The 144,179-nt window shown below is 26.6% G+C and overlaps 4 protein-coding genes across 5 annotated transcripts; 2 read left to right on the top strand and 2 right to left on the bottom strand.

The window, feature by feature from the left end:
• The first annotated feature begins 23,941 nt into the window (after positions 1-23,941).
• LOC135925814 (uncharacterized) lies at positions 23,942-25,113 on the top strand. The gene is made up of 3 exons (XM_065461306.1): positions 23,942-24,424; positions 24,466-24,730; positions 24,816-25,113. The coding sequence occupies exons 1-3, from the start codon at positions 24,124-24,126 to the stop codon at positions 25,111-25,113; spliced, it is 864 nt and encodes a 287-aa protein (XP_065317378.1). The 5' UTR covers positions 23,942-24,123.
• Positions 25,114-53,998: 28,885 nt separating this feature from the next.
• On the bottom strand, positions 53,999-70,852 carry LOC135926478 (solute carrier family 13 member 1-like). Its single transcript, XM_065462368.1, has 13 exons — positions 70,656-70,852; positions 63,611-63,760; positions 61,217-61,332; positions 59,761-59,948; positions 59,187-59,265; positions 58,849-58,980; positions 58,302-58,421; positions 57,851-57,940; positions 57,121-57,225; positions 56,965-57,062; positions 56,661-56,773; positions 56,327-56,488; positions 53,999-54,142 (listed from the first exon to the last, which is right to left on the bottom strand). The coding sequence occupies exons 1-13, from the start codon at positions 70,821-70,823 to the stop codon at positions 53,999-54,001; spliced, it is 1,665 nt and encodes a 554-aa protein (XP_065318440.1). The 5' UTR covers positions 70,824-70,852.
• Positions 70,853-81,102: 10,250 nt separating this feature from the next.
• On the bottom strand, positions 81,103-108,088 carry LOC135925924 (uncharacterized). Its single transcript, XM_065461508.1, has 15 exons — positions 107,348-108,088; positions 107,214-107,311; positions 98,712-98,900; positions 98,373-98,575; positions 97,842-98,113; positions 96,738-96,856; positions 96,360-96,518; positions 95,577-95,855; positions 90,838-90,951; positions 90,339-90,626; positions 89,550-89,961; positions 85,544-85,762; positions 84,834-85,116; positions 82,039-82,295; positions 81,103-81,871 (listed from the first exon to the last, which is right to left on the bottom strand). The coding sequence occupies exons 1-15, from the start codon at positions 107,712-107,714 to the stop codon at positions 81,315-81,317; spliced, it is 3,816 nt and encodes a 1,271-aa protein (XP_065317580.1). The 5' UTR covers positions 107,715-108,088; the 3' UTR covers positions 81,103-81,314.
• An 82-nt stretch (positions 108,089-108,170) lies between these two features.
• LOC135925772 (DNA-directed RNA polymerase II subunit RPB2-like) lies at positions 108,171-138,073 on the top strand. 2 transcript variants are annotated; one of them, XM_065461243.1, is made up of 25 exons: positions 108,171-108,243; positions 109,088-109,306; positions 110,228-110,358; positions 110,769-110,881; positions 111,595-111,782; positions 113,884-114,074; positions 114,182-114,346; positions 114,695-114,894; positions 115,499-115,618; positions 116,429-116,615; positions 122,056-122,199; positions 122,366-122,505; positions 124,797-124,908; positions 125,065-125,219; positions 125,446-125,647; positions 127,908-128,076; positions 129,247-129,343; positions 129,420-129,514; positions 129,924-130,045; positions 135,148-135,228; positions 135,277-135,436; positions 135,631-135,808; positions 136,235-136,432; positions 136,733-136,896; positions 137,136-138,073. In XM_065461243.1, exons 1-25 carry the CDS (start codon positions 108,222-108,224, stop codon positions 137,294-137,296), a joined length of 3,714 nt encoding a protein of 1,237 aa, XP_065317315.1. In that variant the 5' UTR covers positions 108,171-108,221; the 3' UTR covers positions 137,297-138,073. The 2 variants fall into 2 exon arrangements, with proteins under 2 accessions (XP_065317315.1, XP_065317316.1); XM_065461244.1 differs by having other exon boundaries at positions 108,181-108,243; positions 109,118-109,306.
• The last annotated feature ends 6,106 nt before the right edge of the window (positions 138,074-144,179 follow it).

The following is a 144,179-nucleotide window of genomic DNA, read 5'->3' as shown; positions in this document are numbered from 1 at the left end:
ATTTATATTCTAGTTTATTTTGTACGTATAATATATTAAAAAACAAAATATGAAAATAAGAATAATCCTTCAAGAGTTTAGTAATTTTTAAAAAAATATTAATAGGCAAAAGCTGGCCGAAGGTCCGCAAATTAGGGGGTATGGGGGGCGAAGCCCCCCACAAAATTTTTTTAGTTGAGCCCCTTGAGATTGTAAAGGCTAGCGACGCCCCTGCTCGTTAACGTTATTATTACTCGCCGATGTGCTTCTAATTAGAATCTACTCCTACCAATCAATATAGAGAGTCTGCAGGTCCTGCGAGCAGGCTCCTATTTCTCTTTAATACTTTTCCATGAATATAAGGGTAACTCCATTACATTTTGTAGATTTTTCTGACATCCATTACACCACATATATTATATACATTAATAAAAATGGCGTAATAATTAATTCCAAACCAGTATAAGAAATTTCTTTATAAAAAGTAAGCAGACATATAGTTGATATTCCTCTATTATATACAATTAGTTATAATATATTAGGAAAAATGTCACTTTTACAGACATATTTGACAGTTATAGAATATATTAAGTTTATATTTTAATAAACTTTACTAATCATTGTTAATAAATATAAGCAACAATTTGTATTCAATTCTTTAACGCCATCTATTTATTTTTCATTAAAAAAATGATATTAAAATTTATCATCATATTATTCATCCCACAATGGATATAACTTATTAGATATTGACGCTATAGAAATATAGAATTATTTTTTTCATTTACATTCTTTAAAAAATTTCTGATGTCCTTATCAATATTTTATAGTCTTCTATAAAATATATTATTCACTATTTTGATTGTCATACAATAATAGATAAAATTAGATATACTGTAAATCTACGACACATAATATACTGTTTGTATTGTGCATTAATTTTTATTTATTTAATTTATAATTTAATTTTATCAATAATTTTATAATTATATTTATCTTTTATTAAGAAAATCAATTAAAGTAATCACTTTATAAAAAATTATATTTGATATATTATATTAGTATTTAGTAATTTTATTGATCTAGTATTAGTAATTATAATATACTTCACTTTTGTCTTAAGACTTATCTTTGGCTTAAATTACATTTTTTAAAAAACATTTTTGGTTTCACTTTTTTATGAATTATAATCAATAGTTTTAGTTTAAAATAATATTAACTTTTACATTCCTTGTTTCAAATTATAATTTTGGGAGACAGGGGGTGGGGAGAGGACTAAGGAGGATATTTTTAGAGAGTTAAAATAATTTTCACAAAAAATGATAAATTTCTGAAGGGGGGGGGGTGAATTTCCCCTTGTCCCCTTCCTGGCTACGCCTATGATGTTATATAGATATATATTTGTTTTATGCCTTACGGTGTGATTTAAATTAAATTTTGTTTATATTTTATGGCATGACAATTTACATTTGTGTTTTTTGTATCACTTAATTTAAAAATATATTCGTTTTTGCATAACTTAGCAAAACTAATAACTTTCTGGTTTTAAATTTTATATAATATTTTAAATTGTTATTTGAAGACAAAAATGTATAATTTTAATAATGTCAAATAAATCGTTATTTTAAATTTTACCATTATATGACATATCTAGTGCATAGAGTATATTTACTAATCTACAATTAATTCCCCAAATTTTTCTACCCTTTATTGATTTTAAGATATTAAAAAGTAAAATTTTATAATTATACAATAACAATTATAGATAATTGTATATAATGAAATAATCAATGTCTAATCACTTATTTAAAAAAACCAATAATATAACATAACAGAATATTAATATACATAATGACATTTAAAGTTGTCCTTTTGACATCGAAAATTTTCATTTAACTAATTAATTATAAATGCCATCAATCTAAGGTAGTTATCTAAATTTCACATTACATTTTTTCGTTTTAGTTTTAAATATTTTACAAATAAAATTTAATAAAATATGCAAAATATTATTGACAATTAGTTAATGTATTTTCTAAGTTAATTATTGTATATTAAAACCTATTTTTGAATGTAATATCTATTCGTTTGTCACTTGACAGTTATCAAAATTAAAATCAATATAATATCAATAATTACATAGCTAATAGCTAGTCTTTAAGTTATTTTTTCTGACAGTTTTATTTAGCTTCGTTATTGTACTTTTGTGATTTGGAATAATTAAAAGCTTTTTATACATCATTAATATTAAAGGATTTTAACTGAGCTCCACAATTTCTAGATAATCTGTAAGCCTTGATCTAGTTATCAGGGTTACCAGGTCTCCCCCCATCAGAGGGAGATTCCAGCAATTTTTAGTTTACACGTAGACATCTTACTGCCTCAAAACTCGCAATTAAATTTACCGCAATTTTTAAATTTCACCCACACGGTTTTTTTTAGCATTTTGATGTTTTTAATATATACAAATAATAATTTTGAGAAAAAGTAATTGATTATTTTTATATTTTAAATATTTATTCAAAAAACGTGTCTAGTTTGTAAATTTCTTTCCATTCTTACCTTAATCATATGTTTTATTTTTATCCAATAATAAATCAACATCATTCATTCTTATTTTTTCATTTTCATGTGTGTTTGTGTTAGGACTAGACCTCTTTATTATCACGTAACTATTGTCCTTATTGCAATGATAATTATTTTATTTATTATTGTTCAATCACATTATTATTATAATCAGTGCAGATGAGTGTATCTACATCTATTGCAATACAAAAATATGCTAAGAAATAATACAGATGCAACTACAGTTGGGGAAATGGTATAAACTTATCATGTAGTACAATATTCACAGAGCCACTTATCATCACAATGTGGGTCGAATCTTTTCCCCACAATATTTAATGACTCCATGATAAGTGAAAACTTTACTTTTGGTAGAAAAATGAGCAAGGCTATCAGATAAGTTACCTGAATCCAGGAGGTCATTTTTGATGATTTGATAGAGGACATCGATATGCAATTCTACAAATGCATCTAATATGTAAAATATTAAAACATTTCCCTTGATCCTCCGCTATTTAAACAAAAATAAGAGCATTTTCAATAAAACTAATAAAAAAAAATTTCCTCAGAGAGTGAAATATCCAAAGACATAGCTAACTATATTATAATGGTAAATATTGCAGATTCGAGATTATCAATGCTTTCTGCGCTGATAAAGCCTCAAAGAATTTTTACAAAACCCAGAGTGCATTTAGAGAATTGAGGCAGCACAATATCGACTTAATACCAATTGGCTGTATAATATGCCATACCTGCAAGAAGGCAATGAATGTATTATCTGTGGATGTCGAAATAATTATAATGAAATATTTTAACGAATTTAGTTCATCAACTAAAAGAGTTGGTGGAATAGTTTGACTTAGAATGGTGTGAGTTGTTGCGACATGATCCCATCAGGTGGTTGTCATTAATATCTGCCATCTATAGAATTTTAAAATTTTACGAATCTTTAAAAAAATATTTCTTAAATAAAAATTCTAAAAGCTTGTCCTAATATTTTGAAAACTCTTTTCGAGAATAAAATGGCAAAGGCATATTTAGGAATGATTTCACATGTAGGAAATCTACTATATGTTGTTAATATGAAGTTGCAATCAGAAGAATCTTTATTAATAAAGATTCAAAAAATTATGTCGCAGCTGTGTTCAACTTTACAGTTAAAAATTGACAATAAATTTCATGGCCGCTATTCCTGATAATATCATATTAAAATGTTCAAATATTTGATTAATTAATATATTTATAAATGAACCAAATATTTTTATTAAGACATTTATTTGCAATCAAAATTTGATTTCAATAACTCGATTTACAAATGTAGATATTATGATCTAGGTACAGTAACCATCAATTGCTCTTTTTTGAAATTTAATAAATATATTAAAAATACCGATAGACATTGATGTCTTGTTTGAGGAGATTCAAGTTTTCCTTTATATATAATATAAATAAAGTCACTACAAAAAAAGTTATTTAAAAAATATTACTTATTTTGAAATTATAAAACGTTTCCGACTTTGTTAATGTTTATATAGAGTAATTATAAGAATTAAGGTTATATAAGCTAATTCACAATCCCGGCCTAAGGCTGCACTTCGCGGATCTTCGGCCCGCAAAAATTTTTTTTTGGCAATTTTTATATTTTCATAGCAATTTTCATATTTCACCTGCAAAATACCCACCCGCAATTTAAAAATTGTGACCTGTAACCATGCTTGAGACACTTTATTTAAAGAAATTAGTAAAAATTATCTTGAGCAATTTACGGAACAATTTAAGCATATACATTTCAAGAAAAAATTTTGAGTATTTTCAATCCCATGATAATATATTTTTTAAAATAATCAAAATTATTATTTATCACCTCTGATTATCTATGTTTGATATATCACTTCAAACAATAAGAAATTTTGCTAAAAGTTATGAATATTCATATCAGGAGTTCTTGGAGATAAATCAGAATGGCCAGCGATATTTCACCTGAAGCTGAAACATATTTGGATTAAATATGACAGATATTTTTTTTGCTTTAGAATGAATTGAGAAATTATTTGATTACAAAACATTTTTTGCAATAATTTATGGATTTGGCTTAGGTTATGAGAATCGCGAACATTATATATTAATACTTAGAAAACTAAATGAAATATCGACCAAGTACAAGATTTGTCTGAATGTTTGTGAGTGAAATTCCTAAGCTCTTTCATCTAGACATTACAACTATTAACGTGGACTTAATTGAGGGTTACTATAAAATGTGCGGTTTTTCCATTTTTAGATATATTTTTGACTCAAATTAAGGAACCATAGATTTTTTCAAATGGATTTATATATATACCTTTTCCTAGAAATCCCATTATAGATATATCACTGATTTTTTTTTAAATATAACTGCTCAACTCAATTTTAATCATAGGATATAAATGTATCGGTTGACTAATAAATTTAAGAATATAAATCTTAGTATGAAAGATTTTGTTAAATATAATTAAAATTGAATATTATAAAGTTTGTTTAAAAGGTCTAAAATTGAATATTGTATTTTATAGTTTAAAAGGTCGGTGATAAGAAAAAGTAAAATGAAATTGTAAAGGACATATGTATTTTGTTTATATGTAAATACGATATTATAAAAAATGTATATATTGACAAGAATTTTGTATATAGATAGATATAATAAAATTAAATTTAAAAATCAAGAAAGAGTTCTCCCGTTGCCTTCCACTAAATTAAAATGGTGGCAACGAATTAAGATGCTACAAATTATACTGAAACAAGGTGAAGCTAGACGAAAGAGGATTATGGAAAATGATTTTAATATTATTCTAAAAAAAAGTAAGAGATGATTAAAATATAAAATTGAATAAAAATATAATAAAATTTTAATGTTGAAATATTTAAAATAAGACAATATTGATAAAACAAAATTAATAGATTAATTAGAAGATTATTTAGTAAAAAATTTAAGGATGATGAAATACGATGAGCACGATAAAGGGATGAAGTCGCACGTACATAGATATCAGTGGAAACCGAGATACGATAATTATGAAGATTCGAGACATACAAATAATTATGAACCAAGATATAGAAACAATTATAATCCTAGAGTTTATGATAATGATAGGGGGTATAATGGGCCAGGACCGTATAATAATTTTACAAGATTTAACAATAAAAATAATTACTACGATAACTTAGATATAATAATAATGATAATTACAAATATAATGAAAATAATTATAGATATTATAGACATCAGAACGAATCGAGATACATACCTAGATACAATGATAATCAAAACAATAAATAAATAAGAAAAATGGATAATTGTTTAGATATTATGAGTAGTGAGTGAAGTATATATTTTGAAATCGATTTGACTTTATAAAGAAAGGAGGGTTTTTGAATTACATTTTAATACAATATTTAAACACATTGGATTTAAAATATTATTTAATAGAGTAAAAGACAACAAACTTTGGATCAAATATTGTTTTAATATATTCCTTTTTTATTTCACAATATATTACGCCACATATTACTTGTAAGCTATAATAAAACTCGATTTTTTGAAATATTTTTTTTCATCTATAGCTATAATTACGTATAAAACTTTAGCCCAGTTTGACCATTTGCCGACTCATAACCGACCGAATCCAATCGAACACACATTTCTGGCGCTAGAATATAATTTATGGCAAAATATAATTAAAAGTGAATAAATATACAATTAAATTAGGGTCAGAATTTATTTCTTTATTTGATATCATTTTCCCATTATTCATCGTTTAAAAAAATATTAAAAGCAAAATTATAGAAAGATAAATTTTATATAATTTGGTATTTGTGTGCGATTTGAATACAAAAAATCAATAAACAATTAATATTGGGTACTACAAATTAAAATGAGAAAAAGAGAGATACAAAAAGTTGATGATATGATGGATTATTTAGTGGTTAGGGTTAAGAAATGTATCAGATACAAAAAATCTATTAATACTAAAAATTATTTATTGCATTGTTATATATATGAAAAAGGATACACGTCGAGGTTCTTATTATTTTTCAATTTTAATTTTTTTTTTATTCTGATAGTCCTTTCTGTTCTATTATCTTGAAAAGATTTTTTAGAATTATTTAAGTTTAAAAAAAATCAGTTCTCCGCAAGATGACATAACTTTTTCACTATCCCCTATTTGACTGCCTTATATTAACTTTTATAACCTATTTCTTAAAATTTTTCTTTTACAAAATTATAATCTAATCGAAACGACATACCCCTCAGCCTAATAATATTCACCTTTTCCAATCCGAGCTCTTTCAGGATGCTTTCTTTTCCTGTTTTTTTATTAAAAACAAAATTGTTATTAGTCCATAAATCAGTTATATTATCTTTCAATAGAAAGATATATAAATAATTGTACAACGCTATTTGGTATATAATTTGTCTAACATCGAAGAGTCATTAAACCATGCAAAAATCTGAAAGATGACAAAATCTTTGCATATAAAAAGCATCAAAACGACGTAAAAAGCATGAAACATGATTTAACAATCGATTTAGGCTTATAAATTTTAAAATAAGCATCATTTTTAGTTTTATTAAAAATCTCATAAAATTTAAATTCCAATGACTTTCTTAAGTAATTTATTTAAATTAGGAACTACAGTTCAGAGGCCACATCCGAACACGGATAAAGGTAATTGTGGTAAATAATCATAAATTAAATTAAAATATATACTTAAGATATTAGTGAGGAGTATTTAAGCATCTTTTGAAGATTGTGGAATTAGGTATCAAATAAAATTCGTATTTAATATTAGATAAGAAAGATATCAATATATTGGAAAAGGTTTAAATTCCTCATTTCATAGCTGAACAAAAAAAAATAAAATAATACTTTTAAGTCGTTTGGACGATTTAAGCTTAGGAACTCTTTGTTCAAGCAAGAAATAAATATTCTAAAAAGACATTCTTTATATATTTAGAGTATTTATACCAATTCAATTTTAATAAATTCTAAAAGAGCTGGCCAAAAAGGTGAATAATCAACACAACTCAGCTTCTAATACCAAATTGAAGGTAATACATTTGTTTTTTTCATATATATGTTGTATTGGGATAAGAAATCAAGTGAGATTCGGAATCCCCATGTTTTTTTCGGATCTTGAATCCCCACGTTGGAATTCCATATCCCACAAGATTCCATATTATCTCAATACGACATATATATTAATATTATACCTAAGTAAATAGAAATATTTAAAAATTGCCTAATTTGTTTTGAATAATGGATGGTGAGGAAGTGTGATCATATTTTTATTTTGATTGACTTACTTTGGCTTTCCTAAATAATTTGTATTTTAAATTTATATTAATTATTATTAGCATCCTTACCCTTTGGTTCAATACCAAATTGTTGGGAACCGTGTGTTCCCAATATACCCAAATACTTTCTACATCCAGATGGATAAACAGACTATTGAGGGTATTTCATTATTATTTTAAATCTAATATATATTAAAATATAACCTAGTAAATATATATGTTGATGATAATATAATGAGGATGAAGTTACGATCAGACATAGTTTAACAGCTTATAAAGTTTATAAAATCTTGTAATTGAAAATGGTTTTTATTATTGATTTCAATTTTATTTTTAATATCGATATTAATAATATTCTAAGGATTTTCGATGATTTGTTAAATAGCATCGCGTGCACTATGAATTTGGTCAAATAAATTGAATTGAAATTAATTTAATTAAAATTAGCTTATTTATTGAGTGGTTCATATTTTATATTTAAAAGTAGGAAATTATTAATATTTGTATTATAATAGTTTAGTTAACATGTTATATATATAAAATTATAATAAATATTTATAATTGTAATCAAAATAAATAAATTGCTAGAATAAAAATACATTATAAATGAGTGATTAGACTAAATAATGTAAGAAGTTAATAATAAAAAATTTACTGGAAAAATCTATTTGATTTATACAGAAATTAGTATTTGATAAATGAAATATTTTTTTTAGAAATACATATATTTCTTAAAAAAAGATTATAAACAAGAAGGGAAAGAAAAAAAAGATCTAGATCATTCAGGCAGCTCGGGATGAAGCATATGAAATTAGATTTTATAATCGAAATTTCTATGCGTTGGTATGTAGAAGCCTTTTTTAGATCTCATGATTTAATCTTATGGCTCTACCAATCTATTTAATTAAGTTAATGCGATGATTTTCCTCGTAAATTTATTATTTATTATATCATTATCTAATCTAATCATGTTATATATTATAGCAACGTATTTTGATTACCTGTTTAAATTAATTATTATATTAAATTTTATTATAAATAACATGTAACTATTTATGATAATAAATATGAATTGCCTTTTAAAAAATCTTATTTGAAATGTATTTTTCATTGCTTTATATTAATTTTAATATATTAAAAATTTCCCACAATTTATAGTGAAATATTTGAACTATTTTAATTTTTTTTCGATTTTTCCACGCAATATTGCAATGGTTTTCAAATTAATATAATTATTCAAGTCAAAAGTGTCTGAATCTTTGTCATAGGGTTAACCTAATAAAAATAATGATGAAATACATTTCAAGTAAAATATGATTTTTCAAATTACAGATTAGAAAAAGCTGTCATATTTGTATAACTATGTATATATATAAACAGTATAACTTGTTTATATTGGGCTTTTAATAATTCGAGCAACTCGTAATTTGACCAAATCTTTTAGTGCCAATTAAATTACTAGTCTTGATAAATGGGGCAACTGTCTGTTGAGCTATAATTCTAATGGCGCATATTTAGACAATTTTTACCTTTACATAATGATGGGGGAATTAAATTGGCAAATGATATGTAAGATTTTATGTTATAATTATCTCAAATCAGATGTAGAAAAAAACCTTCAAGGAAAAAGGAATTCTAGAGAACTCGAGAAGGCTCCGGCCAAGGTGAAATATTTTTATCAAAAACGGTCCGTGGTTATAGCCATGCCCGATCTCTAAAGCAGAATCCTTTGCTTTAGAGAACTGTTCTGGAGGTAGAATGGCCTGAAGGATGCCCCTATTTGTGGACAATGATATATCTGTAGGTGGCGTAGTCTTTGGTATAAAAGAATGACGAAGAAGGCTGATTTGATATTGGTTTTGCAGGCGATCTCAGCCTTCTCCACATTAGCGGACATCAGGGGGATTGATGTTAGCCGCAATTAATATTAAAGGAAATTTTTGGAAGCTGTTGAGAAATCACTAATGGCTCTGGTGGGTCAATCTGCTTTGGGTAAGATGTGTAGCGGATCAGATTTGACCTAGCTGGTTTTGCTCGATGACGTTGGCATGTAACAGTTGCGACTAGCGAATTTGTTGGCCAGTCTTTGTTGACTGCTTTTACCTGCAACGGTCCTTGTATACGTGGCTTGGAGAGATCGTATTTTTTTTGTAGCTCGGAGGCTCCTATACTTTGAAGGCATCATCCAGATGTAACATAAAAAATCAATGCCGTTTCTAGCTGGGCTTGGAGGCAGAGCCCTGTATGGCACACCATTTCTTTGATTAGATAAGACATTGAGAGGAGGATAGAGGAAATATTTATAGCGTATGAATGACTCGAAAATCCCATATTGGTTCTTCTATGACTGTTCCTCACTCTTTTTCTGGCGAAAAGCAATGTTGATTCTGAACACAGCGACACAAGCAAAGAATAAATGGACTAACCGGCGATAAAGTATAATTATTTACCCTTTTCCAAAAAAATTACTTCATGTTTAAAATTAAGGTAATTAATATATATTTTGATTATTCCAAAAAGTTATTTAATATATGGAAAAACTAATAAACCATGGGATAAAATTTAACTAAAATAATATTTTTTTGAAATTATATATGGTTAAATCGTTTCGTTTAAAAAATTGTACATAAAATATTTTCTTTATTAAAATATATCAGATTAAAAAAAATATTCTAAATTTTATCATAGATAAAGATTTCGATGCAAATTTATTAACCCAAAATTAACCTTAATTTAATATCAATGTCTTAAGTAAGTTTTGTCGAGGTGGGTATTAGCCATTTTGAAGTTGGTATTCTTTCTTATTTAAAAAGATTCAGCTATATTTCAAAGAAAACCGGAAATTATTAAGCAAGAGTCAAAAATAATAGTTAGATGTTTGACATTTTTTTAAAAATAATATCGACAGTTTTAAGTGACAAGTATGCCAGATGGCATATACAGTATAGATGTCTCTGATAGATTTCACATATCTCATCAAGTATTTTAATTTATTTTCACAAAATTAACACTATTTATTTATAAAATATTCGATCTTACCAACCTTCAATTTATCTATAATTATAATGATTACCTATGGATGAATGCTATTCCAATTCAAAACTTGTTCCATAATCTATCCTCAAAACAAATACGGATCTCAATTATAGTCCTAACAAAAATGTAGTCACTCAAGACACTTGCAGTTTGTGTAGGAAACAATTCCATAGTAAATAACACCATTCTTAACATTGTATATACTCAAAAGATAATAACTTATTTTTTAAAATCAGTCTAGTTGTATCGGACCTATATTTTTTATAACTTAAATTAAAATTTGCGAAATATATAATATATTTTAAAAAAATTTGTAATTTTGGGATTGGCTTTTTCGGGATAATATAAAGAAAATTTCATAAATCCATTTTTAATTTTTTTTAATAAGGATTTACAAAATCGATTTTACAACTATGTCAACTAATAGACAAGTTACTCGCCCGCTGTGTTCAAAGACAACATTACTCTTCGCCAGAAAAAGAGTGAGGAACAGTCATAGAAGAACCAATATGGGATCTTCGAGGCATTCATACGCTATAAATATTTCCTCTATCTTCCTCGCAATGTCTTATCTAATCAAAGAAATGGTGTGCCATACAGGGCTCTGCCTCAAAGCCCAGCTAGAAACGGCATTGATTTTTTATGTTACATCTGGATGATGCCTTCAAAGTATAGGAGCCTCCGAGCTACAAAAAAAATACGATCTCTTCAAGCCACGTATACAAGGACCGTTGCAGGTAAAAGCAGTCAACAAAGACTGACCAACAAAGTCGCTAGTCGCAACTGTTACATACCAAACGTCATCGAGCAAAACCAGCTAGGTCAAATCTGATCCGCTACACATCTTTCCCAAAGCAGATTGACCCACCAGAGTCATTAGTGATTTCTCACCAGCTTCCATCAATTTCCTTTAATATTAATTGCGGTTAACATCAATCCCCCTGATGTTCGCTAATCTGGAGAAGGCTGAGATCGCCTGCAATACCAATATCAAATCAGCCTTCTTCGTCATTCCTTTATGCCAGAGGGTGATTTTTCTCCACTACTACACCTTTTATATACCGTTGTCCTGCCAATAGGGGAATTCTTCACGCCATAATACCTCCAGAACATTCACTTCATTTTTACAATTAAATTATATAATGTTTTGGATTTAATGTTTTCCAACATTTAATGGTTTTTAACATTTAATGGTTTTTAACATTTAATGATTTTTAAAATTTAATGTTTTTTAAATTTAATATAATGTTTTTTATATTTCATGTTTTTTATATTTAATGATTTTTTTAATATTTAATATGCATATTATGGATTTAATCCAAATAATAAATTATTATAAACAAAATAAGAGCGAATATAATATTGTTATAATATACTATAGGTATATAAACCGCTATGAAAATCAAGATTAAATAAATTAAACATTAGTTGATAATTTAAAATAATCAAAAAATATATTATAAAGAAAATAATCTTTTGGGAGAATTATATAATGATTTATTCACAATTGGAGCTTAAAGTTAGATGTAGGATAAGTAGAGATAATTTATTATCTGACATCCATACCTCTGAGATATTAGTTATCATAATTAAGAAAAGGTCCTCTCATTTGTGTACATATTAATAGTTAAGGTTGCCAAAATATATATTAATTTTAATATATTGTAAAAACTTCAAACTATATTATAAAGTATGCGATGCTTTCGGGATTCCAACAGATAATATTTGTAAATAAATCTTTTAATTTAGTGGAAGGCAACGGGAGAACTCTTTCTTGATTTTTAAATTTAATTTTATTATATCTATCTATATACAAAATTCTTGTCAATATATACATTTTTTATAATATCGTATTTACATATAAACAAAATACATATGTCCTTTACAATTTCATTTTACTTTTTCTTATCACCGACCTTTTAAACTATAAAATACAATATTCAATTTTAGACCTTTTAAACAAACTTTATAATATTCAATTTTAATTATATTTAACAAAATCTTTCATACTAAGATTTATATTCTTAAATTTATTAGTCAACCGATACATTTATATCCTATGATTAAAATTGAGTTGAGCAGTTATATTTAAAAAAAAATCAGTGATATATCTATAATGGGATTTCTAGGAAAAGGTATATATATAAATCCATTTGAAAAAATCTATGGTTCCTTAATTTGAGTCAAAAATATATCTAAAAATGGAAAAACCGCACATTTTATAGTAACCCTCAATTAAGTCCACGTTAATAGTTGTAATGTCTAGATGAAAGAGCTTAGGAATTTCACTCACAAACATTCAGACAAATCTTGTACTTGGTCGATATTTCATTTAGTTTTCTAAGTATTAATATATAATGTTCGCGATTCTCATAACCTAAGCCAAATCCATAAATTATTGCAAAAAATGTTTTGTAATCAAATAATTTCTCAATTCATTCTAAAGCAAAAAAAATATCTGTCATATTTAATCCAAATATGTTTCAGCTTCAGGTGAAATATCGCTGGCCATTCTGATTTATCTCCAAGAACTCCTGATATGAATATTCATAACTTTTAGCAAAATTTCTTATTGTTTGAAGTGATATATCAAACATAGATAATCAGAGGTGATAAATAACAATTTTGATTATTTTAAAAAATATATTATCATGGGATTGAAAATACTCAAAATTTTTTCTTGAAATGTATATGCTTAAATTGTTCCGTAAATTGCTCAAGATAATTTTTACTAATTTCTTTAAATAAAGTGTCTCAAGCATGGTTACAGGTCAAAATTTTTAAATTGCGGGTGGGTATTTTGCAGGTGAAATATGAAAATTGCTATGAAAATATAAAAATTGCCAAAAAAAAATTTTTGCGGGCCGAAGATCAACGAAGTGCCGCCTAAGTGCGGGATTGTGAATTAGCTTATATCCCCTTAATTCTTATAATTACTCTATATAAACATTGAGCTTCTAAAAAATGCAAAATATTCAGAAATATCCCAAGATCACTTATTCATTCCCATCATTTCCACTACCTTGACTACCTTTGGGAATCGTGCTCTTTCTTTCTTCAAGGAACTTGGATCGCTAATCCGCAAACTAACAGATGAACCTCGTGAAGGCTTCTTCTTAAGACAAAGACTCGCAATAGCTATTCACAGGGCCAATTACATCAGCTTCATTGGCAGCCTCATCTCACATGATGATTAGAATATACTTAATAAAATAACATTAAAAAATAAATATTCCAACAACTAAATTCTAATAAAATTGATAATATATTTAAAAATAAGTAATATTTTTTAAATAACTTCTTTGGAGTTACTTTATTTATATTATATATAAAGGAAAATAACTCGAATCTCCTCAAACAAGACATCAATGTCTATCGGTATTTTAATATATTTATTAAATTACAAAAATGATTGATGGTTTTTGTACCTAGATCATAATATCTACATTTGTATATCGAGTTATTGAAATCAAATTTTGTTAAAAATCATTATGTATATACAAATATAATAATTTAGAATAATGATAATATCGGTTGGCATCAAATAAAGGAGGAAATCGCCCTTATAAAATCTAAACTGGAAGGCTTTGCACCCCATCACGGTATTCCTCGTTTCTTTAACCGAATCTGGGTATTATAACTCTGCGATTTTGTTTTGGTGTCCAACTACCTACGCGCCATCGTTCAAGTTTGGTTTCATCGACAGCAACCTCGAATTTCATTTTATCAATCTATACCCAGATTGATGGGCGTTTTTTTCCAAGATATGAAAAACGATGATCCCAACCTTCGCATTGATTATTTGTGGGTTCTTATCCAATGCAGACCTAAAATTAATCACTCTGACACCCCTTTTTTAAATAAATTATTGTTCTAATGCTAACCCAAAATTAATCACTCATAAACCTTTTTTTATAATCAATTCTTTTATTAATAAATTAAAAAATATCACTTTAAAAAACAAACTAATGAATACTTTTATAATAATTTGTGGAAAAAAAAATATATCATATCACATATTTTTTTACAATCCAATCAACCTTATTTAAATCGGTTGATTGGCATTTCGCGTAATACACATATATATCTGTATATACAAATACGACAGGTTCTTCATCGGATAGAGTGCTCTCATTCACGTTCCAAGTTTATTGAGGAAAACGAGGCCCAATACGACGTGTCTGGGATTGAGAATTGCTTCTTGTGACCTCCCTTTACTCGTAATTTTTATCGAAATATTCATATCTTTACCATTGGTCGGAGTAACTGATCTCAGGAATGCCATTGCATTGCCCATATCACATAAAGGAACAAATGCTAAGCCGTCCATCATGTCACAAAAGAAGCTTAGGGCTTTATCGGTTCTGTATTGTGTTTCCAGACCTAGCTTTTGTAGTTTTCTTTGGGTACTTTGACACATTTGGTATAACATCCTCTGATTATGATGTGATCCACTAATTGAAAAAATAAATATAAATAATTTAACATAATGATCATACCAATGACAGTTTTTACCACGCTCATAGCAAACATTTCGAAATCTATGTATATATATAATGAATCAGGAAATAAATCCCTTTCTTGACATTTAGATAATATTATTTCGTATATTATTTCGTATATTTTTTCGTAAGATTTTGTGTTTTTTTTTTGGAGTACTGATATATAATTGCAGAAAATTTTTTGGGGACATAAAATTTCCACCCATATCAATATAATATGCCATGAGCACTCACTTGTAAATTTATTTATCAAAATTAATTATTGCTTGGTTATACTAAAAAATTAAATGAAAATTGAGAAAAGATCCGTAAAAATAAAGATTAAAATAGAAAATAAATGACCAATCCCTCCCATGTCTCTCTCTCTCCCTCCCATTGTTATTTAAAATTTGTAACAATAGCAAGATTTTTTGGTTCTTTAAATTATTTCAATTTAAAATGTATTATTATTTATATTATATTTATTCTTAAATTTTAATGATTATAGCGCCTCGATGGCGCCACTAAGTTATTGTTTTAAATTTCTATTTTTAAAAAAAAATTTAATTTTAATTTTTATTTTAAAATTTTTATTACTAAGTTTCTTTTCCAAAAATATATCTATTTTTTTAAATAATCTACTAACAAACAAATGGTTCAGTTGGAGTGAGATTCATTTCTTATGATATGAATAACTTATAAAAATTATATTATTATATATAATCAATAATAAATGAATAGATATTAATAGTTATATTTTCTTTTATCTCATAATAAATAGTTTAAATCTATTAATATAATTATCTTATAAAAAGTATTATGATAACTGTTGTATTTAGTAATTAAAATATATAGTTATCATGTTTAAAATTATACCTACCGTCAATCAATAATATTATTGATTAAAAATATTAATATATTTTATATTATTTTATTGTATTTATCGCGGAGGGATATATTTTTAAAAGAAAGAAAAAATTGATTTCGCCATTAGAAAAAAATTATTGTGAAAATTGAGGGATTAATTTTAATTATTGTGAAAAGAAAGAAAATTTATTGGATTCATTATTTTAATTGATATTTGATGAAAAAATTATGAATTGAATGATAAAATTATTAAATAAAGAAGAAATATAAATTTGAAGTGTAAATTGTAAAAATATATTAAATATTGAGTTATATTAAATATTGAAAATGTTAAGAGAAACAATTTTCTAATAATATTGAGAAATATTTTATTGGTGCCGACCGACCAAGATTCGTGATCACTTATTAGGGAAAAAATAAGTTAGAGAAAAATATAAAAATTGAAATATTTAGAGAAAAAAATAAAACAAGATTGTTTTATAAAAATAAATTTCAGACGTTATTAATCAAGAAAAAGATTTTCTAGGACCGGGTTCCTCAAAATAATAGTAATTCCGGATAAATAAAGGTAAGAAATTTTTTTTTGTATTATAAATTACACAACGCAATAGTAGGATTTTTGGATTAAAATTAGAAATATATAAGATAAAATTTTAAATTTTGGGTAATTAATGAAAAAATGGCTTTTTATTTTAATGATAATTATAATAAGCATAGTATTAATAAAATGTCAAATTTTAAGAGTAATTTTAATAAAATTTTTAATTCAAACTTTAGTAAAGTGGATGTGACCAATAATGTCATTAATGCAGTAATTTTTTTTGTGTTTTATGTAATCTTAATTATAATGAAACAAGTAATAAGGAAAATAAAAAGAAGATCTCTTAAAAATAGAGAAAATAATATAAAAAATATAAATACCGAAAATTTAATTCCTAAAGTTTTGGTGAAATCTCCAGATATTTCTGAAGATATCAAAAATAGTTTACATTTAATTTTGTTAGAATTAAAAAATTTAAATGGTAAAAAAAATGTTATACTGGAAGAAAAATCCGAGAAAATATTAGATACGGGTGAAGTATTTAATTTTCCTCAAAATATTGACATATCGGAGGATATAAATAAAAAATTAAATTCCATTGTGATAGAATTTAAAAAGCAAATTTCTGAGGTTTTAATCGAGAAACCAGTAGAAATTTTGAAAAATAATAATCTCAATAATACTTTGAGACAAAGTACAGAGGAATCTCTAATTTTATGTGAAATTAGAGAAATGAGAGAAAATATGAAATATTTGTCCAGAGATGTTTCCAACTTAAAAATTAAAAATAATAATAATGTGATTGAAAGTTGTGAACTTTGTGGAAGAAAAGGACATATCGGTAAAAATTGTTATTCAAGAGACCGAAAAACTAATGAGAATGTGACTGCAAAACCAAGTGAAAAAAAAATGACATAGTGTGTCATAGATGTGGTTTTGTAGGACATATAAAAAGAAATTGCATGGTGAAAGAAGCCAATTTCAAAAGGGGATTTCCGCAACGAACATCGGTAGTGATAAATCCAGTAGTTCGAAGTATACAAAATCCTATTATTACAAATATGGATAAAACAGAAATATACAATACAGACAATGATAGAATGTGTTTCAAATGTGAAGAAATGGGACACATTGCCATACATTGTATCCAAAGTGTGAGTGGGTCACAGTGACTATATGATTTGAAAGAGAATCATATAAAAATAGAGAAATCATATTTAGAGAATAATAAATATTTTGATATATATAGTTTTATTAAAAATTTTGTGGATATATATAATAAAATTGATAATCATCATGGAAATGATGATTATACATTGAAATTTAACTCGAATAAAAAGAGTTTTAATGTAGGAAATTTTTATTGTCATTTTGATGAAATAAAAAATTTTAAATTAACCAATAATCTGAATAAAAAGAATTATTGTAATCAAACAAGTGAGAAATATCCAGGAGAGATTTTTAATAAAAACATAAATGAGATTCAGAGATCTTTAAATTCTGAGATGAATTTAGGTATGAATATTAATTGTATTGAAAAAGAGATTAAAATATACCATTCAACCGATTAAATTGCCTAAAAATTTATAACTGAGGGAGCAAAGGAACAGAGTTCATGTCCTCATATTAATTTAAAATTTGGTGGACAAATGGTTGAAATGTTATTTGATACCGGGGCAAGTATTTCAATAATGTCTAGTGAAAATTTTTATAAATATTGGCCGAATGGTATTGTCGAGAGACAAAATATGTGTATAAAACAATTTGATCGATCTGAAATCCAAGTTTTGGGTAAAACGCAGTGGGATGTTCTTTTCCATGGTATTCGTATAATTTTGGATTTATGGATAGTGGAAAAAAATGTTGAAACAATTATGGGTTGGGATTGGATTAGCAAACTTGGACCTAGAAATAATATTTGGGATTTATTTATAATTGATAGCGAATTGGCTAGAGATAATGCCGAAAGGAAAATAATGGCTAATGAAGTCAGGGAAAAGCTTAAAGAAAGGGAAATGAATAAATTAATGAGTGAAGTAAAAGAATCTATCGTTAATAAGAATATTTGTGAATATCCTGCAAAATCCATGATAGATTCAAATCAATATAAGATCAATAATGAAATTGATAATGATAAAAAAAATTAATGAATTAAATAGAGTTAAAAACGCTTATACCTATTTTAGTTGAAAAATATGATATAATTTTTGAAGACACTTTGGGATGTCTAAATGATTATCAAGTGGATTTAAAATTAAAAGAGGGATTTTCACCTATTTTCTTAGCGTGTCGTAGAGTTCCTTTTGAGTGGAAAAAGGAAATCAACGAAGAATTAGATAAATGGGTTAATGATGGTATTATTATTTCTGTGGAATATAGTGAATGGGCTACACCATTAGTACCTGTTAAAAAATCTAATGGAAAACTTAGATTATGTGCAGATTTTCGAGTAACACTTAACAAATGGGTTGTGGAAGTGAAATATCCATTACCTCGAATTGAAGAAATTTTGGCAAATTTAAAGGGAGCTAAATATTTTTCAAAAGTTGATTTTTCATCAGCATATTTACAATTGCCTTTGAAAGAAGAAATTCGTAAATTGTTGACAATAACAACGCCTAAAGGATTATTTGCGTTTTGTAGATTACCTTTTGAGTTAAGTGTATCTGCACCGATTTTTCAGAGAACAATGGCATCAGTTTTTCAGGGTTTGGAAGGTGTATTTATATGGATGATGTGTTGATAACTGGAGTGACGTCAGAGCAACATAATCAACGTCTTGAAGAGGTTTTCAAGAGAATTCAAGATAAATGGTTAAAAGCTTGTAAAGAGAAATGCATTCTTGGTGTCACCGAAATAGTATATTTGGGTCATCAATTTAATGGAATTGAAGTGAAACCACTTGATAAAAATTTAAAAAATATTTTAAACATAAATCAGCCTAGTAATAAAGCCGAAGTACAATCTTTTATGGGCATGATAAATTATTATCATAGATTTGTGTATAATTTTGCAAAAATAACAGCTCCACTATATGACTTATTAAAAAAAGGTGTTAATTTTGAGTGGAAAATTGAACAAATGCTTTTGAAAATTTAAAGAGAAAAATTGGTGAGGAACCAATTTTAGTGTGTTTTAACAATGATTAGGAGATAATTCTTGCGGTTAATGCATCCAATAAATGTGTAGGAGGCGCATTATTACATGTCATTGATGGTTTAGAGAGACCAATTATTTTTTTTCGAGAATATTTCATGAAGTTGAAACGAGGTACTCTGTTATAGAACAGGAGGCCTTAGCGATTATTTTTGGATTGACCAAATGTCGCGAGTATTTAATCGGGAAAAGATTTGTGATTTATACAGATCAAAAGCCATTAATTCATTTGTTCAAGAAAGATAACAAAGAATTAATAATGTCCCCGAGGTTACAACGGTGGTTGTTACTTGTGGGATGTTTTAACGTAGATATAAAATATCGGCGAGGTAGAGAAAATTATTTGCCAGATATATTATCGAGATTAGGGGCAGGTTGTGCTACTCCTGAAATTATTGATAACATGATTATTGATAGAGAAGATGCATTAGTGCGTACTCTATCATATATGTTAAAGGGAGGTCCTACAACTTGGGAAGATCTCAAATCATATACTTTAAAAGATAAAGTATTGAGACAAATAAAATTATTTTTAACGGGAAAAAAAGCCATGGAAAAATAATTATAAAATTTATCAAAAATTCGAAAAAGAATTATCCGTGGTGGATGATTGTTTAATGAGAGGAAATAGGACAATAATTCCTTTGAAATTACGTGCTAAAATAATTAATTTGTTACATGCAGGACACCAGGGTCAAGTTAAAATGAAATTTTGGGCTCGTGAATATGTGTGGTGGCCTGGGATGGGTAATGATATAGAAAAAATTACATGTGTTCCATGTAATACTTGTGCCGTTATGCCCCGTAAAGAGATGGGACAAGTGTGGCCCAAATCAAAGAAACCATGGAATCGTCTCCACATTGATTTTTTTGAATTGGATAAAAAATCATATTTTTTGGTTGTGGATTCATATTCCAAATGGATTGAATTTGAAGAGGTTCAAGGTTTAACAACTAAAGTTGTTATTAAATTATTACAAAAATTGTGGGCTAAATTTGGGATTCCTAAAATAATTGTATCGGATGGAGGTCCGGCATTTATAAGTAAAAATTTTAAGCAATTTTGTAATTCAATTAAAATTAAACATATTTTGACTCCACCTTATCATCCTAGCTCTAATGGCCAGGCTGATAGAATGGTAGCTATTGTAAAAAATTGGATAAAAAAGGCTAAACAAGAAAAAAATGACGTCTGGTTAGCCCAATTATATTATAATAATTCAAGGAATAAGAAGGGATTTACTCCTGTTGTGTTATTTTTGGGTAGAAGAACCAGATTACCCTTAGATTTTCTTAAGTCAAAAGAAATTGACAATATATTATCTTATGAAAAAACTAATATAAAATTTCCTGTGGGGAAAATTATTTGGGGAAGACTTTTTGACCATAAAAAAAAATGGGAGAAAGGTTGTGTTATAGATAATATTGGGAATAAATTGTGTACAATACGATTTGATGATGGTACTGTGGGAGTATGTCATAACGATTTTATTAGGATAACTGATAAAGGGGGAATTAGTCCATAAAAAACGGAATTGTGGTTCCTATAATTTTTTAGGACATAATTCTTAGGACAGAAATCTTATATGATATTTGTATCAATTTTTTAAATATTAATATAAAGCTATGGGAGCCAAAAGGGGATCGGTTCTAAATCGCTAAACGAAAAATCGCTAAAAAATGGGATGTTCCCAATTTTGTTACCAGTGAAAATCCCAAAGATGGCTACTAGTGTTTTATTTAAAAAATGAAGATTCAAACCGTAGCAGAAAACATAAATAATTTACTTAAGCTTAGGAAATTAGATATTAAAGTATGTATAATTTATAGATATGAAAATTTTAAATTTTGTTACCAGTGAAAATCCCAAATATGGCTACTAGTGTTTTATTTAAAAAATGAAGATTCAAACCGTAGCAGAAAACATAAATAATTTACTTAAGCTTCGGAAATTAGATATTAAAGTATGTATAATTTATAGATATGAAAATTTTATTTACATTTAAATTTTTTTACTTGTAAACCAATTCAAAGTAAAACTTAATTGTAATTATATATTAATTTGAGATACATCTATTTAATTTATAGTTATTTAATATGATTTATAATTTTTAACTTGGATTTGAGAGGGTCAAGGATTCTCCATGAGATTGAGAAGATATTTGAGATACATCTATTTAATTTATAGTTAATTAATATGATTTATAATTTTTAACTTGGATTTGAGAGGGTCAAGGATTCTCCATGAGATTGAGAAGATATTTGAGATACATCTATTTAATTTATAATTAATTAATATGATTTATAATTTTTAACTTGGATTTGAGAGGGTCAAGGATTCTCCATGAGATTGAGAAGATATTTGAGATACATCTATTTAATTTATAGTTAATTAATATGATTTATAATTTTTAACTTGGATTTGAGAGGGTCAAGGATTCTCCATGAGATTGAGAAGATATTTGAGATACATCTATTTAATTTATAATTAATTAATATGATTTATAATTTTTAACTTGGATTTGAGAGGGTCAAGGATTCTCCATGAGATTGAGAAGATATTTGAGATACATCTATTTAATTTATAGTTAATTAATATGATTTATAATTTTTAACTTGGATTTGAGAGGGTCAAGGATTCTCCATGAGATTGAGAAGATATTTGAGATACATCTATTTAATTTATAGTTAATTAATATGATTTATAATTTTTAACTTGGATTTGAGAGGGTCAAGGATTCTCCATGAGATTGAGAAGATATTTGAGATACATCTATTTAATTTATAATTAATTAATATGATTTATAATTTTTAACTTGGATTTGAGAGGGTCAAGGATTCTCCATGAGATTGAGAAGATATTTGAGATACATCTATTTAATTTATAGTTAATTAATATGATTTATAATTTTTAACTTGGATTTGAGAGGGTCAAGGATTCTCCATGAGATTGAGAAGATATTTGAGATACATCTATTTAATTTATAGTTAATTAATATGATTTATAATTTTTAACTTGGATTTGAGAGGGTCAAGGATTCTCCATGAGATTGAGAAGATATTTGAGATACATCTATTTAATTTATAATTAATTAATATGATTTATAATTTTTAACTTGGATTTGAGAGGGTCAAGGATTCTCCATGAGATTGAGAAGATATTTGAGATACATCTATTTAATTTATAGTTAATTAATATGATTTATAATTTTTAACTTGGATTTGAGAGGGTCAAGGATTCTCCATGAGATTGAGAAGATATTTGAGATACATCTATTTAATTTATAATTAATTAATATGATTTATAATTTTTAACTTGGATTTGAGAGGGTCAAGGATTCTCCATGAGATTGAGAAGATATTTGAGATACATCTATTTAATTTATAGTTAATTAATATGATTTATAATTTTTAACTTGGATTTGAGAGGGTCAAGGATTCTCCATGAGATTGAGAAGATATTTGAGATACATCTATTTAATTTATAATTAATTAATATGATTTATAATTTTTAACTTGGATTTGAGAGGGTCAAGGATTCTCCATGAGATTGAGAAGATATTTGAGATACATCTATTTAATTTATAGTTAATTAATATGATTTATAATTTTTAACTTGGATTTGAGAGGGTCAAGGATTCTCCATGAGATTGAGAAGATATTTGAGATACATCTATTTAATTTATAATTAATTAATATGATTTATAATTTTTAACTTGGATTTGAGAGGATCAAGGATTATCCATGAGATTGAGAAGATATTTGAGATACATCTATTTAATTAATTTACTTAAGCTTAGGAAATTAGATATTAAAGTATGTATAATTTATAGATATGAAAATTTTATTTACATTTAAATTTTTTTTTAGAAAACAATAAAAAATAAAGACTACATAGAATATTTGGGATATCAGTATTTACAGCACAAATCTGGTAAAAAAACCAACAATGCTCTGAAGATCCAGATATAATCAATTATCCAGGAGCCTTACCACCTTTTATTTCCGTTAAAAATACGATTAACCGTATTTTAAAACAAACCAGGCCAAATATTCCCATTAGCAATGACACAATTGTATTGACCACTGAATTGATAACAACATTCAGTGGTGATAGCTTCTTAATAAAAAATAATAATAACAAACTTATTGTATTTGGGTCTGTCATGTTAGTCAGTTTATCTTCCTATACAAAATTTATTTATATGGATGGGACTTTTTACACATGTCCACGTTTTTTTAGCCAATTATATACTATACATATCATGTATAATCAAACAATGATCCCTATCATATATGCACTTCTTCCAGATAAAAGGAAGGAGTCCTATATTGAGCTATTTCAAATAATCGTGGAATATGGGACATTGAATGGTATCCAGTTTTCACCAGAAATGGCACAAACCGACTATGAAGCAGGAGCGATATCTGCTCTACAATTTGTATTTCCCAATATTTTAGTAAAGGGTAAAGTTTAAATTATATATAGTTGTATAATTTATTTTTAGGCTGCTTCTTCCACTTTACGCAGGCCATTTGGCGTAAAGTTCAGCATTTAGGTTTAGTCAAGCAGTATAAAGAAGAGACTGCTGTATACACTATTGTTCGAAGGATGAGTGTATTACCTTTATGCAAGAGAGAGGACATTCAAGTGGTCCGTGATTCTTGTGTAGATCTAGCAGCCAATGACCCGTTAATATTAAGTTTCTTAATATATATGGATACTACCTGGATAAATCCTGATGCAATCTTTCCTCATCAAATTTGGACCAGGTAATTATTTCATTTTTATTAATTCCTCACAATTTATATAAAAGTTTATAATATTTTTAACATTTAATACATTGTTTGGTGTTAGGTATAAGATTCAAGGTCCTCGCAGTAATAATCATCTTGAAGGATATCACCATTCCCTCAAGCGAATGGCAAAAAATGCTCATCCGGACATATATTCATTAATTCGCGTTTTAAAAGATAACCAACGCCTGACAGAACTTAAAGTTATACAAATCAATAACGGGGAAATAGTTACGGAGAAAAATAAAAAATATGTGATAATTAATAAAAAAATTGTAAACTTAACAGCATTATATGATATTACTTCTAATTTATTTTTTTTTATTGATAAAGTGTCTGATTTAATAAAATCATATTAAATATATATTATTAAATTTAAAATAGTTGTAGATATATTGTTAATAAAAAATTTAATATAAAATTGATAAAAAAGACCAATATACTTGGTGTTTGAAATGATACTTTATTTTTTTGTTTTGTTTACATGACAAGATTTTCACTGGATGTAGATATCTATCATAAATCTATATACAGCGTCTACATGAGCGGGAGAGGTAGGAACAGTTTGCATCCTATTTTTTGAAGGGGTGGGTGGTAGGCTGCCTTAATGGGGGTAGGATAAAAATATTTTGGGGTTATCTATTAAATCTTGAGATGAAATAAGACAAAATTTATTGCTGTAAAAATTAATACTTTTATTATGGAATTATTATAATACAATTCATCGACCAAATCTATATATTGCAAACAATCATACACATTGTTTTCCAAATAAACTATCCTTTTAAATGTAATTTAAGGTTTAGATATTTCAGCAAGCTCATAATGCCATAATAATTAATTCATTGTAAATAATGGGAGTTTTAATTGAATTTATTATCTAAAAAATAAATTCTTTATATTCACAAAATATCGATAGATGGTAGTAGAGATAGATTAATTTAAGTTATCCTTTATAAATTCTTTGAAAAGAGTATCAATAAATTAAATAGGTAAAAATAATAATAAAAAGAACGCATACTTAATAATATTATATATATATATTAAAATTTATTATAATATCCCCCTTAAAATATATATTTGTTATTAAGTATTGAATATAACTATTGATAAAATCTTTTATTGCCATTTAAAATATTTTTGTAAAACGCCTTGTTAATAATATAATTTGTAATTATATACTAAAATTTATTATAATTTCTCCCTTAAGATATATATTCGTATTAAGTATTTTAACTATTGATAAAATTTTTTAATGCTTTTTAAAATAATTAAAAATTTATAAAACGCATACTTAATAATATTATATATATATATTAAAATTTATTATAATATCCCCCTTAAAATATATATTTGTTATTAAGTATTGAATATAACTATTGATAAAATCTTTTATTGCCATTTAAAATATTTTTGTAAAACGCCTTGTTAATAATATAATTTGTAATTATATACTAAAATTTATTATAATTTCTCCCTTAAGATATATATTCGTATTAAGTATTTTAACTATTGATAAAATTTTTTAATGCTTTTTAAAATAATTAAAAATTTATAAAACGCATACTTAATAATATTATATATATATATTAAAATTTATTATAATATCCCCCTTAAAATATATATTTGTTATTAAGTATTGAATATAACTATTGATAAAATCTTTTATTGACATTTAAAATATTTTTGTAAAACGCCTTGTTAATAATATAATTTGTAATTATATACTAAAATTTATTATAATTTCTCCCTTAAGATATATATTCGTATTAAGTATTTTAACTATTGATAAAATTTTTTAATGCTTTTTAAAATAATTAAAAATTTATAAAACGCATACTTAATAATATTATATATATATATTAAAATTTATTATAATATCCCCCTTAAAATATATATTTGTTATTAAGTATTGAATATAACTATTGATAAAATCTTTTATTGCCATTTAAAATATTTTTGTAAAACGCCTTGTTAATAATATAATTTGTAATTATATACTAAAATTTATTATAATTTCTCCCTTAAGATATATATTTGTATTAAGTATTTTAACTATTGATAAAATTTTTTAATGCTTTTTAAAATAATTAAAAATTTATAAAACGCATACTTAATAATATTATATATATATATTAAAATTTATTATAATATCCCCCTTAAAATATATATTTGTTATTAAGTATTGAATATAACTATTGATAAAATCTTTTATTGCCATTTAAAATATTTTTGTAAAACGCCTTGTTAATAATATAATTTGTAATTATATACTAAAATTTATTATAATTTCTCCCTTAAGATATATATTCGTATTAAGTATTTTAACTATTGATAAAATTTTTTAATGCTTTTTAAAATAATTAAAAATTTATAAAACGCATACTTAATAATATTATATATATATATTAAAATTTATTATAATATCCCCCTTAAAATATATATTTGTTATTAAGTATTGAATATAACTATTGATAAAATCTTTTATTGCCATTTAAAATATTTTTGTAAAACGCCTTGTTAATAATATAATTTGTAATTATATACTAAAATTTATTATAATTTCTCCCTTAAGATATATATTCGTATTAAGTATTTTAACTATTGATAAAAATTTTTAATGCTTTTTAAAATAATTAAAAATTTATAAAACGCATACTTAATAATATTATATATATATATTAAAATTTATTATAATATCCCCCTTAAAATATATATTTGTTATTAAGTATTGAATATAACTATTGATAAAATCTTTTATTGCCATTTAAAATATTTTTGTAAAACGCCTTGTTAATAATATAATTTGTAATTATATACTAAAATTTATTATAATTTCTCCCTTAAGATATATATTTGTATTAAGTATTTTAACTATTGATAAAATTTTTTAATGCTTTTTAAAATAATTAAAAATTTATAAAACGCATACTTAATAATATTATATATATATATTAAAATTTATTATAATATCCCCCTTAAAATATATATTTGTTATTAAGTATTGAATATAACTATTGATAAAATCTTTTATTGCCATTTAAAATATTTTTGTAAAACGCCTTGTTAATAATATAATTTGTAATTATATACTAAAATTTATTATAATTTCTCCCTTAAGATATATATTCGTATTAAGTATTTTAACTATTGATAAAATTTTTTAATGCTTTTTAAAATAATTAAAAATTTATAAAACGCATACTTAATAATATTATATATATATATTAAAATTTATTATAATATCCCCCTTAAAATATATATTTGTTATTAAGTATTGAATATAACTATTGATAAAATCTTTTATTGCCATTTAAAATATTTTTGTAAAACGCCTTGTTAATAATATAATTTGTAATTATATACTAAAATTTATTATAATTTCTCCCTTAAGATATATATTTGTATTAAGTATTTTAACTATTGATAAAATTTTTTAATGCTTTTTAAAATAATTAAAAATTTATAAAACGCATACTTAATAATATTATATATATATATTAAAATTTATTATAATATCCCCCTTAAAATATATATTTGTTATTAAGTATTGAATATAACTATTGATAAAATCTTTTATTGCCATTTAAAATATTTTTGTAAAACGCCTTGTTAATAATATAATTTGTAATTATATACTAAAATTTATTATAATTTCTCCCTTAAGATATATATTCGTATTAAGTATTTTAACTATTGATAAAATTTTTTAATGCTTTTTAAAATAATTAAAAATTTATAAAACGCATACTTAATAATATTATATATATATATTAAAATTTATTATAATATCCCCCTTAAAATATATATTTGTTATTAAGTATTGAATATAACTATTGATAAAATCTTTTATTGCCATTTAAAATATTTTTGTAAAACGCCTTGTTAATAATATAATTTGTAATTATATACTAAAATTTATTATAATTTCTCCCTTAAGATATATATTCGTATTAAGTATTTTAACTATTGATAAAATTTTTTAATGCTTTTTAAAATAATTAAAAATTTATAAAACGCATACTTAATAATATTATATATATATATTAAAATTTATTATAATATCCCCCTTAAAATATATATTTGTTATTAAGTATTGAATATAACTATTGATAAAATCTTTTATTGCCATTTAAAATATTTTTGTAAAACGCCTTGTTAATAATATAATTTGTAATTATATACTAAAATTTATTATAATTTCTCCCTTAAGATATATATTTGTATTAAGTATTTTAACTATTGATAAAATTTTTTAATGCTTTTTAAAATAATTAAAAATTTATAAAACGCATACTTAATATTATTATATATATATATTAAAATTTATTATAATATCCCCCTTAAAATATATATTTGTTATTAAGTATTGAATATAACTATTGATAAAATCTTTTATTGCCATTTAAAATATTTTTGTAAAACGCCTTGTTAATAATATAATTTGTAATTATATACTAAAATTTATTATAATTTCTCCCTTAAGATATATATTTGTATTAAGTATTTTAACTATTGATAAAATTTTTTAATGCTATTTAAAACAATTATTAAATTTGTAAAACACATGTTTAATAATATTATTATCAATTATATATATTAAAATATATTATATTCTCACCCTTAGATTTATATTTGTATTAAGTATTTTATATAACTATTTGTTGTCTTTAATTTTTATTTTTTTAGTGGTATTTTAATTTTTAGCGATTATTACTTTAGCGATTTAGAACGGGAACCGCCAAAAGTAAGTTATTTAAAATCAATCTGATATCAGTAGTATTTCAAAAGAAATTGTATTTAATATCATGTTATTGTGATATAGAGAAGATTATCACTAATTCGATTTAATTTTATTTAATTTCATGTTATTGTGATATAGAGAAGATTATCATTAATTACATAAAACAGTATTTCAAAATCTTGGAGTGTACACTTGTGGACACTTGTGGGGACATTATAAATAATTTTTTTTATGAAAAAAAGATATTAAATAACATGTTTTATGAGTTTCTTTTAGGAAAGAAAATTGAAGAGTAAAATATTTTTTTTTGTTTAAAGAAAATAAACGAATGGTGTTTTTGTGAAAATGTTATGTGTTAATATAGAGAGAGATTATTAAAAATGATAATTAGTAATTAGAGATTTTCTTCATTTAAGAAAAGTAACATATTTTTGTAAAAGAAAATAACATGAGTGTTGTTTTTAGTGAAAATTGTTTTTATTTTAATTTGAATTACATAGGGGTAATTTGCAAATTATTATATATTCAAAAAGAGAAAAATTATTAAAAAAATAATTAATAAGTAGTAATTTTATTCTAAAAGAGAAAATTCATAAATTATTTTTGATAATTACAAAATTAAAATTTTTTTGAAAAAAATAAATTAGAGTATTTATTTAAAAGTAAAAAAAAAATATATAGAAATATATATATCGTGATGAATTATAAAATAGACACACCAGAACAGATCATTTAGGTGAAAATAATAAAAAAATTAGGAATAAAAAGACCTAAATCCGATATCATCAAACGCTGTTTCAGATGTCAGAGTTTTGGACATCAGATCAAGGATTGTCAAATTCCGACTCATGTGTTGATAAATCAAGAATACAAAGATTATCCAAGTGATACAGAGGAAGTTCCAACCTCAAGCTATTTTTGTGAAAAAAATAATAAGGTACCGTCGGAGGTTACGTACCGAAACTATAACAAAATAAATGAGATGGAATCTAGAGAGAAGTTCCATAATCAAAGAGTTTGGCCGCCCGTACATTATACAAGTGCAGTACAAGCTAAACTAAAACCGTTGACAAAATTAAATCCTAACGCATTAATAGTGTAAAAAATTCGTATTCTGGAGGACTACAAGCTTACAACTCTAAAGCTATGAGGGTGAAATCGCAAGTGGTCAAGACTACAAAATTTAATGAAAAGATAGAAATGAATAATGGTATGCAGATTACAAAAGGAGTAAAGATATGGAGTTAGAAGAAAATATTATGTTGAAAGATGATGATAAATTTACGTAAATTAATATATATATATTTTTGTATTATTACATGTCTTTGGCCTTTTTAGGGGCAGACATGTTGTATTTAGTAATTAAAATATATAGTTATCATGTTTAAAATTATACCTACTGTCAATCAATAATATTATTGATTAAAAATATTGATATATTTTATATTATTTTATTGTATTTATCGCGGAGGGATATATTTTTAAAAGAAAGAAAAAATTGATTTCACCATTAGAAAAAAATTATTGTGAAAATTGAGGGATTAATTTTAATTATTGTGAAAAGAAAGAAAATTTATTAGATTCATTATTTTAATTGATATTTGATGAAAAAATTATGAATTGAATGATAAAATTATTAAATAAAGAAGAAATATAAATTTGAAGTGTAAATTGTAAAAATATATTAAATATTGAGTTATATTAAATATTGAAAAATGTTAAGAGAAACAATTTTCTAATAATATTGAGAAATATTTTAATAACATTTATAATTACAATAAAATAAATTCCGCCAGTTGGCGTATTATAATTTAATTTTTTTTCATGAAATAATAATACGCCAACTTGAGGATTTAATATTAATGAAATTTAAAATTTAATTATAATTATTTTTAATTTAATTATATTAATGGATTTTAAACTCTTTATTATGAGATAAAAGGAAATACAACTATCGCAAATAAATGTCTTAATAAAAATATTTGAACATTTTAATATGATATTATGAGCAATAGCGGCCATAAAATTTATTGTCAATTTTTAACTGTAAAGATGAACACAGCCGCGACATAAAAAATTTTTAATTTTGAAATAAAATAATTTATGAATTTTCTCTTTTAGAATAAAATTACTACTTATTAATTATTTTTTTAATAATTTTTCTCTTTTTGAATATATAATAATTTGCAAATTACCCTTATGTAATTCAAATTAAAATAAAAACAATTTTCACTAAAAACAACACTCATGTTATTTTCTTTTACAAAAATATGTTATACTTTTCACTTTTCTTAAATGAAGAAAATCTCTAATTATTAATTATCATTTTTAACTTCATATTAACAACATATAGTAGATTTCCTACATGTGAAATCATTCCTAAATATGCCTTTGCCATTTTATTCTCGAAAAAAATTTTCAAAATATTAGGACAGCTTTTATAATTTTTATTCAGGAAATATTTTTTTAAAGATTCGTATAATTTTATCTATAGATGGCAGATATTAATGACTACCACCTGAACTCACACCATTCTACGTCATACTATTCCACCAACTCTTTTAGTTGATGAACTAAATTCGTTAAAATATTTCATTATAATTATTTCGACATCCACAGATAATACATTCATTGCTTTCTTGCAGGTATGGCATATTATACAGCCAATTGGTATTAAGTCGACATTGTGCTGCCTCAATGCACTCTGGGTTTTGTAAAAATTCATTGAGGCTTTATCAGCGCAGAATGACATGCAACTCATTGATAATCTCGAATCTGCAATATTTACCATTATAATAGAGTTAGCTATGTCTTTGGATATTTCACTCTCTGAGGAAAAATTTTTTTATTAGTTTTATTGAAAATTCTCTTATTTTTGTTTAAATAGCGGAGGATCAAGGGAAATGTTTTAATATTTTAAATATTAGATGCATCAGTAGAATTGCATATCGATGTCCTCTATCAAATCGTCAAAAATGACCTCCTGGATTCAGCTAACTTTTCTGATAGCCTTGCTCATTTTTCTACCAAAAGTAAAGTTTTCACTTATCATGGAGTCGTTAAATATTGTGGGGAAAAGATTCGACCCACATTGTGATGATAAGTGGCTCTGTGAATGTTGTACTACATGATAAGTTTATACCATTTCCCCAACTGTAGTTGCATCTGTATTATTTCTTAGCATATTTTTGTATTGCAATAGATGTAGATACACTCCTCTGCACTGATTATAATAATAATGTGATTGAACAATAATAAATAAAATAATAAGGACAATAGTTACGTGATAATAAAGAGGCCTAGTCCTATAATGTTATACACAAACACACATGAAAATGATAAAATAAGAATGAATGATGTTGATTAAAACATATGATTAAGATTAAGGTAAGAATGGAAAGAAATTTACAAACTAGACACGTTTTTTGAATAAATATTTAAAATATAAAATTAATCAATTATATTTTCTCAAAATTATTTTTTATATATTAAAAACATCAAAATGCTAAAAAAAAAACTGTGAGGGTGAAATTTAAAAATTGCGGTAAATTTAATTGCGAGTTTTGCGGGAGTAAAATGCCTACGTGTAAACTAAAAATTGCGGGAGTCTCCCGTTGATGGGTGGAGACGTGGCAACTCTGATAACTAGATCATGCCTAACAGATTGTCTAGAAGTTGTGGAGCTCAGTTAAAATCCTTTAATATTAATGATGTATAAAAAGCTTTTAATTATTCCAAATCACAAAAGTACAATAACGAAGCTAAATAAAACTGTCAGAAAAAATAACTTAAAGACTAGCTATTAGCTATGTAATTATTGATATTATATTGATTTTAATTTTGATAACTGTCAAGTGACAAACGAATAGAAATTACATTCAAAAATAGGTTTTAATATACAATAATTAACTTAGAAAATACATTAACTAATTGTCAATAATATTTTGCATATTTTATTAAATTTTATTTGTAAAATTTTTAAAACTAAAACGAAAAAATGTATTGTGAAATTTAGATAACTACCTTAGATTGATGGCAATTATAATTAATTAGTTAAATGAAAAATTTCGATGTCAAAAGGACAACTTTAAATGTCATTATGTATATTAATATTCTTTTATGTTATATTATTGGTTTTTTTAAATGTGATTAGACATTGATTATTTATACAATTATCTATAATTGTTATTGTATAATTATAAAATTTTACTTTTTAATATCTTAAAATCAATAAAGGGTAGAAAAATTTGGGGAATTAATTGTAGATTAGTAAATATACTCTATGCACTAGATATGTCATATAATGGTAAAATTTAAAATATCGCTTTATTTGACATTATTAAAATTATACATTTTTGTCTTCAAATAAAAATTTAAAATATTATATAAAATTTAAAACCAGAAAGTTATTAGTTTTGCTAAGTTATGCAAAAACGAATATATTTTTAAATTAAGTGATACAAAAAACACAAATGTAAATTGTCATGCCATAAAATATAAACAAAATTTAATTTAAATCACACCGTAAGGCATAAGACAAATATATATCTATATAACATCATAGGCGTAGCCAGGAAGGGGACAAGGGGAAATTCACCCCCCCCCCCCCCTTCAAAAAAATTCCATTTTTTGTGAAAATCATTTTAACTATTAAAAAATATCCTCCTTAGACTCTCCCCACCCCCTGTCTCCCAAAATTATAATTTGAAACAAGGAATGTAAAAGTTAATATTATTTTAAACTAAAATTATTGATTATTATTCATAAAAAAGTGAAACCAAAAATGTTTTTTAAGAAATGTAATTTAAGCCAAAGATAAGTCTTAAGACAAAAGTGAAGTATATTATAATTACTAATACTAGATCAATAAAATTACTAAATACTAATATAATATATCAAATATAATTTTTTATAAAGTGATTACTTTAATTGATTTTCTTAATAAAAGATAAATATAATTATAAAATTATTGATAAAATTAAATTATAAATTAAATAAATAAAAATGAATGCACAATACAAACAGTATATTATGTGTCGTAGATTTACAGTATATCTAATTTTATCTATTATTGTATGACAATCAAAATAGTGAATAATATATTTTATAGAAGACTATAAAATATTGATAAGGACATCAGAAATCTTTTAAAGTATGTAAATGAAAAAAATAATTCTATATTTCTATAGCGTCTATATCTAATAAGTTATATCCATTGTGGGATGAACAATACATATGATGATTAATTTTAATATCATTTTTTTAATTAAAAATAAATAGATGGCGTTAAAGAATTGAATGCTTATATTTATTATCAAACATTGATTAGTAAAGTTTATTAAAATATTAACTTAATATATTCTATAACTGTCAAATATGTCTGTAAAAGTGACATTTTTCCTAATATATTATAACTAATTGTATATAATAGAGGAATATCAACTATATGTCTGCTTACTTTTTATAAAGAAATTTCTTATACTGGTTTGGAATTAATTACGCCATTTTTATTAATGTATATAATATATGGGGTGTAATGGAAGTCAAAAAAAATCGACAAAATCTAATGGAGTTACCCTTATATTCATGGAAAAGTATTTAAGAGAAATAGGAGCCTGCTCGCAGGACCTGCAGACTCTCTATAGATTGGTAGGAGTAGATTCTAATTTGAATGAGCCCCCTGAGATTGTAAAGGCTAGCGACGCCCCTGATCTTTTAGTTTAAGTTATTATATTACACTTCAATTTAATTTTCTTTTAATATTATTGTATCTTTTATCAATTGTCATTATAATGCATATCATCTATAGTATTTTTTAGTTAATTATAGCCTTATAGCATATTCCCCTCTTCTCTTGGTGATATTTACTATTTTAAGATAGATTTTTAGATTCCACATCAATTCGGCACGGAAAATTCGTACTCGATAATTAGTCGCAGCGTCAATTCAGCGCGGAGACAATTTAAGCGCGGCGTCAATTCGGCGCATATCGAATATAGTTTCAATTTATTATTAAATTAGTATAAAACATAAGGATCAAGTTGTAGCAGTTAGAAAAAAGAAGAAATAAATTTAATATAATATACTAAATGTCAGTTATTTTCTGACAGTGAAGGAATTTTCCTTGGGAAAGAAGAGAGAATGGGAAGATCACGGGATGCCAGCTGGGGAAGAACAAAGAGCTATTGGATGACTTGGACTGATTTTTTTGATATGGGTAAAGATTAAGGGATTTAAGCAGTTTTGTTTTAGATGTTTAGCAAATAAGGAAAAGGATAGAAATTATGTAATGAGTATTAGGACTGAAAATGAAAATAAAATGATTAATTTATTATATATATATGATGTATAATATATATTATTGGTTAATGATATTTGATTCATTTTGGCCCATTTAAGACAATAATATTTGTGGTATTAGATGTCTTCATTTTGGCCATTTAAGACAATAATATTTGTTATATTATATGTCTAGATTTATATTTTACATCCAATGTTTGACAATAGGTATTGTCTTATTATTTAACCATTTTTATGAAGTTAATTATTTTTGATTTAATGTATGAATTTGATATATATAAATTTTTATATGATATATGGGCAAAATATGAATTTGATATATATATTTATATGATATATTGGTATAAGGCTGATATTTTTGATATATATATAGATTTGGCATGGATTTATATGATATATTGGTAGAAATTATGGTACTTAATATTTTTTTGTAAATTATGAAATCTTTATATTTAATATATTTGTTCTTTTTAAATTATAAAATTTTTTTTAAATTTTTATTTGCATGTATTATACTAAAAGGAATATATTTTTATGGATAAGGTCAGCCATGTGTTGATGGGCATGCCTTAAGATGGAAATATTGTTTAGTTTAAATACTTGAGAAAGTTTTTTTTAAAAAAATTTTTTTTTTGTAAATTTATTTTGTGTATTACATTTATTTTTTATTTTTGTAATAATTTTATAGCACATTACATTTTACTATGTATAATATGAACATGTATTTTTTTGATAAAAAAAAACTCAGATTATTTTATATTGTGAATGTTATATTAAAAATTCTCTACATATATACCATATAGCCCATTATATTCTCAATTTTTGTTACTTTGCATTCTACATTTTTGTGAATCCGTGCTAATTGTGATGGCAGAGTTAAGTAGAAATGGTATATTTTTCTTAGGATACTGAGTAATTCCTAGGAGAAAAATATTTTATTTGCTACGTATTATATATTTTTCCTTCCTTTAAAATATTAAATTTATTTCTATACATATTCCTTGTAATTTTATTTAAAATCTTTGTTTGGCAAATTTTCGCAATTATTTGTAATACCTAAAAATAGATTTTTCTATCTATTTTAGGAGATATTTATAAAAAGTGTAGCTTTGTTTTTTTTACATGACAGAAGGAAAATTACATGTGTTGAAATTGCATTTCACACATAGACCATTTGTTACATTACAGCATTATAGGTAAAATCATTATTTCCTAATTCTCATTAATCAGACCGCGAATATGTATATTATAAATTCTATTTCCCAAATGTCTTAAAATGAATAAGTTGTTATGTTTTGCTTGTATATTATATTGTCAATATTACTGTTCCATAGATTATAAATATGTTTATCACGATGTAAATGTCATTGTTGATAATATGTTTTCCAGTGATTATATATTGAAATGTACCGGAGATATTATACTATAAATCACCATAAAAGGAGACTATTCGATAAATTCCCTGAACGTTTTCAAGTGATACAATTCAATGGACGATTCGAGACAATACCACCAGAGAGAGAGGGACGCTGGGCTTGTGAAGAGTGGGCGTGTTGTAGCCGTTGAAAAAAGAAGAAATAAATTTAATATTATATACTAAATGTCTGTTATTTTCTGACAGTGAAGGAATTATCCTTGGGGAAGAGGAGAGAGTGGAGGAGATCATGGGATGCAAGCTGGGGAAGAACAAAGAGCCTATATTGGATGACTTGGACTGATTTTGAAGATTTTGCAATGTAATGGGATAGTTATTGGTTATTTCTTTACATATTTTTATATTAGTTGTTATTTTATCATTGTGAATAAAGATTTTGAAAGGACTTTTGGGATATTTGTGACTCAATTTAAGTGTAGATTATGCTAAAGGGAAAGGTTGAGAATAAGGGGCATCTTTACAGTCATTAAATATAATTTGAGGGTTGGTCCCATTAATTAATTTTCATTATTTTTTTTACAATAACAATGAGTATAAATAAAAAGTTTAATAATATCAATAAAAAATTTAATAATATCAATAAAAAATTTAATATATCAAAAAACAAATTAATTTAATAAACCCATATTTATATCCTGATTTATATGGTGAATTAATTTACCATGTTATGAAGTGATTGGTGTAAATGCCTTTACTCATTCATTTCCTTCAATAAATAAGATGATGTTTTTTCTATATGACCCAAGCGATTTTGAGACACATACAAAGCGATAGCGAGTTACTAGCGCATTATTTAGATAGAGATGCAGGAAATGAGTGTTCAATAAAAATTAGACAAATGCCTCTCTTGCATTTATTCCTGTGGATGACGTAGCTGATGCCTTTTATGGACTATACAAACACCATTTTATCAAGATATCTAATAAAAAAGATAATTTAGTTTCAGCGCTATATCCCTGCAAAAATGTTTTTTTGCAATATTAAGCATTAAATAATATTTAAATTTAGTTTTTTTTAATATGATACTTTTTATTTATTTAAAAAAATGATAAAAAACTAAAATATTAAAACAAATATATAAAAATATGTAAAATTACTAAATAAAAATAAATATCGAAGGCTCTAAGAAGTGCTTAATTTAATAATGACCTAAAAAACAAGCATAAATGTGTTTAAAATTTCTAGTTGAAGTTTTTGTTTAAGAAATAAAGATTCGCGATTATAGTATGTTATGTTAAAAAAATTTTGTGATAAAGTTTTTTTAAAAAAATATGTAGAATGTGAAAAATTGCCATTAGTTGATATGAAAATTGGCTACGATATAAAGTTATTTAATTTTGAATATTTATTAATTTTTTTATTTTCCCCACAAGTAAGTTGAATTAATTAATGAAGGAAAGGAGGAGACGCAGGTTGCTTCCCAAAAGAGATTTCCTATTGGACCAGAGGGTGCAGGTTAAACCATCGGGTCTGAGGCCGTCCTGTAATGAGAGGTTGGTTCAAGGTTGGGTAATTTAGCCTTATTAAAAGCATTATGGATGATTTTATTAATTGCTTTATGCCGGAGATGGCGACCTTGGCTGCAGGTGCAGTCTATAGACCGTGTCTGGAGTTAGGTAGAACGGGTAAGCTGCATTGGTGACAAGTGTGTGACGGTGTAAGCGAACATCCAAGTCTAATATAGTAATTCTCAATTGGTCATTGGTTAAGAGTATCTAAGTTTTGGCTTGGAAGTGCTTCGAGCCATTCATGCCCGCCGTATTTATCGTTGAATTGTTATAGTTGTATATCGCTAATATCGGTAGGGTTAAGACTATTTTGTAATTTCTTTATTAGGGGTTCGATGAGAGATTTGTTAGAGATTTTGGTTGGAAATGTATAACCATCTGGGGTAAGTAGATTCTATCTTTCAATTGCTGCTGTTAGAAGATCATCATTGGGAGTTATGAATGATGAGATCGCAGAATTGAGCGATAGGCGATTTGAGATAAATAGAGATAGGGAAAGTAGTTTTAAGGGGATCAAGTCGATGCCAGCTAGTTTAGCGGGTAATTGGGCTAGGTGCCAATTATAGTCTGATTATGAAAGGTTGAGGATCATTTCTATAAAGGTCTTTAAACGAATATTGTGTTGAATGAAAAATTTTGAGGAGGTGAATGAGGTGGATAAGTGGAAGAGATGCGAGATTTTAGGAAGCTATAAACACTTTTTATGAAGTAAAAGGTGCGATGGAATGTGGTTGATGAACTTTTACAAGTTTTGCATCTCAGAAAAGGTTTTATCGATAATTTTTTCGAATATATTATTATTGAGTAATGGGGAGCCCAAGAGTTGGATCTCTTCTTTTTCGATAAGAGTGTAACCTTTAAATAAATCTAAGGGAATCTCAAGGTTGAGGAAGCATATTTCAATTTTAGTTTTGTTTAATTCTAAACCAATTTTAGAGCATTCTCTTTCTAGGTGGTTAAGGGCTTTGCTAATTTGATGTGGATTACCGCAAAGGGTGCCACCATCTAAGTACCATAGGTTAAGGTCTAGGTCAAAATCAAATTTAAGATCTTTCATCATATTGTGGATAGCTAAGCAGTAAAGAAAAGTGCCGAGGGGGTCGCCCTGTTATATTCCCTCTTCAGAATATATAACGCTACCATTAAAAATGAGGGGAGTGCTATTGTTATAGCAGATGTCTACGAAGCGCGAGTATTGGGGGAAATTATTGTAAAAAGATTTGAGTGCCTAGGAACGTGATATTGTATTGAAGGCATTTTAAAAATCGATCTTGCATAAAACGAAGTTTATCGGTGGATGTTGAAGGTAGATTCGTAGGCTGTGAGAAGCTATATCTAGGCCTCCTTTAGTTCCGCATCCCAATTGGTATTTGCAAAGCAGGGAATGAGTATCGGATTTTATTTTTTGCAATAATTTTAGCTATCAGGCATCTGAAAAATGAACCGATTGTGATTGGGCGGATGCCTCCATTAAGTTTTTCAAAAGCAATCAAGTTAGCTCTAATTATAATTTGATGAGCTAATGTGGGAATATCTTTAGTGGTTATATTATTAAGGAAGATGGTAAGTGAGTTAAAAAAATTATTGGAATTATGAGATTTTAGGAATGTTTGGAAGTAAGATGGTCTATAGCCACCCGGGCCTGCTGATGAAAATTTATTAAATTCACTTATTGTTTCGCGAATATCTTGGTTTGTAATTATGAAAGGGGGGATATTGAGCGGTGGGTTTGGTAAGCTTGTATAAGAGGCATGTGGATGAAGGATTTTAGATTGTCAAGGGTCACGTCGTTAGATGGGGCGAGTTTTGTTTGTGAAGAGATTAATTTTTGTGCACCGCATATATCGCCTTCATTTATTTTTTTGGATATTTTGTAGCAGGTATTACTGATACTTTCATTAGAATTATTGGGATTATTAACGTATTCTAATAGTGTTACATTTTCCAAATTTTTGAGTCTGTCTTTTATTAGGTTAGGTAGTGAGATAGATTTGTTATCTTTTGGGATCGAGAGGCATTTGAAAGGGAATGTAAAGAGATTATTCCAATGATTTAAATTTGACAAATCTTTGTTAATATTATCAAATAATTTAGTAAGATGGTCAGTGATCTGGTAAAACCCTAGATGGGATGTGTTTTATTGTTGGTATTTTTTTAATAAAGATAAATTCTTCTAGTGATTTGTTATTTACATGTATGTGTTTGGTATTAATTGGGGATTCTATTAGTTTTGTACAAAGTGTATTAGAACCTGAGCAAGGGAAAGCTTGGGTGCCATGTTTGTATAGATGGTCATCTTTTCTCAAATTAATAAGTTTGTGACAGGTTTGGCAAATTCCTTTCATCATTGGAGAAGGGTTATTTGCTGGTATGTTGGTATATAAGGGTTTTGTTGTAGATGGAATCAGAATAATTAATTATGTATAGTGCATGTGAGTGTTGTATTTTTATTTCCAAGATAAGTTAGTAATTTCAACTGAGAGTGAGCTTGTAATAAACTCTGAAGCTATAGGTGCAGGTTGTATAGAAAAAATGTTGTATCCTTCCATGCTAATCAAATCCAACATGTTTTCGATATATTTTTGGTATTAAAAAGTTGAAATTGCAGGGAGCACATTTTTTTAAATATGATTTTAAATAACAAAAAAAGTTGTGAATTTTTTAACCCGCCCTCCCACTCACCTATAGTTAAAATATTTTCCTTAACCCGCCCACCCGCCTGCTTTTCTTTAAGATGTGCGGACAGGGAAAGGGGTTAAAATACCTCCCAATGCATACCCCTATGCTACATTGGAAGATCTTAAAAACAAATAATACAATTGAAGGTTAACAGAGCATTCTCATCTTTGTATCATGCACCATCCTTCTATTTGGAAATTTCTAGATGCTCTACGTTTATAATAATCGTTGACCGTAACAAAAATTAAACAATATATTTCTGGTACAGCACTACCATGATCAAGAAAGGTATATCGGGATACAGAAGATATCAGCGCTGTGAACTAAACCCCGAACCTTAACCCTCAGAACCCTCAATATTTTACTCACCCCACTTTATTTAATTTTTTACCATAAAAAATTTTTTTTTTTTGAATCAACATCACTTATATGACATAATAATCTGGTTCAACAAACAAATCAGGGTGTAAATAATTGTTTATTAAATTATTTTTTTTATTGATACTAATAAATTTTTTTTTGATATTACTCAATTAGTAAATAAAATTTAGATTTTTGTAAATAAAATTGTTTATTAATATGACCAACCCTCAACATGATTTATATTTAATGATCCTTTTGTTTTATACTAATAAATTTATAATTATTTCCAACTACGTTAGATTCTCGTCGAATTACCCAATTGACGTGATGCCAGATTTTTAATGGATATTGATGTTTTTCGTCCACTTAAGTAGATAGTAATCGACTAGACTTAAACAGATGAGATGGGCATGATTATTTTATTCAGCTTGTTAAAAATTTGCTATTAAATAAATTTTAGGTAGAATGCTGCTGCTATACGAAAGTTTTTACATCTGAAAAATCTAAAATTTGTAACTGATGAATGGAGTAGAATTAAACTTGTTTTGCTAAAAGTTATTTTTGAAAATATTTTTTAAATTAACTAGTAGCCGCTACATTTCTAAAGTTACTCGTTACATTGCAAATTATTTTGTAATTGATTTATATGACTCATCAATAATTATATATATTATTATTTTTACAAAACGAAAATGCAATTTAAGCATAGAAATAATTGTTTTTGAAAAATTTAGCACACAATTATGTGTATTGATAAAAAATAACGAAATATATCTACCATCAAATTTTTTTTAAGACTTTAATCATAATAGATATTTGCACCGAAAAAATTGTATCTAGTCAATACCTCGAAATTTTCTCAGCGAAATGTATTATCGCGAATGCATTACCGCAAATGTATTCCGCGAAAACAATATCGTGAATCTGTTAGAGCTAATGCATTGCCGCGAAAACATTATCGTGAATGCATTACAGTTGCATTATCGCGAATGCATTAAGGTGAATATATTAGAGCGAAAACATTACTGAGAGTAGAATCATTGGAGCGAATGTATTAATGCGAAAATAATATCGCGAATGCATTAAGGTGAATATATTAGAGCGAAAACATTACTGAGAGTATATCACGAATCATTGGAGCGAATGTATTAATGCGAAAATAATATCGCGAATGCATTACCGTGAAATTAAAACCTCAAATGTATTACTGCGAATGTATTAGCAAAATATATTACCGCGAATGCACTAGAGCAAATGCAGTGCAGTAAAATTAATATCTAGAATGCATTAGAGCGGATGCATACCGCGATCGCATTATCGGGAATGCATGATAGCGAATGTATTACAGTGAATGCATCACAGCGAATGCATTATCGCGACTATATTATAGCGAATGCATTATCGCGACCATTACAGCGAATGCATTACAGCGAATGCATTATCAGCGAATGCATTACAGCGAATGCATTACAGCGAATGCATTATTGCAAATTTATTATGGCTAATGCAATATCGCGAATGCATTATCGCAAATATAATTATTTATATTTGACATGGTTAATATAATTAATATAAAGCAGGGTTGGCAAGGCGGTCAATTGACCGAAGGAGTATTTGACCAGGTCAAATACTCTAAAATATTATTGGTGAGTAAATATATTGATTTAATTAACTCATTGGCGTACGCAGAGGGGGGGGCAGGGGGGGGACAGATCCCCCCCCCCCCCACCCAAAGCCAAAAAATGCAGATGCCGGATATATTTTTCAAAAATATTAGTGTTTATATTAATTTATATTTGTTAATATTTATTCGTATCTTATATTAAATATATATTTAATTATATTTATTATCACATTTATCTACTAAGTTATTTTATCAATTAATTTCGATTTCAAGTTTTCCGGCGTAATATTTACTTATTAATTTTCAAATTTTTAGTGGCTTAATATTTATCTACCATTTTCAAATTTCTAGTCAAATAATAATTATTTCTGAAACTTCATATCCAACATTAATAGCTTTTAAGGAGTTAGAAGAGCCAATTATTTGCTATTACTGAAATATCACAATGAAATATCTCCTCAGATGCAAGAAAATTATTGGATTCAATGCTTATTTCAAATTTTATTTCTCATTAGAATGTATTATTTAATTATACAACTATTTTAAGTATTACTTTTCAAAAACATGACATTGACTTGATTAATAAGATGAGAATAGCGGAGAGCATTTTGTCAGAACTCAAGGAAATTAGGGCTAATGTTGATGAAGAATTTCATATTTTATATTTTATCGTTGAGTCAAAAGCAGAAGCTATACGTGTTTAATATTTGTCTCCCTCGACTTGTAGCAAGGTAAGCTCATCGTTAAAACATTAATATAGGATCAGTAGAAGAGTATATTTTAAATACAGATAACCCAAATAAATGAATTTTTAATTCATTCTTACTAATCTGCAAATATTACTTCCACAAAAACCTTCCCAACCTTTTTCAGATAATGATAGAAAAAAAATATTTGTTAGATTTTTATTATGAAGATGTTAAAGTATCTTATGATGCCTTACTAGCTGAATAACTATGTTTATAAGATTAACTATGGTTGATATAGTCCCAAAAAATGCTATGGATGCTCTGCATTATTTCAAACACATTTTAGATTAAATTCCCAATGTATTAAAAGGGTTTATAAACACTTCCCATTAGTAAACTAATGAGAGAACATTCTCTTTTTTAAGAAGAATAACAGAGGCCTGCAGAAGTACATTTGCAGGGCATGGCCCGGATTTTTTTTAAAGATTTTTTACGGGCAGACCTGGGTTTTTTAAAAAAAATTTCAGGCTCGGCCCGGCTTTTTTAAAAAATAAAATTTTATTTTTTTAAAATAAATTATATTTATTTTTGATTTTTATAGCTAATAATAACGATTTTAAATATAGGCTGTTTTAAAAAATACAGCCTGGATTGGGTGTTTTTTTTAAAATAATTCAGGTCCGGCTTGGGTGTTTTTTTAAAAAAATTTCGGGCCCGGCCCGGATATATTTAAAAAAATTAAAATACTGTCCAGCCCGGGGGCCGGGCCTGCAGGTCTCTGAAAAACATACCAAGAAGTACAACATCTGAAAGTAGATTGAAAGGTTTGAATCTTTTGAATATTCATAGGCATTTGACGACAAGCAAGGATGAGATAATTGAAAAATTAGCTCAATCACAACGAAGATTGGATTTTACATTGTAAATATATAACATACAAAATGCAATTATTCCTAAGAAACTTTTTGTGTAAAGGCTCAAAAAATTCAAATTTCTATTTTGGGTCATTTAAGTGATTCTTTACATATAATTTTTTTATAATTCACATTAATTTAAAATTGTGTATTAGAAATAGTTATTAGTCCTAATAAATTTATGCTTGATATTAAAAAAAAACAATAATATTTTTTAAAAAATTTTATTATCCCCCTCCAGACCAAATTCCTGCGTACGCGCCTTAACTAATAGTTATTTAAAGCATGTTTATCAAGCTAATATACAATTTATTTAAAAAAATATATGTTTTATCTACATCGATTTAGTTATTATTTTATATTACAATATAAGATTTTCATATTAGAATATTAGAATTTTATTTTAAAATATAAAAATAAAAGAATTTCTTCTCATTAATAATTTGAATGCATCTAGGAATAATTATTTGATATAAAATTTAAGAAAAATCATGTACGAATTCGCTATGATTTTTACAATCGTATCACATATATTGATATCAACGCATCGCAACATATGTTTTTTAAATTTTATCATACCTTTAACATCATAACCCTTCATATTTATACATTTATACCTATTTATTAGCTTGATATTGTAATAACACTGCGTTAATACGCTTAAACATAACGCGTTTACTGTAAATGAGGCCATAGTGTATAATGTTAACGTCAATGTGTTATTTTTCAACTTAGCCATTTTTGAGCGCGTTTTTTTAAATTTAAAATCCCATCATGTTTGGAATATTTACCCTATATATTTCAGACAATTTTGGCATGAATTTTTGACTTAATATAATTTATATTAGTTTTTCATACATTTTCTATATAAATTATAAAAGCCTGAAAGGTTAATCGCAAAAGTGTCTACATAAGATAGGTATTCTAAACATGCTGTAATACATTTCCGGTAAAAATATACTTTTAAGTTTAAAAATCGCCTCAAAAATAAATTTAAGTTAAAAAATTAACATAATGCTGGAAAAAGCACATTGACGCTAACATATATAATATATTAGAAATTTAACAATTTTATTAAATTATAATTATGTTTAAAAGTAATTCTTTTTTAAAGTTGAAGGGCATAGTGAAGATCTTTTTGCAAAGTAAGCCCAGGACTGAAAAAACACGCTCTTTAGAGTGGTTGCCTGGGCCTTAATTTTTTTCAATATAGGACTGTAAGACCTAAAAGTCGGAATCTATCCGAGGAAATAATAAATAACATTCTCGTTCTAAATTTTTCTGAATATCATTTTTTCATCGGAGTTGGATGGATGTTTATTCACTAATTTTTGAATATAATTTGCTTCCGAATATACATCTCTTCCGTATTCCATTTATTGTTCCTTATCTTTATAAGGCTATAATTTGATTACATAATGACACATAGGAGATATTTAACTTTTGAAACCTATCTAGGATCTAAGTGTTGCTAATACCTTAAATATAAAATAAATAATTATTTATTAGTAGTATATATCGAAAATCTATGATCCAAATTTTTGTGCATATTTTGCTTGAGAAGAGATATAATGATAAAAATTGGACCTTTACTGTTCCATTTACACTTTCATAGCGTCTTTTTAAGTATTGTCAGAGTTGTTAAGGAGCGGCGCTCCTGGAGCGCCCCTACATTTTTTCAAAAACACCTGGAGCGCCACTCCTTTTTAAAATTGAGGAGCGTGAGCTACCTCCTTTTAGGGCTAGAGTGGAGGAGCGCTGCTCCACCGCTCCTTTAAATTTAATGTATAAATTAAATTATTTTTTAAATTTTAATAATACTTGTTAATTAAATTCAATAAAAATGAAATTTTATTTTATTTAAATTTATCCATTATTAATTGTTTAGCCTAGTTTTATATTGGTTTTTTATCTAATCATTTTAAATATTAAACATCAAGTTTTCCTTTTTATATTGAAATTTTTTGGAAAATCTTGTAATATTAATATTCATTTTATAGATATATAATAAAAAATAGTTTTAGATATTATGATTTAGAGATCATAGATGAAAAAATCGAATTTCCATTTCCATCATACAAAAAATATTTTAAACTTTCAAAAGTTAGCAGCTTCAATCTAAAAAAGCATCTAAAAGTAAAAAATCTTTCTTTTAAATACAAATTTATCTGGAAGATTTTTTTTGGATTCCATGAAATTGATCATAAGGAAGATAATATATTAGACAGATATTTTTTAAATAATGATATCAAAATTACTATTTTTGATAAATTCCCTGAATTAAAAAATATCTTTATAAAATGCAATACTCCGCTTCCCTCTAGTTCTCCAGTGGAGCGCCTCTATAGTTTTGCAAAAGAGGTCTTAGGGGAGAGGTGTGGATGTTTGTTAGATTCTAATTTAGAAAATTTATTACTTTTAAAAGCTAATAAAAGGTTATAAATATTTTGATAGATCATTTAATATAAATAAAGCATTTTGATAATAAAAAAATATGATTTTGTTTCCTATACATTCTAAAAAAATGAAAAAGGAGCGGTTTTGGAGTGGCACTCCATTATTTGGAGCGGGAGCTAGCTCCTTTTATAAATGTAGTAGCGGGGCGGGAGCTAGCTCCTTTTATAAATGTAGTAGCGGGAGCGGGAGCTAGCTCCTTTTATAAATGTAGTAGCGGGAGCGGGAGCTAGCTACTTTTAAAAAGGAGCTTTAACAACTCTGTGTATATGATTCATAATCACGTTGATCAAATTTTTCTTCAATATACGAGTTTTTCTAGTCTAGATTCAATTATCTGTCTATTGTTTCTGTTTCCAGAATCAATTACTTTTTTTAAATAGGAGGTTTTATGTTAGCATAACAATAATTTAACTAATTACTTTAACAACATTTCCTATTCTTACCTATTTTGTTACATCCAATTAAAAGCTTGTTTAATTAATGCCCTGTTCATATTTGCCTAACCGAGAACTTATAGTGAAATTCGATCCTGCATTTGTAACCTTTAAAATTTTCTTAAACCTTAAATTGAATGATTTGGTTTTTTTAAGGGACCCATAAGGAAATAATTTAAATATATTATATAATTTTATAAAACTCTTAATAAAACAATTGATTTAACTTATAATAATAAATATTAATGTAATTAATTATAATTTATATAAAATAACAAAAATAAAATTTTCTCGTACCGCATCAGCGCGGATAAAAAAATCGATTGGCGTCTAGAACTGTAATATAGGCGGGGGCGCGCTGGTCTAGATTTGTGATAATAATGGTTGACTAAATAAAAGAAAAAGTCTTTATGATTTATGCAATCTTTATCTATGTTAACCGTTCAGGTATCGCGTTACTTACTTTGTTAATAAGTGAACAACCTCATTATTTTTGCAGAGTACAATGCAAAGTATAACAACGTTGCTTTTTTGAGTAACGTTGACATTTCTATAGAACAGATATGATTTGATTTATTATATCTAAACAATGATCATTGCAAATCCGGTGCAATATTAACTATTTCAATTAAATTCAAGGAATATGAATTTAATATATATTTAGAAGTTTTAAAGAGGATATTATTTAACGAATTCGAATCGATAGTGTTTGGTATGTAAAAATCATTAAACAGGTTCAGGTATATATTAATTAATATATATAAATAAGACTAAGGCAGTTGTCAATAAATAATCACCCAGTAGGGGTATTTTTAATTATAAATAATGACATGGTAAAAAAAGGTGAATTTTGTTATTAAACCCTTCGCATTGCTGATACGATGATAGAATTTCAAAATATATATCAGAAATATCTATAAAAAATGTAGCTCGTTGGAGTGATTTATAGGATAGATGTCTCAACAATATCAATCTAGCAGAGATTGGCAAGACCTCTGGATAGGAGGTATCTATCACTTCTACACGTAACTATAAACGAACCAAAATAAAATAGTCAATTCTCTCCATGTTAATTTTAGTGTTGGTTTTTTATACAATTTGGTGGCAATTTTAGGCAAAAAGTGTGATTAGAATCCTATCCTATAATAATTAAGCCACAATAACTTAACCAGGGCAAATAAAAATTTAAACGTTTTGTTTACCAATGGGAGTCTTCGTTAGATCTGCTTGTTCCATAGGTCCGAAGATTCTTAGATAAATAAATAAGTTATTTACAAGATTTCGTATCCTTATTGAGCACTTTTAAGTGGTATTATTATATTATTAATAGTATGTCAATATCCATTTCACTGTGTTTTCAATGTTAATTTAATATTTATTTTTTAAACCCAAATTTTTTTTGAGACTATTCATCAAAATTATTAAATTTTATTATATATTCGATTTTTAAATAAAATTAATTTCAAATTAATTAATTTTTTTCTATTAATTTTATCCGTTCTACAATCTCAAACTTTTTAATAAGCCTAGGCAACAATGCCTCCATAAAATAATTAAGGGTGTTGTAATTAAGTAAGAAAACTAGGGGTAAAAAAATTTTAAAATATTCATACTAAGTTTATTCTCTATAGATGATTGATGATGGCTATTTTTCAGAGCTTGTATTACGAACATGAATTCTAAACTTTTTTATTTTGAAATGATTTTATTTGTAGCTATTCCGATAAAAATATTCATTAATCGGTTATATAATTTATTTTTTGATAAATAATAATAATTTATAAATAGTATATAAATAAAATATATTATAATACAAATGTGTCTCATATTATAATGAGACCTTCTTAGAAAGATTAGCTGGTAAAATTAGACGATTGTATGTTATTTTGATTTATAGCCCAATCTGGAAATTCATTAACTTTAAAAATCAGGATGCCATAACTATTGATAAACACATAAGTCACAACTATACATATCAAGTGAATGAATATGCCTGGTTTTACCTAAATGGAATTTTTTTTTAAAATGAATAAATAATATATATAAATATGTAAAAATAAATATTGCTACTTTAAAATAAGCTTAGCATAAGTTGTTAATTTTATTTTACCGGATTGCCCATGCAAAGTGTGTCAGCTTTAAGAGCATTCTAATGGACTCTATTTATTTAAATTTTGGAGGAATTATAAATAGCGAATGTATTCAGTTATGTTTTTGTAAAATTTTTATTAAATCTAGGCAATTCATTATATAGAAAAGATTAATTGAAATTTTAAAATTTTAATCCATATTTACTCTGGAAACTAAAATTTTTTTTATTTAATAAATTATCAAAAAAAAAGAAAAGTTAAAATATCACTGGAAAAAAACAATCCTAGAAATTGGGGAAAATCCCCCAAAAAACATCAATGTTTCATTATCGAAACTCTATGAAAAAATATCAAGAGACATAGTCGAAATAGGGAACACTTAATATAGATTCATGTCTGGAAGGATTAATGCAATCAATAACGCAATTAGATAAATGAATGAAAAATATAGGGAAGGAAACAAAAATTTCACTTGGTCTTCCTCGATCTAGAAAAAGCTTTCCATAGAATTTCAAGGAAATTTATCTGGTGGGCTTTACGCAGCAAAAATGAAATCTGAAAAATATATTAGAATAATACATGATATGCAATGCATAAAAAGCATCCAATGCACAAAAGACACATCGGCTTTCGTAAAGCCGAAGGAGTTCATCAAGGATCGGCTCTCAGTTTCCATTTATCTCAGAATTAATCCCATGAAGTATGATATTTGCAGATGGTATTGTAATACATGCTGAAAGAAATAAGGAAATGAAAGAAAAATTAACGAGTTTGATAGATATGCTAGAAAATCATGGGCTAAAAGTCAACAAGAAAAAAACAGAATATATGGTAATAGGCGGAGATGAAAAAGATTATTTTGACATAAATGATTGACAAATAATTGAAACTGTAAATATTTAGATTCCATTTTAAATGGCACAATTGAAAAAGATAATCAAAAATAAAATGAATCAAGGATGATTGAGGTGGAAAAATTTATCAGGAGTGCTCTATGATAAACGAATTCCACACTAATTAAAAGGGAAGAAGATGTACAATTTTATACTAGAGCCAACTATACCATATAGTTCAGAAAGATGGCAAAGCAAAGAATCAGACGAATGATAGCTAGGGTATCAAAAAAAATATACAAAATACAAATACACTGGAAGTTTAAAGATTAAAACAAAAGATTACTGACCAGATATAGGTGGTATATATACATACGATGAGAAAGTCCAAAAAATACATGGGAAACGAGGTTAAAGTTGTGATGGGTAAAAGAAAGAGAGGAAGGCCACAACTCTAGGAGATATTATGATGAACGCATTTGATTAAATAAAAATATATATTTATGCATCCTTGAGTTTTTCTTGATATTATTTTCCACTAGAGCATTTCTCCGGAGTTTTTTTCTAGTGACACTTTGCTAGGATTCTAAAAGAAAACTCTTCTTCATAAAAACTTGTTTTGAAACATGAAGAAAAGCAATAGAATGTTAAAACTTTTATTCCACGGGTCACTCACTCATAACCATAACTATTAGTGTTGTAAACAATGAACGCTTTCCTGAATAAAATTCGTTTGTTTTAAAAATCATGATGAACAAATATTAAACGTGAAAGTAATTCATTTGGGGGGGGGGGTGACTAAAATGCATATGCCTAAGTAAACTACAAAAATCAAGGTAAACTGCAATTTCTTGGGTAAAAAATTTATTTATGTCAGGCGCATAACCAAGGGAGAAATCTCAAATTTGCATGATAGGTTTATCTGCATTGCTATATAGAATCATGAATAACAATGCAATTACCTTGATGAATAGCCGTACCCTAATGGCTTATTTAAATAGAAGCTTTATTACGATCGCCACTTATTCGGCTTAATTACCTCTCTAATAATGTGATAAATTTAAGGAATTCCTCACCCAAAACACTAAGAGTATTGGTGATGAGTGGGATAAAAATTAATATCTGTTTAATTTCAAAATTTCTGCCGAATTAAGTGCTGAAGTATTTCTATTGGAACGCACCAAAAAATTGATGCATGTGCAATCCCAAGCTATTGGAAGACCAAAATATTAAGCTGATACCATTGGGTGTTCTGTTTTGCTTGGGCATAAATGATTAGACTCTAGAGTATTCGAGATGGCGCTTTTAAGAGCTTTAGAAATTAAATTATTATCTACAATGCAAACGATGGTGCCACCTGGTATCGGATGGTAAATAAAATTAATACATTTAGAAGGAAGCGATATATAACAGTCAAGACTAAGCGAAATTGTTATACGAAGTATTTCATTAGTGAGGAGAAGACTAAAATTTTTGCTTGGAATAGCTGACAGCCATTCGTTGCCCGATTTCGAATAGATTGGCTGGGACATTGTACAAATGAATCACTCGATAAGAGGTGATCATCGGAGTGAGACACAAAGGAAATATCCCATACCAGGTGTAAATAGCGCTTTCTAGGTCAAGATCATTACCAGTAGGGATTAGAGTTGAAATGCTTAATATTGAGGAGATAAAAGCAGCAAGAGATTGGGGGCGGTAACCAATTCCATTATTTTTACATGGAAGAGAGGTGGAGCCACGATTTGTCTGAAAATTTTATATTGAGAATACATGTTTGAATAGAGATCCTTGTAAAGAAAGATTTTAATATTTTTTTGATTTGTAAAAAAAAATATTAAACATATAAAAAATATTAGTGCCTTGTTTTTTGCAAGAATATTAAAATATATCAATTTGTTTCACAAAATTTAATGATATTTTAAAAAATTAAGCCTGACCCGGCTCGGTCCTATATTCAGTCCAAACCACAATTATTTAAAAAATAGGCATGGCCTGTAGCGAGATTTGCAGATCTCTAGTCTCAACATAAAATCAGTGGCTTTGCTAGCTTTCTCAACTTGAATTTTTTAAAAAATTTCTCTAAAAGGTTAATTCTATCTAAAATTTGGAAAAAAAAAATGGAAGTCCTTATCTAAAAATGTTCGAAGGTTTTTCAGGGGTCTTGAGTCCCTGCATTCTCTCAACATGTTACTAGACAAAATATCAATTCTAAAATCTTGTTATTTTTACAACTAATGGACAATTAGTAATATATTTGAAATAAATCTCAAAATAAAATCCTTATTCATGAAAAATTCGGCCATCTTATCTTCAGTTCCTGTTGACCACATTTTTAAGCGAATTTTAACTTCAACTATGAAAGGCTCTTGCTTAGCAGACGAAAAATTTGATAAAAAAATATTTGAAATTTATATCTAAATATTTTATTGTGGTTTTATATTACAGAGTTTTCCATTCAAAAAAAAAAGTCCCAATCAAAAAAGGAAAAGATTTAATCATAAAAGGAAAAGGTCCGATCAAAAAATCAAAAGGGTCAATCATAAAAGGAAAAAGTTCAATCAAAAAAGGAAAATTTCCAAAAAGAAAGGAAAAAGACCGATCAAAAAAGGAAAAGTGTCAAACAAAAAGGAAAAGTGTCAATCGAAAAAAGAAAATTCCCAAAAGGAAAGGAAAAGTGTCAACTAAAAAAGGAAAATCGTAATTTTTTTTAAATTTCTTGTCAATTTTTCTTAAATTTTTATTTATTTTTGTTATTCCTACTTTTCCTTTTTTGATTGAACCTTTTTCTTTTTTGTTTGACACTTTTCCCTTTTTTATGAACTGTTTCCTTTCTTTTTAGGAATTAACCTTTTTTGATTGACACTTTTCCTTTGATGATTGACCCTTTTCCTTTTATGAAACTTTTCCTTTTTGATTGGGATTTTTTCTTTTTTGAGAAACCCTGTATTATACACTATATTTCATGATATATACAAACTAAAAACATTGAATCAAGGGGCTAACATAATATTATTAGAGGCAACTATTTCTAAAGGGTTCCCAATAAACAACTAACGCGAACAAATTCGTATTATTAACATGTTTCCATCATTAACAATTATCTATATAGTGCAACCCTACTCAATTTTAATTTAATTTTAAAAAAATTGTGCTAAATATATATTAATTTAATCATACCATGTCGAGAAATTTCAGTTTTCCAGCCGAGAAAACAATGGCGTTAGGGGCAGTTCCTATAGGAAGCATGAAGCAATAAGAAGCTGCCAAGGTAACGGGGAACATAAAGTACAGTGGGTTAACTTTGATACTAACCGCCTTTATATACATAAAATATTTAAAAATATAATGCATGTCATTAAAAAATTTTTTTTTTCAAATTTTGGTTTTTCAAAGCTCACAAAATCGGATTGTAAATGAATAATTGATGAAATTTTTGTTTAAATAAGTGCGGATTGTAGAATTAAGTAACTACTATAGGTGGATAATTACTATATTTTTAACCGGTTAAAAATTCGGCTAAACCAAATTTTTACCGAAAAATATCATTTTTGTCTCGGAGTTTTTCTTAAAAGATAGCAGCTCAAATTTGGAAGAAACTATTAGAAAATAAAAGGCCGTAATAATAAAGGATTTTTTCCGGCAGGCGCCTAATGATTGAGCCTAATTAGCCGACATTTAGCCATTACACTACTATAGTAACTACATTTGAGCTGTGAAAAATAATTTGCTATTAATTCGCTTAAATAATTTAAACAATTGTTTAATAATCCGATATTTTAAAAAAAACCCCGCCGCTATAACGTAAACAAGGGTTAGAAGTGTGTAGTGCTTCATTTGCAATATTCAGAATTAATAATTTTATTAAAATAAAAACTTTTCTTAAGGTCTAAGAAATAGGGTTTTTCAAAGTCCAGCAATCGATATAAACATAAAAAAGTTATCAGAGCTTTAAATACATTAAGGGTACTAGGGTAGCACATTATGCTCTCCGACAAAGAAATCCCTGTCCATATTTTATTACTCTGCTTCAAAAACAACCTTCATCATAAAATTAAATTTTACCTTTATTTGATAAATGAATCAGAAATTTTCCTTTCTTATGAGATGTGATAATTTATATTTATTTAGATGAAGGGTTATTCTAAAATTTTCCATTATTTTTTATAAAATATGTTTATGAAGTATATAGTTAGTAATTTTAATTAATGTGCACAATAAAAAATCTTTTAAACTAAATTTTTATTCATTTGTATTTGTAATTTATAATATAAAAAATATATTCTTGCTAGAACCCCATAAGATAGAAAAATTTCTGAATCATTCATCATCAAATAAAGGTAAAATTTATTATTCATCCATCATTGAATAAAGAAGAAAATTCTTATTCCCCGTCATTCTTGACCGGTTATCAAAAATCTGTAAATTTATATTTATGTGCTCAATCTATCTATTATAATAATCCTCAAATACCCTCATCTGAGGGTTTTTTCAAAAAAAAATCATTGAGTAAAAAAGAAAATTGTGATCCCCCATCATTCTTGACGGGTTATGATCTAGTATATTATATATGTGAAAGTTATCATTCAAATATACACCTTTTTAAAAATTAAAGTCTTCGTAAATTTTTTGAATTTTAAAAAATAATGGTACAATAAAAATAAAGGTGGTCGTTTTTTATTGAGGCAGAGTATAATATGTATATATCAGAGACCTGAAGAGGTCATTTGCACGGCTTCGGATTCTTTTTTAAAGAATTTTTCGGTTCGGCCCAACCCAGGTTATATTTTAAGGCCCGACCCGGAAATTTTTTTTAAAAAATTTTTCGGCCCTGCCCAGATTTTTTTAAATATATTACATTTATTCTTAATTTTTATAGCTAATAATGTGGGTATTTTTTAAAAAAAAAAATATGCCATGCCTGGATTAAGGGCACGACAAGTGAGTAAAACGCAGCTACATTATTTCAATATAGTATGTATAATAATTCCCTATGAATGTCATAAATAATTATGAGTAAAAATGACCCCCCCCCCTCCCTGCTTAAAAATATTTTGAGCTTTTGCCCCCTTTTTTTTTGTACTTTTTTCTATTTATAAATAATCTTCAAAATCTATTTTGGATTTAAAATATAGTTGTCCGAAGTTTTTCTCTCATGTAAAAATAAAACTAGTTATTTATGTGAACTTAGAGGCCTCGGCCTGGTATTGGGGTAAAATAGAAAAGTGTGGCTAGCTTCTAAAGCCTAAATGGAAACGAGCAAAATATTTAAATTTGTCAGATCTGCAAAATTTTTGTTGGGTCCTCTCACGCCATCCTCTCCAGACACTTCTAGTTTAGCCCAGGTTCCCTCTATATTAAGATGCACACTTTATCTAGCCAGGGCAAAATATTTGCTTCAAATAGAGTTATTATTGACAAGTTACACAGATTATATATAAATTGAGGTAGTATGTATATTTATATTTTTTTAAAGGCGTTTATAAAATGTGTTATATTTACGATTTCCGAGATTATTGGAAGCATTATACTAGCTGTGGCGATATTGTTGAGTACTTCAGTGATTAGGGAAGTAAAAGTCGAAAATGTGATGACCAGAAGTTGGTGTGGGAATATACGCAATATATCAAAAGACCTCACCAAATATCTTGAGAGCCCAGAAGCCTGTCATGGGAATAGAAAAATAATTATAATATGATTTATTGACAAATTAAATTTTATTCGAAAATATAGGTGAAACTAAGTTATATCTAATTTTAAATAAATTTAATAAACATTTTATTTTGTAGCAAAATATATATTCATTTGAAATTACAAGCTAATAAATTAAATGAACCTTAAATCCAGCAGCCATAGCTAATCCACCTCCTAAAAGCAAATTAATGTCCCACATCAAGTCATGATAGATATCCTTCCATATTAGCAAAGGCTGATAATCAGGAATTTCTCCTTGTGGTTTATAATGAAACGTTACATTTTTAAATTTAATTTTTTTTAGTAATATATTTGTATTATTATTATTATAATGTTCTAGTATAACTTTCGAAAAGGCAATATTATATTATATTAATTTTGTATAATATTTTCTTGGAATTCAAATATCAAAATAAATTTATAAATTATAAATCAATTTTATATACCACTATTATCTTTGATCATAAGCACGGACCTAAAATCACAGGGTAATATGAAGAGCAGAAGAGCAATTAATAGCGCGGGTGTCGCATCAGAGACATAGCTTTTATTTAAATGTATGTTATATGTTGTAATAAACTTACATTAAAATAAATATAAACTTTTTTTCAAAGAATATCAGCCATCCTGGAATGAATTTCGGATTTTTGAAAATCCATAGACCAACTAGGGTGATAAATAAGCATAAGATTGTGATTTCATTTTGCCTTTAAAATATATTTAAACAAAAAATTATATAAAATGAAGAAGTAAATATTTCAATTTTAATTCTTAAATCGTATATAAATAATAACATTACGGGAGTGGGCGGAAGCCTGCTCACAAAAATGCTGTTTAAGCTAATGGTTCTATTTTAAAAAAAACATTTTTATATATACGCTTTGATAAAATTTTTTAACAATTTAGGACATGATGCCACTAACCCGGTATATACTTATAATGTAATAAAGTGATCAACTCATATATTTTTCTACTCCTTATACATATCTAAGGACAAAATCTAATTTTCTTTAAAATTAAAAATTCTATATACCTTTATCTTATAGTAACAATTATTTATTCTTGTATTTATTATTTTATTTTAATTGATTCAAAATGGCGATTTTCGAAAAAAATAGTGAAAAAAACATAATATATAATTTATCGTTAATCATAAACAATATAGTCTCATATTTAAATTAATTATTAATATGTAGTGGTCATACTGTACTACTACTCACTGTGAAATAGTTATCTACCAACAAACTTATATAAACATGTATTCAAATGTGTGGTATACAAAACCGGATTTTATTATAATAGCACAATGTAAAAAATGATATTGCATATTACCTAAATTTTCCTAGTTTATTTAGTTGTTCCCTGATGAACGATCTAGGATCTTCCGTAGATTTTTTATTTCCCATTTGCCGAAAGGTTTCTCTTTATTAATATATTATAATAAGTTTTAAATGTGCTTTTCAAGAATCAAGTTAACCAAAAATAATTACACCAGATGTAATAATTATATCAAGTTTCTTCAGTTGTAAAATATAAACCAAAAACAATCATAGTACCAAATCTTATCGATAATTCATAATGTAAACATTTTTTTAGTAAATAAGTAAAATGAGGGGGCGCAAATTATCATAATTTTATAGGATTTCGTGTAAACGAGAGACTAACATGTATGCTCTATATCATGAAATGACTGTTGGATTAATATATGGATCCACAATAAATAATAGCAATATTCAAGTGGCACTTTTATTTTTAACCATAATATCAAATTATTTTATTTTACTTAAATCCTATGAAGTAAAAACATAATTGCATCCATGTTAGAATTATGATGATGAGTGCACCCGGAAAAGAATATAGAAACCACGTCACAAAGCTTATTTCCGCTTTGGCTCCGAACAGACTAATAGTTTAATAAAATAAATAATTAAGTTTCAATATACTATAAATTAAAGGTCAACGGTTCTGTTTTCACGATTTAGATAGAACCTTGTTGGTTTAGCTTTTAGAGTTTGTTCCATGGTTCAGTCTCTGCAATCGGTTAGCAGCTTCCTATTTTATCATGAGAAATTAACAATTTTTTTCCATCAGTTTTATATCTGAGCATTAGCATTTCAGTATTTATTCTTGAGTATTTATGAATTTGTATTTTAAGCGTCTAAATAGGCGCCATTATTTTTGTTATTTAATATATTCGAACTAAGATCTTTTTTCATTAAATATGAACTAATATTGGTATCTCAAATAAATCTTATTCTAATTTTAGAGAAAATTTAGGTCACCATGCCCTTATATATTCAATTTTGATGATAATTACGTATAATATTTACACAGTTAAAAATCCGGTCATTATCAAATTTGGAGGTGTGCCAGTGAGGGATGCCGTTCCGCCTATATTACAAGCATAAGCGATCCCTATAAATATACATTTGCGAAGGTTTTGCAATTTGTCATCATCGTGCCTATAAAGATAAATTTTGTCTAAATTTTTTTTAAGACTGAGTCATTTTTTAAAATAATAATTAGAACTTAATAACAAGTTGTTCATTAATTAATATAATATCAATCTTTAATTGTAGCGAGTTATTATATTATACACTAAATAAAAACTCAATGAAATATATAACATTATTAGGTTCTAATTTAATCTATTTAAAATAAATATTACTTTGACAAGCTGGTGCTGGAATCAGAATCGATTAAATCTTCTTTATCTTTAACATCATTGATGATAACTACCGTTTGTTCTAGTATCAAATATATATTTTTAATTAAATTGGTTATGATTATAAGCTAAATCTTATCGTTAACTTATATAAAACAATTTTTTTTTTACTATATTAATATTACTATATATTTCGTATTGGGATCAATGATGTATATATTACTAGATTGGCGATATACTAATTAAAAGTGTACACATATAGGAGTCAACTGTAGCGTAATTTTATGGTTTGATCTATCATTATATGAATGACCATTAATGTCATTTAATTGAAGTCCATACCCAAAAATAACGTAACAGCGGTCTCCTATGTAAGAACACTTAATGCATTTAATGAATGAATCGCCAATCTAGTAGTACTTATACATCATTGATTGGGATATGGAATCCATGGGGATTTGAATTTCTCAATTTTATATAATTTAGAGTGGGCGAAAACGAATCCTAAACTATATTCCCAAAAACAGGAATTCATTTAGTTTTATCAGATTTGACTATGTTGAACATAAATATAAACCATTTTCTTTTTCGTTAAACAATTCGTGTTTCGATATCGTTTTGGCTTTTGTGATCACCGAAACTTTCTTGAACTTATGAAATTCTTCCATGACCCCAATAGCTACTGGCGTCATTAGTACTGCGGTGGCGGAGTTGTTTATCCAAATGGATATGAAGAATGTGGACATTATGAAGCCTAAAACCATCCTTTTAACGGTAATTGTATGATAGATATACTTTTTGAGAAAAAATTGACTATATTTTAAGAATATATTTCAGGATCATAAATATTTTTTAAATTTTTGTTCCTAAGTTCCTATATCATTTAACACAGAATCAACAAAAGGAATATTTTATATTATTACTAGACCCATGCGACCGACCGATCCAAGTGCAATCATGAATTTAAATCGGTCAGACGCCAGACTTTTTTTAGGCTCGGCTGGATTTGGACCGGATCAGAAGTCTAAAAAATTCAAATTCTTTTGTTTCCCTAATATATTTATGAATTATTTCTAAAATTAATCACAACATTGCTTAATACAATAGGAATTCAAACCTATCATTAAACCGGTATTAACAATTATTATTTTTACTAAACCTAAACCTATAAGCCGTTTAAAAACCGAACTTCTAAAAAATGCTTGTAAACCGGGACCTTTTGATATTTTAATCCTTTTAAAGATGACTAAGTTGTGACTAATAAATAACAATAATTATTAGATCTATTTCTATAATGTTATTTGACGGTGCTGATACTCAAGTTAGCATATATATATGTTCTCAGCCCTAAAATTTATTCTTCCTTCTTCTAGATATATTTTGGCAGAAGATAATCTTGATAATATTTTAATTGTATATGGCTTAATATTATTTTTTAAGAGAATAGTGATAAAATTTTTAATTAATGTTCTTTTCTTTAAATAATTTCAATACGCTTGTATGCGAAAAGGTTTGAACCGGTATTTAAAAGTTTAAACCGCGATATTATTATTTATAACAAATCGAACCCCGTTATTTTTATCTGAACCTAAACCTGAACCTATATTCGTTACATTATGAATCCCTGGTTATTATCCCTTAAGCGCATATAATTTTTCCGATTTCTTTAAAATATTATACTAGAGTCCATTAAAAAAAAATTTGGATCGGATCTGGCCTAAAAAAAATAGGTTCCATGCATGATTCTAGTTATTTATTACTAATTAAATATAATTTTAATATAGTATTATATATAAAACCATAATTTTCATACGGAGGGGGGCATCAGGGTTATATTTTTTATAAATAATTTTGGTTTCATTTTTTGGGGGAGAAGGGGTTTAGGCATAATTTTGCAAATTTACCAAAGGACCCCCCCCCCCTCTTGGTTACGTCTATGAATCTTATTCTATATAAAAAATTTGATACAATAAATATACATTTTTTAGATAAAAATTAACTTATTGTTTTATAAAATATAGTAAAGATTTTACCATATAGGTTTAGAGCCTGAATGCATCAACATATTTAAGGCTATTCTTTTGTGCAAATTGGTCGATTGAATACCTTTCGCTAATATGACAGATGCGAAGAATAAGAGGATAGGATCCTAATATCAGAAAAAGAAACGAGATTATTTTGTGTGATTTCTCTTAGGGTATGATAAACTTATTATATAAATTAAATTGATATTAACAATTATAAAAAAAGCATCAATCAATTAAAGTATATAACTGTACTAACCAACGTCATAAAAGCTCGCCAAAAAAAATTGGGTAAAAAAATTTATATAAAATGGGAAAAAAATATTAGAAAGAAATAATACATATAATAAAATTTTGTTAATATAGACAAAAAATTGCTTAAATTTAATAATGTTTTAAAAATGACCCGATTAAGATTTTAGCCAAAATAATATCATGTAAGCCTGGAGATTTTGCTCATAGATGGGGAAAGGTTTAGACCTCTATTTACCAAATCTCGAGGTTACATAATAGTATTTTGGCTAAAATCTTAATCGGGTCGTTTAACAACACTATTTGAAATTGAAACATAAAACATTTTATAATTTCAATTCAAAAAATTAATCAAAAATGAGGATTTAAAATCGTTTTTCTGGCTTATAAATGAATTGCCTGAAAATGAGCGTTAATTATTCATCTGCTAATGCATATATATATATTATTAATATTAAAAATATAGGATTTTGATTGTATTATGTGATGAATACCCAATCCTAAAAATTAAAAAGTTAATCCTGACAGAACAGGATAAAGGCATTATTTTAGAAAAAATTCACGATCCAAGCAAATGATTGTAAATGCATAAAAGGAAGTGACTTGTTGAAAACTAAGATAGCTGTCCTTGAGAGGCTTAATAGATGAAAATAGACATTTAAGCTTTAAAGGAATTATATATAAATGGAATTTCAAAATTAGTAGGAATGTTTCAATAACATCTGCGCTACATTTTTCGTTTTAAAAGTTATGTATGCGATGACATTAATATTAACCTGGACTGACGATTCATTTATTAAAAGTGTGCATACATGACAGTTGTAGTTAAGTGACATTGGTTGTAGTAGACGCCATAGATTTGTCTAAATGCCTTTCAATGGCAGACTTAAATTTATGTGGACTTATTAATGCTTTCTAGGTTAGCATTCATGTCATTGAAGGTTACACATAAAATTATATCAAAAGTTTATTTTAGTTCTTATACCCAAGAAAAGCTTATCAAAATCTACAAAGTAAAAAAAGACTAATATGGGTTAAAAAAACACATATATAAATGGCCTAAGCGAGGAAACAAAATTTGATTTGAAATATTTCAAGCCTAAAATCTTTGGTTATATGGAAGGAAAATGAATTTAATTCGAATTATCTTAAAAAATTCCTTTCCGCAAATGTCATGCTGTGGGGTTGGAGTCGTATGGCAGGAAAAGGTAGGAAATTTGTGTAAAATAACAATCAATGAAATTATAAACTTATTATTTGTTAACAGATTTTATCATTAAATCATTTGAAATCGTGCTTTTCGTATGGGGAATTTATCTTTCGGCTACAATGTCCAAGTTATTCATCAAATAAATTAAATATTTTGTTATTATATATAACCTTAACCAATAACTTGTATCAGACTTAAATCATATCAAGAGTTTTGGGAGAATTGTAAGAAATGATTCGAATAAGTATCATACAAGTGAAGAGATGATTATAAATAAAAGAATAGTGGCTAATCCCAAAAGAAAGATTTCAAACTTTTATTTATTAATAAAAATTTAATATTATGTTGTTTATATTATCCTTTATTATAAATTAAATGAAAAATATCTTTTAAACATATTTATTCTTTACGAGCTCTTTAAATTGATATTTTTGGCGCAGAGGTCAAAATATAAAGCACAGCCCGGATATAAATTTTTCTACTTTATAGCCTGGCCCGGATTTTAAAAAAATGTATTTATTAGACTCGATCCAAATTTGAGGAAATGATATTTAGACGGGGCCCGAATTTTTATTCCAGGAGTTTTAAAAAATTTCGTTATTTTGAATAATTTTGGTCCTATTTTGAAAGGGAAATTGAAAATATAAATATTAAATGAATATTTAAAGTTCCATTATAAGATTTTTCAACATTATCCACTGATTAATTGATGTAATTTTTTTAAATTTTAAGCCCGGACCCGATTTTTGTGATAATATTGTTTATCGGTTCTTTCCAGAACAGGCCTGTCTGATATCTTAAAATTGTTTTACAGATTAATTATACTAGATGTATACTATTAAATTATTATCCCCAATTATAATTATCTTAAGATTGGAACAAACCTTAAGAGGTAATTATCTAATATCGGACTAATTTTTTATATGAGTAAAAATGATTACCTGAAAGTACATCGATGAGACATCTTTGACATTCAATATACCAAACATGGGAAATAATAAAGCTGGGATTAGAGATGAAAGGGCTAATGGAAGAGCTTGAGATACTAGGAATCCTATGGTTACAAGACAGACATAGGCACATCTGATTTCCTGACTCGAAAATAAAGTAAGTTTTATTATAAATAGATTTTTTAAACAATTAGTATTATATAGTGTATATTAGTCCAAGACTATGCTCGAATCAGGAGCATAGCTAGGACCTTTTAATTTTTCAGGGCTCAATGCGTTCTCAAAATCTAAAATTATTCATAAATCAATATATATTTCTATTTTTTGCTTCAATTGTATTCTAAAAAAATTGTGAGGGGCTCTACATATGAACAAGGCTTCCTTAATGACCACTTAATACAATATATTTAATTCATATAGAAAGATATAGAAATATCATAGAGGACTAAGTTTCGAGACATTTTATCCTTCGTGACACTCCTGCCGTGATTGATCTTATGTTATGGCATTGCATACAAAATACTTATAGTGCGTTCAAATCTTACGATTTTGAGGCTGCGTTGAATCGCAAATAATGAATTTCAAATGATAACGGTTAAAAAGTTGCTATTCTAACTTTGAGTCACAAATTATTTTAAAAATGGCAAATAAGTTTCGAATCTTTTACTATTTTCACTTTTTAATATCGCCTTAATTATACAAAGGTGTGTTTTTTATTTCTCTTGAATCGCAAACATAAATCGGAAACACTAGATTTGAAAACACTATTATTTGCTCAAAATCTATAAATGGTGGTACTCCCATTAGATGATTATTTACATATTATATATTATGTTAATGTTTTTAACAGAGTTGTTTAACGCTACTTTTAAAAGTAGCGCGCTACCGCTACGGCTATTTGTTAAAAAAAGTAGCGCGCTACCGCTAACGCTATTTGTCAAAAAAAGTAGCTCGCTATTAGCTACTATTTTTAAAAGTAGCTTTACTTTTTAAGCTACTTTTTATAAAAAAAATTTACAAACAAATTTTTTATTTTTTGCTTATAATATTATTGTATAGTAAATATATAAAAATTAGTATTTATAAATATTAAAATATAGTTAGTTTTGATTATAAAAAATTTATGTAATAAAAATAAATATTTATGATGATTTGTTGCATTTTAATAATAAAATCATTTCAATATTATCATCCCCAAGTCTAGAGCGACTATCAGAAAGTATAAGTTTTGCTTTATTAAATAATCTCTCGACACTAGCACTTGAGGGTAAGGGGGTATTTAATCTTATATACATATTTTTAGTTTAAGATAGATCATCAATAATTTTATTTGCAAGTACATCGTATGTCTGGCATCCTATTATCATTTTGAGGGCTAATGCCACAGATCTTCCTTTTAAAGTTCTAGGGTCTAGCCAATGGCCTGTGATTCCCAAATAAGCTCAAAAATATTTAATCAGATCAATTTATAAATATAAATAAGTTTTTACCTTCTGTTATGTGTTCAACTATCTCCCGTGGTACATATATATGATATCTCTGATAACTCTACTATTAGTGCATCTTTTATCATTTTAAAGTTATCTGCTATTTTATTCATTAGTGTCTGGCGGCATAAAATTGTTGTACCAGGGGATAGAGTTTTAATCATCATGGTAAATGATAGATTATCAACTAAGGACATTGGCTGAACTGTATAAATTATAAAATCAACAACAACTTTATCAGCCAATTTCTGAGAAATATTGTCATTTGCATTATTAATTAATTTGGTTTGAATTGAATTAGTCTTTTTGGATTTAGAGTTGCCTATACCATTATTATTTAAATGTTTCCCCATTTCCTTAAAACTCATGAACAGTCTTATAAAATAAATATTATTAGAATGTAAAAATGGCAATGTACCTTTATGTGTTTCTTGAGGTTATAGCTACTGGATTGATTTGGGGAAATATTTTTTTTTACATTTTAAACAAATAAATTTGAAACCAATTTTGGTTATATATTTATTTTAAAAAATTTTCAAATCTAGGGAATGGGTAATTTGTATTATAGCTATTAAGAACATTTTCTTACCTTGGTATTATCCATTTCATAATATCATTGTCTGAATCACTTTCAACGATTTGGATATCCATAGGCGATGACATTTTAAATTATTAACACGTGATTTAGTTTTAAAATACAAATGAAAATATAAATTACAAATTGAAATTATATTTTAATTTCAAAATTAAATAATATATCAAAAAAATTATAATTAATTATGATATTATATTTAAATTTTCATGTTTATACTTACCTTCATTATATTTTTTAAAAGTAGCGAAGTAGCGGCTACTTAGCTACTTTCAAAAAAAGTAGCGCCCTTAAAAATTAAATAATTTCAAAAAAAGTAGCCGCTATAGCTACCAAAAAAGTTAGCGAGCTACAAGTAACGCACCACTTTAACAACTCTTATTTTTAAATTGAATTAAACAAAAAAGTTTAAAAAACATATTTATTATTACAAGAGATTATAATATATTATAATGGAATAAAAGATGCTTTTCGATAACAATTAAGTAGGTAAAAAGAATAAGGATTTTTTACTACTTGTTATCACATAATTGTAAGGTGTTAATAAATATTAATAAACAACATTCATAGAATACATCAAATCTATGACCTAATTATTATCAAGAGGAATTATGGCTTCGTTAGTTTTTAGGCGGGCTAAAGTTTAATTTTTTAAATTTTGCTAATCATTTAATAATTTAAATAAATAATATTTAAAAAATGATCAAGATGAATATTAGAAAGTATTTTATAAACGAGTTGGTTATCGGTTCTCTCCTTTTGATATTTATTACAAATGCCACCCTCTCTGAAATAAAAAGGAAATAACGCACTATAGTGTTTATAATTTGAATAGATGCATCTAGAGCATCATGTTTTTCCTAAAGAGGCTTTGTTGTTTTAATTATCTTGCATTTTTTAATCCAAAAATGAAATTTTTTAATTTGCACATTTAAAATACATTACTTGATATAAAACGCTTCAATTGTAAACATACTCTTAAAATGAAGTAGAACGGATTACTTTTCTAAACTTAAAAAACAAAGAAAATAACATATATATATATATATATATCTTAGTTATTAAATCTTTATAAATTTACCTTAGTTTTATAGGATATAATTAAGGGCGAGAATATGATGGGTATAAGAAGAGATATGTAGAAATTTTTAATCTTCATAAAGCGTTTAAAGGCACTTTTGAGCAAAGGAACGATCGAAAACTCACTTTTGACCTTAATAATCCTTTGCTGGATCAAATCGAATTCATTCATCATAAATTTTATTTTAACTTGTTTTAAATATTAATTTTTTTTTAATTAATACACATTTATTATATATTATTAAATTTAGGATAATAATTTAATTATTTATAACAAATTTATTTATAACTTTTTTTTTTGAAAAAATAAAATTATGAAATAATTTATTCCAAATTTATGCGTTATATTTTAAATTTATGCATTATATTTTAAATTTAATTTTAAATTGTAAATTTTTTTTGAATAAAAGATATGAAATGTTAATTTTTTTTTAAAGAAAAAGTATGTAATATATTTTTTATAAAAGCTATAAATATAAATATCGTTTAGCCTTATGAAATCAAGATCAAGGATTGTTTTATTATTTATAAATTTTTAATAGAGCAGAATATTTATTAAATTTTCATATCCAATATAATCGGTCCGATAGGAAATTGATCTAATTTTATTTAATTAAAAAGGGTGTCACACCTCCAAAATAAATAACAAACACGCGATAAGTTAATATTTGATCATAATTTATCCTCTTTTTTTTGGATACCATTCAAAATTTATAGGGCATGCTGGTGGCATTAAATATTGATTCGCGAAAATGATGAAATTTTTTTTTTAGATGATATGGTTTTTTAAAGCTTTAATTTATCTTCCTTATAGATAGGAATAAAAATTACGTAATTTAAAATATCATTCCACCTTTCATTTTATCATCAAACGAAAACAACTAAAAAATATGATTTAATAAAATTAAATTTATGGGTAAAAACTTAAAAGATACTGCATATACTTCGCATATAACATTACATCAATAAAGTTATTTAAACATATCTAGATATAACATACACCAATAAAATATATTTAATTGAAAATAATTTAAGTTCTTCGGAATATGCCAGATGGCTAGTCCCGCCTAAAGAAATTTTTTTTATGTTTATTAATAAGTTTGCCATTGTGGGTGCCTAGTTCCTTAGAAAATGCTAGGGCGAGCTCTTCTAAGGTGTTTAGAAATAATAGAAATATAAATTAGCTCATTCGAAATTTCGGAATATTTAGAAATTTTCAACTGCTCCTTTTTTTCCGTAATGTTTAATTTTTAGATGGAGGAAGTCAGTGGGTGGACAAAAGAATAGTCCAAGACTAGGAATTAGCCTCAATTTCAAAGAATTTGAGATGTCAGGGGATTTTCCATCAAATCGGGAAAAGCACCAGATAACAAGTTACTATAACGCGCTATAAAATAGGCAGGTATAGCAGATTTTACATACATAAATTGTGTAGATTGCTTCTAATGTTACAAATGCTGCAATAAGGCCAAGTCATTGACGGAAGAGCTTCAGAAATTTTTATTTTAGAAATTTTTCAAATTTTTTTTTGAATTGTATAAGCTGTTGATTTTGACTAGACCTAATATAGTTTAGGAGGAATTTTAGGTTTGAAATATTTTAAATTTCTTTAAAAAAAAAATTCACATCCATTATCCTTTGATGCTAATCGATTATTCGTTATTTTTAAAAAATTATCTCAAAATTTTTTACATCGGATGATAAAATTTGAGATTACATGAATTTTTAAAAATCTATTGGCAGGGCATGTAATTTGGAACGTAATTTTATATAAATCTTAATAAATATTTAATATATAAATATAGTAATTTCTTATATGCCAAAATTATTAAAATAGCTGTAAAAATTATATAATAATACCGTACAGATAAAAAAATAATAACCGCTGGGAAATAACCAGAAAATATAAAAAGCAATTTAGCATGTCCTTTTAATAAATTTTGCCAAAAAATGGGAATCCTTACAAAATAATATATTTTTTCACAATGGTATTTTAGCATATATATATTAATGAATATTTCTAATACAACATAATATCATTATAAATATAAACAATGTTCTAGTAATATGCAAAACATCAATCGTAATAAACTAAAATCAATTGTTAAGATGTTTGCCAACGTTGCAGATTGGAATGTACCTTCAAGTGCTTATAAAGCTGAATAGGTAATGAGACCAAATAAAAATATACTAATCGAGATAGATTCAAAGATAATCACACATGAAAACAAAATTAATATTAAAGTTTGGAACCTTGGAGAAAAAAAATGGTTCAAGTACTAAATATTTTCTAAAAATTAGTTACGGTTCTTAAAAATTTATTCTAAAACGAGTGTGTGGTTTTAGTTCCAAGAATTTGAAAGAGAGATTTTCGGGATTCCGGTTATTTGTATCGGTTCCAGGGGTTCCGGGTTTTGGTTTTAAACCTATGGTTAATATTTAATGGATCTTATCTTTATAAAATAATTAAATCGAATACATTTGGAGGATAACAGTGTGAAAGTGTGATTTACACTTTTAGATATTTTGCCTTGAAAATAACTTAAAGCACTTGCCAATTAGATATAAATGAATAGTATAACCTACTAATAATTTCAATTTTACAATCTAAGATTTTCTGCCTACTTATGAATCTGACAGTTAGATAGAGCTGCCTATATTGTAAGTAAAATCTGCATTGGGGTCTTTTTGTGATAAAGAGTAAGCGCCCTGGATGACCAATGCGAGCCTATGACATCACCAATAAAATAGAGAACACATCCATGGCCGAAAAAAATATTAATGTTTTATTTCCTTCCTTAACCTTCCCCCTTTCCCTTGATTGAATATCACAATTATTAATAGAATTATTTAAATTAGATTCATATCTGGTTAAAGCCAGTTGCGCTCCTTTAAAATAAAGTAACGAGTATAACCTTTATTGCATATACTAATATAATATAACCAAAAATATATTTATAAGATCTTTAAAGCATTGGAAATGCACCGATATAACTTTCATTTACCGATTCCGTCTGACACTGCAGGATACCCTGCCCCATACTGTATATAAAATAAACTACTGAAAAAACATATACACATAACAGGAGTAATAACTAAACCATATTTATTTGAATTTCATGAAATTTTGTTTTTTAAAAAAATATTATTTAAAATAATAAAAAATGAATTTAAGACTTTTTTTTCTTTATTATCTTTTCGGATTGTGTTTAATTTAATTTAGTTTACCTTTTAATTACAAAAGATACCAGTTAGGCGGAAAATATATAATATAATACAATTAGGTGATGAAAAGGTAAATAAAGCATTTTCCAGGAAGGGAAACTTTTAAAAATTATTTGTTTAATAAAAATGGTTTCAAAAAGACGAACTATTTTTCACGATAAATTATAAAAATCAGAGACCTACAGGTCCTGTCCTAAGCCCGGCCGGGTAAAAGGGTTGGGCTGCATTTAAATTTTTAATTATACCCAGACCGTACCAGACCTTAAAAATTAATATTTTAAAATACCCGGGCCGTGCCTAAAAAAAATGTTTTTGAAAAAAATACCCGGGTCGAGTCTGGCTTATTATGCAACCAAATATTTTAAATCGCCATTATTAAATATAAAAATTATAAATATATATATTTGAAAAAATATCCGGGTTGGGCCTAAAATACCGGGCTGTGCCAAAAAATTAAAAAAAACAATTCGATCAGGGTCGTGTAAATGGTATATCTGCATCTGCAGGTCTCTGATAAAAATATTTGATAATAAATTTCATTCATTATCAACTATTGGTATCGGAAAAAAATATAACGATACCGGTGGATACCATGAGTATTAAGCCCGGTACATCTCTCATAAAAAATAGATATTAATCTTTAATAATTTACCTTGGTGTTATAGGATATAATCAGAGGCGAGAATATGATGGGTATAAGAAGAGAGATGTAGAAATTTTTAATTTTCATGAAACGTTTAAGCGCACTTTTGAGCAAATGAACGATGGAATGCTGACCTTTGGCCTCAATCCTCTGCTGGATCGAATCGAATTCCATCATTATAAATTTTATTTTAACTTTTTATAAAAGTTTTTAATTAAAACTATATAAAATAATATTTTTTTAAAAATTTAATTTAATAATCTAACAAATTTATCGAATTTATTATATTTAAGAATCTAGGATAATTCCATTCATTTATTTTGAAAATTTGAAATTTTTTTTTATATAAATTATAATTATTCTATTGAAAAAATATTTCGTAATGTGTTTTGTTGTTAAAAAAAGGTATGAAATGTTTTTTTTAAAAAGGTATATTTATTTTAGCTATTATTTTATTTGCATTTAATCAAGTTCAAAATATATTATTATTGTTATTGAAAAATAAGAATATCCAATATAATTAACCCGAATAGGATACGATTAACTGACTTTTTATTTAAATAAGTAGGGCGTCACGTCACACCTCCGAAATAAATAAACACGTCATAAGATAACTTTTTTTTCTTTTTTTTGGATACCATTCAAAATTTCTAGTACATGCTATTGGCAGTAAATATTGATTTGTAAGAATGATGAATAGAAAAAAAAATAAGATATGATATTTTTAAAAAATTAAACTATTAGATTCTAACTTAATAAAAATGGTGAATTAAAATTTTAAAACATTATTCACCTTTCATTTTATGCGCAAAGAAATGTTAAAAAAAAATGCAAGTTTTGGATAAAAATTTTATATTGTGAATTTTATTTTATTATTTTTTTCTAAAAATTTATTTTTACTTAAAAATATTTCCTAGAATATTCATTATACAATAGGCAAAATTATGTAACAACTTATTAAATAATTTTTCATATTAATCCTTTGGCATTATATATGTAATATAATCTTCTTTCTTTTTTTATATAATCATCTCAAATTTTACCCTATTAGATGATAAATTTTGAGAATATTTAACCCGTCAATACTCCGGTGAAAAAAAATAGCGTGCTTCGTTTGGGGTTTAATAAACTTAAATTACATTTGAATACATCTCCATCTATTCATTATTCTGCTTTTATAATTTGACATAAAATAAAACTACCTTAAAAGTTAAAAAATATACCTTTATTTTAATTTATTATGGTCAGGTAAAAAAAATATTGAGGATTATTATAACTTGTGCCAAAATTTTATAAAAAATCTTATAAATATTAAGTACTATTCGAAATCGATTGTTTGATCTGATTATCGTCATCTTGCCCTTAGAAAATATAGGTTATAATTCGGAAGAGTATTATGGAGGGGACATTTGGTCAGGAATTAAAACAAAATAAGTGATAATGAACATCCCCAACCAAAGTTAATTTTTAAAAATGTGTGTTCGAATATAAATACAAATATAATTCTTTAAAATATAAAAACTTAATCCCAACAAATTTTTTTAGAAAAAGATAAAATACTAATATTTGGAACAAGGAACCTTTTACTTTAATTTCCTTCTCCAAACATTTTGATGCAAAATATGGTAAGCAGAAATAGCTGTAACAATATTCTAATAATTGATTTATTGTGGATTTAAATATGGAGGAGGGCGATTAATACAATTATTTGATTTGAAGTTTCGAATTGAATATCAATTATTCAATTCATATTTATATAGGTTTATTCCATACCATCCAACAAGCTAAGGATGGTATAAATTTTAAAAATAAAACAGGACATTCAGCAGCTCCTACAAAAAGGCAAGGGGGGGGGTACCAAGCAAATACTTTATTAAATTTGCAAGGATATAAATAATATAAAAATAATTGCTTCAATTATTAAACCAAATTTTATAAACCCCCCCCCCCCCCCCACCCTATGGAATATATATTTTAAAAATAATTTCCATACCTAATTCAAAATGTCTAACATTTAAATCTGAATCAATCATTGCCATTTCCTATTCCCCATAGTATAAGAAGCGACAAATGGATTGATCATATCTCCGGGAAAAACACGGGATTCTTAATGTTCATGATATAGGAAAAATTTAATCTAAATTTTCATGACATAAAAAGAAACCCTGAAGTAGTGGCAGTTAAAAATGCTACACAGGTACGATGTTATAAATTAAGATGATGTTAAAGAACTACAAAACTTGTCAGATTTTAATTTACCCTACCCCTACATTGCGGAAAGAGCGATAAGTAAATTTAGTCTACAAAGCTTTATATCAGTTTTAAATAATTTAATGATTTTGCTATGGAAAAAACTTTATTTAAAAATTGAAAATATTATAAACACGTATTCTTCCTCCAATTTATAGAAGTTACTAATTTTAATATTTGTTATAGAAAATATCTTATTTTCTTACCATTTTAATTTCCCCTAGACCTATTCCCTTTAAAATAATTACATATTTAAAAAAATGTTTATACTTAAATGTATCTACATACTATATCAGTTGCAATATATAAGGTAGGAAACTTTATTTATTTTATTAAAAAATTGTATATTTTTATTGTACGAATTTTTAGTTATTAAAGATTAATGCATTTTATTTTTGTGCAATAAAGATGACTTTATAATATTTTTGAGTATTTAATTAAGAGGGGTGGGGTAAACTTTATTGCTGTTTTTTTCCTTACTTAAGTAAAACCACTGACAACATATGTCTTATCACTGATTAATTGAGGAAAAAGAATACATAGGCTTATCAAAATTTACGGGGAAATTTTTTTTTTGAAGATTTTTATTATTTTTTTATAGTTTATATCGAAACATTTCATATAAAATATATTATATTTACATTATTATCTAATAGAAATCTGCGTACCGTGTCGGAGAACGTCTAAAATTTTTCTTAATGAGCCGGGCAAAGATTTTCCTGGCCAAAATGTGTAAATATAAATATTTGATTATTTCTAATATTTCATAGAAGTAATAGTGTTTACACTCCAAGATTATAGTTGTTTATTTTGATGTTCAACTACATATATGGTTTAGGCCTTGTATTTAAAAATTGTTAAATACTAGGCCACACCGGGCTGGGCAACCTTAGTAAAAAAAATTGACATCTAGTCAGGCTTGAGAATTTTGACATTTGCAGACCTCTGATATCAAATATCTATTTAGAAAGTTATATAAAAATTAAAATATATTTCATAAAAAGTAACGTAATTTTTAGAATGCTAATTATATAAATGCATAAATCGGAATAGATCAAAAAAAAAGTGAAGATAAATTATAATATTTCTCATAGCTAATGTTTATTTGAAATAATTCAACCTGACATTTATAAGGTGAAAGCCGCGCTCACATTCAACTGTACACATGGAATTGTGTTAATACAATTTTGAAACTTTCAAATCACGAGTACTATTACGCTCATTTTTATCAATACTCCCCCCTCCCCCTCAACTGCATCACAGGCTATTCACTAGAAATAGTGAAAATATATCCTCTAGGACTCGATTAGATCTTGATTCAATTTTTTTTATTAGGGACAGACTCAAATGACTAAATATTAGATTCTAATTCAGGTATTAAAATATTTTGTCCGGACGTTTTTAAAGACAAAAAAAATTGATTTTTCAAGTCTCATCAGGGTTTTCAGACCTCTCGCTTTTGGCGTAAACCTTCCAATTTTATATTATCATTTGCGCCAAAATACACCGTCTATTAATTTATGCTTTAACCAACTTATATGAAAATTTTACACTTTCCCATGATTTTAAATTTTTTAAAGTTATAAAATAATTTAAATTAGTTTAACCAGAAACTTACACTGCCATTTTTTATTTTAATTAAATTATACATTTAAAAAGGCATCTTGTTTTTGTTTATTATCAGAGTTGTTAAAGTATCTAGATACTGTATCTAGATATAAAAATGTAGTATCTGTATCTGTATCGAGATAGATTTTTTAGAAAGGTATCTATATCTGTATCTAGATATTTTTTTAGAGGTATCTGTATCTGTTTTTAGATACTTTTTAAGATACATTTTATATACCCCTTTTTTTATTATAAACAAAAATATTTGACTGTAAAATTTATTTTATTTCATATGAGCTTATGAAATAAATAAATAAATAAATATATATTATATATTAATATTTATTAATACTATAATAAAGAATTATATATACATAAAATATTAAAACTTATATATAAAAAATATATATAAATATTCATTAATTTAAATATTATGTCCGAGTTTATCAATAAACCATACAAATTTTAATATAACAATATGGAAATGGTAAATTTTATTTTATAACTAAATTTTTAAGTTTATATATTTATTTAGATCTATATCAATGAAGAAGAGGAAGCAACAACAAGTTCTTTACCATGGCCAATTTATAGAACATATTTTAAAATAATATCTCAAAACAAAGAAAACAATTCTTTGATGGTAAAATGTTTGCCGTGTCTACCTAAAAATACAAAAATATCCGTCAGTATGACTTCAACGTGCAATATCATGAAGCACATAAGGGTATAAATATTATATATTTAAAATTCTAATTTAAATTTTAAGAGAAAACATCCAACCTTGTTAACAAAAATAAAAAAGGGGAAGGAAAATAAAACTACCAAAGAAAATATTGGACAAGACTCATCCTCCAATAATATTTTTGCTAAAAGACCTTTGACTTTAACTCAAGGCACTTTAGATGATTTAATTATTGCTTTTATTATAGTTGGTATGCAGCCATTTTCAATTGTTGAAAATCCATCTTTTAAAAAAATGATCAACACTTTGGCTCCAAACAAAAATATAATTTGCCGACAGACAGTTGTTGGTAGAATTTCCCAAAGATGGGAAAATGAAAAGAAAGAAATAATTAAAAGTCTTATAGAACCATCATTAATATGCACAACAGCAGATTGTTGGAGTGCCTATAGCCGGTATAGCTAACATTTAAATTTGTATAATAATTAATTAAGAATAAATTATTTCAGAAATTTTAATTTTTAGTTCATACATAGGAGTAACCGCTCACTATATAAATCCAATAAGTTTGGAAAGAAGAAATATAGCGTTGGCTTGTAAAAGAATGACTGGTAGTCATACATATGATAAAATAGGAAAAAATTGACAAGATATAGCTAAGGATTATTGCATTCAAAATAAAATTTCAAAGACCATTACAGATAATGCCAAAAATTTTATAAAATGTTTTAGGTTTATTTTATTATAAATAAATATAAACATAATATATGATTGATTACTTAATTTATTAAAGAGTTTTAAGCCAATTGAAAATAATACAAGTGAATCAATTGATGATCTGGAAGATGAAGCAGTTGTGCCAATTTCTATAATCAAATCTTTGTAATACTGATTCTGAATTATCAGAATCATTTAGTTTACCTCATCACCATTGTTGTGCCAGTCACACATTGAATCTTATAGCCACTGTGGATGCTAATAGAGCCATGCAGTGTAAACAATATCAGAGGGTAAAACTAATTTTAATTAAATAGGTAATATTTTCTTCATTAGATATATAGCACAACACTACATAAATGCCAAAATATATGGAATAGGCAAAATAAGTCTCCTATTTCATCTGAGATTATTAAGGAATATATTGGTCGTTATTTTATATGTCCTAATATAACTAGATGGAACTCCACCTATAATGCCTTACAATTAATGTCAGAAATTTTAAAAGCTAAATCTGACAAAGTGGACAAGATATGTGATGGAATAAAACTACCTAGGTTTTTACCTAATGAATGTGATTTTATTCATGAATATTGTTTAGTAAGTTATAAATAATATTTATATATATAGTATTATTTTAAATTAGCTAATGAAGCCAATAGCTAATTCCCTTGATATTTTGCAGGGAGATAAGTATATGTACACAGCTTATTACTGTGCAACTATTTCACAACTTATTATCAAATTAAAGAATTTTAAAGAAATGAACCTGAGACTCTGTTTACCACTCTTAGATGCCTTACTTAAAGGGATTGAGGATAGGTAAATTAATATAATAAATTAAAAATATTTAATAATTCTAGGTTTATTGTGACCTTATTTGAAGATGATTATATTATAGCAAGCATGCTCCACCCTTTTTTTAAACTTGATTGGACATGGTTGCAAATGGAAGAAAATCTTAATAAAAGAAAACAATTGATACAAAGATTAGCTGGTGAATTATCATGGTCATCAACTGACTACAAGCAAATAACCTGCCAAAAAAAACAAATAATTTAATTTCAGATTTTTTTCAGTACCCTACAGCAGATATAATTTCTAATAATGATTTAAATTTTGATAATCAACAAATTTTAAATAATTTTTTCAAAAATGAATGTAGAGATTTTAGCATTTTTAAAGAATACCCTGATATTTAATTGTTATTTATTAAATATAACACTACAATTCCTTCAAGCGCCCCTGTGGAAAGACTATTTAGTGTTGCTAAAAATGTCTTTACAGAAAAACGAGGATGCCTAAATGATCAAAATTTTGAAAATATTTTATTACTGAAATCTAATAATTATTTATAATTATTTAATCAAATATTTTCATATATTATATTAAAATCATTATTTTAGTTATATTCTGATAAATGTTATATCGCGTCAATAAATTTTTTAGCTCATTTCATGAATTTTCACAATATAATATTAAATGCAAACCTATATTAGCATAATAAAAGAAATATCTGTATACAGATACATTTAAAAATTGTATCTGTATCTTGATAACTTTTTAGACGCTGTATCTGTATCTAGATAACTTTTGAGACTATGTATCTGTATCTAGATCCATTTAAAAAGTATCTTTTAACAACTTTGTTTATTATATATTCCATATTTTAAAGAAGAAAAAATAAATTTCACAAAACCTTCCAATTTAATATTTAATTTGTCATATAATTCACAATGCAGGAAGAAAGGAACACTTTTCATTATCATATAGATATGGTGGTTATGAAATGTTACGCTGAATTCAGCGATTCACAAACAGTGTATATATTTTAAGGAAAATCATAGATTCTAAGATTTTGAATGGCAATAACTTCAAAGAGATGTCTCAACAACCTACCATCAAAACGGGCTCTTGAAAGACTTTAAATTACTTAGTGTCAAATCCTATTTTTATCCCAAGAAATCTCAATTCAATATTAAAATTATTTATAAAAAATAGAGAAAAGCGGGTTGACCGAGTCTTATTTACTCCTAGTTATTAATCAGAGATCGGCAGAGACACTATTTTCACGGCCCGGATTTTAAAAAAATTTTGACCTGGGTTTTATATTTTCAGGCTTGGCCCAGATTTTATTCAAAAAAAAATTTTCGACCCGGCCCGGATTTTTTAAAAATATATTATATTTATTTTTAATTGTTTTAAAAAAAAATTTAGGCTCCCCGGTTATATTTAAAAACAATTAAAACATATTAATGTAGAAATACAGACTGCCTTAAATAATGTAGTTAAAATATATCAATCCGAAAATTAAATTTCAGTGGGCATGTTTTTAATAATGGAAAAATTAGTTACAACTTTAAGCCCATCAATAAATATATATTATCCAATTTTTATATAAAAGATGTAGAATACGATAAATTATTTTAGGAATTTATTGTTGTTTAGATACGTTCATTAAAAAAGTAATAATATATCAAATTTAGCTCACGAAAATAAATGGGCACCTTTAACTCCTAAAATTTTTTTTTTTAAAAGTAATATTATTTCTTAATTACCACATTCAAATGCTGATTCAGAGCATATATATAGTTGAATGAAAATTTTCTGGAGAAAAGTAAAGATTTTAATAGACGTAAAAATAAAAATTGGGCCTCTCAAACGAAAACGCCTTACGTCCCGATGGGATATCCCTCATTCCCAGAACTAATGGTTTCCCGCTCGCTGACTATACCTGTAGCAAAGTCCAATCTTTCATTTTCTGCCATTGAAAAGGCTGAAATCCTAAAGAAAAAGAAATATGCTAGCCTTACCAATACCTTGTTCATACCAATACCCTAGGCATGTTTGGAAGTGATGCCCTCAATTTCATTAAAACAGATCTCAGGGGACCCCATGAAGGATTTTACTTCGTAGCCTACCCTGGAAATTTGAAGGTCCAATTTTTTAAGCATTCACTCTTCTCTAGGGTGATTTGTACCCTTTTATTAAATATTTTTTTTTATCAGTTCTTTTTTATATATATATATATTTTTTAATTTATTTTTAATATATGCTTATCTGATTTTTAATATATATTTTAAATTATTTAGTGTATATATCCTATTTTAAAATAAATAAAATAATTTGAAAAAATTAATAATATAAAATCTCTAAAAAATATAAATAATAAAGGTATTTACGGATCTTTCCCATATTTTGTGCAAAAAAATATGAATTCATGGTTTCATTCTCCCTGTTTAAATTAATCTGCCAACCATGGTTTTAATCCAAATAAGTGAATCATTTTTTAATTGATATTTTTAATTCTTGGAGCCTAAAGTCTCAAAATTTACTACATGGATGGAGATTAAAGGTAAAAATCATTTTAAAAAAAATTAGGAGTAAAATAAATACATCAAATTAAGAAGTAGATGAGAAGGGGCTGAAGGAAATATTTGTTCTATAAACTTATAATTATTACTTTTATTTCAAAGATAGAAGGGTGTATGTTTTTAGAATTCATTGAATCAATAAGGACTAACGTGTGAGCAGTCTAGGCCCATTTTTCTAATTATTCCAAATTCTCATGATTTTTAATAGATTACAAAAAAGGTGGGGATTAGAGATTTCGTATCCCGTTACGACATATATAATTTTCATACTTCATATTATTATAAACGTAGATCTATTATTTGAAGAATTAGTTTTGTTAATAAAAATTCATTAAAAATTTAAAATTTATAGGATTTAACTCAAAATATTCGATTAAAATTTTAATTCAATATTTAGAGGGCTCTAGGAGATAAAATAAATTTAATTTGCCAATAAAATTTATGAAATATTATAATAAATAAATTTCTGTGCATATGGCTCAATAAAAAATTGAAATCGGAATTAATTGAAACATAAAACAAGAAACCTTTAAAGTTCAGGTTCCAAACTGACATTTATTGTTTCTTCATCAAATAGTATTTGTTCGGCTGTTACCTGAATTCATAGTTAGTGTAATTGGCGGATAAATATAAAATATGACACTTCTTTATTTTGTATACTTTATCGCGAATTAGAGCTAACTATTAATGAAGGGTTAACCAAAAAATGCTATTAGGTTGAGAAATCATACCTAAAACCCGGAGTTACCTCTTTTTAAAGTTTTTAGGAATTGGAATCAAAATCACTTTTCTTTTAAAAATAATAAAACAGGGAACCTTTAAAGTTCAGGATCCAAACTTGCATTTATTATTGTTTCTTCTTCAAATAACATTTATTCGGCTGTTACCTGAATTCATAGTTAGTGTAATTGGCGGATAAATATAAAATATGACACTTCTTTATTTTGTATACTTTATCGCGAATTAGAGCTAACTATTAATGAAGGGTTAACCAAAAAATGCTATTAGGTTGAGTCCTATTTATAAAAACGATGAAGAATCCCATTTTTAGGATGCATTAATAGTTTGGATAAGAAGGTAATTTCAAAGTCTCTAATGCCTCGTTTATAGTAACTGAGGCATTGCTCTCCAAAGCAGCAAATAATGGGAAACGTGCGACGAGACCAATTGTTGTAATATTATTTAGATACTCATTACATCATTTAAACTTTATCAAGTTAACTATAAACGAAGCCTAAATTTGTGCTTTGCTAAAAAAAAAATATTGTGTGACGCAACTAGTACTTAACACCTAAAATAGACACTTGGTTTATTAAACAAAATTATCTAATGATAACAATTATGATTTTACCTTTTTTTTTATATCTTGCACATTTTGAAAAATAAATATAGATTTATTAATAATCTTCTCTAATCATAAAAATAAAATATATTAATTTTGATAATGATGTTAACAACTGAATATAAAAAGAGATTACCATGGTCATCTCATCTGTAAGCGACCTTCGCGTTAAGATTTTTACAGTTGCACAGAAGTGCTGCCCGATTTTTGTTATATTTTTACAATAAGCTCTGTTGCATGGAAGTGCTGCCTAATTTTTTTGACATCTTACAGTATGACATGTCGCACACAGTGCTGCCGAAATTATTTTTACAACCATCATTTTATTAATTCAAGAATAATTTTTTTTATATATTAATATTACGATTAAAACTTGACAAAACTTATTTAATATTAACGTAATAAAATCTATTCTTTTAAAATAGTGACATAAAAAATTAAAATATAGAGTAAATATATTTTTTAATTTTAATTAATAATAATAATTGGCGATAATAAATATAAAAGCTATGTTTTATAGATTAATATTTTAAAACAAAATAATAATAAGGTTGAAGCTGATAAATATTGCATACCTAAAATAAAAATTCACATTTCTTAATGAATAATATCGAAAAAATATATCTCTTATAAAACATTTTCTCCTTGTCGAAATGTCCAATTTATCCCATTTATATATCATTATTCAAAATCTATTTTTCTTCCTCTTCTTCTTTGTTATAAATTATATTAACGGTGTTGATTGTATCATCTTGAGCCTTTACTTTCCTGGTGCCTGCCCGTTTTTTATTAACTTTGCTTTCATCTTTGAGCCATGAAACGAACGCGGGTATGATATTTTTAACGTTTTCGCGATTCGTGTCGATGAGAATATCGTTTCTTAGAGATATATCCGTGCTCACTTCAAATATTTTCGAGGTTCTTTCAGACTGTTTAGGGCACTGAATCTGATTTGATTTAATGGCGTCATTATCGATATCATGAGATAAATTGGATGATGAAGTAGGTTGATTAGGAGGCGGTGGTATGATAATATTGGTTTGCCTCTTGAGGAGCTTGATAAAGTTTTTGAGAGCTATAAATTTAATTTTGGAGGTGGTTAAATTATTTTGGTCCGATAAATTTTTATCCATAATAAAATCGTTCGTATGAAAAATGGGTCGGCCTTTTAAAACGTTGTATAGTACCCGCCAATAGAAGGATTTGATAGAGACTCTATTGTTGTTGTATGATGTTGAGCTTTCGTCGGCTGAGATATCAAATTTTGGGGTTAGAGATTATATTATATATTATGCTAAACTCCATATAAATTTTTTTATAAAATATTAAATGTCAAATTTAAAAAATTCTTAGTAGTTTCTTTAGAAAAACCCAAAATTTTATGTAAAAATATAGTTATAAATTAAAAATATATACCAATTTGTTGAAACGTTCCACTAGAATTATAGTAATATTCCCTGGTTAACATATTTAGAGGGAAAGGAACATATTCACAAACGGATTCGATTTTGGCTATATTCTTTGGCGCGTATAAAGCATTCAAACATCTTATGGCACTTCTTTGTAAATGGTTTAGTGGGGTTGATGTCAATTCATTGCTTTTATCAACGGATGATTGAAATGTAAGATCTTGTGGTTTTTGGTTGCTAGTGGTAGATGTGTTAGGGTTTAAGCTGGAATTTTAATAGATATATAGGAATGTATAAGTTTTGGTAGTCATTAAACAAATAAAACAATTAATATTACACTATATTTTAATTTTAAATATCAATAAATATGTTTATTTAAAAAGTAAAAGATAAGGATAAAATGTCAGGTAACTTAACTCGCCAGTAGTTTCTGCCAGGGAGGATCAAATATTATTTTTTTTAGAAATATTCAAAAAGTTAGGTAGATTTTTTTGGTCAGAAAATAATTAGAAACTATCTATAAAAATTTTATTGTTATTAAAAATGTGGCTTTTTTTATCATGGATCGACATATTAAAAAAATATATATTTTAGGTTAAAATGAAATAAATCCAATTGAATATTCTCAGTAATAAAGATATCTTTCAAATAATTAATCACGATCCCAAAAATACTCTACTAGTAAAATAATATCTGCGTTTGAAAAGTGCTGATGTTTACCAACCCCAGTCTCCTCTAATTTATATTTAATTTATTTACATTATTGAAAAATCTTATGTTTTATAGGGTGCTGTAGAAGATATTTAAAGAGAACTCGAGTCTACGGTTTCATATGTAAAACATAAGAGGATGAAAAGTAATTACTTGTAAGATTCTTTTATTATCATGCTAGTAGAAACACAACTGTACTAGGTGTTGAAGATGTAGAACTATCAGAGGATAATAATATGGTAATTTGACCTTAATTTTTCAATGAATAATTTGACTGTAATACCGAAAACAAATTATTCAATTCGTATTTTTAGAAATATAACAAAATTATTCAATTCGAAATATTTTTATACATTATTCGATCGATTTATTGGAAAATATTCGAAATTATTGAATTTGAAATCTTTCGTAAGTAATAAGTATGTTCATTGCTGAAAATTTTAAATTTTTTTAAACTTTACTCTCACATCTATAAATCACTATTTTAAATTTCGCGAATCAATTTTTTTTTTCATTTTTAAAGAATCCAATTTTCGAATTAAATAGAATAACATTTTTATTATTCGTAAGAATACGTATAAGGGTTTACTTAAATAGAATGAATAGGAATAACATAATCGTATTATCTTGGTATAAATATGATTAATCCAAAATAAATAATTTGTATCTCATCATAAAATGTTGTATCCTAATTTCGGATACCCAATAAGAAATTTATAAATACTTGTAGAAGTAGATGGAATTGATAAAAAATATACGTCTAAAAAACATTCGATTTTAACGAATGAATGTAAAATTATTTTTCTATGATTTAGTCGTGACCAAAGCAATAATATTTAGATCCTGATATAATATTAACTAGGGATGTACCGATATTTTTTATCGGATTGAACCAATATTTCACCTATTTTAAAATATCGGTTATCGGCCAATATTATAAAATTTTCCGATCCGATATAAAATAGGGTCTTTAACAAAAATAAAATGTTATAAATTTTTTTTAAAAAGTTATATCTAAGATCATTTATTCTTATAAACAAAACGGAAATCCATTTTTATGTATATTTTTTTAATAATAATAATTAATTAATAAACATTCTGCCATATTGTTATTTTTTTGCGCATTCTGTTTATAAAAGTGTGCGATAATCTCTTCAGAATCTGTTTTTAGTGAAACTGGTGATATTGACAGTTACCATCGCCGCAGGTTGATCTTTGATAAATTGGAAATTTTGGTATTTCCAAAAAGGAATCTTTGATATATTTGTTTATTACTTGTTATGTATATAGATTAATTTTATTACTTATTATATAAAAGTGATTTAACATATAGTTTTAAAATTGCAATTGAATTGAATATAAACTATAACAGATCATTATAATATCGTCGGTCTAGAATTGGAGTGCTCCACTCCAAATTTTCAAAATTTTTGGGTTAGAAGTGGGTAATAACTTATTTATTCCCAATACATATAAAAATTAAAACTAGATTTAAAAATATTAATTTTGCCAAAGTTAAAGCTCTGTCAGAATTGATCAATAAGCTTTTCCTATATTTGATTTTAAACTTGTTGATTTTCTCATTTTAAACATTTGCGCAAGTGGAGCACTCCAATTCTAGGCCGACGATATATTTAAATGACATAAGTTATGGTATAATTAAATTATAGATGTTATACTAATAAAAAGTATATTAAAAATTAAAACCATTGGTATCTTTAAAGAACACAAAATTATATATGATATCGGATCGGTAATTGGCCGATATCAATTAAATATCGGGAGTATCGGGTCGGTTTCCAAAAAGTGGTATCGGTACACCCCTAATATTAACATCAAAATATAACATAATTTTTAAAAAAAATAGTTTTATTACATGATATTAAGTGCCTAGCACTATAATATAGCAGCACTTGAGCATACATTGTAATTTTAGGAGGAGGGAGGGGGCAAAACATAAAAATATTTTAAAATTTCAATATATAAATTTCTAGGGGGGGGGGAGGTCACCTGACATTGTCCCTTCCTGTGTGTGCCCATGGTAACCCCTCTTTATCCCCAAGAAATCTGACATAAGGAAGAAAAAAGAACCTTTGGTTATCGTTCCCTCTGCCCTCTTTGTTCTGATTATTTTGAATCTCTGTAAGTATGGAGACGGTATAAGAAACGCCGCCTTTGAGAGCCGCTGGGGGTAGGTCAGCCTCTGCAGTATGTGCATTGCCTGTGTTATTGTTATTAACTTCACTGTCGGCACTACTCTCATCCTCACCTAAATCTTCGATTGTTATCGTGTCGTTAAGGTTTGGATTCGGACTTCCCTTCATAGAGAAAGGAATATCCAAAGACATAGGGTCATCGCAAGGAGGCCCAGGGGCTATTAAATTATGTTTACAGATTTATAATTGTATGTTTTTTAATGAATTTAGGGTGTTAAATTTTTAATTAAGGTTTTATAACATTGTGCAAGATGCTTTATGATAAGATGACGATATGGAGATTTTAAAAATATATTAGAAAAGGAAGGTTAAATAAAATATATAAGTTTAGTACGTTTTTGATGAGAAAATAATAATTTTTTTTTAAAAATAAGACAAATGTTTATAATATAGGATATTAAAATTTCTGCTTGTTATTTTATGAATTGCAATCCATCATTAAAAATATACTAATTGTGACCACTTTGAATAACTATACTTACCCGCCCCTCCCCTCTCTCAACTGACAAAACATCGTCAACCATTAATTTAGCATGTTTTTGGAGTCGTAAGTTATAGTATTCAAAGTAAACTTTTATAAATTACCTTTATCTTCTAAATTCAGAGGTGACGTATAAGGTTTAGCGTTAGCATCCTTTGCTTCTGCCATTTTCTGGCTATTGTCGATGGCGGAAATATTATTTTCAAAATCGGTTTGATTATATACATCGTAAGCGGGTGAAGCAAAGACACAATCTATCAAAGCTATTAAAATGTCATCGCGCAAGGCCAGGTTGTATTTCAATTTGCTTGCCAAAAATTTTTCTATAATGTATAAAAAATAAGATAGATTTATATGTGTATCGTAAAATAAAATATGAACGGAAGGGGGGGGGGTTTAAAATTTAGAAAAATTGGTGCATAAAAATGCAAATTTCATTTACTTTATAATTAGCCTAACATTTTATAAAAATTTTGGTAATAAAAATTATTTATACACTCCTTTAACCCCAATGGATTAAAAAAATGAAATGATTTGTTATATTATAATAATTATTTATTTTTATTATATAATTAATAATTTAAAAAAATATATGTGTTTTGAAAAAGAATTAGATATTATTTTTTTTTGTTGGAAAAATCAGAAAATATAATAAAGAAATTATAAACAAATAAAAGTGTAAAATCCAAGGGTACAGTCTAAAAGTCTAAGTGCTAAAAAAATTCAAGTATTCAATCTATAAAAAAAATGTAATCCTATAAAAGCATTAACTTTTATTTTAATCATATATTAGCTATAGAAATAATGAATGACATTTTAACCTATAATGTAGTAAAAAAAAATACAAACAATTGCAATCTTGATTAAATTGAAACATAAATAATCACACTTTTCGCATTTTATTCATGAATAGCATGATTGCAACTATGCTTCATGACCAGTCTTTGCTCTCTCACCTGATTCAAAGTATATTTCTGGTAAAATATAATTTCATACTATTTTTACAAATTTTTTATAGGTTCATTTGATTTATCACATGGAGTATGTTTGCAACGGTCCGGTCCTTTTTTCTAAAATGAGGCAGGACCTATGGACTGTTAAGTCAAGTGAGACCAGACTTTGAGACCATCTGTCCAGTTCGGTTTGGTCGGTCCGGTCCCATCTAAAAAATGTCTTTTATTAAGATATAAAAGTTTTATTCTGCATTAAATTTATTAAAAATGAAAATTACCAATATTTTAATTATAACATCAAATCATTTTTATTAAATTATACATTACAAATGTCTAATATTTCAAAAGATTATTAAACCAATACAAATTATGTGATTAAATCAATTTGATTACATATTTAATCAGTTCTTTGTTTTGATATATATATAATGCGATAGATATTTGGTTATAAAATAAAACTGATTTATATATAAATATTCTAATTATCTTCTAAAAATCAAAAAATCTTTGGATTCATTCTATTTCGGTTTTTTCACTAGCTTTAGAAAAGATCCGTTCACATGCTACTGATGTAGCATGCTGTGGGAGATAGTCCATTGCTATTTTGGCTATAATTGGAAATCGATATTGATTCCCTTCCCACCAATCTAATATGTTGAAATTATTGGATATGAAATATAAAATAAATAGCTTTGAATTTCATTTATATCAACTTTCTCAGCTTTCTTTGACGTCCCAGTTCCCATGAGACTATCCCTGGCTATTCTCTCCCTTAAGAATATTTCCTTAAATAATAATGCTATTGAATAAAATTTACAGAAGTATTTAATAAATTATGTGAACCTAAATAAATAGAAATTTTATAATATATTATGAAGAATTAGGAATAACTTTTTTAATTCTGGGGTCTAATAGACTACCAAATTTAAAAATTTATGTATGTAGTGATTAACTTTTTTAGCGACTTTCATTGCAAATGGCGCATCAATAAAAGAGGGGAAAGAATTAGAAGTAAAAGTAGTTCTAATGTGAGTTTGTATATTTTCTATAAGCATAAGACATATGCCTAAATAAGAGAAAAACCATTTAAAAATATTATATACAAGATATTCAACCAATGGTAGGATATGAGGATCCAAATAAATCCAAAGTAGTTTCATAAATGACTTTAATAAAGGAATTAGTTCCTCTATTTTATTTTTATCTTCATTTGTCAGGGCAATGTTGCCAAGGGTTTCATATTCAGAATAACATACAGTTTTTATTGTTTCGAAATTCTAATAATAAAAAATACTTCAAACTTAAATATGTTGAATTCCAGCGGGTTTCAACATCAATTAGAATTTTTTGTCCAATGTCATTATCTTTAAGTAGTGATCTATATTTTTGAAGTAATAATGAACTTTGAAAAATGTTTGTTGTAATTCTTACTTTCACAATAACTTCATCAATATTTTTTAGAATATTCTGACAAATGATGTTTAACAATGCCATTCAGCCATATGCTGCAAATGGGATTGGATTCATGTAAGTTCTCATTAGTCTCTAAGTTTTAAGCATATTTGCAGCATTATCAGTTGTTAAACTGATAATTTTTTCTTTCAAATTTTATTCAACAATTAATTCAGAGAGGCATATATGTGCACATAATTAATATCCAATATTATTTCTTTCATTTTTTTACGCTTCATCAATATAGTGGCCACTTATAGAAGAAGGTTTTTGAACAGACGTCCATAAATCTGTTGTGATAACCAGTTTTCCTGGAAATTTTGCGCTAGCATGTATATAACATGACTTTTTTTTATTAAGGTTATTATTTAGAGTATTTTTTTATAGATATTATAAGGGAAAACTTTAATATTAGGATTTATGTATTCAATCATTTCCAAAAATTTAATATTATTTATAAGGTCATGTAGAAGGATAGTAAACGTATAATGATTTCAGCAATGTATTTATTAATTTTTTGGTTTTGAGCAGTTGTAGTTCTATTATTATATCTATAATCTGAAAATAATTTTATTTCTTTCTGAACTAATACTTTTTCCTGTGAAACATATTTCTTCTCAAAGTAGCTAAAATAAGATAGAATTATTCATCACATATGTGAATTAGAGACCTTCATGCCTGATTTTATGACCAGGCCTAGCCCATTAAAAAATATATTTCAAAATATAAGCCAAGCACAGACCAACCAAGCCTATGAAGGCTAATTAAAGTTTAAAATATCAATATATAAAAAATTTTCCCAGCATTATCCTTTTTAAAAAACTTATATAATTCTTTAACATCTTTCAAATTTGAATTTGATCCATTTACATCAATAGTCATTCTTTCACCCCCTGAAGTGGGTGGTTCAATAGTATTATCAACTTCTATGATTTCATTTCATTTCATTCCATTTCTAAAAATAAAAATATAATACTACCTACCCTACTAAATTAAATTACTTGACGAATGAATTGAATAAAATGAAAGAATATAAAAAGTAAACGATGAATGAGATATTATAATGTGTTAGGCATTAAATAATTATGTTTTATGTGTTCATGTACATGTACATTAACTAAAAAGCAATTCATAGTAAACTTTTATCTTCATTAATCGGTCTTCGATCGGACCGGACCCAAGAGTCAGATGAGACCGAACAAAACCGGACCGTCAGTCTGACCGAACCATGCAAACATTAGCATAGAGGTCGAAATTTTAGGCCCGGAATTAAATTTTTTTCATTTTAAGACCCGAATTTTTGAAAATTTAGTTATTATGAATAATTTTAACTTTATTTTACAAAAGAGAATTTAAAAATATGAGTATATGAAATGAATATTACATGATCCATTATATGATTTTTTAACGATTAAGTGATTTTTTTAAAAAAAAATCAATCTGGTTCAAATTTTAAAAAATCATATCACTTTTTTGGCAAATTAAAAAATGCACTAGTAGTTTTAAGAAAAATAGGATTTATTTTGATTTTATAGTGTCAAATTTAATATATTGGCTTTCATTTTGTAAAAAAAACAATCATATCAATAGAACTTTAAAAATAAATAACGAGCTGGCATTCAGTACTGACTAAATAATATTTTTATATTATCAAAAAAATCAAAATATTTTTAGTTATTTTTACAGCCAATCAATAAAGAATTACTTATAATTATGGTAGGCGATAAATAATTGGCCCGCTCTTTCATAATCAAATTCGAGTTTGCAAAGGCATTCGGATCAGTCAAATAATTGGGATGTAAGATGGAGTAAGTGGCTCCACCCAACCACACCTTTTCCTCTCGGGTATCCGTATCCTTAATCGGTTTCTCGTCATCGAAAATTGAAAAATTTCTCGCGTAATTGTTTTCGAGTTTTTCAAGATTTTTCGTACTGCCGACACGATTTTCATCAGGCAAGACAGTTTCCATGGGGTATGAAGATGTATCGGTTGTGTTGGAGCTATTATTTTCTTCGTTCAAAATTTCACCAGCTTGGGAAAGGTTTATCAACACACATATGGCTAGTTCCTTGATGTAAGGCAACGCAAAAGGGCAACTGATGATAGAACTTAATTCCTGTTAATTTAATATTTTTATATTTAAAAAAATGTTAATATGATGTAAATAAAAACAAATAATAAATATATAGGGCTAAACAAAGAAATTTATATAATATTATTATCTAGTATTTTTTGGTGTAAGCTAAAAATAGGCTAATTTGACTTAATCTACAGGTGCGTGTAGAAAAAATCGCTAAACCTTGAGGCATGAGCTTATTTCGGTTTTCTAGTTATACAGTATATTTTGTTTTAAATCCAAGGTTTCTGGTTAAAAACTAAGTTTCGCCATTTTTTTAGCATGGCTAAAAAATAGAGTAATCACTTAACTTTAACTAGCATTCATAAACAATTTTATAAATAATTATAATTCATATAAAATATTTTTTTTAGTACATTTATCAAAGCCTCCCCTATGTTAGGCAACACGACGGTCAAATGACTTTTACCTCCGGAACAAACGTTTCGCATCAATCCCAAAACTTTAATTCCAAAAATACTTTCATGATTTTCCTCATAGTCATCGTTCTCTTGGTAAGATGAATGCTCATTTCTAGCGGTGTTAGTGGGGCAAATCATACCTGGATCGGTTAGCTTGCGTAATGCAGGAAGCAAGTGCGAGTTAAAGTCGAGACGGGTTAAAATATCCAATTTAACAAACTTTTCAGCTTTAAAGGAAGCGTTCTGCCAATTCAATAAGATATTATAGAATTTAAACAAAATGTCATATTATTTAAACTTTATTTGAATGATATTTCTTTGAATTGTATTGTTTTAGATATGAAAAGGTTCCTACAATAAATTAGAAAAGATAACAATAGAAATGGCTATATTTTATTATATGAATTTTTGTACTAACAATCAATTATCATATATAAAATTAAATTAAAGTAACCATAAGAGCCCATATAGCATTCAGCTTAATGATTTGCTTGAATGGTCCATCATATTTTGGATCTTTAATGATTATACATAGGATGTCAACTATGTCGGATTGAGTCATCAGATACTTTTTAATATTTAAATTATTTAAAATTGTTATTCATATTATTTATCTATATATATATACCAGTGGCTAAGTGTCAAGTTTATGACTAGGGAAGTGATTGATTTTTATATGTCAAACCATGCAAAATATTAAAATTTAAAAATGAGTGGAATCCTTGTGTTTGGGTAAAGTGAGTAAATATAAAAGTTATCATATGATTTTTTTCTTCCAATTGAATCAATGATTGGTATAAGATTAGATGATCGATTTTGATTCATCGTTCATCCTGTTTCTACAATAAAGTTTTATCTCTTAAAGATAAAAATCTCCGCTCATTTGCAGTTGTTGGAATAAGATAGGATAAAACGTTTGAATCTTTGTTCAAATTTGGTATAGTTTTCTTTTTGGTTTTACTTATTTGATAGTCAATTCCTTCTTATCAAAATTTAAATTAACAGTTTAAAGTATTAAAAAAATTTGATGAAATATTTTCGTTCTTTCTTACTTACATATAATTGATGAATTTCCATATATATTATATAGGAATAAATGAAATTAATTTTTGCTTTAAAAAAAAATTATTATAAAAAATTCTCTTTCTCCTTTAATCTATTTTTATTTGCTTATCCAACACTTATCTTATTTATAAACGTACATGATTTTCAAAATAATATTTATTTTAAATGTATATAAAAATCAGAAATCTGCAGGCCCGACCCGATGCTCAGGTGCATGGGCTGGGCCGTATTTTAATTTCTTATATACCTAGGACCAAGCCGGGCCAAAATAATTTTTTTTTAAAAACCCGGACCGGGTTTGAAAATTTAAAAGCAGGGCTAGGGCGAAAAAATTTTTTTTTTAAAAAATCCGGTACCTCGGCAGGTCTCTGATAAAAATAGTATTTTATTATATTGGACAATTTTTATAAAAAATTACAAAGGATAAAATTCTTCCATTGCTTCTATAGATGTTCCATCACTTTTATACACTACATCATAAAAATAGAAATTTAGTTTTTCCTCTTTTCCTACCTTCCTTATTTTCTCTTATTTCTTTTTGCTTGCATAATTACCTTATTTTAAAGTGTGGCCAATTAGGGTATGACTAAATACTGCGCTGCTAAAAAGCAATTAATTTATTAATCCTCAATTTAATATGGTATTTATTGAATTTATTTTTGGTAATCAATAGACACTATTTTATTCTTTTATTATTCTTGTAAAAAATATATTTACAAAAATTATGTGGTAAAATTTTATAATCGTATATATTTTTGAAAACAAATACAACCACTTTTAAATGGAGTTAAAATTTTATTTCCGTTCAACATATTTTTAAATATCCTCTTCCAATCAAAACTAGTGTTTTTAAACAGCTCGTTTTGAGTCGATTTTTAAAAAAGGCTACTTCAATATTTTAGCCAGAAAAATATTGTCTAAGCCTCTTCGATAATATATGTATAGACCTTTGTTCCTTCTATGAACAAAATCTTCAGGCTTGCGTACTATTTTCCTGGATAAAATATTGAGTTAATTTTTTAAAATCCGCTCAAAAAGAGCAATACACTACTCAAAACACAGAAAAGGGAATAAAGATTCAACGAGGCCGCTTGGGCCTAAGTTTCACTCCCAGCTAAATTCGGCAGAATTGGCATTAGATTTCCCTACGATCTAGCAATAACCTCTTTCATATTGAGTAACCTCTTTTCAAAGCAAATAACCAATGTCCCTATTCCTTAATTGGGGCCGCAAATTTGTGGAAAAACGGGTCAGTGTTGATCATCCTCCCACAACCCATAGACAGAAGGACTGGGATGTTTTAGACATTTTTATCTAAATTGCAATCTACTGACCGCACCCTATTCTCTTCACTGCTCTATGCTACTTGTATAAGTTTCTCAAAGCCATTCCTTCCGTCAATCTTCAACTCTCCAACATAGAACTTCACCACGCCATTGGTTTTCGTTTTAACTGCTCCATCACCCACCCTAACATGTGTTCAAGTTGTAAGTCACCCGTTGACATGAATGGAAGACATAGTTTACATTGTCGCTCCTGCAATAGTCGATTTATCAGACATACGCAATGTAACTCAATCACCCAACAAGCTTTGAAATCAGCTCAAATACCATCCAAACTAGGACTACAGGGTATTTTTAGATCAGGCGGTAAATGTCCTTATGGGATCGCTCAAATTCCGTGGAGGAGAAGGCAACTATTGGTAAGGGACTATTCATGCATTGACCCTCTGACCACCTAACCAAGTCCTCGACATCATTGAAAAGAGATTATCTTAAAATCTCAATATACACAGAAATTTCAAATGCCCATTGTTTTATTCCTATCATTTCAACCACACTTGCACTAGCATTCTTCAAAAATTTAGGGTCACAAATCAGCAAATTCTCAGAAGAATCGAGATGGGTTTTTTCTTTGACAAAGGTTGGTCATAGCTATCATTAAAGCGAACTACATCAACTTTAATGGTAGTCTACTAGCAAAAGAGCTATCCTAGACTTTTTCTAATTCTTAATTTTTTTCTCGCTTTATACCAACCCGGGTATTTATTGTTATTAAATTTATAGTACATATTTCTTGTATCTCATTTTAATATAGATTATAATTAAGCGCTCATATATTTATATATATTTTTTTAAATATATTTTTAAACTGAAAATGTATTTTTGATTCGTTTTGTTAGATTTCTATTTTTATTATTGGTTTTAAATAATATAATTCAAAAAAAATTATTTCAATAATAATCAGAGACCATCATTGTCACGAATCGTATTCATGTGGACAGTCCACAAGGCATCAGACGTTGGACGTAATCCGTTATCGTTCCGGGCTAGAAATCTTTTTCTTAAAATACCCCACTGGGCTTGAAATTTTTTAAAAAAAATAACCAAGCCGGACAGTATATTTTAAAAACAAATATTTTAAATCACCATTATTAGTTATAAAAATTAAAAATAAATATTATATATTTTAAAAAAATTCCAACCGGGCATGAAAATTTCTGTAAAATAAATCCGGGACAGGCCGTGAAAATGGTACCTCTGCAGGTCTCTAATAAAAAATGTCTTTTTTATTAATTTAACCGTAAATAACAACAATTTTAATAATAATTGTCTTTTTTATTAATTTATCAGTAAATAACAACAATTTTATTAATAATTTTTATTTAATAATGTAGCTTATTACAACTTATATTTTATTTTTCAATTATAAAATTTAATAAATATATCTCCATAATGGCGACAAATGCTTAAATATGAAAATATCAAATTCGGAAACCCGAATGATTATTGGTTAGCGCTTTTTTTATATTTGAGTGTAGATACTTCTGGAAAACCTAAGAATTAAAAAAAATGATAGATTTCTTTGACATTTAATTTATGAGTGTAGGAATCCTACATGGTAGAGGATAGGGGCATCAGCTAAATGCAAGCTTGTGGGGAAGGAGCTCCGTATAATTCTGCACTCGTAAGAAACTAAGGATAATTAGACATTTCATGAAAACAATGTATGTTTCTGTGTTCGCACAGCTCTTCCTCTTTAATCCCATGAGAGCACAGCAATATACGGAAATTGTTTCCATATAGTGCCTAAACATCTTTAGTTTCACGCGATTGCAGATTTATACGGGGATCAACTTTCACTAAGCTGATGCTCCTATCCTCCGCCATGTAGGAATTTAAGATAGAATATTAAATTTAAGTAAAAGCTTGTATAATTCGATCTTAAATTCCTACACTCAATTAAATGTCAAAATCAATTTTTTTTATAAACTTTGGATCCCTATCAAATATAAATTTATGGTCTAATACAACCATAAATTTGGACTCGTTAAATAAACTTTTTAAAAGGGGGTATATCATTCAATTATTTTTCTGGCTCCCCTTCCTTTAAAGCTAAATTTATTATCATTTAAGTTAGTTAATTACTAGTAAGAACAAATTTTAATGAGGATAGAATAAGAAATATTATGATAAAATAGAATGAAATTGATAATAGATTCGGGTATGAGAGCACAAACCTTTTAAGACTTATATTTACTAAACCTCAATTAAAAGTCTTTAGTTATTAAAATACTTTTGTTTATAGAGATACTATCAATCATAGGTATTTTTCAAAAATTAAAAATATTTTTAGGTTTTTCACATGTACACCCAAATATAAAAAAAACGCTAATAAATAATCAAGCAAGTTTCCTAAATAAAATTTTTATGAGATATATTTATTAAATTTTATAATTGAAAAATAGATTCATATGTTGTTGCTTCTCTTTTTTTAGTTTTTTTTAATGTAATATTTTAGTATATTATAAAATAAATATATATTTTATTAATGCAGTTTTATTCATTAAATCGAAATATAGTATTAAAATTTATACAATCATTAATAAAAATCGAATTTTTGGGAATTATCAATTAAATTTTTAGATAGAACGCAGTTTTATTCATTAAATCAAAACATAGTATTTGAATAAAATATATATATAATAAAATGTTTCTGAAAGTTATTTTATAAAAAAAAATATATTAAAATTTTTACTAATTAAGATTAATTGCTCATTAGCATTGCAGTATTTAGTCATATGCCACTTATATTTAAATCAAATTAGTTTTTTTAGCATAAGCAAACTTCTTTAGCTGGTGAGAAGTCAAGCAACAAATTGCATATCAAACTAACGCATGCGTTCAGAATATTTAATTTGATCAAGATAGGACTCTCCCTCAAGTTTTGTAATTTCATGTCATTCAATTGATTTAACGTGAGGTTTTGTTTGGAATCTATTTCTTTATAAAGCGATTTAGCAATATCAACCAAGCTTTTCCAAATATTAGTGTCCAGGAAATTGGTTCTCAATAGCTGTATCGAACGGGAGAAGGAGAGCAAGCATAAGATAGAAGAATACCTCAACTAGATTCATGAAATAAAATATGAGAAAACATTATGCATGTAATTAAAATTATATTTTTTATGGATGGGAAAAAAATATAATAGTAAATAATAAGCAGTCCAAATAATTTTTACGTAATTATAAAAAAAATTGCTTAATGTTTCTGAAACCTTTTTCAAAATAATCAAAGAAATTCTTTAAAAAAACTTTGGCAAATAATATTTTTCAAACACAAAAGAAAATATAGTCATCTTAACGAAAAATTTGTTCATCAATTTTTATATTTAATAGAATTTAACAGTATTTTTTATAGATTAAATTCTTAAAATACGAGTTATATTTGAATTGAGAGGGCGCGCCGCCTAGAACTCTCAAAAATTATTTAAGTACGTTAAATATACATTTATAGGCCAAGTGCATCGTGATCGAAGAAAATTGACTTTTCAAAATGCTTGTGAGGGCTCGGTACCGCTAAAAATACTATTCCATTTTGTTTAAAATTTTAAATATGAAAATAAAAAAACCATTTCGCTATCTGTATCACAATTTTCATTGAACATAATTGCCTTGGTGACATATTCCATGAGATCATAAGGAGAGTCTACTAACTTTTTTCGCACATTTTCGTGATGGCTACACAAAACGGAACACAGTTTGAGAAGACCGCATCTCAAAATTTTACCCTAAGAAAATAGTAAAAGAATAAATGAATAATTTTGGTGACAAAGTCCTTAAAGTCAGAATGAATAAGAAATAAAATTTGTCATAAATAATATGTGACTTCCCCATAAATTTAGACACCATTTTAGCTAGTAGTACTTATACCCTCTCATAAACTTATCTGATAATGTCTGACACCTTGTATAATTTAAAAATATTTTAATTTTTTTTAAGTATAATACTTTGGTAGTTTCATGTGGAATGCCCATGTCAGCACAGATTTTAGAGTTTAATAATTCATTGACTGTTATTAAAAGTTGATTTGTATAACATGCCGTCATTTGAAGATCTGGATGCAAATCTTATAGAGAAGATGATAATTGATTTTTTTAAAGATTTCAAAAATTATATCTATTATATATTTTTTTATTGGAATTTATAAGTTAAAGACGTACATTTTTTGTTATTTAGTTACGAATTAAGAATTTTGGTTTATGGTACTAAAATATACAGCAGAGTCGAGGGAAAGGGAGGGACCATTGTGCGTTATTTATTGGTGTCTAAGTTTATGTGCCGCCCGGTTCATCAAAGTATGACGATAGTGCCATTTTAAATCAAACATTAGAGAAAAAATTATTAAGATACGTTTTTAAATATTTACTAAAATATTCGATCATATGAGTGTAGAAGAGTGATCAAAGATAAAGCAAAATTGTCATAAATATCACATAATTTAATTTAATAAATATCAATGTGGCATATGTTTTTTATGTATGTAAAACGAATTGTTTGATTAATTTATTATATCCTATGTTAGCGTGTGTTATTTTTCGACTTTAATCATATTTTTAGAGCGTTTTTAAAAATTAAAAATCTTATTTTACAGGAAATGAATGCCGTCATGTTTAGAATACCCACCTGAATTTCAGACAATTTTTACATGAACTTTTAAACTTAATATAATTTATTTATCAGTGTTTTCATACAAAAAAAATCATTATTATATTTTTTATTTTGATGTAGAATAATATTTAAATATATGTTTTGGAAGGTATAAAAATAAAAAAAGGTCGTAGTCTTATAATTTGTATCATGTTAAACGTTAAAAAAAGATATATGTACTCAATAGTTTTCAAATAAAAGTTATAAGTTATAATGTGCATTACTGTCTCTAAAAAATGTCTATTATATCTTAAAAGACGATTCAATAAAAATGCATAAAACTTTGCAGAAATATAATTTAATATAAAAATAGCAGTACTGAAAATATATTAACATTTCTGGGGAAACCCTGATCGAAAATTAAATAAGAAATAATGGCATATAATTCAACAAAAAAAGTTTACCCACTAGTTCGGCCAATGTATTAATCGATTCGATTAGCAGTTCGTAATTACTATTGTGATTATTATCATTTATCTTGAGTTTATTGTGACTGGTAACATTGATAATTCTAACAAAGGTGGGCAAGGTTCTTTTGAGTATCAAGGAATCTATGTTTAGTTCTTGATGTTGAGTCTGTATATCAGCGTTGCATATGAGTCGCTCGAATTGACATATGTGAAGGGAGTGCGATTTACCGAAAGAAGTTATCAAATTTTTAAATATATTTAGGACGCTTCGTTAAAAAAAATATATTCATTTACGATTTAATAATAATTAGGGGATGGGGTGGGGGAATCGGATTCAATAAATTATTACATGACACAAATCATGTGCTGTATAGACAGCTAACTTTCATTTTTTATATTTAGAAGATGATTCAACAAAATTGGCTACTTTATAGAGAAGGTAACTATATGCATAAAATTTGTCACCTTTGAAAGTTTTCTATTATTTTTTCTAAACTGAATTTTTATAAAATGTGTTTAAAAAACCATTTAGCTGCCAGGTATTGAACTATTAAGGGTTTATCGCTGTGTTGCAAGGTATCAAACAAATTCAAAAGTTTCTGGGTTTTGGTAATTTTTGTTGCATTGTTTTTTGTAACATCGTCTCTCAATATGTAATTCCAAAGTGAGGATGGCAATACTTGCTCTCTGGTAAGTTTTTCGTAAAACTCCAAGACATTTATTTTGATCTGTTTAATTAAAAATTGAATATATCTAAATTAATTTTTTATAGTGCAAACATTTCATAATATAAATAAACTCAATTAGTAAAAAAAAAAAAAATTTTTATGATTAATATAAAATAAAATGTATTTTTTTTGTAACCTTTTCTGGGACATTTAAATCACCCAAATTTTTTAACAAAAAGTCTAGTAGATGATGGTTAATGATAACATCTTGATGTTGCTTTAAGATCAAGGTAGGTAATTTGGCCATTATATAAGTTATATATTCAAGGCTCTTAAAGGTAGAAAGAGTTGTTAAAATTTGATGAAGCTTGGACATTACATTAACCTTGTTTAACAAATAAAATATATTGACATAAAATGTTGAAATTGAATGACTAAATTTGTTATTTTTTACAAAGATACAGCATTTTAATTTTTAACAAATAAAAATAATAATTTTATTCAAATATTCTGAACCATAAGATTAAACGCAATTATATTATTCATATATAGCAGGACAGTACCGATATTAAATATCGGATGGGCACCTATATTTCGCGTTTTCCAAAAATATCGGATCGGGCAGATACCTCTAAAAACCGATCCGATTTTTTTACTTTTCTTTTTTTTTGTTATTTTATTTATATTTATTTTACATTATTATAATTTCTAAATAATTTTTTTAAACAATGCAAATGCATAAAACCAATAAATTTTATTAAGTTTTTATATAGAATTATAGTATTTTAAAAGTTTTTTTTATAAAAATAAAAACGAACATCCAAAGTTTTATTTATTTTAAATCTTTTTAAATAATAACGCTAAATTTATTATTTATACTATAAATAAACCCTTCAATACTCCGGTGAAAGAAATCAAGTTAATACTCGGGTGGGGTTTAATAGACCCCAATTTCAAATGCATATATCTCCAGTTATATTCATTATTTAGATTTAATATTTGGATATAAGATAGAACTAACCTTAAACCTGATAAAATAATTATTTATTTTTATTTCTTAAGTTTAAATTAAAAATGATGAGGAGTAATATAATTTGTCCCAAAATTTCCTAAAAAAAGCTAACCTTTTTTAAATTTAAAATATTAAATGAAAAAATTAACTTATATATCATATAATCATGATATTTCATAACATGGATCTTTATTCTTCAATATAAAAAAAAATTACACTGATTCATTCGAACATAAAAAAAATATAGAACATTGAAATATGTTAATTTTGACATGTAAAACATTTATTACATAAAGCATTCATGTGTTCTAAACATAAATTTATTTTACATATTTGACAAAAATATTTTGTTTTTTTATCCCTTTTTCTAGGACAAACACTACACCTTCCTATTGAAGGCTTAATATTTTTATTTGGTTCCTTGCCTAATATATTGTAAATAGAATCTTTCATGGGTCGTGACAATCTAAGACATTCTTTTCTTAATACTAATTGATATTTTTGTATTTGCTGTGTATATAATATGAGAATTAATTGTTGTTATATTTAGAAATGTATAAAAAATTGTTAAAGGCCAGCAATAAGATTTTCTTGATATTGAAAAATTTTCAATCATTTGGTCAACCATATCGACCCCCCCCCCCCTAGTCATATTATAAAATGATATGATTTCAGGTTTGAAAAGGTTATTATCATCAACATTTTTTTAATGATGCAATGTTGAAAGCATTATCACATTTTTCCTTTTTTGAGGGATATATGATAATATCTTTGTGAAATCCAAATATACTATTATAAATTTCCCTTCCCTTTGTCATTATATAAAATCATTAGGAATTTGTGGTTTATTTTTCCTTAATGTGCCCACTATTGTTAATTTGTGTGTATGCAATAAACTTAATGCAGTATCATAACTTGTAAACCAATTATCCATGGTTACATTGTGACTTGAACCAGATATTGGAAGAATTAATCTATTAACCACATCTGCTGGTTTATTACTTATTTTATAAGGCCCCTCTGGTTGATTTCCAGTATATATTTCTAATTTAAGTGTATAGTAAGTTTTGGCATCCACCAAGGAATATAATTTTATGCCATATTTTGATGGCTTATTGGGCATGTATTGCCTAAATGGGCATTTACCATGAAATGCTGGAAGCATTTCATCTAGGGTTGCATATTCTGATATTGTATAAGATTTGTTGCAGTTATCAACAAAATTTTGAAAAATATTTCTAATATGAGTTGCTTTGTAAATCATTTTTCACTTTTCTCTTGTTATTATGTCATCAAATCTCATTGTGTAAATTAGAAATCTGAATCTTTTGAGGGTCATTGTTGCTCTAAATATATCTATTCCAAACCCATCAGATTTCCATAAATCGGACATATTTTGATGGTTAGATTTAAAAATTTCAGCTAAATAGAGAATTCCCAATAATGCCTTGAATTCTATTACATCAACTTCTTTGGTGGAACTTTCATATTGGTCTTTATAGTTTTTACTAATACTTTTTATTATTTCATTAGTATGATAAATAATTTCTTCTATCATTTTTGGGGTTATAAATAAATCAAAATATTTTTCTGGAGTATCAGCTTTTTCTCCATATTTTTTGACTCCTGGAAATGAATAATTAAATTTTGTTGTCTTGTTCTTATTCTTTGATTTAGAATATTCTTTTTCTATTTATTAAATTTATCTTTAGCTAATTTAGAGAAATATACTATGGTAAATTATTATATATTTACCTAAATAATATTGTCTATTGTCTGCTTCAAACATATCATCTTCTTCTTCATCTAATTCAGATTGTGTGTCATGATCACTCAAATACATAAAATCTTCATCATCACTAATCACATTATCATAACACTTAAAATAAAATATTACATCTAAATTTTTATTTATACTTTCAGAATCTGCAAAAATCATTGTAATATTTTTAAATAATTTGAAAAATGAGTCAATCAGCTGTTGAAAAAATAAAAAAATAACTCCACCAGGAAAAATGTTTATGTTTTCTTTTTCATATATGTCATTCAAAATAAAAGATATTTAAATTTTGTTTAGATAGGTTTTATATTTTAGTAGTATATATTTATAATTATAAAAATTAAAAAAAAAATTTCTTAAAAAGTTACGAATTTACTCTGGTTGGGTCTCACACACCCCAATCTGTTACAAAATGCTTATATCTTAAAAACTACTCAACCAAAATGTATGAAATTTGGAATATAGATTCTAAGATATATTTGATGAAGCTACTGAAAAATCCAGATAATAATATTTAACTGTTTTTATGCAATATCATTTCTAGCATGCCTGGGGTTTCATATACCCCACCAGAGTATTGATGGGTAAATAAAAGAATTTTTTTTAAATATGGTGTCTGAATTATGGAAATATTTTACAAAAGACAAAAAAAATCTGCCGAAACGGGGAGGAATAATGAAAAATTCATTTAATACTATAAATATCCATAAACATTGTAAAGCGATTCCATCAAAAGGCATTCGAAGAGATAATACAAAAAGAACTAGTAATATTAGAAAAAACAGACCATTAAATTACAATTCATTTTAAAATATAGATGCATCATGAAATGTCCAGCACAAACGAATTATCATGCTATTCTATAAATAAATACTAATAATTTGGAAACAATCATGATCCTAAATCCATAATTATTTCTAAATTTATAGGGGACATGATAGCCTAGTGACCACCACTATATTATCTCATCTTATAGGACTGTCGACTTGCTAAAAGTGCTTTTACAAATCATCTATTCTGGTCCAAATTTATAAAATAGTTCATTCAATTCTAGTAAAGTATTTTTTGCCAGGAGCTATAATGGATATAATATGAAACCAACTCTACTAAAATAATTAGTAAAGATAATTTTAGTAAATGATTCTGATTGTTTCACTTTACCCTAGATGATATGGATCTAGAAATTCAGGTGGTGAATTCTCATATCTCAGGGATTATGATCATGCCAAAGCATCAAACTTTGGAAACAAATTAATAGTTTTACACGATGGTTAAAACATTTAAAATCGCATACAGCAAGTTTTGCAAGATATTGCTGCAAATTTTCAATGATATAATAATTGGTTTCCAAAAATAAAATTAGCACATAAACATTAGCAGATAATGCCACCCAATATAGCTTTGTGCCATGAAAAGTGGGAACATTTCAATAGACAGAATTTCAACTGTTTTGCACATCCTAGTTTGCAATTGGTTACACTAGGCATTAAATTTTATCACATTTGAGATCTATTATTAGACATGCTTGCCCGGGTTAGAAGAATAGTTTAGACCACTTTAAACTATTCTTCTAATTTCGACAAATTATGTCTAATAAGAAATCTCAAATGTCGATTAAGTCTAATGCCTAGTGCAACAAATTAATAAAGGTACGTGCCGACCAGTTGGGATTCTATCTATTGAAATGCTCAAACGATTGATAGAACAAAACTATATTGGGCGCGTATAGCTGTAATGCATTATGCGCTAATCCTAATTTGGGAAATCTCCCATTATTAATGAGTGGGAATTAGCAGCAAAATCTTGCATTGCTTGTATGCCATTTTAACTGATTTACCATCGTGTAATACTATTAAAATGTTTCCAAAGCTTGATGCTTTGGTTTGATCATAATCCCTAATATATGAGAATCGCCACCTGAATTTCTAGATCCATGATCTAGGGTAAAGGTAATAAATAAGTTTAATCTTATACATATTATAATATAATCTTTACTAATTTTACCAGTAATTGTTCATATACTATCCTGTAGCTCCTGGCCAGAACAAATACTTTCTATTGGAAATTTTATAATTTGGACATAGATGATGTAGCAAGCCTGTTGAAGTCGACATCCTCTGAGATAGTATAATTTAGTGGTGGGCGACAGGCTATCATGACCCCTATAAATTCAGAAATAATTATGGACCTAGGATCAGCTAAATTTTTGCATTTATTTAGTTTTATTAACGAATAGTTGCTTTTGTTGGCTAGACTATTCATGATGCTCATATATTTTAAAATGAATTGTAAATTAATGGTCTGTTTTTTCTAATATTACTAGTTCTTTTTGTATTAGCTCTTCGAATGCCTGTTTGATGGAATCGCTTTACAATGTTTACGGATATTGGTAGTATTAAATGAATTTTTCATTATTCCTCCCCATGTCGGCAGATTTTTTTTGTCTTTTGTAAAATATTTCCATAATTCAGACACCATATTTAAAAAAAATTGTTTTATTTACCCATCAATACTCCGGTGGCGGCGCACAGATCTAGGTATATGAAACCCCAGGCATGCTAGAAATGATATTGCATAAAAACAGTTAAATACTATTATCTGGATTTTTCAGTAGCTTCATCAAATATATCTTAGAATCTATATTCCAAATTTCATACATTTTGGTTGAGTAGTTTTTAAGATATAAGCATTTTGTAACAGATTGGGGTGTGTGAGACCCCACCAGAGTAAATTCTTAACTTTTTAAGAAATTTTTTTTTTAATTTTTATAATTATAAATATATACTACTAAAATATAAAATTTATCTAAACAAAATTTAAATATCTTTTATTTTGAATGACATATATGAAAAAGAAAACATAAACATTTTACCTGGTGGAGTTATTTTTTTATTTTTTCAACAGCTGATTGACTCATTTTTCAAATTATTTTAAAATATTACAATGATTTTTGCAGATTCTGAAAGTATAAATAAAAATTTAGATGTAATATTTTATTTTAAGTGATTAGTGATGATGAAGATTTTATGTATTTGAGTGATCATGACACACAATCTGAATTAGATGAAGAAAAAGATGATATGTTTGAAGCAGACAATAGACAATATTATTTAGGTAAATATGTAATAATTTACCATAGTATATTTCTCTAAATTAGCTAAAGATAAGTTTACTAAATGGAAAAAGGATATTCTAAATAAAAGAATAAGAACAAGACAACAAAATTTAATTATTCATTTCCAGGAGTCAAAAAATATGGAGAAAAAGCTGATACTCCAGAAAAATATTTTGATTTATTTATAACCCCAAAAATGATAGAAGAAATTATTTATCATACTAATGAAATAATAAAAAGTATTAGTAAAAACTATAAAGACCAATATGAAAGTTCCACCAAAGAAGTTGATGTAATAGAATTCAAGGCTTTATTGGGAATTCTCTATTTAGCTGGAATTTTTAAATCTAACCATCAAAATATGTCCGATTTATGGAAATCTGATGGGTTTGGAATAGATATATTTAGAGCAACAATGACCCTCAAAAGATTCAGATTTCTAATTTACACAATGAGATTTAATGACATAATAACAAGAGAAGAGAGAAAAATGATTGACAAAGCAACTCACATTAGAAATATTTTTCAAAATTTTGTTGATAACTGCAACAAATCTTTTACAATATCAGAATATGCAACCCTAGATGTAATGCTGGCCCAATAAGCCATCAAAATATGGCATAAAATTATATTCCTTGGTGGATGCCAAAACTTACTATACACTTAATTTAGAAATATATACTGGAAATCAACCAGAGGGGCCTTATAAAATAAGTAATAAACCAGCAGATGTGGTTAATAGATTAATTCTTCCAATATCTGGTTCAAGTCGCAATGTAACCATGGATAATTGGTTTACAAGTTATGATACTGCATTAAGTTTATTGCATACACACAAATTAACAATAGTGGGCACATTAAGGAAAAATAAACCACAAATTCCTAATGATTTTATAATGACAAAGGGAAGGGAAATTTATAATAGTATATTTGGATTTCACAAAGATATTATCATATATCCCTCAAAAAAGGAAAAATGTGATAATGCTTTCAACATTGCATCATTAAAAAAATGTTGATGATAATAACCTTTTCAAACCTGAAATCATATCATTTTATAATATGACTAGGGGGGGGGGGTCGATATGGTTGACCAAATGATTGAAAATTTTTCAATATCAAGAAAATCTTATTGCTGGCCTTTAACAATTTTTTATACATTTCTAAATATAACAACAATTAATTCTCATATTATATACACAGCAAATACAAAAATATCAATTAGTAGAAGTAATTTCATAAAAAAATTAGCTATGGAATTTATTACTCCACATTTAGAATTAAGAAAATAATGTCTCAATGTTCTATATTTTTTTATGTTTGAATGAATCAGTGTAATTTTTTTTTATATTGAAGAATAAAGATCCATGTTATGAAATATCATGATTATATGATATATAAGTTAATTTTTTCATTTAATATTTTAAATTTAAAAAAGGTTAGCTTTTTTTAGAAAATTTTGGGACAAATTATATTACTCCTCATCATTTTTAATTTAAACTTAAGAAATAAAAATAAATAATTATTTTATCAGGTTTAAGGTTAGTTCTATCTTATATCCAAATATTAAATCTAAATAATGAATATAACTGGAGATATATGCATTTGAAATTGGGGTCTATTAAACCCCACCCAAGTATTAACTTGATTTTTTTCACCGGAGTATTAAAAGGTTAAAATAAATTTAGATTTTATTGTTAACTTAAGTAATGAAATGAGAAAAATGTTCCACATAACATTAAAAAATGTAAATTTAATTTAAGGATGCTTATAAATTAATATTCAAAGAGAAACTAGTAACAAATAAAATAATTGAAATCGATAGTAATGTAAATGATGACCTGACATACTTGATAGAAACCAAGGAATATTAAAAAGAATCTTTATATCTAGAAAGTATAATAACATATTTTCCCTATTTAATCAAGTATTGCTTGATTGGGTTATGATTGACCCATTAGTTTGGGTCAACAAAAGATTGTGGGGGTATGATATCTATTAAAAATGCTAATTTTATATTTGTGTTTTTTATTTAGATAACTCAAATAACATTGATATTGATATTATATCTCATGTGGATCCACTTGAATATTGGAGAATTAATGCTTAAAATTATTCAACTTTGTCAAAACTAATTAAATAAAAATATTTAATAAATTTAATTAAAAAAAATGTCAGATTGTATTTTATAATATGGAATAGAATATTTCAATTAATATATTTTTATCTTTGGGACATTTTTATAATAATTTTACTATTTATATATATATAAGAAAATATTCAAAATTTTTTAGATAATTATTTTCCTAGGTTAATATAAAGGAAAAAAATCTGCTAAATATAGCACCTAAAAATAAATGGCTAAAAATCAAGACTAGCCCTTCATTAATTAGGTTTAAAAAAATCCAAAAGGGCTTTTGCGTGGGTTTGAAAACTTCAAATTAAATGTGTTATATATCATAATTCTTATTTTAAAATTTATTCAGTACAATAATGTAAGTTATTATACAATACGTCAAAAATAAAAATAGCTTTTAACACTAAATAAGTCATTAAATATATTTTTATAAAATAAAGCATAAATTATTTTATCAATGTGGTATCTCAAAATCTACTTATCAAACATATACCAAATTTTGATGAATATTGTTTATATAAAATTATTAACTGACTAAAAAAACCAGATCAAAATAATAAAGTGTTATTGAAACTAAAGGTTAGGTTCATATAAAACTTCACCTAGTTAACAAATACTTAAATAAAAAAGATTCATTTTTTAACAATATTATACTTGGAATAATTTCTTATAATTGAGTAATCCTTTAATAGATAATGCGTGCAGACAAAATAAAGATCCCTCCATTATTTTATAATTTGAACTTAATAGATCTAAACAAATTATATAGAAAAAAAATACTAAATAACCTTGATATATGAATCCTTGAATTTCCTCTGTAAATAAGAGCGATAAATTTGAATTTGGTGAATTTTTTGATATCTTTACAATGCTAGTCATAATATATAAAATTTCTAGTTTTAATCTCTCAAAATCTGGCCTGCTATTTTTATCGTTTTGCGTTAAAACTTTAATTAGATGAGGAAATATATTTAGATACAATATAACTGATTTTTTTCTATCACTTCCAATTATTTTATTTTTAATTAAACAGGTAGCTTCTAAAGCTAGTGAAACATCATTATCATCAATTTTATTTATCAAATTTTTTATATAACTTTGGTGGGACAAAACCTTTTCTACTTCTGTTGGTTTATCAATCTGCATTTCTTCCATATTTTGAAAATTATGGTTAATCTTCAGCTTTAATCTTTTTTAGTAAATGCTTTCTCTTTCTTTTATTCAAATCGTTTTTTGCTAAGATAAATGTTCCAATTCCAAGGATTGTAATAAATAGCCAAGAATAAGCTGATTTAGTTAGATTATTTTGCTGATTCCACCAAGATCTCGAATTTAACATAGGTATCCAGGAATTATGAATAGTGAGAATATCCTAAAAATAATAATAACTATCCGTCACCTCTCATGGAAATCGTCATATTAATGTCACCTTCAATTATAATTATATGATATAATTTGACGTATTTATTATCTTAAATATAATATATTCTAAAATTTTTCTTCAAAAATATATAATTTAATAAGGATATTGTATTTGCACTAATCTTTATGGCTAGATAAGGCACTAACTCTTAAATGACAATAACTTGACAGTTATCACATGACATGTCACTAGGTTTAGCATGAATGTTATATTGATTTGACTACTTATAAAAAGAAAAGATGTATGGTTCAAATTCAATTGGTAAATAATTTATTGATATCTCTGAATTAAATATCATATCCTAATAATGTAGATTAATATGTAAAAATTGCCCAGTTTTATATATATATATATCACATTTAAATATTATATATGATATTATTTTTATAATATATTTTTTAAATCAATATATAATTAAAAAAATTTTAATATCCTTAGCAAAATATTAATTTATATTTTATCTTAGTAATAATTTTATGAGCCTAATAGGCTAATTAAATAAGGCATAGGTTTATATATCCAAGATTTAATACCTATCTTATCCATTTTTAGGTGGGGGGGGGGGAATACTTTTCACTTAAGTTATAATATTATATAACTTATTTTTATTAAAGTTTAAATTTTAGCATTATTTATGGTCTTTAAACCACTTAGCCTCCTAATTTGTTTCTAATGGCTTATGGAAATAAATATTGCCTTAAGTATAATTCCCTTGCTATGGGCCTGGGTACTAGCCAAACCAGCACTATAAATACTCTATTCATTTATCAATTTGTTTAAGTAAGCTATAAACTTGCCTTATTATTTTAATAGAAATAGTAGAATTAATACCAAATAACTGTTAAATTCTCTCAGTTTAGTTTATAAGTCCACAATAGGATTTTTAACATCCCCACCCATTATCTTAGTTTTTATTAAATATAAATTCAATCTGCTCATTCCCCATATAAAAAATATTTAAATTTGTCAAACTTTTATTTTGGAAATATTTGTGACCAGTTTATCCATTGTTTGAATTTTTTAACCTATGTCAGGTGAAAATCCAACCTAGTATAGAATATTTTAGTTATTGCATATATAAATAAATAACTTATACATTATCAAGCACCTAACCATTCAAAATATTATGAACAAGATCAAGATTCAGAAGAACTTGAAGAAGTAGATGATTTAAAAAACCCTTTGGCAGACAAAGATATAGATATGGTAGATGAAGAAACAGGAGAAGGAAATTACAATGAAGATAACGATGATGATGATATAACACCAGATTTATGGCAAGAAGCTTGTTGGATTGTTATTTCCTCTTATTTTGATGAAAAAGGTTTTAAAAAATAATGAAAGCAATTTGTTTGAATTAAATATGAAAGTTTATTTAATATATCATTGCTAGAATTTTTTTTAGGTTATTAATGTCAGTAGTGCTTCAATGCTACCTTATTGCCAATATTAATAAAATAACACAGTATAGGCTCATACTAATTTCTATTGTTGTTAATGTCTTAATTAATGCTAATTTTTTAAAATAATTATTTCAAGGTTCTAATCAAATAACATTCCAAGGCCTCAAAATTTTTAGAATTTTCTGCCATCTATAAAAAAAATTTGATGTTAGCCTTTTTTTTAAACTGGGCTAAATCCAGCAGTTTAACAACACTAGCCAATATAGATACCAAAAATAATAAAGTAATATATTTGGAAAAAATTATGAAATTTGTAAAAAATGAATTAAAAGAAATAGGAAATATAAGTTAATTTTACCTTTTTTCTTTTTATTATCGATGTTTTAATACATAATATTTTTTGGTAATTCTTAACATAATGTTGACCAAATTCCTTTTTTTTTAATTTATGAAGGTCAATTTATATTTTGAATATGGTATACTTTAATTTAATTAATTTTTCATCTTGTTAGATTTTTATCTATGGCTAAATAGTACTATTCTTATAGTTTAACTAAATTTATATAATTGAATTTATTATCATGTTATCTTAATAAAAAAAACAATTATATTATTTTCTATATTTTTATTTTAAAAAAATTTTTTTGTTCTAAACCTGTACCAATTTATTATTCTGTATTTTATTTATCTTTATAATAATTTGTATCATGGATAAATTAATAAAATTTTATTGAATTTTAATTTTTTATGTCAGTTTGGTGTTATGTGATTAATAAATCTTCCTTCATCTAAATTATTTTAATTCAAGGCTCTTACCCTCACAATTATATTTAATGATTTAGGTTTAGTGAGACAACAACTTGATTCTTTTGATGAGTTTATTCAAATGTCTGTTCAAAGAATTGTTGAGGACTCTCCACCCATTGAACTCTTCACTGAACCTCAACATATATCTGGAAGAATCGAGCAACCTGTACTTATAAAATTATTTTTATTTTTTAGATTACTACTATATTAGTTTAAAAGGTAGCATAAATTCCTATAATATTAAATAAAATCTCCCTCATAATTTTAACTATATCGTATCACATTAAGTCTAATATATGAACCTCACAAATTGTTATCAGCAAATTAGGCCAAATAGAACTTCACCTAAATCAACCTTAATAAAATAACATGGACTTATTTAAGTCAATATTATTTCTTTCATTTTTTTGATAAATTTGTTGATTTACATAATTTTAATCTTTTATATTCTTTTCTTTAAAAAAAATAAAGAGAATTATGAAAAACTATAAATTATTTTTTTGATGAAAGTTTAAAATAAGTTTGGAAGCAAAATCTTCCTACATAAAGAGCATATAAATTGATTATTTTTTTCAGACAAAATACACATTAAAGTTTGGCCAGATCTATTTATCCAAGCCTACCCACTGGGAAAAGGATGGTGCTCCTAGTCACATGATGCCTAATGAAGCTAGACTTAGAAATTTGACGTTTCCATTTATTAATTATATTTATAATTTTTTAACCCTATTATTAGTTTAATTTTTTTAAAATCAATATTTTGAATAAAAATCAAAGTTAATTAATTCAAGGTCATTCCATGATAAATCGCCCAATGATTCTGACAACACTATTTAAAATGAATGGATATTTTCATTATGTAATGTGTAAATTTTATACAGCTCTATCTCAAGTATATCTGGTGTTATGGGTTTACAAGTCCAATGCTGGCGTTATCTTATTTTCCATCCATATTAATTTAGAATTGTTAAAAAATATATACCATAACCCATCATCCAAGTTTCATTCCTATTAAAAAGGGTCATCCAAATCTTTGGATGATTTAACATGGAATGGCTTTGCAATAAAACTATCATCGCAACATTAAATATAATGTTCTTCTCATTGCACAAATACCATCTTTATTATCTTTTTTATTTTTTAAATATAACAAAAAAATTTTTATCTATTTCTTTTATAGATTAAACATAATACTTTTACAAATAAATTCTTGTGGATTTGAGTATAAATAAATATTGTTTTATTAAGATGAGCTATTTAAATAATTATGTATGGTTGTTAAAATCTTAATTTAACACATTATTTGCTTTATCTGCTTTAGTTCCCTCCTTTTCCCCACCTCCAGTTATAAATATTTTCTCTACTTAATTTTTAAAATTTAATGTGTGTAACATTAAAAAAGTTATTCAGCCCCTTTATACGTGGACATAACTAAAAGGGTAGAAAAAAATGGGGAAGAAGTAGTTGAAACACAACATCAAAAAACATTTATCGGAAAAATTCCTATAATGCTTCGTTCGACTTATTGCCTACTCAATGGGCTGACTGACAGAGATCTCACCGAACTAAACGAGTGCCCACTTGATCCAGGTTTCCAGAATTTTATATCGATTTTAAATTAAACAAATCGGAATATATATCATTCAAAGTTAATCATATATTAGAATGTGTAATGTTTAAATATTTTTATATAAAATAAATATACCATTTATAAGCTTCAAATTGTTGTTGGTGTCTGCTCATTATTCTCTGTCCTAGTGTTCCATAATTTATATAATTTTATATTGGCTTTATTACATGATTTTTTGCTCAGTTAACGAATTGTGATAATTTTAGAAGTATTATAGTGAAATATTTTTGGATCCCCTAACTTATAGATTTGATTTATTATATTTTATTATGGCAAAATTGTCTCATCATCTAATATGAATAATATTCTAAAGAAATTTTCATAATCTTTTTGTATATTTAAAGGATATATATATATATATCCCTTTTCTATTTCCTTTTTTAAATTAAATATTTTTGCATAAAATTTGTAATCATATATAGTCAGCATAATAGAAAATATAGCACAAGTAAGTTAGAAAATATTATTGATTAAGAGCAAACTGGGAGAAGATTGAGTTCTAAAGGAAACAATAATGTTCTTAGGGCACGCGACAAACAAAAAAAATGAGTTAAATTAAGATAAAGTGAAAGCAGTATTAAAATGTAAGACCTTGATATACGAAAGGAAGTATCAGATCTTTTATTGGATTAATGAATTATTAATTTAATAATAAAAGATTATGCAAGAATATTAGCTTGACTTACCAAATTGCTAAAGAAGGACGAAGTTTTCAAATGGGATAAATACACATAACATTTGAGGACATAAAAAGTTAATTAGAGCTCCGACGGTAGGTTATTATAGAAATAATACAGAGCAAATGTAATCGCTGATTTATCTAAATTTGGAAATCGGTGTAATACTAAATTGGGAAGCAGGGAATTGGCGTCTAGCATTTGCATCCAGGTCTTTGACGAGGAAATATAAAAATTATTTAATCGAACGTGAAATGTTGATAGTAATTTTTAGAATGATGAATATATACAAACAAATAATCGCAGACCACCAACCATTAGTTCAAAATTTTTTCCCAAAGATTAGCTATTCGATTTTTGTATAATTTCTTTTTGTCCTCTTCAAGTACCTGAACACATAGCACAAATTCCTTACTTCCCCTTTTTGTTGCAGAATTCCACCATTCAATATCTTGACGCATAAGTGATTACATTTGTCTCACCTTTTTGCTATAATAACATAATATCAGAACTTTGATTAGTGCTGTCTTTATCTTTTTCATCCTATCTGAATATTTCGTCCTTCTTTAGCAACTTGGTAAGAGGAGTTGCTATTCTTGCATAATCTTTAATAAAATAATATAAATATGATCCAATAAAAAATCTGATTTCTCCTTTTGTATTCAAAGGCTTACATTCAAATACTGCTTCTATTTTATATTTTCCTCCTTATTGTTTTACCAGTTCATCTAATATATTTCTTCTTTAATATTTTAATCTCATACTCTGACTGTGGCAAAATTTAAAATTATTATGTTTTTCTAAGGTTTTTCTAAAAAGAGTGAATAACATCAATCTTTTTTAGCACATAAATTTTTAGGCCTTTAAGAAATAACTAACTCGGACTCGGATCTACTATTTCTAAAATAAAATTTTGTACCAAGCTTGGATCTTTAAAGAAAAAAATCAGATTGGATTGATCAGATAAAAAAATTATCTTGAATTGGGCCAGATCTGAAAAAATATGACTTCTACCTTATGTGAATAATTTAATTTTAATACATCCAATTCAAGGATACCTGCAATTTAGAATTTGCCTTTTGTGGATATTTTCGACAACCCATCCACTTATCTCAAAGCCTCGTAGGGTTTATTGAGCACTAAGATTGTTGATTCTTTTTACTGTCATAAAGTCTAACATACATAATTTAAAGAGAAATCCGATGGGATTTGGCCGAAAACCTTCTATTTTTTGGTTGATTTGTAATGCATCATATTGGGCATAAATATGTGATTAATGATTATCATGGGTTCCAATCGCAAAATGATTTGCTGATATTAACCATATTTGATTAGTAAAAATGCTATGAATTTCATTATATATATTGTTTTCAAATATAAATAGGTGGTTATTTCATAATAAATGGCTCCGAAAAAGTGATAGTAGCTCAAGAAAAGATGGCCACTAACACGGTATACGTTTTCGCTATGAAAGATTCAAAGTATGCTTACAAGGCGGAATGCCGATCTTACATTGAAAATTCGTCTCGCCCCACTAGTACAATGTGGGTCAATTTACTAGCCAAAGGAGGGCAGGTTAAAATTTTTGAAATTCAATTAGCTTTGCTATATACCACTCACATAGAAAACGAAAATTTTTGCGTGTTTTAAATACGTAAGTGTAAACATTTCTATTTGTATAGGGAGCTAAAAAGAGCGCTATAGGGCAAAAGATAGTTGCCATCATACCTTACATCAAACAAGAGATCCCTATAATGATAATATTCAGGGCCCTTGGGTTTGTGTCCGACAGGGACATATTGGAACATATAATATACGACTTTGAAGATCAGGAGATGATGGAAATGGTATGTTTTTTTGAGATTATTACCGAGTAAGCATACAATCATTTATTGTTGTAATTAGAATTAGGCTAAATTCTCCTTTTTTAGAATAAATAATTTTATGATTTGAAGATAAAAATTTTAAGTTTAAAATCATAAACCAAATTAACCCAAAAAATAGTCAAATATTCTTAAATTTCTTTACTTAAAATATTATTATGTTGTTTTGTTAATTAACAAAATGATATTTTTGTCAAATTATTTTCATTGATTAATGAGAAAGAATTTATCCTACAATTCTCTAGAGTTATCATCAAGAGTGATTGAAAAAAGAAAGAATTGATATTATTCCTTAAACAATCCTTTCCATAGGTTAAACCATCGTTAGACGAAGCCTTCGTGATTCAAGAGCAGAATGTGGCACTTAATTTTATAGGTAGTCGCGGAGCTGCCAAACCAGGCGTCACCAGGGCCAAGCGCATAAAATATGCCAAGGAAATTTTGCAACGGGAAATGCTTCCCCACGTGGGGGTCAGCGATTTCTCCGAGACCAAGAAGGCTTATTACCTAGGGTATACCCCCAAAATTATCAACACCTTCTAGTTGTTTAAATTTATAACTTTATAATCAAATTTCCTATACTGTAATTATCATACTCTTCATGTTTCACTTGTATATTTATCGACCTAATTTCACTAGCTTAAACCCATAAATCACTCTTGAATCGCCGAAGTCAATATTCTCCTAACTTAATTGTCTCTTTTTCTGCAAGTTTTATAAATAAGGCCAATTACCTCTTTATTTTATTATAACAATTTTTTCCTATTATTTTGGATATTACCTTTTACTACTTCAATCTTCTTTGCCCACTCGATAATTATTTTTTTAAACTCAACTTCCTAGAAAATTTTGTCTAAAGATAGCAAGAAAAGTTATATGATTTTTACTTTAAGATAATTTTTAAAAAAATAATATTGTGTTATGAAACGATTAAAAATATAATGTGTATATATATATATATTTTTTTTGCCATTTATTAAGAAAAATTTTTTTTTCCAAAAGGAATTTTTTATTTATTTTAGGTTTTATTTTATTTCTTAAAATTGTTTCCTTAAATAGTCAAATTTTGTGTATTATATGCAAAATTTCAATATATTATTTTATATTTACAAAAAGCTACATGGTCCATCGACTATTACTTGCTGCATTAGGTAGACGCGAAGTCGATGACAGAGATCATTATGGCAATAAACGCTTGGACCTGGCTGGTCCTTTGTTAGCTTTCCTTTTTAGGGGGTAAAATAATTAACTATATTGTTTTTTATAACTATATTAATATTTTAACTTAAATTGTATAATATTCTAATTAGAATCATTATATTAAGAAAGTATTTTCTGCTTAAATGTAAAGGTTTTATATGAGAAATAAATAAAATTTGTTATTTCAAAATATTTATATTTGAATCAGCTAAACTTTTTTCCTCCGCGATTCACATAAATTATATATTATGCTCATTGTATAAGTTCTATATAACTGAATTTTACTTGTAGGTAACCATTTAAACCAAATAATTACTTTTTAATTTGAATCTGTATATTTTATTCCACTTTTTTTAAATTTTATTCGGTAAAAGATTATTAGTTTAGTTTATCGTATAAATCTTTATAGAAACCAGAGGCCCTCACAATTATTTATAAAAGTTATGGTTCAGTTAAGGTTCCAAGAAGGTTTTGAAAGATTTATTCGAGTTTTGATATTTTTCTATGAAAATGAGTGCTATTGAAACAAATAAAATTTAAGCTTAATGAGTTTGTAAGTTGCAATTATCTTTTTTAAGTTAAAAGTATAGTTCAAAAGTTTACTGGCACAACCATTTATAATAAATAGTTAAATAATTAATTTAAAATTAATTTTTATTATATGAGATTGAGGTTTCAGCTTCACAATGACTATTCCTTCTTCCAATTGTATGGGCGCAGGATAATTAGGGGCAGTGATTTTTTTTAAATAAATACTGGTTCTGGAAATTATAATGTTCGGTTAATTAAGTATCAAATGCTGATTTTTCATATTAAAATGTTAATTTGATTTATCTTTTTGAACAGTTTATTCAAAAACCTGATGAAAGAGGTTCGACTTTACGCCCAAAAGTTTATTGACAGGGGCAAAGACTTTAACCTAGAACTTGCTATCAAGACCCGTATTATAACAGATGGACTTAGATATTCCTTAGCCACTGGCAACTGGGGAGATCAGAAAAAAGCTCATCAGGCTAGGGCAGGTGTTTCACAGGTTTATTCAGATTTCTATAAAAAATATATAATAAAATTTTAAGAATTGGCTGGCTTCAGGTAAATGGGGCCAAAATATTTTTGCAATTATGTCACTTCCGGTGAAATGTTCCGATTAAGTGGCGTTTCAAATTCCTATAAAATTATTACTAATACTATTCAAATCTTATTTATTTGTACTTTGCGATGTAATAAAACCTTATCATAGAAGAGCATCTTCTTTCTATGGTCATTTAGCTGGAAACTGGGTTGTTTTTAAAACATATTTTTTATTGCTTTCTTACTACTTTGGTAAATTTATTGATTTTGAATGATAGGAATAACTGAGTTCTTTTTATAACCGATAAAAGTATCATCTTTAACTTGTTACAAAACGTTCGAGGATATAGCATTTCCATCCAATCTTTGATTATTTTACATTTGTAATAATTAAATGATTACAACAAGGGAACAGGTGATCCTTTAGATTGCGGGTCTTACAGAGCTATTAAACTCTTGGAACATGCACTCAAGGTATTTGAGAGGGTGTTCGAGAAGTGGATAAGGGAACAATGAAATGCAGTTTGGTTTCAGGCACGACAGATGCCATTTTTGTGGTGAGATAAATACAGAAATATCTTGCGAAGGAAAAGAAACTGTATTATGCGTTTGTTGACTTGGAGAAAGCATTTGACAGGGTGCCGCGTGAGGTTACAAGATGGGCCTTGAGAAAATCAGGTTTGGAGGAATGGTTGGTTATAGCAGGCAATGCATGTGGGAACACAAACAGCAGTACGGACGGATTATGGTGATAGTGAAAGCTTTGAAGTGAAGGTAGGACTTCATCAAGGATCTGTGCTGAGTCCATTATTATTTATCATAGTAATGGATGTGGTGGCTAGAGAAATACGTGAAGGACTTCCCTGGGAGCTATTATATGCAGATGACCTTGTATTAATAGCAAACAGTGAAGAAGAATTGAAGGATAAAATTAGTAAATGGAGGATGGCTATGGAAGCAAAGGGCCAAAATGAATATAGCAAAGACAAAGGTGATGATTGGTGGGGAAAATCTAAAAATGGAGGAATCCAAGTGGCCTTGTGGTGTATGTAGGAAAGGAGTTGCTAGAAATTCAATCTAATGCACCAGATGCTATAAATAGGTACATAACAGATGTAGCGGGAAAAGGGAAATTTGATGTTATCAAGAATGACTTTTATTTGTAGATCGTGCATGAAAGGGGTACATAATAATGATAACGTCAAAAATGATGGTTTGGATATTGGCAATAGGTTAACCATAGAAAAAGTGAATAAGTTTTGTTATTTGGGTAATATGCTAAATGCAGATGGTGGTGTAGATTCTGCCGTTGTTGCAAGGGTCAGACAAGCATGGAAGAAGTTCAGAGAGATGTCGTCTATTCTAACAAATAAAAAATGACTGAAGTTAAAGGGGAAAGTTTACGTAAAGCTGTATGAGGAGTTGTTTAGTTTATGGCGGAGAAACATGGGCAATGAAAACGACTCACGAAGCCAAATTAGAAAGAATAGAGATGAGAATGATTAGTTGGATGTATGGGGTTTCTCTGAGAGAGAGAGAAACTAGCAAGGAATTGCGAGCAAGATTGGGTATAGAAATGATTGGAGTGGTAATGCAACGAAATAAGATGGTTTGGGCATGTGAAACCTATGACAAAAGATGACTGAGTAAAGAGATACACCTTGATGAAAGTAGGAGGATCAAGACCTAGAGGAAGGCCCAAGATGACATGGACAAATGTGATAGCGGCGGATATGTGAAGCATGAATCTTACAAATATTGATGCTCAGGACCGTCAGAAATGGAAAAGAAAAATCAGAAGGAAAACTGGCCTGCCTGGGTAAACCTGGAAATCACCATAAAACGGAGAAGAAGAAGAAGAAGAATTCTACAAAAATCTATATGATGAATTCTTTAGGCTGTGACCGAAATATATTTTTTAATCAAAATTTATAAATTAATGAAGCATGACCAAAATCTTCCTTTAAATTTTTTAAAAATCTTGTAAATTAAAATATTCACTCAATCATTAGTTATTTATTATATAATATTTGAAGATATGACTCAATGTACAAATAGACATCAATATTTAGAAGATTATTGTCATGGAACTCGGTTTATAATCACATATTAAAATTAGTTTGATATAGGAGAGTAGGGCTAAAATATATTAAATGTAGGTGAAGTCCCGATTTTGGCTATGGTTTTTGCTTTATTTCACAATTTTTCAAATTATTTTAAGATATATATATTATTTTCTCATCTGCTTGATTTATATCAGAGACTAGGGTCGGGCCATATTTTAATATTTTTAAATATATCTGGACCGGGCCTGAATTTTTTTAAAAAAAATACCTGAGTCGGGCAATATTTTAAAACATTTTAAATCGCTATTATTAGCTATAAAAATTAAAAATAAATATATTTTAAAAAAATCCGGGCTGGGCCTGAAAATATAAAAAATCTGCAGTCTCTGATCTATATAAAATATATATGTGGGATAGGGATACCGTAAGAATTAAAAAATTAATAGTTTAAAATATCTTTTTAGCATACTACCATTTCCCGACACCTTGTTATTTACTACTAGCCTATGGAATGCAGGTATATATGATAATTAGATTATCAATACATATTATTTATTATAGAGATCAAGGACATAAAATATTTGATATTATTATACCTTCTTATTCTGATAAATTACATAAGACATTCCACATGCATGTAGAAACTTCATTATATTTTAACAAATTTGAAAGAAATGACTGCTATGGTTAATAACAACAGTATCAGTATGCGGAATAGGCTTTTTATAACCCTTTTATATTTTTACATATTTGACAACTGAAATGAGCTTTAGCTTTATTTGCAAAGATTGGCAAAACCTCAGTAACCACTATTTTATTATGTGTAAGGCTTCAATCCAAATGTTATGTTCTATCTCCCCACTTGTCCCGTATAACTTATTTCTTTTCTTTACGTTTTTTCTCCACTTGTTTCTTTTGTTTTCCCATCTTCCTTTTTTTTGTTATGAAATTGATATTATACCTTATTTTTATATTGCATTTGAAACTGGTTCTAACCAGTTTCAAGAATGATTGTTTTTTCTATTTGTTTTAAAAATTATAAAGGTTGGAAAAATACCTTTTTCTTGACCATTAAATATTTTTTTGATTGTGTAATTATATACATTTTTTTTGATTAATTATTGGATGATTTTGATTTACTTTTGCTTTGCAACTTCGACTTTATTAAACTTTGAAAATATTATTTCCACTACGTTGTCCGAGTGATTCCATGACAAAATCGATAAAACCCGGCCCCCTGGATCCCGTCATCGACCATCCCGGACCCCCGATCACGGACTGTATTTTTCCCACTCAGACTGGGGGACCCATCGGTCCAAATTCAACACCAAACATCATTGTTTACAACATAAATTGAAGAGATACTTTAAATATCAGCAGAATACTTCAGAAAATCTAATTTTTTTAATATCAGTGACGTGCAGAGAAACTATTTATACAACCCGGCCTGGATTTTTTTTTCAAAAATTTTTTTCGGCCTGACCCGGCCCAAGTTTGTTTTTAAAAAAAAAATTCAGGCCCGGCCCTGATTTTTTTTAAAATATATTTTATCTATTGGCGATTTCAAATATTTGGTTTTAAAATATACGGGTTGGATATTTTTCTAAAAAAAATTTTAGGCCAGCTCGGCACAGGTAAATTTAAAAAAATTATAATACGGCCCGACCCGGACCTATATAATACATATTGATTAAGACTGAGCCGATAATTAATATTGGATCGGATCGATAACGATATTTAGCGTTTTCAAAAATATCGGATCTGGCCGATTTTTTTAAAAAAACCGATCCGATATTTCTTATACATTTTAGTTATTTTATAATTCTACATATAATTATATGATTTTTTTTATTTTGTAAATAATTTCATAATAATAATTTATTGAAAGGAACTAATATACAATTTATTTGCTGTAATGTTTAAACAAATAGTTTAAAATTTTACACTATTTTTTGTTATATTATCTGCAAAAAGAAAAGGATTTTAAAACATATAACTAGTCACATTAAGTTAGTCTTGCTAAATGGCTCGATTTAGCTTATTTTAAAAACGTTTAACTTAAAATTTTAGCCAAGAATAAATTACCCATGCTTATTTATTTTTCCCGCAGATATCAGAAAGGTTTGGATTGGCCAAATTTCGAGACAGATAATAATATTTTGGTTAAAATTTTGATTAAACTTTTTTTTAAATCGACTAAATGGGGCTGTTTAACAACACTACATTCACCCAGAAACATTGCAAATATTTTATATGGGGATATTAACTTATAAAAAATAAACAATATAAAATACATTTGATTATTCGTAAAATTTAATTGGTTTTTTTAAAGTAGAAAATATTAAATGAAATTGATACAAAGATAGATGGTAAATAGAAATCAATATAAATATCGAATCGGATTGGTTAAAAATTTGTAAAGCGGCATAGCCCTAATATTGATGTCACAATAGTAGTTACTAGTGTTGTTAAAACCACTATTTGGGTCGATTTTTCAAAACGGTCCGATTAAGATTTTAACTAAAATAATTTTATGTAAGCATCGAGATTTGGCAAATTGATGTCCAAGCATTTCTGCCAGCTATGAGCAAAATATTTAGACTTACATTATGTTATTATGGCTATAATCTTAATCGTACCGTTTTTTAAAATCAACGAGATTCGCGCTTTTCAACAACACTAGTATTTACTCATTTTTTGTCAAGCTCTATATCACAATAGTATTTACTCATGTTTTGCCAATCTTAGCAATAAAGCTATTTTTCTAAAGCTCATTCTAGTTGCCAAATTAAAAATATACTGCGCTTATTTATTAAAAAATTAAAATCATACGCGGGATATATAAAGCCGATTTATCAAACTAATTTTGTTTTAAGTATGACTATTGCGGTGTCATTTTCTTTCAAATTTGTTAGAATATACATAAAAGTTTTCGCATACATGTGTAATGTCTGGCGGAATTAATCAAGATAAAAAGGTATAATATTAAATTTTTTAAAAAATCCTTGATCTCGAGAATTAATAATATATATATTTATATTATAATTATCATAATATATACCTGCATTCTAAATATCTATGCATATTTTTGCGTTGAGTCGTAAATAACTAATATTTTATTTTACGAAAATTTATAAATTTTGAGGTTTTTTAAAATTTAGGTCACAGCTTAAATTGGAAAAAAATGATTTAGACCACTATTTTATTTTTACCTAAAAAATGGCTTACTCTTTTTTCGTTAGTTAATAAAATTTTTGATATTTAAATTACAGCCTTATGCGTTAATTTACCTTGGTGAGATAAATTTATTTTTTATAATTTTTCTATTCTAAATAGGTTTTGAATAGGCTCACATTCGCTTCCACGCTCTCCCATTTACGCAGGCTTAATTCCCCCATAGGACGGGATGGAAAGCTGGCGCGGCCTAGACAATTACACAATACTCATTGGGGAATGATTTGTCCTGCTGAGACGCCAGAGGTATTTTTATCACGAAATATTGCATAAGGTTCTTTTTGTAAATTTAAAAAAGTAATATAATATTAATCAACATTTAATAATGATTGAAACTTTACCTAAATGTATCCTCAATTTTGATGCTAGAGAATTAAAATATTTTATTAACTCCGTTCACCAACATATTAAGGGGCATGCCGTAGGTTTGGTGAAAAACTTAGCTCTTATGGCTTACATATCCGTGGGCAGTCAACCAGCTCCTATTCTGGAATTTTTGGAAGAATGGTCCATGGAAAATTTGGAGGAGATCGCCCCATCTTCCATCGCAGAGTAAGATACTTTATAAGCATTTCTATTCACCATTTTCTCTTTCCTTATTGAAAGCATCTTTTCATAATTTATACTACATTATTACAAATATGGAGAGCTGTTGTACTAGATAAAATGTGGTATCTGTATCTAGATAAATTTTTTAAAGTATCGGTATCTAGATATTATTTTAGAGGTATCTGTATCTGTTTTTAAATACTTACATTTATTTTATTTTAAATGAGCATATAATTTAAATATATGTATTGAAAAATATTGTGACTAGTATAATAAAAAATTTATATATATATAAAATATTAAAACTTGTATAAAAAAAAATATATATATAAATATTCATTAAATATTATATGTCCGAGCTTATCAATAAACCAGTCAAATTTTGATATAACAATCAGGTGGTTACGGTTCATTATTTAATAAATTATAATGGTTACGGTTCGGTTAAGGTTTTTAAGAAAAAATTTATAAAGTTTCGGTTCGGTTCAGCTAATTGTAGAGGTTTATAAAGGTTCATTATGGTTAGGAATTTTTTTTTATTGAAGCAACACCATAATATAATGATTTTAATTATGAATATCATTTATTAAAATTAATGTCATCACTTAAGTTAATATTATATATTTTTAAAACAGATGAAATAAATTATTTTTATTATAAATATCTATGAATAATATATAAGAATCACTCATTTCTATTGAATGTATAAGTTATATATTTTTTAATATAAGTTGATTCGTATATGTTTGTTGTGACGATAACACAAATATTAGCCCCAAAAAGGCCCTTTTAACAGAAATTACGTTGCGGGAATCGCAAGTACTATAAGAGCAAGTTTATAAAATTTTGGAAATTCAAATTTTTTTGATTCCCAATATAAAAACTGATGATTTTTTTAGATTAATTAAATACAACTAAATCAAAATTGGTTATTTAGATATTTTACATACTAAAATATATAAAATAGGAATGCTCCAATACTATATGAAGCAGTTAAAAGATTGTGAATCAATATAAGTCATAGTGAAAAATTATTACATACTTATGGATATTAAACAAATATTTGAAGTAGGTATGGTAAAATATGTAATACACCACAAGGAAAAGAATGTAAAATTATTTATTTTATTTTGGCTGAAACCGGTTTAACCCGGTTTAAATCGGTAACTTCTTTTATAAAGGTCCTTTTTACTCCTTCAAAAAATTATTATATCTGTTTAGTTATGGTTCAGATATTTATAAAGATTTATAACTGTTTAGCGGTTCATTCTAGTTCTTTCCGGGTCCCTGATTACAACCCATCTCAAGGAATCTGCCATCTTTATTTTCAATGGAACTGGTTAATTTTATTTTATCATACTAATTTTAAAAATTTATTTTAGATTAATATTAATAATATGAAGAGGGAAAGAAGTAATAATCAATAAAGCATCAACAAGTCCAGACATTGTTTTTCCACGGCCAATTTATAGAGCATATTTTAAAATAATATCTCAAAATAAAGAAAACAAATCTGATATGTTTGCTATGTCTACCAAAAAATACGAAAATTTCAGTTAGCATTACCTCAACTTGCAACATTTTAAAACATTTAATGGTATAACTAATTAAATGTTTGCAATTATAATTTTAAGTGAAAACATCAAACATTGTTAATAAAAAATAAAAAGGGGAAGTAGAATAAATCTATTAAAGAAAATATTGGATTAGGCTCATAGTCCACTGATATTTTTATCAAGAGATCTCAGACTTTAACCTAGACAACTTTAGATGAAGTATAGCTGGCACTCGGCCATTTTCATTTGTTGATAATCCTTCATTTATAAAAATAATCAAAACATTAGTTCCATAAAAAATATAATTTGCTGACAGTTCTTATTATAAAATTGTTATTCATAAAATATAGCACCACAATCCCTTCAAGCTCCCAGGTAGAAAGATTTTTAGTGCAGCTAAAAATGCCTTTACATAAACGAGGATGCTTTAATGATCAAAATTTAGAAAATATTTATTACTGAAATCTGATAATTATTTATAATCATATATTTACATATATTATATTAAAATCATTATTTTAGTTATATTTTGATAAATGTGATATCGAGTCAATAAATTTTTTACCTCATTTCATACATTTTCACAATAAACGTAAATTAATAATAAAAATTGTAACTGTATCTAGATCCATTTAAAAAGTATCTTTTAACAACTCTGCAAATATATATTAAGAGAGATTGTTTGTTTATAATTAACCTTTAAAATTAGCTAATAATTTTAAAAATCAAAAATAAAAGTGCCACAAAAATATTTGTAAACGGTTGCTGGGTGGGAATCCACAAAGACCCCGATCAATTGATGACCACTCTAAGAAAACTTAGACGTCAAATGGATATTATTGTATCTGAGGTAAACTATTATATATATATTATTTATTTATTTTTAAATTGAAAAAATTCCAATATATATATATATAATTATTCATTTATTTCTTGTGTTTAACATTGAAAGAAAGAAAGAACAAAACAGAATAAATATTAATTTTGAATAAACTTATAAATCTAGGTTTCGATGGTCAGGGATATACAAGATAGGGAAATAAGGATATATACTGATGCTGGGAGAATATGTAGACCTTTGCTAATCGTTGAAAATCAAAAACTCCTACTTAAAAAAAGGCATATAGACATGCTCAAGGAACGGGAATACAATAACTATGGGTTTATTTTATACATAAAGCTATTTTTTTCATATGTTGAACATTTAGATTACGGTCTAGCAAGTTTTTTTAGAATTCTATATCTGAATAGAATGATCTATTCAGATTTAAAAATAAAAATAAGATACGCTATGACTTAGCCTTATAGTGAGATATTTTTTCAAAAGTCTTATAATTACGTTTAAATAAAAATGATCTATATTTAAAACAATTTTACAAAAAATTAGATGGCAAAATTTGGTGGCCAGTGGCGTCGTTGAATACATAGATACGATGGAGGAAGAAACCATTATGCTAGCCATGACCCCTGAAGATTTGACGGAGAAATCCCTCAACGGATATTGTTCCACTTACACGCATTGCGAAATTCATCCATCTATGATACTTGGCGTATGCGCTTCTATCATACCCTTTCCCGATCATAATCAAGTAATATAATTCTGGTTAATACTAGAGATGTAGATCCAGGGAATTTTGATTATTATCTTGAGGAAAATTCGCAATTTTTCTCAGGGAAATATTTTTTTAATGTGCACTAATAATAACAATGATCTAATCTACCAAATTTGTATATCCTGTGGTAAATATTTATCACGTGATTTATAACTGCTTTTCAAGTATGGTAAGTTTTAATAGTAAAAGTTATTTTAATTTATCAAAACATCTTTGATATAAAATTAAACAATTATGAAAAGTTACTTAATTAAGATTTGTGATAGATTTCAGTTAAATTTATTTTTTGTAATCGATACCTAGTTATAAATTAAACTGATTGACTCAGTTCTTAAAGGAAAGTGCCATTAATGATATAGCAATGTGTAAATATTGAAATTCTAGCATCCTACCAAAATGTGCATATATCAAAAGGTGCGGTAATTTTTTAGTAATTTGAAAGTAGATATATTAACTTCTCAGTAACAGGGTTATTTATATCTATTATTATTTATATATTACATTATATACTATAGGAATATATTGCTAGGTACTATATAATATTTAAAATTGCCTATTTTGACATGGATAAAATTTTGGTACAAATAATGTTTATAATTGAAATGTGACTTAAAAAAATTAATTATATATATTATATCAAATGTTCATGCTATTTGTGTTTATTTATTTAAAAGAGGCTATTTATGGCTTACCGATGAATACATTTAGCTTCTATTCGACCTTAAAGTATATATCTTTCTTCAACTTAGACATTATTCTCATTTTCAAAAAATTTTTCTTTAAGACTAATTTTATTTTAAGAATTTGACTCTGACATGTCTACCATTTAAATAGTGCGGAAAGTTGTTTTTAAAAATATGGAAATAAATTATACTGATTTCTTAAAACATATTAGAGAAAATAATATTTTGAATCTATCTTTAAAACGCTACCTCGTGGGTGGGACCCAAAGTTGTTAAAGGATCGACGATTCTGAATACGATCCTAATTTGGTAAATCTACCCGGATTTATGATTTTCTCTTTAATTGAGGACCATGATCTAGACCATTTTGTATAATATTCAATCCTTTTAAAAATTTATTTTTTATTTAAAAAGTTTATAAATAAAATAATATTTTTTTAAAAAAATTTACCTACATCATATTTTAACATCCTCCTCAGATTTATATTTTTCTCATAGGTTTTATTAAGACCACATTTACGAATTTGATTACTTACAAGTTTTATTTATTGATTTTAAAAAAAATATTTTTTTAGATTTTTACTATCTATGAAATAATATACATATAGTTATTGACGTTACAGATATAAATGGGAACCTTTTAGCTTTTCTTCAGCTTCTTAATTATCATTTCTTAATATAGACTTCCTTCATTGTATGAGAAAAAAGCATACTAGCAGCATTAATTCGCCCGAAATTTAAACTTAATAGGTCATAAAACAATCTGCCAGGGTTCATTTGGAAAACCTGCAGGAACATATACAAGCAGATGCTTATTCGAATGATTGTATGAATTAAATTGATACTTTCTTTAGGAAAAATTCTAATGCGTTTTCCTTTAATATTTGCTTTATTCAAATGATGAATCAATTATTATTTTTAACTTATGTCACTTTAAAAAAAATATTTATTGAATATTTTAGTATATATGTAATCTACTTTATTTATTAACATGCATATTGAAAAACAACGCGTTACATCAAAATATATATATGTCAATTCAATAATAATATTATTCACTATATATATTACAAATATAATCAAGGAGCACTTGTTTATGAACGTTAAACATGTTCTTAATGAAAGAACGATAATGTTTGAATGATATTTATTATTATTAAACGCTAATTTTGATTATAAATAAATATATTATTATTGTTATATTATTCGATTACAATAAATTTATACTATATTTAATTTATTTATATATTCGTTAATTTCACATCGAGAATAAATTTTCTTCCGAAATTTTTAAAATAGGAAGAGGATCGTGATCCTTTTTTAAAAAAAGTCTATCCTGGATTTCCCATTTTTTTGAAAAGATCTGGATCGGAATTCGATCCCTTTAAAAGTATCGATTAACACGTCTGATTGGACCTATTCTGGATGACGGGATGAATTTTTGACCACTTTTCCCTGGATTTTAGAATCTCTTAATCCCCAGATATATGATCCTTAAATCACATAGTCACTATCCACAATTTTAAAACTAATTTTAATTCACTTATAAAAAGTCGCCACGTAACACTTACCAATCGGCTATGGGCAAACAAGCGATGGGGGTTTACATAACTAATTACCACGTTCGGATGGACACAACGGCCCACGTACTTTACTATCCTCAAAAACCTCTTGTCACGACTCGGGCGATGGAGTACCTCAGATTCAGGGAGCTACCAGCCGGTATTTGATTTTTTAAAGAATTGACTAGTGTTAAGGTTACATAGTCTTTTTCAAAAACTTTTGTTAATAAAACACTAAGTTTGGTTAATTTTGTCGATTCTATTTTGTTCTCTTTTTTTCTAGCATCTCCGGAAGCCAGAATCTTTATAAAAACAAATTTTATTCTTATAATATTTTGCGTGAAGCCCCCCCCCCTCACCCCATTTTTGTGCTTAGGACTGACCAGTAAGTCTATAGATAATAAATATGCAATGCAATTAACTTCATAGAACAATTATAGATAGTGAAGATCAACGGTCTGGTCCTATCAGTCTTAGATCGGACTAGATCAATGGACGGACCGATTTTTTGAGGACCACAGCCCCGAACGGTCTTTTATTAATATTTCAGTTTTTTTTATTATACGTTTAATTTTATTTTATTTTACCTAATTTTTTGTATATTTTATTTTATGTTATTTTAGAGGAGTTATTTTAGTTTTTGTGAATTTTTATTTTGCCATTTGATAACCATTAAGTTTTTCAAAGAAGCATACTTATAGTCTCAATAAACATCGATTAAATTAGGTAAACAAAAATATTTTTAAAATATAGAGCGATTTTTTTTATTTAGGATCACGGTCTGGATCGATCTTTTTTAAAAGACTATTGTTCAGTCCGAGTGTATTGGTCCTGACCTAAGACCAGACCGTGACCATCACTAATTATAAACAAAATTATATCTAAATGTTAGAAAACTCTATTTAAGAAACTATAGATAATGAATATTTAAGCAAATGATATTTTATTTTTGAAATTTGAGAAATTTAAAATGAATGTCCAAGCCAAATAGAACCTAAATATTGTTTATAACTATTTCATCTTTTTATTGGCTTATAATAATTTATAAATGTGATTTAATATGTTATACGAATCATAAAACTAAATCAAAAGTAAAAAAAAGCATTAAGAACAAAATTAATGTATTGATTTTATTTTCCTTTTATATAATTTTATTTTCTAAAATCATATTAATTAAAAGAATCTTTATTAAAATCCGTTGTCCTAAAATTATGAATACTGGATATTAGTCATCTTATTTTTATAGAAAAATTTAACTTCTCCCCCAAAAAGGAGTAAAATACTACATACGGCACTACATTCCATACATTTAAATAAATTTATTATATAGGTATCAATGTTATAGTAGCCATATTATCTTACACCGGATATAACCAAGAAGATTCTATTATCATTAACAATTCCGCTATCGAAAGAGGCTTGTTTAGGTATAATAAATATTTTATGTCCCTTATTTAGAATTTTAACGAATTTTTGCTTTAAAATTAATATTTTGTATATAAGGTCCGTTTTTTACCGGTCGTACAGAGACGTTGAATCTAAAAAAGGAATTGACCAGGAAGAAATGTTTGAAAGACCCGAGAGGGAACACGTTATTGGTTTATAAAATAATACATTATTTATTGACTCACATTATTTCGCTCAGAATTTTTACTGAATTTCATAGATATTTTTTTTAAATCTAAGACGATTTACGAGCGTTTCATATATTTATCTGAACGGTTCATTTTTAGTCTCAACGTTTCAGTTTTATACCTAAGCAGTGTATTTTTTTGAGTATTAAGAGATAATTTTGAGTATTTCTCCTGAGCTTTTAAGGATTTTTTTTCAGCATTTAGTTTTAATTGAGCGAATAAATAGGATCCATTATTATTTAATCTGTTAAATGCTTGATAGCTTTTATCAATGAGTTTTTGATTTCAAATATCTAGGTCTTTGCCTCTTCCAATAACAAATTTTCATTGTTTTTCATTAGATTAACCATTTACAATTTAATGATTAAATCAGGAATGAGACATGCCCTATACGATAAGCTGGATGACGATGGTATAGTAGCGCCAGGTACTAGGGTATCTGGCGACGATGTTGTCATAGGAAAAACTATAACTTTACCAGAAAATGAAGAAGAGGTCATTTTTGTTGTTTACTTTTTATACTAGGATTAATATATTTTATCAACTTATCACTTGCAAATTTCCCCCTTATTTACCTTTTATATTTTATATTCAAGGATGCTTATAATATATTACCTTTCCACGTTATAACTATTTGAGCCAAACTATTTTGGCTCAAATAGTTTGTGAAGAGTTTTATAAATATGTATAAACAAAATAACAACTTGTATTTCAAAAAGGGTTTCATGGTGCTGATGATGGTAAGATTGTATTAAGCTGTAGAAAAATTTCCTTATTTACATTTAAATAATATTTCTATTTCATTAAAACTCGCAAATATTCCAATACCTCTAGATGTAATATCGTTTTTTAACTAACATTTGATAAGTGAGATGGTTGAATCGAAAAATGTTAAATAATTTTTACCGTTTGTCTATTCACTATTGGAATTGTGGATGGAGTGAACTGTTTTTATAGCGTTTAGTTTTATTAACTAAAAGATTTTTCAATTTTTAAACCTCTGAATTCGGAACTCCCCCTCTTAATTTATAATAATAGAGAGACTTTTTCCCAAAAAGTGGACATATTTGAAATTAGATAAGAACGCCTTCTCATATCCTTTCTCTGACCATTTGAAGGTAGCATTTAAGTTATGACTATTATCTTCATCAATTCATTCAATAAAATATTTGATATATCAAAGGGAAAAAGATTTATATAAATTTTGAACAACTGAGAAATTTTACTAGAAGAATTAAAAAATATAATCAACCAATATTTGGCACAAATTACCAGGCCTGGTTAGGAAATTTACCAAAAATCTGTCCCAAGTCATTAAAATTTTTATACAAATTTCAGCCCACATAATATCTATACCTAATTTTTTCCCAATTTCTACAACAACCGTTTTATATATCAATTATGTTTGATATTTGTGTATTTCTAATTGGATTATATCTTAAAATAATAAATTAAATTATTAGCTTAAAATTCAAAAAAAATTATTTCAAATTTGCCCGAGATGGCTTATTATAATTTTACCAACAATCAGCGATTTTCCCAACTCTGCCTGGTTTTTATATATAAATTGTCCAGCCCATCCCAAAAATTTTCTATATACAAAGCCCGGTCCATTATAATTTTTTTAAATATTAGTTCAGTCCTCTGGCCGATATTTCGGACGGGTTGAGCTTTTCCGATTTCTGTTTTAAAATAGGATTGGAAAAATCATCATTTAAAAAAAATCAGAAAGATGGATTTTTTTTACTTAGATCAAAGTTTAGAATAAAACAAAAATAATTTTAAAGAATTTGCCCATTTAAATTTTCCTACATTAGTTTAAAATTATTTAATTAAATTCAAAACTTTTTTACAATTTAGAAATATTCAACAAATTTTTAATTGGTATTTAATTTTATGGCGTTACTTAATTAACGCATGTATTTTTGGATGAAATTTTAGATGGAACTTAATAAAAGAACTACTCATTTAAAAAGAAAAAATTTAAGTTGTAACGAAATATTTTGCTTAATCATGCCCCTTGACTATATCCATAATATAGATAATATTTTTTTCTCATTATGTTAAATCAATTGCATGGTATCACGTCAATTCGAGCGCATCTAATACAGCTGCAATTTATTAAAATTTATTAGCATAAAAAAAAGAATGATTAAATAGAAGACATTTTGAATGTTGGTCCTATTAATTATCATATTTTTTTTACAAAATCTCTAATTTATTTACTAAATGTGTAATATCAATAAAAAATTTATTAATTTCAAAAAAAAATTAACAAATATTTATGCCGATTTCTTTGGTGGACCAATTTACCACATTACATTATAAGGTATTTTGATTAGTAACCAATATTATGTAAACCTGGAGATTTGTTTTGACCTCTATCTCAAATCTTTCATATTATTTTGGTTAAAATCTTAATCGACTGTTTTTAAAAATAGACCCTAATCAGCCTTTTATCAACACTAGTGTGGATCAAAAAAAATTCAAATTAAGACTGACTCATTTAGATTTATTAAAAATCCTTAAATATATATTATGTTTAGGCTAATTTTTTTCTATTATAAAATAATCAAAAACGAATTAATGCACAATTTTTTTATTTATTTATAAAATGACTATATAAATCATACTAAAAATATGTTTAAAAGAACATTTAGGGTAACTCACTGAAACTCGGGGAAATTTTTAATATTATTTTATTAATTTTTTTAAAATATTATTAAAAAAATTATAAATATGTTATCATCTGTCATGATATTGGTGGAAATTTTTTGATGTAATAATAATTCAAGGTTTCATTACTCAAAAGTTTAAGAATTGCATACTTTTTTCGCACAATTGGCGTGACTTTGGATTTAGATGCAATAAGAATTTTTTTTAATCCCCAGAACTGAAAGAAAACCTCTCATTTATATATATGTGAATATTCTTATTTTCGTAATATTAAAAATATGTCAAATTTAAGTAAATTAATAAAATTTTTAAATGATATAAAATTTATATAGAACTATTTATGTTTTTCCTTAAAATTATATATATTATTAATTTATATATTATGTTTATTCAAATAAATTGCTTAATTATCTAGTATTTGATTTAATAGTCTTAACTTAGCATCCAATAGCACACACCTTTTTAAATAATATATTCTATTGTTAATGTAAAATTAAAGAATTGTGAAATTTTCACAAAAAAAAATATGGAATTCTTAAAGCTATTGAGTAATCAAACTTTAAATTTTTATTACATCAAAAATAATTCCACCCATATTCACACGATCGTGTATTTATTATTTTTAAATAAAAAAAATAATAATTTTAAAAATTTCCCCTAGTTTCAGTGTACCACATTTAGATAAGATTAATATGTTAGTAAATTAAAATTATATGCTATCTAATAAGGCGATTTAAAAAGTCAGTTATATATAATATAATATTTTCAGCTGTATCCCGATACACCTTTCTTGATCTTGGGGGTTGCGTACCAGAAATATTTCAATTTTTGCTTCGGTTAACGAATGTTCTAAACGTAGAGCATCTAAGAATTTCCAAATAGAGGGATGGTGCGATGCTAGCAGAGATGAAAATGCTCTGTGTCAACCTTTAGATAATTGCAAAGTAAATTATTAAAAATGATTGTGTAATGATGAATAAAAAGATAGCAATTTTTTAAAAATTACCTTCAACTGCATTATTTGTTTTTGGGATTCCCTCCTATGTAGCAGCGTAATGATTCCAAAAAGGGAATTGGAAACCTTGGTGCTTGTATAGATGGCATTTTAATAAATTAAAATAAAATTTTTAAAAAAGTAAATTATATATTAATTATATATTCGAATGACCTTATATAAAGTATATCGCTATTTCACCAACTTATTTCATTTTATTTTATATTCAAATTTATATTATTTTATTTTATAATATTATATAAACTTAAAATTTTAAATGTTCTTAAGAGAATTTTAAATTCATCTTTTTCTCTTAAATAAAATTTAGTAGTTTTCTCTAAGTCTGCCACTGTATGAAATATAAAAAAACTTTCAGATATTTTTTACCAGAGAAATTGAAATTCTTATATTAAAATTAAATATAAACTGTAATTAAAACATATGGACACTTGGCAAGCTATATGAAGACTATTTATTTCTTGGGCTAGATATGGGAATATTCAAAATAAAAAAAATTCATGGCTGACATTTTCCTGAGAGCTAACGTTTATGACGAAAAAGTAGACCAACCCCAGGCGAAAAATGATTTTTATATAATGCTGATTAAAAAATGACTATAATATGCCGATATGATAATATAATAATATAATGCTGATTAACTATCATGCTAAAATATATGAAATACAAGACCAAAAGACAATTCCAAGTTCATAAATTTCGATTAAACCTAACTGTTCCGCCTCAGGTTCAGGATTCTCAAGGAGGGGAAAGTTATGAAAAATTTAAAGTAATTAATTTAAAATAATTAATTTAAAAAATACAATATTATATTTAAACAGATATCATAAATTGATGATATTTAAAAAAATATAATATAATATGAAAATTAAAATTAAAATTTTAAAATAATTAGAAATATTCATAAATATTGAAATTAAATAATATAAACTTGATGATAATGACAAACTATTCTCAAAATGTAATTACGATGTCTATATCAAACAAACACGTTAATGATCTCGATACGGATAAGACGACGATGGTGTACTAAAAAATATTGATACCGCGTATTGACATACATGCAAGATAAACAACAAATTAACCCGACGACTAATTCGCGATAACAAATACGACGAAATTAATTGCTATAACATATTCAACGATCGCTTCTCAGAGAGGGGAATGTTATATATGGCATTTTAATAAATTAAAATAAAATTATATATTAATTAAAATAAAATTTTAAAAAAAGTAAATTATAATAATTATAAAAATATAATTTATAATAATTATAATATTCGAATGTAACGCGATTTTACCAACTTATTTCATTTTATTTTATATTCAAATTTATATTATTTTCTAATATTATATAAACTTATAATTTTAGATGTTTTCAAGAAAATGTTATTCATCTTTTTGTCTTAAATAAAATTTAGTAGTTTTCTCTAGTCTTGTCACTTGTGTTTCCATCAGGACCAACATTCTAAATTACTTCTATTTAATCATCCTTTTTTTAATACTAATAAATTGCAGCTGTGTTAGATACGTGCCGAATTCAGCGCGCCTAATCGACGCCGCGCTGAATTTTCATCGCCGAATTGACATGAAACTCAGTAGTATAGATCTTTAATTACAAATTAATTTTCTTACATTATATGATTATTTTTTTATAATTTCTAATTAAAAGTAGCTAAATAAATACATTGAATCGTTACTTTAAAAAGATGTAGCGCACTACGATACTTCTATTAACATTTAAAAAGTTAAGTAAAAAATTAGCACGTTGTTTTAAGTTTAGCAACTCTTCTAAACCGGCCATACAGTTTTTATTAGTGTTTTGAAGTTATTTATTTATATTGTTTAACTATGTAATTAATAAACAATTTTAGTCTTATTATTTTTTGAATAAAACAATGTTTTAAAGCTGGATATTAGTGCCAAAAAATTCACGAAAAAAGATGCCAGTACTTTTCTAAGATCTAGCGAAACCGGAATTGTTGATCAGGTATTTTATAAATTACTTTTAAAATGTATAAATTAAAATTTTATAAAGGTATTGCTTTCTCTCGATTCTGAAGGCCGTAAATTTGCCAAAGTAAGAGTCAGAAGTGTGCGAGCCCCTCAAATAGGAGATAAATTCGCTTCCCGGCATGGGCAAAAGGGAACCTGTGGGATCGTTTATGGGCAAGAGGATATGCCTTTTACGGCCGAGGGTTTTTATCATATATATAATATGCATATCAGTAGTGATCTGTTTCTTTATTAGAGAGCTCATTGGGAAAAGTTGTAAAACGGTCATGTGTGAAAAGTTAAGGTTAGAGGTTTGGAGAACTAGAAACTAAATGTCTTTTCTCCAATTTTAAAGGTCACAACTTATATTATAATTTATTTATATGTATTTGTATAGGCCTCACTCCGGATATCATAATAAACCCCCACGCCATTCCGTCTCGTATGACTATAGGCCATCTTATAGAGTGCTTACAGGGTAAAGTTAGCGCCAATAAAGGCGAAATAGGCGATGCTACTCCCTTCAACGACGCCGTCAATGTACAAAAGATATCTAATTTGCTTAGAGAATATGGGTAAGTTATTTTATTTTATAAAACATAAAATTAATCAGTTCTCCATTATCACATTATATTTAATCCTACCTTTACAGATTGTGCATTTAATTTTATTTCCTTTCCCCCTTTATATTTACTAAACATAAATTAAAAGTGGTTTAATATATTTCACCTCATTTATTCATTTATATTATCCCTCTTAAAAAATTGTTAAAATCTAGCTCCTTTACAATAGGCACATTAATCACAATAAAAACGTTATAAACACATGTTCGACGATGGTTTAAAATGTTTTAGCCTATTCAAAATAATTTTTAAGATCCTGTACCATCTTTTTGTTCTTATTTATCAATGTAACTCTTTTTTCGTGCCATCTATTTTTTTCCTTTCCCCTTCATTTCATTAATTGATTAGATATATTTATAATCCTTAATATTTAAAAAGCTACCAATCCCGTGGCAATGAAGTTCTCTACAATGGTCACACTGGTCGCAAACTCAATTCTCAAGTCTTTATAGGACCCACTTACTACCAGCGGCTTAAACACATGGTCGACGACAAAATTCATTCCCGGGCTCGTGGTCCCCTTCAAATTCTTACCAGGCAACCCGTCGAAGGCCGTAGTCGTGATGGCGGCTTGAGGTTCTTTCTTATATTAAAATTTATAGACTATATTTTTAATTTTTTTTAAATAGGTTGATATTTAGTCTATAGAAAAAGGTCAGCCATTGTTTATTTTGAATTAAGGTTGACCAAGCTCGACTTATTATAAAGATCATTTATAATATTTTATTTTAATACATTAATAACTTTATGTTAGTTAACTTAACTCTTTTACTTTAAACTAAGGATTCTTTATAAGGTGTAATTTGCAAACGATTTTTTATTTAATATATTTAGAAACTTTCTTATATCATGTTTTTATGGTATATTATTAATAAGGTTCGGGGAAATGGAACGGGATTGTCAACTGAGTCATGGGGCGGCAGCTTTTTTGAAAGAAAGGTTATTCGACGTATCTGACCCTTACTCGGTTACCGTATGTGGCATCTGTGGATTTTTGGTGAGCGGACCTTTAACTAACTCAACTAATTCTATGGATGGAGGTTGATATTTTTAAATAAAATTATATACATTTAATGATTTACTTATTTATGAACTATTTTTTATATACCTGTTATTATGTTTCATATAATACAATTTGTTATTATTTTTGCAATTCTGGTAGGCCTTAACATTTTAGCATAACAATATTTGGGAAAAATAATTATAATGATCAATATATTTTTCTCAACATAATGTTCACTTCCATTTGTTTATTTTTCTAATTTTAAATGATTTAAAGGTAGAAGATCTGGAAAAGGAGGCCCTAGCTCAAGGTCCCTTGAATGTAAAGCTTGTGGTGGTGGTGTTAGTCAGTTGTGCGAAGTCAAATTGCCTTATGCATGTAAATTGCTTCTTCAAGAGCTCATGTCCATGAGTATAGCTCCCAGATTAGTAGTTTGACCGTGAAGGGAGAATTTAATTTTTTTTTAAATTAGAATGAAAATATGGGTATATAAAATTTGTACAAATTTATTTTATTTTTAAATACCCAATGTTTTATATATACAATTTTGCTATAAAGTTATAAACGTCATTTTTTTGTATAACTAATTTTCTATTAGGAGTAACCTATGGTAATTTAAAAAAACATTAGAATTACAAATTATTATCCTGAGAAATTTAATCTTTTGGTTACTGTTCTTTTTAAATGTAATTATATAATACTCGCCTTGGAGTCTCATCACGTTCCATTATTGTGCCAATATTTCTACTCGAACCCAGACTGATCCTGTATGTATAGGATCCACTAGACTTGATGAATATTGATTGTTATTCGAGTTAAGTGCACTGGATATTTGCCGTAAACCCTTTTAATCTATTTTAGATAGTGCTAACAAAAAGTAAGAAAAAAACAGGTGGCTTAGGATGAAATCAAAATAGTAGATTTTATCGTTTCCAAACTATTAAAATTAAACCTTTATAATTTTCTAAGCCGTAAACGAATCTTTGTACAAAATCGCCAAAAGGAGCGGACCGAATACTGGGCATATAAAACATTGTATAAATATGTTTTAATTTAAGTTGATAATTAAAATTTACCTGTGATTTTTCTCCTTGGAATTTATTATATTTCGTTTATAGTTGCATATTTTATTTAATTATACATATTTTTTTTATTGTGGTTGACAAAATACAATTTACAAATCTTGGAACAAATTTTTTAATCAAATATTGAATATTTATCTATTTTTTTTGAGTATGTATTTTATATTTCTAAATAAAATCCATTTACGTTTATATTGCATTTTTATTTAAGAAATCTGATATAAACAAATAAAATAATTCGGTTGATTAGATAATTCAATTTAATAAACTCCAGTACAACTTCAGATCCGCTAGAAATAGAGCTCATGTTTATAAATCTACCTCAGGGCTATACAATTAACATTATTTAATTTATGTGATCACCACAGTGGATTTTTAATAAACAACTAATTATTATCTATTTAGAAAATTACCATGATAAAATATATCATTTATTATAATGTTCTATTTTTTATATATATTATATTTAAATGATAAATACAATTTATTACATTTCCTTCTAACATTTTTAAGTTAGATTTGATGAACAGCGTAATGCAGTATTTTTAACTGCTTCATTTACTGGCACAGATATTTCTGTAACTTCGGATGAACTTTCATGAGTCGGAATAATTAAACGATTTCTTAGCTGATCTGCATGTTTTCGCAATGTTCTTTCGGGAGTTTCAACAATATAAGAATATAATCCTGTCCTTTCTTTAATCACTCTCTTTCTCCAACCTTTGGTGTTCTGAGTGAAATCTCGAATTTTCTCCCTATAGAATATAAATCATGCTTTTGACTTTGTCTTTAATTTACCTTTTCAATTTCATGTTCTACATTTGGTCTTATCCAGTCTAAACTAGTGTTCAATTGTCTTCCAAGCATAATCTTGACAGGAGATCTCCCTGTAGAGCTATTCTCCTCCAATCGATATGTTAATAAAACCTGTATCAAAGCTTCTTCTGGATCAGAAATTGACTCTGCGAAATATCGACCTTTCAAAATTATTATTGTACGCTCAGCTAAGTCATCAGTTTTCGGATGATAGGGTGTTGGACGTATGTAATTTAATTTACGGCCGACGGAATTCCCAGAGGAATTATGTTTCATTGACTGACATAATGTACTTGGGTATTCCAAACCTAGCAAACCATTTTTTTAATCATAGCATCAGCAGAGGTATTCTGCATTAGATCATCTAGCCATTTGGAATAGGAATCGATAAACTAATATCGTGAATCCACTGGTCCAGCAAAATCAATTGATTCCTTACCTACAGTCCAAGATAACTGAGGTACTTCTTGAATTCCAGGTATATTTATCTTAGCCACCAACAATACAATCTAAGATAGATTTCATTACATTTCCTCCATGATGTCCTCGATGAATCATTCCGAACATTGCATTTCTTAATTTATTAGGAATAATCAATCTCCTATTCTATTCTAAATATCGCGATCGATAGAAAGCTTTTCCCGTCGATTATAGAAATTAACAATTTATTTATCTTTATGGCGATATTCTACAATTTTGTTGAATGTGCAGTACTATTTTTCTTAATATTAAATCTTGCTTCGACTCTTTTTGTATAATATTTTCTGACAATTGCATGTCATCCAAATTAATACTTCAATTCTCCAAAGCATGCTTAATTGATTCACTTCCATGTCTAAATATAGCAGCATTGATAATGTGTCGATTACATATTTACTAGGTCTTATTCTATTGTAAAATCCTAAGAAGCTATCTTCCAGGCCTAACGTGCTTTAGAAATTTTAGGTAGATCGTGTTTCGCCCTAAATAATCGCTTTATGGTTTGTGATCAATTCGAAGTAAAAATTTTCTACCATAAATAAATGAATAAAATTTTTCAATACCAAATAAAAGTGCTCGAACTTCTTTATCAATCAGAGAGTAGCGTTTCTCTGATTCTAATAAAGTACGCAACACGATCGAAATAGGCTTTCTTTTTTCATCTACTAATTGATATAACAACACTACCCTTAATCCTGAATCGATGCTTCGCATTCCAAAATTATAGTCAACGGAGCATTATAAGGAATATATGCTTCCTCGTAGGACAATAATAGATTATTAATGCTCGTTATAGAGGTCAGCATTGGGCGAGATTTCGGCCCAGCCCAATTAAGTGGGAAATTTTTTTAAAAACAAGCAAGTTAAAAAATTTTAAACTGTCTGTGAACGGGTTAAAAAATGTTTTAAATCATTTAAGTAAATTATTTTGGTATCATAAAAACTTTTTTCTTAAAATAATTAAACTTTTTTTTATATTTAAAACTACTTTGATAAATTACAAGAAAGAGTTAAAGCTATCATCATTAGCAATAAAAATATTGGAAATTCCTGCAACTAGTACTTTTTCTGAACGAAGATTTAGCATTGGTGGAAGGTTTTTAGAACAAAGAAAAACGTGTTTGAATCCAGGAAATGCCGATTCACTATTATTTTTGCATTATAATTACATTAATATCAATTTTATATTTAAATTTTTTTCATAAATATCTTATTTGATCAAATAAATTATTCAAAATTTAAATTTAATGTTTAATATAGTAATTTCCTTAATTATAAAACTTTGTAGAGGTGTAATGCTGAATTTTTTTTATTGGATACTTAAAAAATTGAAAGAATGGCCATATTAATAATAGCGAGCTAGAGTTAAAAAAAATTTATAAATAATGAGTGGACGGGTAAAAAATTTTAGACTAATGGGCGAGAGACGGGTAAGGAATTTTAGACTAAAGGTTAGGTGGGCAGGTTAAATTTTTTTTAAATATTGGGTGGGCGGGCTTATGGTCCAAAAACCCGTCAAATGCAGCCCTCTAGCTCGTTATATGTTATGGCGCCGCTTTACTCAATAGATTTCGAATAAAACGTTCATGAAAATTCACCAATCCTAGAAAAGATCTAAGTTCTTTTATATTCTTAGTTTTTGGTGCAATTCGGATAGCCTTCCTTTTCTGGATTATAATGTATACCGAATTTATCAATAACCACTCCTAAAAATGATACCGATTTTTATAAAAATCTAAATTTCGTCAATTTAATCTTAAGAGCAGTCGTCTGATGTCTAACGCGATTCGCGAATTTTTTATGTGCTCCTCATCGTTTCTACCAGAAATAATTAAGTCATCTAAGTAGACACCAGTCATTGGGCAATCTTAAGTAACTCATTTATATATCTCTGGAAATAGTAGGCGCACTTTCCAAACCAAAAAGCAATATTCGGTAACGGAAATACCTCTTATGATTAACTACGTTAGTTATTTTTGAGATTCCGATTTTACTTCCATCTGTAAATACGCATCTTTCAGATCTTTCACGGTAAATTTATCACCATTTTAGATTTTCTCTAAAAAATCGTCTAAGGTAGGAATAACATGATGGTCATACAATAAACACAGATTGAGCGTATCGAAATCACAAATTCGAATATCGCCATTGCTTTTGAGTACATTTACGGTTAGAGTCGAATCAATCTGTAATGTTATTCCGGCAGCAACTATTCATTCTAATTCCATTTCAATTGCCTTGCGAAGTGGAAATGGTAACATACGATTTGGAAACGATCTTGGTACAGCGCTCTCCTTTGAATGTATTAGCACCGCAAAATCACGTATGTATCCCATCTTAAAAACTTTGTTGATGTTTATTAAGCAAATCTAGAATTCTAGAATCTAATGTTGTGAAACATTTTTTTTGTAAATAGAGTTGACCTGCGCACTAGTTTATTGATAACCTGACGAGACATTCCTAAATTAAATGCTATTATTCATGGTAATCCGAAATGAGAAATTATCACATCTTATTTATTAATTAAATCAGAATGTTCTGCTCTATATATATGTATATATTAATTATATTTAAACAATAAATACTAATATTACAGATTTGTATTTTATTTAGCCTAATTATCTGCTTCACACTTGTCATACTCATATAAATGATAGATGTCTCACATGTAACTCAACTTGGGTGTAACTAAACTGAGAATTGACAAGTAAATTACTAATGAATAGACTGGTAAAATTAATTTATGGCTTACCAATATAATTTTAAAAATATAAATAAAATATTTTTATTATGTAAATTAAATTTATCCAAAATAAAAATTATCTAAATTAATAAAATAGAATATGAAAGAAAATGTAGTCCATAAATAATTATTTATGTATAGAACAAATATATTACATAAAAAATATAACACCCATAATAAATTTTAAAAATCATAAATATATTTCCGTTGGTTGGCGTAATAGACTAAAAATTTAGTTTTTAATTTAAATAAATATAATTATAGGAACATAATTCTTTACTTAGGATTAATTTATTTGGTACAAACTGATATAATCATAAAATGAAAAAAATTTTAAGTTTTCGTCATTATTTTTAAAATTTAAGTTCTAAAAAAAATTGATTAAACTGAGAATTGACATCATGTTATTTTTTGAGTTATGATGTAAATTCTCAGTTTATAGATTTTTGGGATTTTAAAAATATTATATTTTTTTGACTCATTTTCTGTAAACTTATTCATATAAACACAAAATGAAAAATATTTGAATTTCCATAATTATATTTTGAGTTATGATGTCAATTCTTAGTTTATTTTTTTTAGATTTTTGGGATTTTAAAAATATTTTATTTTTTGGACTCATTTTGTGTAAACCTACTTATTTAAATATAAAATGAAAAAAAAATTAAGTTTCCGTCATTTTTTTTTGAGTTATGATGTCAATTTTCAGTTTACTCCTATTTTTTTAGATTTTTGGGATTTTAAAAATATTTTATTTTTTTGACTCATTTTGTGTAAACTTACACATATAAACATAAAATGATAAAAAAATTAAGTTTCCGTCTTTATTTTTTGAATTATAACAAATAAGAAATCCTTCTCTTATATTTTTCACAATTTCTTAAGCACTATAGTAACGATGAAGAATTACCATATTATCAATATTTGGCTGAGGCTCAAGTAATTCTAAAATATTATGATTTTAAATTTGTTTTTCATTAAAAAATATATTATTTTTATGAATATACGGACCAAAACAATCGAAAATTTTTAAACTATATAATGAAGGATTCGATCCACTTGTCTTTCCAGTCCAGGCTCCACAATCACCCTCTAAGACTGATTTTTTGCCATCATTTTTTAATATATTAAATTCATTATTAATTACAAAAACTTTCTTATTTTTTACACCATTGGGTATTAAATTCAATACTTTTATAAGATGTAAAAATAAAGTCATTAATTCATGAGTTTTAAAATATTTACCAAAATTATTAAAACCTTCCTCTGCTGTAGAACTTTCTTCAATAAAGGTAGCTTTAATGTCTAAGACTATTTTAGATGGATAAAATGCTATATATGTCGAAGGCTGATTGGACGGAGAAATTGGTATATATAAATATTCGGCAGAATTTTTAGATTGAGCTTCGATTGGATTTTTAAACTCTCCATATACAAAATTATTAGGTGAAAATACACTAGACGGAGAAGATGTTATAGAGAGAGGAAATATTCCAAATGGAGAAGGTGTTCTAGAAAGTGGAAATACTTAAGATGTAGAAGTTCTAGAAAGAGAAATTACTCTAGATGGAGAAGGTGTCATAGAAAGTGGAAATACTCTAGATAGAGACGGTGTTCAACTTTTTCCCATATCTGTAAACAACATTTTTACAATGGTTCATAAAATATTATGTAAGTGCAATAATATATCGAGTACCGTTACATATTTACTAATTTTATAAAAATTATTAACTTTTTAATACTTTAAAATTTGTTTGAAGTCCCACTTCCGATTTTATATTTAATTTATACAACTAAAATTATTTAAAAATCTACCACAGGTGTGCAACATAATTATGTAAGTAGTTTAATCTAAAATAATTTAATAATTACATTTGACCGGAATCATATTCATACAAAAACATTTGTAGTTCAGAAGAAAAAAAGAATTGTACGACCCATTTATATCCTAATTTACCCTAAATTTTAAATGAAGTAAACTAGTTTTCTGATTCAATAACGACTATAAATTATTGCATTTATTTATGAGTCAAAAAAAATTAAATATTTTTAAAATCTCCAAAATCTTAAAAAAATTGACTAAACTGAGAATTGACATTATAACTCAAAATATAATGACGGAAACTTAAAATTTTTTTTATTTTATGTTTATAAAAAAAATTGACTAATCTGAGATGTGTGTGACATCATAACTCAAAA

The sequence above is a fragment of the Gordionus sp. m RMFG-2023 genome, chromosome 3, assembly GCF_954871325.1.
Source record: "Gordionus sp. m RMFG-2023 chromosome 3, tfGorSpeb1-WG-v2, whole genome shotgun sequence".
Taxonomy (NCBI): domain Eukaryota; kingdom Metazoa; phylum Nematomorpha; class Gordioida; order Chordodea; family Parachordodidae; genus Gordionus; species Gordionus sp. m RMFG-2023.
The sequence above is the reverse complement of the archived record's forward strand: the minus strand, read 5'-3'. Positions and strand labels throughout refer to the sequence as shown.

What these genes read in the sequence shown, in the direction of transcription:
- LOC135925814 (XM_065461306.1), top strand. Translation starts at nt 24,124, where the DNA reads ATGTTAGTCAGTTTATCTTCCTATACAAAATTTATTTATATGGATGGG. An exon ending in TCCCAATATTTTAGTAAAGG is followed by an intron (nt 24,425 to 24,465) that starts GTAAAGTTTAAA and finishes ATTTATTTTTAG; the next exon opens with GCTGCTTCTTCCACTTTACG. An exon ending in CCTCATCAAATTTGGACCAG is followed by an intron (nt 24,731 to 24,815) that starts GTAATTATTTCA and finishes GTTTGGTGTTAG; the next exon opens with GTATAAGATTCAAGGTCCTC.
- LOC135926478 (XM_065462368.1), bottom strand. Translation starts at nt 70,823, where the DNA reads ATGATGGAATTCGATTCGATCCAGCAGAGGATTGAGGCCAAAGGTCAG. An exon ending in TTATATCCTATAACACCAAG is followed by an intron (nt 63,761 to 70,655) that starts GTAAATTATTAA and finishes TTTTCGAGTCAG; the next exon opens with GAAATCAGATGTGCCTATGT. An exon ending in TTTTACTTCATAGGATTTAA is followed by an intron (nt 57,941 to 58,301) that starts GTAAAATAAAAT and finishes ATATTAATAAAG; the next exon opens with AGAAACCTTTCGGCAAATGG.
- LOC135925924 (XM_065461508.1), bottom strand. Translation starts at nt 107,714, where the DNA reads ATGGAAGAAATGCAGATTGATAAACCAACAGAAGTAGAAAAGGTTTTG. An exon ending in TTCCACATGAAACTACCAAA is followed by an intron (nt 96,519 to 96,737) that starts GTATTATACTTA and finishes CTATTTTCTTAG; the next exon opens with GGTAAAATTTTGAGATGCGG. An exon ending in ACTTCTCACCAGCTAAAGAA is followed by an intron (nt 90,952 to 95,576) that starts GTTTGCTTATGC and finishes AATATTAAAAAG; the next exon opens with TATCTGATGACTCAATCCGA.
- LOC135925772 (XM_065461243.1), top strand. Translation starts at nt 108,222, where the DNA reads ATGTATGGTTCAAATTCAATTG. An exon ending in CCTTTCCCGATCATAATCAA is followed by an intron (nt 125,648 to 127,907) that starts GTAATATAATTC and finishes ACTTATAAAAAG; the next exon opens with TCGCCACGTAACACTTACCA. An exon ending in TATGCCTTTTACGGCCGAGG is followed by an intron (nt 135,437 to 135,630) that starts GTTTTTATCATA and finishes GTATTTGTATAG; the next exon opens with GCCTCACTCCGGATATCATA.